Here is a 123,768-nt window from a genome sequence, read left to right as displayed (position 1 = left end):
AGGTGGTTTTATAATGCTTTTACCTGGAATTATAAGTATAATGTAAATTAAAAAAACAATCCTTTCGTTTATAATCATCTCAGTTAGAAGTTATAGGTAAAGGAGCAATGATTATCCTACTCAGTCGATGGTAAAATTAATCTAGGATATAACCATTTCTTTGTAAGTAACTTTTTCTGGAATTTTCATATCGTTTTAACTCATTTATCGATGAAAAAAGTTATCAATTTCTTGGTCAACCATATAATATTATCATTCAAATATTTTATTTTTTCGTAACATTTGCTTAAAACAAAAAATGTTTAGTACTGAGAATTCAAATGTAATCTATAATAATAAGGCTATATTTTATTATATTTATAATTAACTAATATATAGCTAATATCTTCAGCTAAATCTGGGTAAAAAATAACAACAATTATACTACAAAATTAATTTACTACGCTTGAACTAAAATATTTTTGATATACTATTAAGTAATTGAATCAAGGATAATCCGGGAACACAATTGTCGTTACACATGATCTTCCAATACAGTGCGATTAATAACCCAAGATACACATATGGAATATTTTTTAAAACCAAGATCAGCCCTAATGAATATTTTCGTTATTGGATGATTCAAAATTGCTAATTCAACGATGTTTGATTTTTAATCTCAAGTGAAACGTGGTAATTAAGTAAAATTTAAAGGATGTTAGTTTTATAGTTTCGTAGCGAATGAATGTTAACTTATAATATATAGTATTTTTAAAAATTGCAATACGTGTTAATTACCTAACTGATATTCCTACGAAAAATGTAAATTATATTCTGATATCACAATAAAGATATTTATCTAATATTTCTTGTATATTATCCTTCGGACAATAACTATATACTATAAATGTAGCAAATACTTAACGTTCTTTCGGAAAATGTTATTATGTAATTCCGAGCGTTATTCCAACTTTTAAAAATTGGCAAATACAAAAACATTCGATTTTACATGTTATTTTTAAAGTTTTGTAAAATACGGATATCATAAACATAATGTCTGATAAACATTTTTAAACGGTTCTGAAACAAATCACTCCGAAAAGCATGTACTGAACTTCCTCTAAACAATTTCATAATCTTCACCACTATGATCATTGATTGTACCACAGATTAATGGTGATTAATTGCCATCACTTCGTCCTTACCATCATTGCGTCAGTTTCGTATGCTACGAATTAAAAACCCGCGTTCGGGATTAACAGCAAAACTTTGTTCGACGTAAAACTCACCCTATATGTTCAGTTTTATCGTTCAACTCTCCCGAACTCACATAGTCTACAAAGCTTACCGAAACCATGCATGTTGTCCACTGAAAATATTTTTACCAAGAAAAATTATTGTAGACCGCTAAGCACATATATAGTTACGAATAATTACTTACTGATTCTCTACTCATCAGATCTTCTCGCGAACAACAATAATTGATTTCTCAAATATATTTTACAACTGTTTATCGATTTCACTTACTTTTTCGTAAAACAAATCATTCTCCTTATCAATTAGCGAAAGAATATTGGAAATAACCAACAATTATGAACGCGTTTTTTTTTTCACTCTTCGTACTTATAAACATCTAAATAAATATATGACAAATTCCATAGGTCTTAAACTTGTCTGAACTTGTCATCATAACATGAAGTTCGACCAGGTTTCAGGAAATATTTATACCTAATAAGAACAATGATTGTTAACATTTTATTAACATACAAATTATGTAATGAACAATAATGTTAAATTGGCAATTCATTACTATTATAACAAAGAATTTTAATTTTTCCTCGACCGAATGTTTTCGTACAAATAAAGAGATGTAGATAACACGCTCAATGTATTATTAGAATACCTGTGTCTAAATTTCCTTGGACGCAATTCGTAACATTCAATAATTGTTATACAAGCGGATGCGTGCGATGACTAAATTTCGAATTCGTCCAAGAGTCATTCGACGCATCTAGGATCTAATAAATGTCCCGATTTTATCTCCCTAGATCTCGATTTATAAAGAGCACCCCCGAAAATTATCATTGTTGTCATCGTTTAACCTAACACTGGCTTACACACGGTCTTACACTTGTACTCGAATAAAAAGGAATTGTCGAGATGAGATTTTAATAAATGTATTGATATCTGCCGCACGTAAAAAAATTTAAAGTTCATTCAAAAATTACAAGTAATCTGTGATAAAATACATGTAGATATTTATACACATTCGACGACAAAATTCGACCGTCTATATTATTATAGCCGTTCAAATATTTTCAAATATTTATGCATTATAATAAGATCCACGTGCGTACAACATAATGTATATATTTATGTTAGACATGGAGTATGACAGTTTATCATTTTAAAGAAAAACGAACATCTAATGGTGGATTCAACTATTACTTACATACCCTATAGTGTTTCCGAATAACATAAATCTCTAATATCTCGGATCATTTCTTAGATATTCAGTTGAGTTGATCTTCTTCGTTCTTTCGAATAATTATTTAAAATATTAAATATAATAGCACGGTTATCAGAACAATGCCGAACCAAGAAATGCAATATTTCGACAGCTGTAAAAAAGTTCTTTCCGAATACATTATTAACCAGCTCAAAAATAAAAAAAAAACCCGAACGCAAAACGGTAAATTATTGATCAGAAAATAATATTAAACACTGCGACAAAATACTACTTCCAATATTTTTCGACTAAAGCTAAACTGTAAGTACTGAAAACAAAGTGACCGATATAACACGAAGAATCATTAAAAAGTGTTGAATAGTATTACTATTCGTATCACCATACCTCGGAGCATTGAAAATACATTATACAAAAAAAAAAAAATCACACGTCTAAATGCGTGACATATTTAGTGTTCCAAAGTTCCAAATTTTTGTAAAATTGCTAACATGGTGGTGAGCAATAACTTTAATATGTGCTTCAACTTGAATATTTAATGTACACAAAAAATTGTTTAACAAATTTTCTCGTGCAGTCAAATATTAATTGGTTTTCCATTAACGAACACACTGGAAAAAGAAATGTGTTCTGATTACTAAAATATCACAACAATGAAAAGTTGTTGGCTTAAGAATAGTAGTAGTTTTAGTTAAGAATACCAATCAATTTTGGTTGACTGTTACTAGTTGTTGTTGTTACAAAAACATCTATATAGTATGCAGTACTAAACTTTACTTTGAAATGCTTATAGAAACAGTTTTAAAAATTCGAATACAAATTTTCCTAGCCTTACAAAACGTTAAATGCTTTGCGGCAAACAAATTTTGTTTGCTTCATATATATTCACTGTAGGCATAGCAAATGTTTGTTTCATATTTTTGTCGATGGAACTATTCATAAATATTTAAGCGGCAAACTAGTTTGTAATAATCACATAATGGTACCTAATGTAAAACATATTTTATTCCTGGTTAGAAAAACAATAACCATTTGGTTATTATAATAACTAAATTTAATTGTCTCTCACGTTAATTGTTTAGTACTTTTTTCACATACGTTCGTGTAATAGAACACATACAATTATCAAATGCATATTATCACAAAATATTAATGTCTTCAGTCAATATTAAATATTATTTAATCAAAAAAAAAAAAAATAATAATAAGTCATGAATAATTTGCACACTTACTTTTTTATTTTAAAATAATATAAATATATTATTGTTGCATTAAGTATTAAAAAAAAATACTTATCATATATAATTAAATAACATAAATAGTATGTAAATCTTTTGTATAATATTCAGTGCACAAAGGCGATGAGGTCCTCAACATTTTAGTAGAGTGAAAAATATTGAAAAATCCCACAATATCTGCATATCGGCACGAACGGCGTGCCGTGGGGCGGACTAGGGTATAATGGTTTTTACCCAAAATATATTTATGATTAGCATTAATTTGTAATGAACCTTTCGTACTACCACAAACTTCAGTCTAATGCGAAGCGGCCCCCTTCTTAAATGTTGAACAGATGCCGGGCCAAGATCCAAACTCGGTATAGGATTGCACCCTATACTATTACTTTGCCATCAGTACGAATGGGTTCACTGCGCGCGTTTAGTTACAATTGTACAAATAAATGCGCTGGGTCTGCTCCAGAACCTTGGTTAGGGGGGCCAAGTTGTAATTTTACAAAATCTCATAACAAAAGGAAAACAACAATTTTTACAACACAAATTTAAGTCGTTTATTTTTAAAATTGGCAAAAATATCAATTATATGATCTATTTGATATACATTAATTAGACATAATGCTGATATTCTATCTTCAGTCATCCTTGAACGAAGCCAGGTTTTTAGTCTTCGAAGTGTGGAAAAACTCCTTTCAACCGCCATACCTCTATGGCTCTATCTACATACCTGTGCGTGTAGTATGATAGTCCATATTATAATATGCATTTTTTGTTAACAATTTTTTTTATAAATACGGTACAGGCTTGGTAGGGGGAAGCATGACCCTTAGGCCCCCCCCTGGAGCTGCACATGTAAACGCGTACCGTTGGTTAGGATCGACCGCAGCGCAAGGATATTTTTCCGCGCGGCAAATGCACGGACACGCGGATGATATGAGATAAGTGTACGGTATTCGCTGTGCCTACTCGAAAACAACAAGTCGAACGCTGCGCACGTTACGAAAAATCAAACTAAATCAAACACTCCTTCTTGTTGTGTGACGATCCGTCTGCGATTACGGTATCTGGCACGTGCGACCGAAGGAAAGTGAACGCCGATTAGTTTGACAATCGTACGATTGATCGCATTGTCCAACGAGTACGCGTTTCGTGCATGTTGACACGCGGAAATCCGCTCGCACGTCGTCAACTAAACCAATTAACTGAACGGGAAACCGTGCTGTTTCCCTTCCTCGTTGTTTATTTTTTTATTGAACGGGAATATTCCGAACAACAAAAAAATAACACCTCTTTTCCGGTCCATCAATCAATATTTACTTCATACCCTATTAGGACGCAACACCCCTGCGTAAACACCACCTGGTAAACGCTTTCGCGTAACGCGACGGACACGGCTGTACGAGATTGTTTCGTACAATAATAACCAACTTTTACCCGCAGACTTAGGCCCAACTCGATTCCATGATTCCATGTCTCTTTTGACCGTCCCCGACCCTATACGTGACCCGATATTGTTATTTTCCGAACCGGGTTAAGTATATGCTTTTCTTGAGGTAATCGGCGCTGTTACTCGCTGCTTGTGATGTCTTTCTCGGTGAATAGATGCGTTTAGAGAATACGAGTTAACCCGTGCAAAAAAAATCGGTAATCAAATATCGGGTTGTACAAATATTTAAAGGTGAAAATAATCCAACCGGTCCGTAATGCTGCCCAAAGCGAATAGTAATGAAAATAAACAAACGTTTATACACGCCATAAACGAAAACAATTTTAATAATTTTAATTGCACAACGGTAACACAAAAACCGTTTAGCGCATTAAATGCTGTAAGTATAGAGTATTATTTTAAATGTTAACGATTTAAAACTGCAGACAAACGTGCAATTAAAGTAAACATTTAGTATATAGAGTTCTATAAACGAATAATCCCCGTCCTCAGGCTAAATTTACATAAATATTAAACTTGCTCGTTGCACAACTTACGTCATAATTTGTAAATATTAGTAAAACAGAAATAAGAAAATTAATACTCTCAAATATTTCCCACCCGGCTCCAAATGATTAAATAGTAAATTTTATATTTTATGGTTTTATGTTTGTTGATTGTCAATATACGTCGTTCAATATTATGTTGAAATGTACAATAATGTTATTATATAAAATTATCAGTACATTTCAACTCATTCCCCGTCTTGTTCTATAACTATTGAATTAAGTAAAATAAACAACAATTTTCAAATTAAATTATAATCATGCCATGTTCATACGTATAGGATAACGCTACTGTACAGATAAGGGAAGTTTTTTGTTGATATTCAGTTTCCCACTATTTTTGTCTTGGCTCAAAATAATGATAAATATTAGAAAATTGTTTTTAACTTTTCATGTAAACAAATTAAAAGTTTCTTAATAACAATGTTTAAATTTTAAAGAATGTAATACTGTTATAAACTTTTTAATTGAATATTAAGAATATATTTTTATTATTAAACTGGCATAAGGCACTTTATTAGAACGTTCGATGTGGTCTTAACTGTTATAAAATATGGATATGTATAATGGTATGTGTCTCAGAAAGTTTGTTATAGATAAATGCAAATCATCATAAAACTGTTTGTATATAAACAATGAAATTACTCCAAAACTTAGTCTAAGATAGTTAGATACTTAAACCACATCGTAAGGCTTCAAATGTTTAAGTCATTTGTTGTCTTATAGGCTTATCGAGTAGCCTTACCAATACAATACAGCATATAATAATAATATTGTATATTGACAAATAAACTTTTAGCTTCTGACCGAAGTGCGGATTGCAATGGTTTTTACTATGCACTTGATCATCATGTTTGCAGGCAAACTTATTTATACATGTTCAACAATTATGATTATATTTTAAGTGTGATTGAAGTCCATTTTCGATATGTATTAATTGAAAATCTAATGACTAATTTTATATTCGTTTCGAACGAGTTTGGTATAACCGTAGTGAGTCACCCAACTCAACTTATACTCTCCTCGTAGAAATTCCGCGCACAAAAATGTTAAGGTACCACTTTATACTTTATTCGTTTATTAACTGCATCACAATTTCATTTGAAGATATTTCATTTTACAATATTCTTTTCGAGACATCATGCGTGATAAAAATCGTGATGAATTGCAAACGTAATTTTAACTGTCGCTCTACGTTGTACAGGTATTTGTGTTGAACACGTTTAAATTGAATACCTTTTTTTTTTTTTATAATAAAATATCGTTTATTGAATATTTACAATCTATACTATTATATGTACAATGAGTACATTTGTTGGAGGAATGACGGTGATGGGATGGTGAAAAGGGAAGCTCACAGTAGAGCTACCTTTACATGAATATTAAATAATTAATTATGGGTGTTGAGAAGATCTCTGGACCATTTCCGATTAAGGCGTCGGGTAGGGTTACCTGGAAGTGTATTAGAGTGAAGTTCAGATATAAGTTGGTTTGGGTGGCTTTGCATTTTGAAGTGGAGTCTTGAATATAAATTGGCTGCAGCTGGTTGATGGATGGAACATTGAGGTCTTCGTGTAGAGCGGCGTTTGTAACGTACCATGGGACTTTAGTGACTATGCGGAGACAGATGGATTGAAACGCTTGAATTGTCCTGAGGTTTGAGGGTTTAGCATTGCCCCAGAGAGCTATACCGTAAAACCATATTGGTTGTAGGAGACTTTTGTATAAAAGTAGACGGTTGGATAAGTTCATATTGGATTTGAGGAGAGGTCTGATTAGATGTAGGCGGGAGTTAAGTTGTTTTCTTTTGCTTTTGAGATGGGGACCCCAGGTGAATCTCCTGTCGAGTAAGAGGCCAAGGTATTTAGCTTCCCTTGAGTGGGGGAGTACTGAGTTGTTGAAAGAAACTTCAGGAAAGTCCTTTGGTCTGAATTAAAAGTGACGTGTATGGATTTGAATTCATTTACTTTAATTTTCCATGTGTTGCACCATTTTGAAAGCTTATTAAGATGGTTTTGGAGAAGGTGACTGCAGATGAGTGGATCATGGTCTGAAGCTAGAATGGCAGTATCGTCAGCGAGAGTGTTTTCGGAGGAAGGAATGTCCGCTGTAAATAGGATGTATAAGAATGGGGCAATGTCACTTCCTAGCGGGACACCGGCAAGTATATCGTGAGAGCCGGAGAGAGTAGAATCGATTTTGACATTGAAGAACAATTAATTTTTTTAAAAGGTTCCAGTTTCGGTTTTCTAAAAAAAAAAAAAAAAGGTTCTGGAATTGGTTAATACTGTTCCTGAAAAATATTAGTTATTTTCGGTCATCAGAAAAAAAAAAAAGTATAGAAAATGTAAACTAGGGAAGGAATGAGCAGATGCTTTCGGTCATAAAGAGCAATGCAAATTTTTGGTTTGTCAGTCCAAGCTAAAGGCTCCTTTTATTTCCGGAAATGTAATTTTCTTGATCATAATTTAATCACTTTGAAAGCAACACAGTGATTTTTCATTTTGTTATATTTTAATAGAATCATTTTTACTCTATAAAAATTGAGATTGAAATTTATTTATATTTTTATTACTTTTACTTTAATCGTTACCATAATTTTATTACAATTTACAACACAAGACAATAAAAATATTAAAAATTGACTTTTATTTTTCTGACAGACTGACAAGATTTTAATTTTTCTGACAAGATATTAATACTATTCAAAATTAACCGTTTTATAGTTAAAGTTACGGTTTTTCATTTTTTTATAAACAAAGATTCTGGTAAAGTTTACGGTTCCCAAATTGTTAAGGTTAACCGGTTCCAAAATCGAATTTCGGTTCCGGTTCTGGTCTCTGCAATAAACTTACTCAACAATTAAATTTAATGAGTTAAAATATAGTAAACTTTTCAATTTGACGGAGAGCAGAAAGTTTTTTAGTAGAATATGTTATGTAGACAAATGTTTATGAGAAACTATAATATAACCTACACTCGTATAATTAATGACAAAATAATATAAATCTAGTCATAGTTAAACATTTTATTGGTGTGTAGCATATGATTAAAATTTACCTTATAGTTTACAAGATAAAAGTAAACCACAACCGAGCCAATAACGCATCGTTTATTGTGTTTAGAATATACGTTAAAATTTAGGAATAGTTGAGATTTCTCACACTTGCTTATACGAGTAAATTTATTTTTTTTAAAGCATTAAGAATTAAATTATTAAATAAGGCATACATTTATTTCGATGGACTTGACTTGAAACATTTCAACTATTCCTTATGTCCACAAGCATTGTCATCATACTAAAAATAATAATAAAAAAATTATAAAGCTTCAACAATTTATAATTATTGCCTGAACATAAATGTCCCCAACTATTTGATAGAAAATAACATTATATTTACGTTTGATTAAATTACAGCAACGTAAACGTATTCACAAACAACAAAACATTCAACTATTTTTCAACAACAGGGACAAATATTTTAAATTCATAAATTTTCTCGATTCTCACAGTATAAGAAAACAAATTCGGTTTTGAGAACAGCAATATTATATAGAATTATGCCACTTAAATTATGACTTTTGCTAATAATATGTATATACCTATTTGTCAAACTCTAGTATGATTTAATATCATTCACATAATAATTGTAATAATTTTAATTTTTATTTGATTTGTTAATCACTTTAAAATAATTCAATATGTAAGTATAACGGAACGTGTGTCATTGTCATTGAACCTATATAAAATAAATCGTCCTCGCAACTTTTTACTTGGAAAACAATTGTGTTAAGACAATTGATCTTTAAACCGATTACGTTATGATTATACAACTAACATAATACAACTTGATCGACTCATAACAAAACCCATATTAAATAACCGAGTAATCGTTGACGTTTTTACTACTAGTACAACAATCAAAAGTCCATCTACGCTATCTTGCGCATAGTAATTCGATCAAATATAAACAAATCGATTGTAAATAAAATAAAATAAAAATATCATCTACCGCATTTTCGGACGACGACTATATGACATAAAGTATATTATAATTTTATAACAATTAATGGTTATAAATCTTCGTGTCAGTTGAAAATCGAAATGTAACCGTATAGGTACAATGCTTTATCATCGATGTGATTTATTATGCAACGTAGTCTTACGTTATTGTAAATACATTAGGTACAAGCGCGCTAAGTTAAATAAATAACGCTACATTATATTATACATTGGTCGAGGGAAGAAAAGAAAAAGAAAGATTTTCTAGATTACAATACACCGCATACATATATATATATATATATATATATATATATATATATATATATTATGTTAATGGCTTTATTAACCGTTAAAACAGGGCGTCGACGTATGCACTTATTTATAATGCACGCGTATTACCAGCGGTATTTTATTTTTCATACGATAGACCATGTTTGTGCAATAGGATCAAGGATGATGCGTGGCGGATCCGCTGAGACTTTTGGCCGTGCATAAAACATGACAAAAAGCACACCTGCGAATGGCCGGAAAACGTGCGTCCATCTCCTCCGAAAGTCTACATCATAATATATTATTACGGTGCCGGTCAGTGGCGTGTGGCCAGAGGGTCGGGGTGTTGGATAAATTATTTCACGGTTCACGGCCATAGTCCATTTACGTAATAACTTCGGTAGAAACCGTTTATAGTGACAAACCTGTTTTGATAATCTTTAACCGAAGATCTCGGCAAAATTCCTACGTTGAAGGTACGTAGATACTAATTTGTATCGGTTATTAAACGTGCATTATGACTATACGAATGTTATCACGATCAATTTTGGTTATCTCAGAGAAATATTTCATCTCTAATGGCTTACATTTATCGATGGTGACATATATTAATTTACCATAGAAGAAAATAATAAAATACTCCTGAAGAACATGTATCCATCAGTTCATTGTTAAATGTAATAAAAACGTTTGTCAAATCATGTGACTCTGAATAATGTTTTTCAAAATTTAATTTTGAAAAATTCGAAAAAATATACTATAATTTTTATATAAACAAAGTTTTAAAGAAACTAAGATAACAATTTTTTTTTTTTTTTTAATACAATGTAACAATGTAAATTTATATTTAAAATACATGCATACCTCTATTTCTTACTAATTTTAATATATCAAATATGTATAATATACGAATATATATATATATATATATTTATATATTTTATTTTTTTTTTTTATAATTGTTATATGTTATTAGGCAAAATTTTTTATATCTTATACACTTGCCTAGTCAACGCAGGATACAACTATACGCCAAACCGGCGCAGTTGTCAATAATTTCAATCACAACGCCCAGTGGGACGTTCCGATGACAATTTTGAAAACAGATTTGGGTTAAATTTGAATTAACTTGTAATTTTGTACACTTCTACGGATCTGATCAAATGATCCGACATTTATCGAAGAGTGTCCAAACACGAAACTCGAAGGCGGAATGGAGGAAACTGCACGAAGCCGGGACGGAAGAATTAAATGGATAATGGACTTGCATACGCTATTATAATGAATGTTCTAGTTTCATGTTTATTTTTTATTTAATTTTTTTTTTTTTAATTTACCTTTGTTCGCACATAACAGCAAGTTTCATATTTGAATTTCAAATCTTAAATGTTTAAATACTTATATGTTTTAGTTATGTTATTTATTTAGTATTTATTAGATAGTATTTATCGTTGTCATTATTATTATTTAATACTTTATTATTACTATCATTATCATTAGAAATAGTCTTATTAGCTTTATGTTAATTCAAATCGGCCGATTGTTATATGCAAAATAAAATAAATTTTGTACACAATTATATTGTACAATATACGAGTACATACGAGAATACACGATGCACGATGATTCCTCGAATAAATTATTCTGTTTTTTCGTTAACAATAATGGTACACATTTTCAAACGTCGACTGCGCCCACTCACGTATATGTATAAGCCTACACGTGACGTGCGTGCGTGTTAATTATATACAGTGGTATATCTAGCATTTTTTCATGATGGGTTCTATTTTGCTTGCGAATAATGATCTTTAATGTATGACTTCCAAACAAAAACAAATTAATAAATTAAGATTTAAAAGGTCAGAAAAATCATTGTTGTTAAGAGCACGTATTTTGTATACTCTAGAAATACATGATATCCTTGAATAATTACGATTATTGTATTCTTAATTTTTTTTCCAGCGAATTCATTGACAACAACGTCAATATCTACAAGTGTATCATTATGAACATTTAATAATGCTAAACCATTTCGTCTAGACCCGGTAATTGTAGAGCGCATAGCATTTTTTAACTTTCTTAAGGTCGAAAAGGATCTTTCAGTGGTTACAGTAGAAACTGGAAGCATAGCAAATATTTGTAAAAGGGTTTTTGTGTTTAGAAAAAATTGTTCATTTAATATTTAATTATTACACTATACAGTAAACATGGTGATATCCAGTGTTGGGACTCATCTAGATAAATTAATCTATATAAGTTATTTAGATAGACTTTTTATCTTATCTAGATTAATAACGCTAAGTTATCTAATTACTTATTTGAAATACAATTTTTACTTATCTAGATAATTGCCTGTATTCTTGCTAAGAATAGAGTTATTTTTATTCTTGTACGGAGACAAATCCAACAAATCAGAGATTATCAAAATCGGTCCAGCCGTTCTTGAATTATAAATTCTGTAAATAACCTGACTTTATTTTATATATATAGATTTTGTATTCATAATCATAATTCGAGTATTATTAATAAGTAATTATTATTTCTTGGTATGACATTTTGTTTGTCGACATTTCATGTCGGAAAAATATTTTTGGTATTTTTAAACTTAATTTCATATTTTTCCACGGAAGTTCCAAATATAGTAGGTATTTGAATTTAGTACACACATGTAACTCATACGCTGAATAGTCATTACTTCACTCTTTGAACCCGTAAAGCCGTAACTACTAATAGAATAATGAAAATCATCAAATTAATATTATATGGAAAACAATATTGTTAACTAAAAATATTTTTTTATGTATTCTGTATTCATCCTGATACGTACAGAGCAATTTTCATTTTTTTTTTTTTTTATGTAACATTCTAGTGATTAACTATCATTAAATGTTGTACATTATATATAAATACTGCTTAATGGTACATTACATTACTACAATAAACATCAAACACCTAGGTACCTATTGATAGTAATGATTATAATTTAGTCTTCATAGATATTATTAGAATATGAAATATTGACCAGAAAATAACATTTTTTGAAAATATCTTTTTTTTTTATCTAGATAAAAATGAAATTATTTTTTATCTTTATCTAGATATTTTAATTTTTTTATCTATTATCTTTATCTAGATGAATTTGAACATATTATCTTTCATCTTTATCAAGATAAATTTTGCATTATCTATTCCCAACACTGGTGATATCTGATATCTCAAAAAATGTTCAACACGTGAAACTGCGAGTGCTTTAGCCCTCTTTTCATCCCCTTGTACCCCTAAATCTGCAACTGATTATATATATATATATATATATGTGTTTGTGTGTGTGTGTGTGTATGTGTAATACCCGAGTCGTCACGAAAATAATTCGAGACGACTGTTGACTCGTATTCATCACAGTCATGATGTTATTCAGCGAGGAATTCAAGACACCATATTACGTACGTAAATTACGGATAAGCACTGTCGTTATTAACTCGTACTGCCCGCGCTACACTTTGATATATATTGTACAACATTAAATTCACAACGGCAAGTAGAAAGACCATCTCATTTCAAAAGCGTAACGTACAATCAATACATCAATGTGTCGTTTAATTACTCTGGAAAAAACAGTATTACATATATATGTGTATAGTATATATATAGTATATATTTACATACTTGCAATACGACTTCATCGAATGTCGTTGCTCTATTCATACGTCTATAACTTACATTATTTTTTTTTGTATTTTTTTTTTTTTTTTACAATTAATTTGATTTTGATATTTTTGAAGTAACGATCTTTTTCTAAACTCATTTATTACGATTTCAAAAATAATACAGCACGCATAACTAAAGGCGTTTTTTTAAAATTATTTAACGTTCGGTAGTAATTTTAACAAGCTATTACTAACCTGACATAACTTGTCATTGTCGTACTTGTAATGATTGAGAAAACTTAAATATGATAATGATATATTATTCATAACTTTTTATCTGAAGTTGACGTTATAAGTATTATATTTATATTTTGTTTGGATGTCTGTAAAATTAAAAATTTCACTTTGATTTGTTTTAAGTTATGATAACATACATTCAGCATAAGTTTTAACGAAATTAACAACTATTAATACTTAGAATGTCTATCAAAAACTCATTATAAAAAATAAATAAATAAATGTATAAAATATTTCGAATATTTTCTTAAGTTCAACGCAAAACATATATTTTTATTTATTTTTGATAAAATATTTGTTAGATATCAATTAACACGATTCACTGCGGTTCACATACTACTCGTAATTGTTTCATATGCAATTTTTTTTACTATTATCCACATTTATTGCTAAATAGATTATAAATCCGTTTCATGCAAGTACTAAATCTACAAAAATCTAAAAATTTTAGTGCAACTTTATGCAATTTTTGGCATTTTTTCGATTTTATTGCAATTTTGTTGATCTTCCTTATTTATAATACAATTTAAGATACTTTTAAATATTATTTACACGATTTAATTATTTTTCCCGTAAGAAATAAAATGACGATATGGACCCTGTCAGATATTAATATATGTGTCAGAATAATATAATAATAAAATAATTGATTTCGGGCTTTCTCGATTATGATGGCAGTGGTGGAAAAAAAGACAATGCAAGAGTTGCACAACTTGTCGTCCTCATATTGGAGATCTTCAAATAAATCATTTATCGTGCAAATAATATGTATTAAAGTTATTCAAATGAAATTTTTTAAATGCTTATCATTTTGTTCGTAAACTCCTGGAAAACCAGACTAAAACCATTATTCTAGGATTAATATGAATTTTTATTTTGAAATATTTTATAAAATAACTCACAATTATAATATGATAATCTAATAAAAAAAAAAATTGTACAATTTTATTTTTCAATATTTATTATGGTATAAATAAAAAAGTTTATAGTAATTTTTCAGTGCAATTTTAGGTATTTTTACAGCAATAATGCGATTTTTAAGTGCAATTTTAGTTATTTTTTATTGAAATAATGCAATAAATTTTAACGTTTTTTATTGCAACAACTTTCGAGCCCTACTGATAATCAAGATCAACTCTCCTGGATAATGTCATCTTTGTGATCTGTAATTGTTGGATTTTCAACCGCTTATGTGTTATGCGTATGTGTACGATACAGTATCGTATCGGATTCGAAAAAAAACTTCAATCTTATTGTCACTTGACATCACCGATTGAAATTCGAATAAGACCACCAAGAAAAATAATATAATCACTATATGCATACATAAATATTGGTACACATTATTACTTCCGCAAGTGTCCAGCAAAGTTATGCGAATTTCGCCAAACACGCGATACTCCCATCAACGGCTGCTCGTTTGTATAACTGTAGTGCCGTAACATAATTATCATGGTCAACATTTTACGTAAAAATATTAGTTTTGTGTTGTTATCGTTTCTCGCACACTGCTTACAGCAGTTGGCATATGTTAAAACTGAAATGTAAACAAGTCAAACTCATTCTGTGCACTATATTTTATCAGCCCGACGTTACAACATGCACATACCTACACGTTTGTGTGCGTTCTTTTATACACAGACTATTTATAAATATATATAATATATAAAAATAGTCCATGTATCGCATGTGTAGATAGCAACCCCATGATTTAAAGGTTTCTTTTACGTCCTAAACTACTATATCATAGTGTAAACCTACGACATAAGTAATATTAACACTGAAAATGCGATTTACGAATGACAATCACCGCGTAATAAAAAAAATTTACATATAAATTTCACTTTGTCCGTGTCACATATGTGTGTAACGCAAGCGATAGCTCGATAGAAATAGTGCCGGTTATGTGAAAATGCGCTGAGGTCACAAAAATTAGATAGTTAAAAGGTGTAGATGGAGCACATACGCGAAGAAAATAAAAAATATACGAGTAAATAAAATTATTACAACTGAGACAGGGCTTAATGATTTTTACGTATTTTTTTTTTTTTTTTGAATATCGTATTCGATGCTTTCGTATCATAAAATATGTTTCAAATCGAAACTTTCAATAATTTTACGAAACAAATTGTATTTTACCATAGTCATTTTCGTAACTTTTTAGGAATATTTTCGAAGTTTAAGAGAGAGAAATCACGTGTTTATTATTTTTCACAAAATTTTTATCCACACTTAGGGCATCCTTTTTATAGGTTTTACGGGGCATCAAAATTCGGGCTCCAGTTAATGTGTTCGTATGAATACACTTCACATAGAACAACAGGACTCGTACGTATTTTTAAAATAATATTATACGCGAATAAAAGTATATAACACTCCTCCGCGGCACATATAATATGCATTATATAGTCATGATAATATAATATGCACGGTGTATACCGGCATTGACAAGTGTGCGTATTTGAATAGCAACATCGTTGTTATAATAAATATATATATATTAATGAATAATATAATAATATGTGTGTGTGTGTGTGTGTGTGTGTGTGTGTGTGTGTGTGTGTGTGTGAGTATGACGAAAAGCTACTCGGGACGGAAGGAAACAATAACACTTCGGTTTGAGAAAATGCACGCATTCTCCGATGATATTATAATACTAGGATTGCTGTTGTCAGATAATATGATGTGATAATATTAATGCGCGCGTAAAAGAAAAACATTAAAATTATAACTATTATCGACTGGTCGTCGGTCGGAATTCACAAACGTTTAATTTTCTAATTACTATATCGTTGCCCACGAGTTTATTATGAATAAAGAAAGAAAATAATAAATACCTCAGAGGGTTTAAATCGAATGCGATCAAGACGCGATAAAATTTATTTATCCGTTAGCTGTAACGCCTACGCTCATAAGCAATTTCTTCAGACGTTGGTAGGTATATTACGGTAGTTTCATTACAGAGTCAAATCGCGCGCCGAGAAGAATTGGAATCTTTTCAAAAGCAAAACAAACTGCAGTCATAACGTACGATAATACGTTTTGTAACCAGGGCCGTCTTCATGGGGGAGGAACGGCACCGTTTTACTCCCGTCCACAGTATAAGAAAATTTAAAGCGAACCCTTTTAAAGTGCAAATTGATTACAAATACTCGGCGTTACCGATTAAAGGTTATCGATATTAATATATTATTTCCACACTATTTTTCTTATAATAAATTTAATTAAATAAAATCAACTTAAATTTAAGCGCTATTTTACGGGCTACACTTTCAGTTATTGTAATACCTAAATAATTATAACTGCAATTTGTTATGGTTGTCGCAGGAGTGTGGAGAATGCCATAACTGCATCCAAATTTACGTGAGGATCCGTTAACGCAAGTATCGACGCGGCAACATACACGTTATTATTTTCTATGGCCGTTTGTAGATTAGGAATAAATCGAATTTGTATTAAACGTGGTATTGTGTTGCTGAGAAGATATTAAAAATGTAATTCGTCGAATCGATGCGTTTAAATACGACCTTGATTGGTTGAGGTTCGGAAAACTATGTTTACCAATATTTTGCAAACTTGGTAAGAGTTTTTTTTATTTATTATACTCGTATATTATTGTGACGATCGAAGAGCCGCCGCCGAATCAATTAGCCCCGGGCCCTAAAAATCCTTAGGACGGCTCTATTCATAACAGTCGTGTTGCTACCGCGACAGCGTAGCTGTGAATTTGAATTCAAACATTAAAACGTGGTATATAACGCGAATAATCTCGAGTACCGAGATTGGGCGTACGAACCTTTGAAACGGCGCGGGGGTACTGCACAGTATACTCACGCTCACGGCGATACGCCGCGAGGATCAGGACCGCAGCACAACGACGAAACACATTTGAATTAATTTCGTCGTCCTTACGATTTGCGTTCTGTGCTCGTGTTTACATTCGCGAAAACCGTTTCTTTCGAGCGTACACCTATCTCCTAGCCACAGCCGCGTGGGCGTGTAACGCGGGTCGGATGGCAAGCAGTACGAAATCTTGCCCCTCGGCACGTTAGGGACGGCATTAACGGAACAAAAATATTTTTATGCCGTGATATTACGCCGAACGATATTTCTGATTGAATAAAAAAACACTCGCGTGCAAACCCAATACCAGTAGTGTTCACTTAAAAATTGAACTCCTTCGCGTTCACGTTCAGCGCAAAAAAAAAGGTACTCGTTCACGTTGATTTTGTTTTTTAAATGAACACTTTCACGATCAAGTTGCTATGATCAAATGAACTCGTTCATTTGGCCGTTCGTTTAAATTTTTTTATTTCATGTTTACGAATCACCGACCAGCATTCTATACAAATGTGGAACGTTTACGAAATGTATTCTAAACATATTTTACCTTACGTTTGAAACCCATGCTTAAACACGTCATAATCGATATTTATTACTCACTCGTGTATTTACAAAATGATAAACAAATCCGAACTAATCGTTTGAATTCGTTAAAGATATAAACCACTTTCGCGTTCACTTTCTATTTAAAAAAAAAAGCGAGTGTCGTTCACGAACGACGTTCTTTCCAAACACTGTCTGAGACTCTGCGTCACTCTAATGAACTACGATTAATGTAGAGCTTTTCGCTTTCACTTAAGTCACGATTCAAAAGACCTGATGTCAACTGACCGATGTGTAAGATTATCATATAATACACTATTATTTATGTAGCTACCGTAAACTATTTACGACGGATTACGTTGAACGACGATCGATTTTCTCCTCCTTTTTCCTTTTTCAAATCTACTTCTTACTTTGGATGCGGTGTTTTTGCGCACTGTTGTAGTTTTTAGTTACGCCATCGAAAATTATAAACCGATAGTTAATTAAAACAAGTATATATGTACACACCAGAAATCAATCTCGATTGATTATTGCCTATTGAAACGTCTATTTTCAGGGTAAATCGCGTATTGGATGCATATCACTCACCTACCGACCTTCGAATTGACACGATTCCACTAGGGGTGTTCAAGCCTTATTCGACGCCCGCGAACACATTTTTAACATATTTTATTGTACGTTTTTCATTTCGATCTGGTTAGAACGGTTTTGCTAGAGAAAAACGTGGAGTGCTTAAATTTCAAACAGAATTTTCGTTTAAAATACGCATGTTCTCATTACGAATGCAATCCACGAGAATTTTTAAAAACAATTGTTGGCCCGCTGCCCAAAATGGTTAAAGACCATAGGCGCAACTAGGGTGGGGCTAAGAGACTATGCCCCCGAAGGTCTTAAAGTCCCAAACTTTCTGTCAATGGTATAAGTCAATTGTATTCCAACGAATTCGATTTTAATATTGTTATGATCTACACCTTTCCTCTTCTTCGCAGTTCGGACCTTAATTCCTCCTTCGTTTAAAGGCCCTGGAACTACGCAAACATGTGCGCCGCAATAAAATAGTGTACAATAAGATTTGTACGTAGCCGTCGGTGGATTGATTGATACTGCTGCCGCGGAAACATTATTACATTATTGTTATTATTTTTATTATTATTTTGTAAACTCGCGATTTCGTTTAGTCTCTATTGTACGTTGAATTCGCGCGCTGTACGCGATTTATTTTCTCAGCCAATTTGATATTATTTCAATCACTTGTCTTGACCGCGCGCGTTCTTGCGGTTTATTCGAATCCAATATTTATTCTATTCGCCCAGTGCGATTTAGGTATGGATGTACGATGAAGTGCACCGAAATGGTTTTTCATCAATTTACATAACTGGGTGTATATTGAACGGTGTTATGTAAAGTCCGCGCGGCGCGAGTGAACGTCGTCGTATAGCGCGTCAGACTTCCCCGAGGCTTTAATTTTTTTTTTTTCAACATCGTTCATGGTGATCTCTTCTCCTCTGCGGTCACCAGACGACTTAAGAGGTGTAAAACATTTAACTCGTCTCCGAGTGCACTCAAGTTCTTAACTTCGCCAGCGGTATTAGCGCGTACATATTGCACACACATAAACGTGTACGATAAATATGCATGCCGTACACATAAGTATACGATCGCATGAACAATACTTGAGTTTTTATATTTTTTTTTATTTTTTTTTTATGATTATTTTAACGAGGCACCGTGTGCATCGTAGGTTGCAGCGCATGTTTCACGGTATTCCTAGTACAGTGGCCCGAAATAAAAACCCGATGGACCATCCGGCACTCCGTACACGTGTAACACTCATATTTATACCCTACATTTGCGATTGTATAAGTTCATTGAAAATATAATTGCACCGGTGTACACGTGAATCCGGATAAAACGTATTATCAAAGCAATTGATGTTTCCGGATAAATCGAATTCAATTGTATGCAATAATGAAGTATATAATCCGAAACGTATTACAATATATAATCTACCGTCGTAAGCAATGCGCAACGGTGAGTAATACTGCATTAAAAATAATCCGTTTTGTTTTATCAAACACCAAAACACTCGTAGATATTGTGACAAGAATAATACACTTAGCGTTCTCCTAGGTACTTTACATAATAATACCTTTACGTAAACGACGAATTTGTATATAAAACCTTTATTTTAATCCCTGAGCGGAAAGCCGAACACTATCAACGTCGAGGTGGCCAGATTGAATTTTAAAAATTCCGGAACACCAAAATTAAGTTTCACTCATAGGAAAATAAATATTTTTTCTTTTCGTTTTTTTCAATGTGACATATCTATAATAGGTATGGGGTATACCTAACTTACACTATAGATCCTATACAGATTAAACATTAAATGCTAATTAGGGTATTGATATAAAATACATTAATAACACATGTATAGTATACATATTAAGATAAATTTACAATTATAAATTTTTTTTTTCTTCGTATTTTACATCCTCGGTGATCACCTTATATTTTTTAATGCTGTGAAATTTTTCCAGAAAAATTGGATTTTTATCATTTCATCATGAAATTCCAAACAACTCAAACCGTGTGTTTCAGTGATTATACGTTTTTGTATCAATTTGATTTCAAACGTCAGTCCTATAGTGGTTGTCATGATGAAAAACTAAACGTACGACGAAGGATATAAAAATGCGAACTCTACAAACATTGCAAGATGTAAAATATTTAAATTTACCCATTTTATACGCATTCTTATAACTAAAGTATGATTTTTTCGACCAGTCATCAAATTTGCCTTGAAAAATGTTTACAAAAACCATAAACTCGTTGAAAAAAAAAAATGAATGTTGTTTCATGCGTTCATTCGTATATGATTTGATTTGTTGATTTAAAAAGTTGTTACGTGAAAACAAATACCATTCTGAAAAAAATAGCTACACATCGCAGTGAAAACGTACACAGGTCTTACAGACGATCAATTACAGGAGTGGCCATTTTGTGGCTCCTTGTCATTTTCAGATGCAGCTGGAGTTTTACTCATAAAATTAAAATTTTTTTATTATATTATAATTGTTAATATCAATTTTAATTTTTTAAGGTAAAAGTTTATGAAAGATTATCAAACTATATAAAACGTAACTATAAACATTTTGGCTCTCGGTATTATTTTATTTATCCGTGCGACTCGCAAACCTATTCATGTTGGCCACCTCTGATCTATTATATAAACGCAAACTATCCCAAACTTGGCGAGTTCTAAAAAACCTATTTCTACGTGCAACTCTAGCAAACTCGTATAAATACTTGCGTTAAGCGTGTTAAACATTGAATACCGCACCGCGTCATCTGAAGGGGTTCGACCGTTTACAATGTATACCGGTTAACGCGTGTTTAAGTATTATGCGTTCGCTGCTAGAAATATAGTTTGAACATAAAACAATATGGACGTTTTTTTCAATAAAATTCTGAAAGTGAAAAACATTAAATTTATCCGAGTGGGTCGATCGGAATATAGCAATCCAGGTTTTTTCCATCGCTGTCCGTCATGCACACGCTTAACTAGTTATTTATTCGAGGAAATACTTCAAACACTTAATTTATTGCCGTTTTATCGATTGCAATAGTCAATAACTATTAAAGTGGTGTCAATTTTGGTGTCGATTTAGATTTAAATATACCCAGAATCAATGGCGAAACCAAGGTTGACCCGGGTTTTCAGTGTAATGCTATAGTACATGAAATGAAAATGATATTGAATTTATAATAACTTGCCGTTTTTAGTGTATTAAATATATAATGGTAAGAATCTTTGTTCGGTGTATGTAACAACATTTGCAGCTGCTAATTTTTTTTTTTTTTTTTTCATGAAGCAGAAACTTACTATAATCCTGTTTATTTTCGGTATGAATACTGCTGATAAGAAGAACGAAAAAAATTAGCATTAGCGATTAAAATTTATACCACGGTTTTGTTTCCGAAAACGAGACGGAACAATTGTTTTAACAGTATTTTGGCCTCCGGCATGGACAGGTTGATGGAATTCCGTTAATGCTCGCAACACCGACTTAAGCGCGCCTCCGCGATAAAGTCAATCGTACGACTGATTGTGCTACTTTGTTTGATACGATTTCACAAACGATTATCGTAACGTGTAGTACGACGACTTGAAGTTTGAACGTGTATATTAAATTTGTGCCACGACAAATCGTAACACGTGTGGGCCCTAGAACAAAAGGTTTGATCGATTTGACGTCGTTTTGTTTTTTATATTTTATGTTATTTTCATCAACATTCAATAACAATGCAACCATAATACTACAAGCTTTCAGTTTTTTAATTTTAACACGGGAGCCATAAAAAATTAATACTCCGATTGTTTATCGTTCTGTTTAAATATTACATCGGTATTGACGTTTGATACTTACGACCAGTGATGGGAATTATTCGAGTACTCTAATATTCGAATAGGTCTAGCGTGAATAATTCGAATATTTGAATGTTCGGCCATTCTGGTATTCGAATTTTCGAATAATTCGATATTCGAATATACATTACATCTCTACATATCGTTGTACGAAATTTTAGTACGATAAGTCGTGTGAACGTGCGTATCGCTTACTACAAGTTCGTACAACTGGTGCACGGTTTGTCGTACGATTGTTCGCATCACGCATACGGTGTCAGGTCGAAATCCGAATGCGCACGCATCAGACGGCCGGTAGTCGTGCGTAGGTCGACCCGGGGCAGGCAGGAAAGTTAGTTCTCTAACCGCGGATCAGCCTGTTTCAAGAGATCACTTATTAGGGCCGGAACTGGACTGTCGACGTGCACCTCGTGACAAAAAAAGAAAACCGCATACATCAGGAGTATTAGGTATTTTCGAGTACGAATATACTTATGGTACATTCTAGAGTCTTACTCTTTATAAATAATTATAAAGAAATAACTGGAGGAAAATAAACCGTAATGTTGCGTATTTTTAGCAATCGTTTGAAATAATTGTGAAAATAATCTGGAAACTGTCGTACAATGTTTATATTAGCACGTGCTGCTCCATTCTCCGTAAACGTTAGTCAATATTACTTTTTGGCATTAGCCATGCAACATCAATCGTCGATTTGTACGCACGAATATTATATTACATATTGATCTGTTCCGACTACTGAACGATGCGTAATCGCGTTGTCATGAATTTGATGTATAATTTTTCGGTAATCTCGATTGATTTATAATGAATTCAATATATATACTTCGCACTCGTGTTTTTGACGAACGTCATCGCTCATCGTAATATTATTACGACGGGAACACATCATCGTTTCTATTCGCATCTAAACCGAACTTTTGCTATAAAAACCATTTATTAATATTATGTGTAATACAGTCCATTAACTCGCTTCGTTCGCACATTATAACTGGTGTTTCAGGCGCAGATACAATGTCTACGTTTTTTACAAAATAGTTTTTAGATGCCTGTCCACCGCGTTTCATGTTAAATATTGCGGTAAATAAACGGTACGTTCTTATTTTTCATTTTTGAAAATAAATCCGTTGCTTCGTCCAAATTTATTTTTAAGGCAAGAAAACCTTTAACAGCCATAAGAATCAAATCGCTCAGCCGATCATTATCCATTGTTAAATAAATTAGTAGATAGATTTGTATTGATTAAAGCGGAGAATAATTTTTTTCGTTAAACACAATTGTACCTAATAGGCAAATGTAGAAGAATATTTTTATAACATTAAGTGTTTCAAGAAAAGCATTAGCAAATTGGTTGATTAAAAATATTGGAAATAGAAAAAACAGTCATGAATTCCGTCGTTTCGTTCTTTCGAGGCCGTCCCAAGGTTTTTCGGGGGCCGGGGGTAAATTAATTTGGGGGCCCTTTGACCATAATAATAAGATATGATAAACAAAATACTCACTGAGAATAACAAAATACTTGCAAACGTATTTCTCCAAACCTTAACCAATCATGCTCGTTTAAATTCATGTACTCCATTACATACTTTACATAACAGAATTGAATATTGTTCATGATTTAATCGCTCAATGTAATCGGAAAAGTCACTACACGCGCGCGATTTTGATCGCCGACACGCAGCGTGTAATAGAGACTTTATTATTAATTATTATACATCAAGACTTTACGAGGACCCCGTGAAAAATATTCCGACAACGGAGCCTGGGGCAAAATGGTCCTATTACCCCCCCCCCCTCTACGAACGGTCCTGCGTTCTTTATTTTGAAGATTTCTTAAGCTTTACGCGAGCGACCACTCTCACATAAAATTATTAATTTCGAAATAAAAACAATGTTTCGGGAAATTCGACGAATAAGAACTAATGAAATAAAATTAATCATAACTTGTAGACTAGGAAATGTTACCGGTAAGAATGATTTATAGACAATCTAGTTAGAGTCGACTAAGCGTCCACGTCTTCGTTCGTTCGACAGTTAGTAAAGTTTATAGTATAACATAGCAAAGGTATAGACTTTATAACGGCTATTAATTATTGTTGCGGTAATCGGTTACCTGCAAGGGCGCCCATAGAAAAATTCTCAAGGGGGACAACATTTTAATTTATCAATCTATTCATAAATAGGAATGACCCACGATATAGGAAGGGGTTTACAATTTTACGTTATAGTATTACATTATATATATCAAATTGGAAGACTATAAAATAATAATTATTTAACCAATTTACCATAAAAGTAATTTATTGAAATTTTTATTTAATTAATAATATAAATCGGACACTTAAAAAATTAGTTATATTTATTAAAATATTAATTTACAAATATTATATAAATATTATGGTTGAGTACACACACACACATACAAAGGTACTGTATTTTTGAAAATACACAATACTTAAGAATTGATAATTATTCATAGAATAGAAACGAAAAAGCATATTATTATTTATATCTGATAACCTGATTTTCCAAACTAAATAAATAGATTTTTCATAAACAAATTATAGATTTTCATATATTAAATTAAATTTTTAAATTTTATTTAAATAAATATTTTCTGATCATAGTAAATAATTTTTCAAGATATTTGACATTTTTAGTAACCTGGTACCAAGCGTTAAATTCTCAAAATTCTACGCTTATTGGGCTGCAACTTGCAACAACCAACCTTTTGGGCTAATTTTCATGATCAAACGCCTACGTCGCCTCCTCCCTTCGTCCTACTCACAAATGACATCAGCGCAGTTCCAAAACTATGTAAAAAAAATAAAAGTAAAAATAAAACGGGTACCTACTAAAACCTCGGCGGGTAAGCTACTAAACGACAAGCGTACCACGAGGACAGAATTGGTTTCAGCTCCCCACTACGACAATCATTATTGATTCATGTGTATCAACGTAGTAAAATAATTATTTGATTTATTACTATGAAAAATATGAAATTTATCATCATTAATCAACAGTGGACATAATAAAATATATAAAATTCAATAATTCTATAATGTTATAAGTATTACAGTTTACCATAAATATTTCTTATCACTGTAAAGGAATAACTAACTTTCAAGTAAAAGTTTTAAAAAAGTAAGTAGGCACATTGAAAAAAAAGCTTTTTATTTAAGAACAATAAAAAAAATATTAAACATGAATTTAAATTAAAAATTATAAAGCAAAATCTAATTTTCTTTTGGATTTTGAAAACATGTCTGTACATAGTTGTAATAAACATTTTCTCAAAAAATAAATTATCCTATCATACATTAAATAATATTAAATTAATAGTAAGTCTCTTGAGATAGAGAAATGTTTTTCATAGCCCAGCTTTTTTCTTATAATTGTATTCCTACCACGAAACATAAAAAAAGGGCATGTCTAACTTAAATGTCTAGTTTTATTTTGATTCATTTATTATTTTATTAATAAATGTGTACAGTTCGTATTTGATATTTAATTGGTGATAAAATGAATAATCAATGCATGTTATGGTGCAGCAGTTAGTTAGACGCAGTTAACAATTAGCACTGCATACGGTATCTCAAGACTCTAGCTTTAATATAAATCACTAAGAAATATAAGCTAAACCAGCCTAACCAATACAATGGGGTTCAATTGGTTAAAATGAAAAAATAACCTGACATTTTCAAGACAAGTATTGTAAGATTTCCATACTAATAATAGAATAAGAGTTCAATTTAACTGCATAATTGTAATACCCATTATAGAAATTAGATTGGAATACAAAAAATGAATTTACTATAATTTAGATAGAACTCTTATCACATAATTAAAACTAAGAAGATAAAATTATAATAATAAATATTAACAAATACATAAATGGATATATACAAATACACCTTATGTAATAATTAAAGCTGTACAATAATTACATAATTTAATTTTGATGGAAAATTTAACTTGATGTTTAATTTTTAAATAGTAACAATAAATGTTGTCATACAAAAGTAAAAATAATTAGAATACTATTTGAAAAATAAATTTAATCGGGTACAAATCAAGTAATTTAAGAATATTAAACAATTAGATACAATATGTTATAATACAAATACACAATAATCACCAATATTACATTGCTTTTTATAAATGTACATAAAAAGAAATGTAAAATAACATTTACTTAAACTAGTTTGTTTACGTTGAATAATAAGCTTTATGTCACTGATGATTAGGCATCATACCATGTTGAGGTCCCATAGCTGACATTGGTACACCACCATAATTGTTACATCCCGGTCCAACCATGTTTGGATTTTGTCCAACCATATTGGGATTTTGTCCAACCATATTAGGGTTCTGTCCAACCATGTTAGGATTTGGTCCAACCATATTAGAATTTGAACCTACCATATTAGGATTTGGACCAACCATATTAGGATTTTGTCCGACCATTCCAGGATTCTGATTCATCATGTGTTGTCCCATTAATGGGGAAGGAACTGGTCCACCAGTATTCATTTGTGGGTGCATGTTCATTGATGCAGGCGACATTTGTGGTTGTGGTTCAGAAGGGAGTACAAAATTTGACATTAAATCTCGAATTGCTGGAAATATAGAACACTCATTATGATTGAGGGCAAATTCAGCAAATCTTTTCATATGTAGACTGGCTGCAGATATTGCTGATGCTGGACCAGCATCTCTTTTTTCGGCCAATTGTGTTAGATTAGTAGCAGTATCATAAACTAGGGGAAGAACTAAAGAAGGCACTTCATTACTATTGTATGTAATTCCAATTCTAGTGATTTGTAAAAAGAATAAAATTTTATTCCTACAAATTAAAAGAGCTTCTTTGCCAACAGGCACAATTGGAGTAGCTGATGGTGGTATTCTAAGACACCATTGAACTGTCCATTTCATTTGTTGTTGTTGAATAAGTCCAGGAATCATTTCTAATTTCATTATTTGTATAAAGTCCTTAAGTACTGTATATGGGCAGTTCAACATCCTAGTAAAACCAAGCAATGTGTTTGGCTTACATGGTGGTATTGCTACTTTAGTTTCAAAAAATTTTTCTAAAATATTTAACTCCTCGACATTCCATGGATCTTTTGGCTCTGGAATACAAGATATTTTTAAATGTAATGACTGAAAATGTTGCATGTTTATAAAAGCTCGGCATTGCAGTGTTTCAACTTTAAAGTTTACAACACCTGGCTCAGAGGAACTTAGAGCAATCAAATTTTCTTCAGTTTGAACAAATCTTTGAAGATTTCTTCTCATGTAAACGCAACCTAAAAACCTTTCCAAAGGACACTGTTTGGGAGCAGGCAGACCTTGTGGGTGAGCAGTTGGTGTACATAAAGCATTTAATGCTTCATGTGTAATAATGGTAGGCACTGCTCCAGCCCAAGATTTTTGAGGAAGTACCCTAGATGTATGACCATAACCACTCTTATGGTCAGGACTTTGTAAAGAATGACCAGCCGGCGATTGTCCTTGAGCCCTGGCTGGAGATAGTCGAGGTAATCCTGGAGAACCAGGCCAATTAGATGCAGCAGGTGATGTCATACTTTGAGATGGAAATGGACTCACTTCAGGTGGGTGAGTGCTTGAACTCAAACCAAATCCTGAACCTGGGCCTGGTGATGAGTTTGGTAACATTCCTGCAGGACTAGGTACATGCATAGGATTAGATGGAGAACTAGCCAATAAACTTGAACCTGGTGAAGGATGTGGTAACATTGAAGGGGAGGGATTGATATTTGATGGTAATGATGGAGGAGATGCCAAATTAAATGTAGTCACTGGACTATTGTTAAACTGCTGTTGAGGATTTTGAGACATACTTGATACACCAACTGCAGGATGCGGACTTGCAGGTGTATGTGGATTACTTCCTGGTGTTGTATTACCAGCAGAATGAAACCTTAGACCTTGTGCAGGTGATTGAGGACCTCTATGCGATGAACCACTTAAAAAGTTACTCTCTACATTATCCATAGTGATTGGTGAAGGGGGATTATCATCTTCAGACTGAGATCGTCGTCTAAATACATTTGTCTCATCTACATACTTAGATAAAAATGCTTTTAATCCTGGTGTCGGTGTATATTCTGAAATTACAGACGTTCTATCATATCTACTATAAGCTCCATCTCTAATGCTAACTAAATTTCCCCATCGTAATGTGATTTCTAAACAATATTGACCTTCATAAATAACTTTAAGTAAATTTGTTGAATTTGCAACTACTCCGAATGTAATAACTGGTACTTGTGGTCTGACTTGTAACACACAAAGTTGTGGTATTGAGGGTAACTTGCAAATTGCACTAAGTGGATTTAGTGTATCAAGCATTTCATGTATAAGCAAGGATAATTTTTTATTGCTGTTCAAATAACCTTCAAATTGTTCTTTAATTAAATTATGTGGGTTAATACTGCTGTTAAGTGATCCGAATACTATATTAAATTTACTATTAGAAGAATTCCATTGAATAGTAGCTGTTGAACGTCTATGTGTACCATATCCTATAACTAATTTCAAATAGTTATAACTTTTTATACTTATCATTGATGCTAGATTATTTTTCTCAGATTGTAAATAAGGCGAAAGATCTTCCACTAAAAAGTATAGATGTACAATTTGGGCCCAATCGTTTAAAATAGTCTCTACTGTTTTTGACATATTTTCAGCAACACTAACATCATAATTAATGTAAACTGGTCTACGAGCTCCTTGTTCTCGACTATGTCTACTAGGTAAGGGACTTCCATAAAATACATATTCAGTAGTCCAACATCTAGTTGTACCTTTTCCATAGACTCTAATAGATATAGACAAAACTCGTTTACATAATGATATCCATTTTGGATTTGTTGCTTCAATACCATATGGAGGTGGTAATGATAAAATTTTTAAGACGAAAGTTGTAGCATTTGCTTCAACTTGAACCCCTTGGTTGCTGATACCACATTTTGTTAGTTCTTGAGCTAGTACAGTAAACGGCAATCGTTCATCACATAAAGCTACAATATGTGCAAGTTCTGGTATAAAGTAAGCGGGGTGTTTCAGTTGTTTCCTAGGCTTATCTGGACGTACAATTACTCTTTTACGACTATTTGGATCAATTTTTTCTTGATCTTCCTCAATAACAGATGTAAATGGACCATGTGTAGCAACAAACTTTTCAATTGTTAATAGAGTCAAAACCTTTAAATACATTTTTGGTATATCTACTTCAATAGATTCATCATTGGGATTATCTTCAATTGAAGATTTCTTTACATTAGCCAAATAAAATTTATATTCAATTCTACAAGGTGATTTTTCATTTTCAGCAAACTCTACTATCAATATCATATTTGAAATTTTATGAAGTTTTATATACATACGATGGCGACTTATTTTTGACATAGGATGATCTGCATGATGTAATAATGGTAATCTTTCATATGCTGTTCCAGGAAGATGTTGTAAAGTTGTCTCACACCGACGTTGAGTTATCCAAAATCTTAAATCACTTATAAGTAAAGGTACTTTGCTATGTTCGTTATTCAAAGCTTGTTGTAATACTACCATGCTGGGTGGGTTGAATTCAGGAACATGACATTGAAGCATACCAGTATGTGTGTCAACTGTTATTAATAACTGTTCAGCGCGTAAACATGGGTTAAGTATTGCAACAGATAAAATTGCAGGAGATCCTTGCAAAGTACATTCAACATCTTTTAACAAATTTTCTAACTCCACTTTAAGCTCAGAAAGACGAATTTTTGTACGCACATGAATTGTGTGTACTAATAATCTTTCCATAGATAATGAATCCGTACCGATTGACTTTTCAGTTATTTCTGCATCTTTTGTTCCAAGAGATGGTGAATGTAAAACACCTAAAGGTTTATTAGGTTCTTTGTCATCTACATATATTGTCAATGAATATCCAAATTGTTCAGATACACTGCGTGAAAGTTCTCTCCAATAAGAAATTACTAAACATTTGCCAGCAGTATATTCTGTTATATGTATATGCCCTTCGAGTCTATCTTTATATAAAGCTCTAGTTTGTGAAAATAATACTTCCAATTGTAAAGATTGACAAAAATAATGCAAAATCATGTACACTTGAGTTAATGGTTCACCTCCTGCACTACAACATTCTAACAATCTTGCTTGAACAACTTGATGTATGTATTGCACCTGACGTGAATGTACTAAGGGTTTTCCTTCTCCAGTTTCTTTGTCTTCAACTAATATTTCAATGTCCAATAGTCTCCAAGGTATATTTGGATTGTCTCCCATTAAAGTTAATGATACTTGAAACTCATTTTCCACTCGAAATGTCACTCGACCATTAGCTACTTTTTTGCAACTCATTTCACTAATAAGATTACTACAAACCAATCTGTGTTGAATAACTCTATTAAGTTGAAGTAAAGTTTCACGTTTTTCCGCTGAAGTAATTTTATCTGGAGGAACAATACGTTCTCGAATACATGCTGGTAATCGTGAAAAAGTACCAGTAGTTAATACTTCAACTGCAGATGGAATATGAAAATTGGGCAATCGTGCAGATACAACAGTTTCACGAGCAACACGAGCTAACATATCAGCAGTATCTATAAACAGCAATGACTGTTTATCAAGGAATCCCATTATTTGAGTAGATTTATCTACTTTTGAAGCACTATTAGCCCATTTAACAAGGGCTAATAAACGTACAAAAAGCTGTCTTGTTCGATTGGCAAATTTATAAATTTCAATTTTTCGTTCCATATCAGGTTTACGAGGTAACAGTTCAGCAAGAACTGTAAGCTCATGATAAGTACGCTGTACAATAAAGTCAATTAGAACAGATAAAGAAAGAGATCCATCTGGAGGTAATCCATTACTCATGTTGGGCTGATTGCCTTCCAAAGGTGTTGGAGACATGGTAAAATTCAAGAGGAAAATAACTCACAATTTATCTGAAAAAAATGTTAAAATAAAATATTTTCAATTAATAAGTTATACTTAAATCTCAATTAATAATTAATAATTATAGAATTGCATTATTATTATTTTAGGATTATAGATATCAACTAAAAGTAATAACATTATTATCATTATTTAAAATTAAAAAATATATTCACCCAAATTAATGACTAAAAGAACATGATTTTAAATATTGTATATATAATATAACAAGGGTGGCCAACTTGCGGCTTGCAAGCCACATGTGGCTCTTTTCATGGTCAGATGCGATTTGCATTTTATTTATAAAATTAAAATTTACTTATTACATTTTTATTATTATGAATTTAAATTTTTAAGGTATAAATGTATAAAAAAATATATCAAATTATATAATATGTATCTATAAACATTTTGGCTCTTGATATTATTTTATTTATTTGTATGGCCTGCGAATCTATTCATGATGGCCACTCTTGTAATATAATTTATTTAAAAATAAGTTATAAACCTTAGTAAAGACTTATTTTGAAATTATCAAACTTAGAATCATGAAAAATGGAACAAATCATTTTTTATTAAAATTGTAAAACAAATTATAATTGTAATGTGCCATGTTTTTTATTTATAACTATATATGATATAGGTTTAATACTCTATAAATAAAACATAAATGTAAATAAATTGAAATATAAATCATAATATTCTAGTATCCTAAACTATATGTATTACTATAAGTATTGGTTTTGGCTTAATCTATCATAGAATATAATTTTTATGTATTACAATTCTTTTTATTTTTATAACCAGGCTATGATGATTTAAGCCAAAATCAGTAGTAATCATAAAACTATAATTTCTAACACTCATGACTATTAGGTAAAATGATAATTACTTTTAAATATTTCATATGATATAAAAAATATTTTATTTTATTTACCTGTTAAAATAATATTTGTACTTGCATTATTTAATTTCCAAAGAAAATCTTGATCATTTTACTAAATTTATAAATATAGTGTACCTGAAAGAAATAATTAAAATTAATACTTATTTATTGTAGTAACAGATTTTCAAAGAAATAAAATACATTAAAATATAAAATTTATAATAATTTTCTATAACTACTAAGTTGTACTAATCTCTAAACAGGTTAAATTAATTTTTAACTGTTAGTATTTTAAATTTAGACAAACTAGCAATTGTGTTTTATAGCTATCTGAAGGAATAACAGAAATCTTTGTAAAAATTAATTACATTTTATAAAACAACAAGCCATTGCTTATACATATTTATTTTATGTTGGATTCTATTTTTTACTTATTTCTTGTATGAACCTAATGAAAAAAAAAAAATATCACCAAGATTAAATTCTAGTCTTACAGTCTAGTTATTATATAATAAAACTGTATATTATAGAAGAATATAATAACATATATTATGCAGGATAATGTATCGGTGTACATTTTAACCATGCTGATAAATACAATGATTATCATTGAGTGATAGTATAAATTATTTTGAATCAACGCAAATGAAAATACTTAGATCTACTACCTATTAAAATAAGTGAGTTAATAATATATAAAAAGATGTATTAATAAAACAAATTTAGAAATTTGAAATATATATATATATAAAGACAAACCTAAACCCATAACTAATAAAATATATTTTATGCTATTATTAAACAAAAGTAGAACGATCAAGAAGTTATAATTTACAATCTGTATCAAATGTCTTACTCATAGAAGGAAGAAATTTCTGATTCACTTATTTAACTTTCTTCTTTTTTTTTTTTTTGTAAAACTAAATCAAGATGTTTTTAAAATACCTGCTTATTGGGATTTAAAATGCAAATACAAAATATATAGATTTACATTTAATTTTTAGTATCAAATTTTTCTTTACACAATTATAATTGTTCCATTAATTTAAAATTAATTGGAATATTTAAGATTAATTTTAATTTCTGGCCTAACTATTTTTTTATCACACAAAACCCAGATAGTTATTAAACAATGTTTCCCAAGAAAATTAAAACTTTAACACAGTTTAAAAATTAAAACGTATACAAAATGTCTAAAGTTTATGTCAAAAGATAAATAAGAAATTGAACTAATTCAATTTCAAAATAAGAGACCTAAAATGCAAATAGGATATATGAATGAATTATAGTTTCCAAAAACGTATTAATATAGTGCTAACGAAACATCAAAGTTTTAATATTTATGTACTCACAACATAAAGCTGGTAAGTGGAAAATGTCTTACGTTTACAAGACTTCCGATTTATTTAATGTTGTCTCTGGTTTAAACTCATACCAAGACCGACGGCTGTAAGTCAATTTAATGTTTTTAACGATCGTAATATACACATTGGAAGTACTTAGATGAGTATGTCAATGTAAACAAGTAATACTAGAAAGAAAAACTAATCAAATCCCAATACTGTCAAAACTCACAAGTAATTCTGAACATCACCATCGGACGGACAGGAGAAACGCGGTCAGTGACGGTAAGAAGTGAACACGATAGTGTATACTGGTATCAAACAATCAACACTCGACGACAGATAGTAAACAAAAATTGGACACACCACATTCATGGTAACTGGTAACAGTCGGCAAAGTAGTCGACACGGCAAAACGGTGCGACCATTACGGTTGCGCTCTCCCCGGGGTTATCGTTGTTTTGATCCACCGTCGATTACATCGCCAAGCCCGCTCGATTTCAAATCTGTTGAATTTTTCATTTTTTGTTGCTCTCAACATCGATCACGAGATTTACAAATTTGTTATTTAAAAATTATATAACACACATTGAAACTTATTTTGTATTTTAATTTTCACGTCACACTACTTGTATTTTTTTCCTTATCTCTTTCCTCATGTTTTTTAAATGTTTTCCTTCAAGTACAAATAAAAACCTATTCTTCAGCTATTTCAAACTTACCGATCGCAGTAATTCATTTGAACAATACAGTATTTAAAATCTTACGCCATAATTGTATTCATGTAAATATAACTTTTCAACCTACTATAAGCTGTAAACAAAAAATAAATATTTCAACGATGATTTTCAGTAAGTACTACACGAATACGTTTCGGATAGTGTTTCAATTATTTTCATGTTTGATTATAATCAAATTAAACAAAAATGATCGACTGCGGTAACCATAGCTGTACACCGTGGAATACTAATAATAACAATAATAGTACTTGCGTTTAAAATAATGAACTATGTTTCTCTTTATTTCTTTACACGATATTATTAGAATAATTAATAATAATACTATGCATCTAGATCTTTAACGTCAGCATATCGACCTATATAACATAGAAATATAGTTCATGCCGTTTAATGAAACGTTACGTTTCGTGCCACGCTTTGTCTGCTGTACAACAAAAGTTCATTAAACTACAGATTAAGTGAACACGTGAAATGAGATAAGATAAGAATAATTATATGTTTCACCTGCCTATAGTAAAGACTGTACATTACAGTCATTAATTCGTAATTCATTAAAAAATGTGGTTCATTATTTCATTTTACTATTGTTGATTATTAATTATTACATGTGTGTTAACAAATAATTGAGTGTATGTTAATTCCAAAAGTTAATTATTTATTATTGAGTATTTTTAACAAGGTACAGGAATTTACTAAACATTGAAAAATTTTTCATTTATTGTATAATATTTATAAATATACTGTAGCACAATTTTTTTTTTTTATTTATACATAAAAATGCACTTGAGGTCGAGTATATCATATATTATTTATGCTGTTCATTTAATGTATATCTATAATTTTTCCATTTAAATTACTTAAAATGGCTTTGTATTATTTTACAGTGCGAGAAGTATTCAAAATAGATCAACAAAACGTATCACCAAGTTATTGATTGCCAATCGAGGAGAGATAGCATGTCGAATCATAAGAACAGCACGTCGTCTGCAAATCGAAACCGTTGCTGTGTACAGCAATGTCGACAAAGATTCCATGCATGTGGCTATGGTAAAATATGCTCTTTATTATTTTATTTATTTAATATATTACGATATTTAAATACTTGAAAATATTATGTTTCATAGGCTGATCAAGCTGTATGTGTTGGTACAGCACCAAGTGCACATAGTTACTTGCTTAAAGAACGTATTGTCACTGCTGCAATTAAAACTAATAGTCAAGCCATACATCCTGGCTATGGTTTTCTCTCAGAAAATGCGTCATTTGCTCAATATTGTCACAGTAACAATTTAATTTTTATAGGCCCACCTTCACATGCTATTGAAAGTATGGGAATAAAAAGGTATTAAGTGTATGCATCCCATGGTATTTATATGTAGCATCTTTAAATAAAAATGATTTTTTAATTAATGATAGTACATCAAAAGAAATCATGTCTAAAGCTGGTGTACCTGTAATAGAAGGATATCACGGGATAGAACAAAATCCAGATTTTTTAAAAAATCAAGCTAATAAAATTGGTTATCCTGTTATGATAAAAGCCATTAAAGGTGGAGGGGGTAAGGTAAAGTTAAATTTTAAAATTGTAATGCATTTAATGATTAATTTATTAAATTAATTTAATTTATTGTTTCCATAAAACATTATTATTGGCAATTTTTTTTTTTTAATTTTAGGGTATGAAAATTGTATTAAAAGAATCAGAATTTTTTGAAAACCTTATGTCAGCTAAAAGAGAATCTTTAAGTTCATTTGGTGATGATTCAGTTTTAATTGAAAAATACATACAACAGCCTAGACATGTAGAAGTCCAGGTGTTTGCTGATAAGTATAATAATTGTGTCTACTTATTTGAACGAGATTGCAGTGTACAAAGGCGTCACCAAAAAGTCCTGGAAGAAGCACCTGCTGTAAGATTTATCAAGTCATTCTGTTGTTGATTGGCTCTTAATTTATATTATGATCTTAGCCCAGATTAAGTGAGACCATAAGACAACATCTTGGAGAAACTGCTGTTCGTGCAGCAAAAGCTGTTGGTTACGAAGGGGCCGGTACCGTAGAGTTCATATTTGATAATGTCACCAATATGTTTTATTTTATGGAAATGAACACTAGGTTACAAGTAGAACATCCTGTTACTGAAATGATTACTGGTGTTGATTTAGTAGATTGGCAAATTAAAGTACATTAAATAAATATGGTAATATATATGATAATAGTAATGAATATTAATATTACAGGTAGCTGAAGGTGAAGAATTACCATTAAAACAGAATCAAATCAAATTCAAGGGCCATTCTATTCAAGCACGAATTTATGCTGAAGAGCCTTTTAATAATTTCTTACCAGCTGCTGGAAATTTAAAATATTTAGACTGTCCGTTAACTTCAGATGAAGTGCGTGTTGAAACTGGAGTACGAGAAGGAGATGATGTTTCTGTACATTATGATCCTATGATAGCTAAATTAGTAGTATGGAGTGAAACTCGATCAGATGCATTTGCTAAATTAAAGAATAATTTGGCTGCATTTAATGTAAGAAATATTATAAATATTCTACAATATTTTTGTGTAATAATATTTAAAGATTGCAGGTTTGTCTACAAATGTTCAATTTTTAATGTCACTGTGTAAACATCCTGAACTATTAAAAGGCAATGTTCATACAGGATTTATAGAAGAACATAAAAGTTTTCTTCTGGCAAAAAACCTTCCTAAACCAGAATTAATTTCGCAGGTAATTATATTGGAATATTATTGTTATTATAAACAGTCTAATACCATTTCATTGTTATAGGCAATTATTGCTTTAATATTACACGAAGAGAATTACACTATTAGTAAAAATGTTTTTACCAAAGATCCATATTCACCATTTACTACTCAAACTGGCTTTCGAGTAAATCACAATTTTGTGAGAAAAATTAAACTTAAACATAATCTGAGTGGAGGTAAATTGCACAATCATTATAATTTATCATTACATTTTTGTTTTATTCAGAATTATATTATAAATAGTATAATAATAATTATATTTTAGAATTTTACGATGTTAGCATAGAGTATTATGAAGTAGGATCGAATAACAGTAAATTCAAAATAAATTTTAAGAATAAAGATGTTGATATTGAGTCAAATGTTAATGGTAGTTTAGATCCATCACGACCTAACAAATTCCATCTAATTTGTGAAGTTGATGGTACATTGTATAAATCTAATGCTGCTTTTTTAGAAAACTCAATACATTTGTTTAATAAGGTATTACTGTGATCATTTTTTTTTTTTTTTAATTAAATACCTACTGAAAACAATTTTTTTTTTTTAGGATGAACAAAACGAGTTTACTGTTATTTTACCTTTTGATGAAAAAACTATGGATAGTGATGAACAAAACACAGTAAGTAATGAAACTATTATAGCACCCACTCAAGCCACAATAGAAAGAATAAATGTAAGTCTTGGTGATAATGTTAATAACGGGGATCCAATAGTTGTTTTAACAGCCATGAAAATGGAAGTAAGTATAAGTTATGTAAACACAATGTGTTGAAGTATACATATTCATTTATTGGACAATTATTTCAGTATGTTGTCAAAGCTCAGATTGATGGAAAAATTGAAAAAATCTTACGTAAAGAAGGAGATAGCGTTAGAAAGGACGAATTGTTAGTAAAAATTACACCTAAAAATTGATTTTCAATATACATTTGTGTATTTTATATTTTTAAATTATTATTATTTTTTTTCTAATAAAATATTTATAATTAATAAATGATTTCTTCGAATACAGTTTTTATGAAATGTAAATTAAATTTAAAGCTCTAGTGACAATTATTATTATAATTGACTTAATAGTTTATAATTCTCAAATGTTTTATATGTTAATTAGGCCCTATTTTATTAGCATAGAGGTATGTATTATTATGAATCTCTAACAACATGTATATATATATATATTATAGCTGGAGAACAAAATAAATTATTGTTATCATATATTCACATTACAAATTAGATAAAATTGGATTAAGTTTTATACAGTCCACTTGTTATTTAGGCATTTTAAGTTCATAAATAAGTTTTTCAGAAATTAATAATTGACATTTATTTTAATTTTAATCTATGTTATAACTTCCTTTTAAGAAGACTTAAAATTAATCTTTTATGTTTCCTTTCTTTGTAATCATAATTTGTTAGTACAAAATTTATAATACATTTATTTTTATAAACTAAGTATTAATTAATTATTTATTTTTAAGGAAGTAAATCTATATTGATATCTATTTTACTGTACTTAATATACTGAATATTTGGTGCAATATTGATGTAATGTATACTTAAATTAAAATTACTTATATTTTTATATGTTGCTAACTTGTTTAAATTAGGTTATTATTAGAAGTGGCTATACCTTTTTATGTTGTAATCAATCCCACTTGGTTCTTAGTTTCTCTTTGGACTTCATTCTTAAACAATTATGTTTTAAAATCTATAAACGTGACCAAATACCCATCACTGCTCATATCAGTTATAAAGATAAATAGATATTCATAAATAAAGTGTACATAACAGTTTTTTTCCGTTGATTGAAGAGTATACAGTTTTCAGATGATAAAATGGCTCAAATTATATAGTTAAAGGCTCAACAATTTAATTTCCAATTGGTATCAGCAGCATTTCAATGGAACTAAAACACTAGTAAGATTACAAAAGTATTTCGGTTCATTGAAACTACAATTTATTAGCTACTGCAGACCCGTATGGTGTATTAGTGAAGCAAACGAAATTTGAATGTGGACAAACAACCCGCGGTCCGTTTCCGATAGATAACAACTGAAGCGGCGTTATCATCCGACTAACACTTGAGGGTGTTATGTTTGAATGATAACGTTATTTTGTTGTGTACAGTTATTTCACAGATCGTTTTTAACGTTCCGAGTTTCCGGTTAAGTCAATGGTGAGTCTCGTGCATAAACGTGCATCAGCTCAACGTGACGTGTTTTCGTCGCCGTCTGTCGTGAGTGTACCGTTGGAAGTGCGTCTGTGCGATGGGAAAAGTGCGACGGTACAAGAAAAAATTGGCCAAAGCGAACGCCGACCAGAACGACGGTGGTGAACAGGTAACGAAACAGTCGCAGCAGACCGATTATTTGGAACTGGCCGAAGAGCTGTTGAGCTTGAAGAAAAACGATGACAAGATGAGCGTGTGTTCCGTGATGAAAAGTGTCAAGTCCAGTGGCGGTGGCGAATCGTTGAAGTTGAAAAAAGACGCGAAACGTTTCTTGAAACACGCGTTTCTGTTAAAAAGTGAGTAGAGAAAACATTTCAACCGCTTTCTCGTTTCCACACTGCGGTACGTACCGTCGTTTTTCGTTTGTTCATTCATATTCCTTACCTGTCCAGGGCTTGAGAAGACCCAGAAGGGTTTGAAAAAGAAGAAGAAAAAGTCCGATAAAGATGACGACATTGACGGTAGTGATAACGACAACGAAGTGGACATGAGCAATCAGAAGGTATTGAATTGGCCTGTTGGAAATACAAACGAAACAAGCAATGTGCCTCCCAAGAAACACCGAAGAGGATTCCAGAAAAAACAAAATGCCTTACTGTAAGTGATATTTATAATATTCAACTCGCTGACCTTAACTTGATCTGTGTGTGTTTTGTTTTCAGGGCTAAAGACTTAGCATCATTTTCAAAAATAATTAAAATACAATCAAAGAAACTTGCTCAAAACACTGTACTTTAAGGCATTTTTTTTATTTTATATTTCAATTGAAGTATATTTGTTGATCTATTGAATTTTTTTGTCATTGATTTTGATTATTACAAATTTTATGAATAAACTCCTAAAACAATTGTTAAAACAATTAAAATTGAACTGTTGTAGTTCACTATGAAATTTAATACATGTGTGGATTATAGTATTTACTGCATGATCTAGTTGTAACAGATGGTATTGAGAATTTTAGAAAAACCTTAAATTTGAATACATAGTGAAAATTATTATTCTATAGTTTTTTATACTTAAAATTATCCTCAATAATATTTACACCAGTGGCGGCTATCCTATACCTCAAGTGTATCGACGGATAGACATGATTTTGGGTGTTGGGTAGGTGCTTGCACTATGTTCGAATGGCCGTGTACATAATTCATATACAGAATTTTATAAAAATAATCGTTCTTGTACATTAAAAAAAAAAAAATGACTTTTGTTGATCAGCGGTTGTCCACAGATTTTAGTAATTTGGATACACATGATAAATTTACTGTAGCCGTCACTGATCTACACCATAATGTAATACACTGTAACATTTCAAAAAAATGTAACCGGTAATCGAGTTTATTTAATTATAATTTTTATATTATATTACATAGATATTTAAATTGTTCGAACGTAGTTTCAATCCTTAATTAAACTGTTGGTGAAACCTTTTATTTTGTATTTGTTAACTTTAACTATACTAATTATTATTTTCTATGTGATCGAAGTCTATTTCATATCTTGTGGACACTGACTTCTATATTATTATACATTTTTAAATGTGAATTTATACTTTGATGTTCAGTAAATATTGTATATTATTACATCATGGTGTAGACAAGGTTCCAGGTAAAAATATCTCCCATGAAAATATTTTTTAATATTTAATATATTTTCTGTAAATATTAATGTTTTTTATATTAATAATTGTTAAGTGTAGGTAAAAAAATATATTATTATATTGTTATAGTAATAATGTTTAGAAACTAATCCCAACAATAACTAATCACAATACATTAGTCAATACAAAGAAATTACATTCAAAGGGAATTGCTCACAATCTTAAATTTTAGCTTGATTGAATTTTAAATTGATTTCATTTTTTTTAAATTGTATTACATTAGTTACTCGATTGCCTGCAATGCTATATTTTAACTTGTATATTGAATGTGTTTATTCTAAAAATAAATTACTAATGCGATGTATGATAATTCGTGACCACCAACGTTATTAAGATTTGATTTTTTCAATTTGATTGATTATATTACTCTCGCGCTAAATCCTATCATCAAATGATTGACATTATTGATTCAAAATCGTTTATGACAATGTTTTAATCTGGTACAGTTCAACTTTTTAATTTTTTCATATATAATTCACATACTGTTGAACACAACACGATATTGTTAATATTGTACAGCAAATAAATGATTCGATTCACACTTTTGGTGATCTTTTAATTTTTTTTTTTTCTTTTAGATTACATTTAACCATGCCTTTATTACAAAATAAAAATCGTCGACGACCTTATGATGTGCAAATGTTACGGTATTGTTTTGAAATATTTCTTGTTTAAAAAACCTGCAAACGTTGAACAACAAATCGAACCAGTACTGGTCGTCGTCAAGCAATCGTTATAACAATATCGCGCACGTGAACTTCCAAGGGCACCCGCAGGTGGACATCTGAGGGGTACGGTAATAATACCAACGCGTTCGCGATCAAGGATGCTGTTCGGAAGCAGAAGAAAAAAAAAACCAATCATTATTGCGTTCGATGTTTCGCAGACAAATGATTTCCATTACACAATACGATACTCGGCTCCGGACCTGCCGTCAAGGAGTTAGTGCCCTCCGTCGCCCGCGACAATGACATGCGACCGTCGTGCAAATATATAACCTGTGCACGATTGTCACGATACGGCGTACGCGTTATTGTCATTACGTTTTCGCCGCGCAACGCGTACCGTATCGAGTCGCACTGCCGAACGGTTGGGACGTGCGCGGTGGCGACGACCTTGCGCGCTTTAACACGTTGACTGCCATGAGGGTCATTTCTGCCCTCGGTAGAATTTTGAAGTGGACCATGAGGGGTTAATTTGTCTCTCAAGGCTGTGTTGTCTTTGTCAACTCATGGGATAAAATAGTCCCTCAGTAACCATCAAAATAGCGAACTATCAGATTCTCTGTTATCTACAGAACAAAACGCTCCATTTAGCATTTGAATATTTGCATTTCTTATAAAGTTATAAATAATAAATAAATTACAGGAGGTTATTTCTAATTAATCATTAAATGTTAATTATAAACTTTAAATTTTTAATTGTTTAGACTTAAAAATAAAACATAAATAGTTCCTTTTTATATTATCACTACTATTATGTACATTATTATTATTTTATTATTATTATTATTATTATTATTATTAAAAAAGGGGCTGATTATTTTATTATGTTTTACAAATTTATAAAATTTAATTTATTTATTTTGTTATAGGTAACTATTGTATTATTTATATTTTGCTTTGATATTGGTTGAATAAACAAGATTTTTGTGATTTGTATCTTTAATTTAGTTAAGGGATCAAAATATCCTTCAAAAGCAAGAAATATGTGATTCACATATTTTTCGCTACTGAGGGACATTATAACCCCTCACACTCTACAGGTGAATTAACACATAAAATGGTTTTAGGATAGATTTATGACTAATAATCATAATAGAAATAAGTTAAAAGACGTAAAAAAATATCGTGGCCCCAAACGATAATACACTGAAATAGACATGGCAGTCAACGTGTTAAGAACGATCTCCGCGACTCGACCGGCGGGTCGTGGGTTGCGCGCGCACCGCTTTATCCGCACGGTTTTGTTAACGTGCGAGCAGCGGCGCGGACATGATCTCTGAAAGGGGGGAGGGAGGGATCAAAAAAAAAAGAAAACGAGACACGACCAAATGGGATGGAAAAATTGAAAAAATCTCCCATCCCCTCGAATTTCTTTTACTATTTTATAGTTTTTTAAAAAATTTTAGACAGTAAAACATTTAACAATAGGAACGATCTGACGTCTGACGGCACTGCTATTTTTGTAAATGTGGGTACAATTATGAACTATGTTTCTCCGCGAATCCACGATAGGTTCAATAAATTATCAATTATCCCGTGAATTTCTTTTTTTTTTTTTTTTAGGTTTCAGATAAACAAATAGAATGTACTATGTATACGCGGTGAACTAAACCCGTAACGATCATGATCTCATTCTATTTTCTCATAACAACGATAGTATCCGATAATATTTTAAAGCCCAGGTTACATACATACTGTTATGTACGTAGTATTGTCTCTATAAATTATCAGATAAGCTATAATAAAGTATAATCATAGTCGTCATTGGCATTTCGACCAGTGTACCAAATAAACGTTACTTTGCTATGAGTAAACGAAAATAAAATTATAATGGTTTTCAGTGTCGACTAAATTGTCAAAATTCAATAGCTCGATAGATTCACATCACAAAATATTTTTTTATAGTGCATAACTATATAATATAAGGAAAAACAAAAAATAATTAAATAATAAAAAGCTAACAGGGGGTGGGGGATTCGACCCCCACGTCCCCCCCTTGTATACGCCGCTGCGTGCGAGTCGCGCAAGGTCTCGCCCGGCACGGCGCCCAGTGACCGTCACCGCAACAGCGGGATCACCGGGCACGTGTTCGTCGTACGGATATCGATTTGCTCCGCGTGAACGTACGGCGGGACCGTAGCTAGGGCGCGGCGGCAGGTGCCCGCGCTCCGGCCGCGATTACTGGAACACCGCGAAAATGAATATCTCGCGTTCAATGCTAACAATGTCCTGTACATTTTGTTTACCAAATCTTTAACACCCTTCATATCGATCAAAGCAATCGTCGGCAGACAACACCTAATAAGCACGATGATTTCAAACTGATAATGCATAAGGGCGCGTTATGAAGTTTCGCCACTGAGTATACGCACCGCGCCGCACAGGGCCGTTTTGCCCCGAGCCCAGTTGTCGGGATATTTTTTACGGGGCCCTCGTAACGTCTTCACGTATCTAATGATTAATGATCAAGTCTCTATTACACGCTGCGTGTCGGCGATCAAAGTCGCGCGCGTGTAGTGACTTGTCCGATTACATTGAGCGGTTAAATAGTGAACAATATTCAATTCTGTTATGCGGGTATGTAATGCATTCAAACGGGTTTGATTGGTTAAGGTTCGGAGAAATACGTTCGCGAGAATTTTGTTATTCTCAGTGAGTATTTTGTTTATCATATCTTATTATTACGGTCAAAGGGCCCCCAAATTAATTTGCCCCCGAAAAACCTTGGGACGGCCCTGGCGCCACAACTTGCGTGCACGTATACGCGCGTGTAGCGGTCCGAGACGCGGCAGCGGTTCCGTTTCAACGATACCGTTGCCCATTACGACGTCCTGCAGCCGCGTGAATGTCACCGGACGGCGGAGGGTGCGCGCATCGATAATGATTTACCCATCTCGGCAGGCCCGGCTCAAGTGTTTAAACAAACGTAGGCGAAATTTAGTTTTTGCCGCCCCTTACGTGTACATATTTTATCAAATATTTTTTCTTATACATAAAAATTGTCCAGGAAAAATGCCGCCCTAGGCGTGGGCCTATTTCTCCTACCCATTGAGCCGAGCCTGCATCTCGAACAATAATAATACTAACGGCAATAGGTGTGTTATTGTTTTAACGCAGGGGTGTCCAACCCTCGGCCCGCGGTAAATTTTGATGCGGCCTTCACTTCAATTTAAAAACCACCAATTAATTGTATATGATTTTATTATATATATATATATATATATATAATATGTATATTATTAAATATGATATATTTATATAATAATTATTTATTTGCTGGCCGACGCACACGTCGGATATTCAACTCGAAGAAAAATGTAATCGGTCATCTTTATTATATTTTTATAAATTATATCTACCCAAAGAAACATGCCTTATTCATGTTCTCGCTTTTCGGCATTACATACATTCGCGAACAATTGTTTTCAAGAATGAAAAACACAAAGAGTAAGAATCGGTCCACTATATCACACAAGCACCTTGAAAGTTGTTTAAGGATTGCCTCAACTTCAATCGATCCGGTTATTGATTCGTTACTTTCACAAAAAAAGCAACTGCAAATTTCCCATTAGTTTTATTTTATTTTTTTAATATAAATTAATATATTTTTCCGTGTTATTATAATTAAATATTAATACTTGTAAAAATATTTCGGCTTTTTATTTACTATTGTTAAATTATAAGAAAATGTATTGTTGTATTATAGAAGATAATTTAACTATTAAATTTGAATGTATTATTATTAAAAACAAGTATGTAGCCCACAACAACTTCTACTGATATGATGTGGCCCAGTCTTCGCTAAAGGTTGGACACCCCTGTTCTAACGGAAACGTTTGGTCGACCGCGCGAGACTTATCAATTTCGACGAATGTCTCAGGGTGATCAAAAACATTATAACTAGGCCTAGGGACTTCACGCCCTTAAAAACCTTAAAATATGCATTTAAAAATAATTAACGTAATAAGTAACGTTCCACGTCTAAAGAATTTATAGGTGCAAATTTAAAAAATGGTAGGTCACTACTACTAATATCTACAGGCAACGGTCTATAGATTCATTTTGTTCATTTAAAATGTTCAATATTTTTTCTAGTTGATCAAATCCAACATTTTTCTCCAAAACTTTTTTAATTTTGTCATAAATTACTCTAGTTTGTGCAGATCCTTCATTTTTTTCAGAATGTATGTATTATTTTGTAGTTTTAATTATTTTAATGGATTTAGTTAGTGCCACACCTTGGGTTTCTAGTCGTGTGATAGTTGAAGAAATAAATCCATAATTTTTTTTTTTTATTAAATTAAAAAACTTACTCTTTCATATAAATAATTGTCAAATATGCACTTATAAAATAAAAAATAGTCAAATATGCGCATATAAATTAAAAATGTTTAAATATGAATAATATGCAACTATAAATTTTAAGTATAAACTTGTATTATTATTATTATTATTATTTAAAATCTTTTTTATAGATTACTGGGCCTCACTGAGATAACTCGTGTGGAGGCCCAGGGTTATCTATATCTTAAACAACGAACAATGAAACGAATTCATAATTACATAGCTATGTTTTTGATGATTATTTAAAAACATGCAAATTCCTAGAAGTCCCGATGCCTAATTATAACACAACGCGATACATTACGATAATGTCGCACAGCTGTACCGAATCGGTGATAGAAGCTGAAGAAAACCCGTTGTCGACGAGTTCACTCTTAACTTTTGTTTACGATTTGTTCATTCAATTTTGGAGATAACACTCACGTAAATGCTTCGTCCTACATTCTACGAGGCTTGTGTGTTCTAAAAACAACGAGTTTTCGTGTCAAACTTTTCACTTTTTCAATTTGAAATTTTTTTAAAAAAACGATACAACTGAACATTTATCTCAAAAAATTAACGGAGTACTGTGTGCAAGACATGGTCAGGCGAGGAAATGTTCGTGTTCGACTTCTTCTCTTTCGGGTTTTTGTTTTAGTTGACATATTTAGTACATTTAGCCACTTAAGAGTGTACCGTGACGATTAAAAAATAACACTCGCCCTGTAATAGTATTTCGTATTAGTAACATTCGTTATTATTAAAGGTATAATTTATTTTCTGAAAAACAAAAAATATTTGTACATTTTATTGATGTCCATTTCGTTGTGTGTTAACAAACTTCTTCTCCGAAATGTTTCAGTACTGTCTATAAGACTAAAAACGTGATACCAATAATATAGCTGTTCCTTTTTGTAATAATAAAAATATTAATTAATATACAATAATTTTCTAACATAAATAAAAAAAAAAAAAGTGATGAAGAAATCGGAAAAACCATAATTTTTGATAAATTAATTCAGGACGTTTACAGGAACAAGAAACAATCCGAAAAATAAGACATGGATTCTTTCGAGTATTAACCACATATTGTTTTATCTGTGAGTATAATCTCTAACCTTAGAATCCACAAGGTCGGTAAAACGGAGCCCACTATTGTTATCGTAATTTATAATCCACAAAATGCACGTTTCAACGTGTTTAGAGTAGACTTACGAGCGTTGAAGACGGGGGAAAATACAAAACCCATCTACAGGAAAAACATCATGTCGCTCGTGTGCAATTTAACACGTAGCGTATATTATAAAATTCCACACGAGAACATCAGAGATGTCGCGTGGGACGATAGGTATTTTGTCGCATGCACGAACGCGTTATAGAATATTATTACGAGTATAGAATATTAAGTATGTTTTTATTCAGTTATAAATTATTTACTATGTCTAACAAGTGCAGATTACACGAATTCGGGTAGTCTACAAAACTTCTCGCATCGTCACATCCTTCAACTGCAGCAGGTTGCAGTAAATATTACATTTTATTTTTGTCACAAAAAATAAAACGTTCACTGTCCACATATTCTACGTAGACGACGGACGATCACGTCGAAAAGTGTACTTATACTATTATTATTATTAACTATTATTATTATTATTAATATTATTATTATACATATTAAGACATAGCTTATAGGTAATATAATATAGTTATTACAATAACGCGTATAGTTCTATTTGATTAGTGTGCGTATAATAAATGTATAAATAAAAATGTTATGGCATCCCTTTAACAATATATATATATATATATAAATAATATATCATGTTATAAACAATAAAAACGTTTTTTTTTTTCATTTTTATATAAACGTGTACACAGTTATTACGTACAAAACATATGTATGCGTGAATATTATATATATTTATAACGGTACCCCTTAGTATGGCAATCACATTCGCGTACGCAACGTGTTAATAGCACAGGACGTGACGACGTGTATGTAAGTACGCGGTGGCGCCGATCCTGCCTTTCAGGGGTGGCGGCCGCGTCTCTTGTTTGAAGAGGTGGGTGTCCATGAATTATGGGATTTTTTTTTATACATGTTCATAATTTGTATCGGTGGCGTAAAGTTATATGGTATTCTGTTTTTTACAGTAAGTCCACAGGCATATTATATATGATACTAAACTTTAGCATTTATAAAAAATTTATGCCACCACTCTTCTTGAAATATAGTTCGGCGCCACCGCAAGTGCGAACGCGAACGAAACCCGACGTTGCGACACATGCGTACGCGAATTATTGCGACCGGGGGCGCCGAAACCGGCGTTTACGTAGGACGGTTGGATCCCGGCGGGATCTCCATTATCGACCGCGTCCTTGTCGGTGTCACCGGTTTTCGGACGGTCCGGAGGATTCGTTTATCCGACCTACGGACTTCGGCGCCACCGGTCCGGGGTGCACGGAAACAACGATAACGGGGCCGCGGACGCGTTAGACGTTGGACGTGCACAGCGAAAGATGGAAGTATTACACGTAAACGACGTACGGACGGTGCGCGACGGGCAGGGTCGTCATTTGATTTTACACGAGTTGTCGAAATACTTGTGCAGACCCGCGGCGATGGGTTGTCTCTCGCGCACGCTTCCGCCCCCGCGGTTGAAGTACTGCTCCTGCTGCTGCTCCTGTTGCGAGAGCTCTCTGCCCGCGCCGCCGCAACTACCGGTCGCCGGACCGTACTTGATCGGGCCCCGGAAGTACTCCCTGCGCAGGTCCGCGGCCGTCTTCGCTTTGGTCTGCGGCGGCGAGACGATGGTCAACGTGATCGAGGAGTCGTTGACGGATATCTCGTCGCAGCTGTAGCTCGAGTCGAAGTTGCTCGTCGCGGTCGCCGCCGAGTCCGGTTTGCGCGCGTCCTCCGCATCCGGTTTCGATGCCGCGGCCGCCGCAGCAGTGGCGGTCGTCTTGTACGACAGTTCGGACGGCGAGTGCTTGACGCTGCTACCGCCCGCGCCGCCGGACTTCCGACCGCCACCGTTCATCCGGGGCAAAGAGTTGTACCCGGACGACCCGCTCGACGGGTACGCCTTCTTCACGGCCGGGCTGCTCTTGTCCGCGCGGCACCCGCTTCCCGTCCCTCCGCAACCGTCGCCGCCGTTGCTGCAGGCCAACGATCCCGCGGTGGCCACGACTGGCGCCGCGGTCCGCGACTTCCTCGGCAACGTCGCGCTCCTCGTCAACCTCGCAGCCGGCCATTGTTTGGCTTTCCAGTCGTCCTCTTCCTGCGTCAATACAAATAAATTAATAAACAAACCGACAAATCAATCGTTTTGGATCGATACTAAACGCAATGTTCGACCGCTAAGAACGGCCGAAATCATATTATCACGTATTGCAACGCGCGAGTTACAGTTCGCACAAAAATTTAAGTCGTGCCGACGTTTGTGATATCAATACACGAACGTTCAGCGTCACAACTGTACAAGGAAAATAATCAACCTGAGCGGTAAATTAATCTTATGGTTTTCGTTAACTGTACCTTGGCGGACGGGACAGCTTTAACGATATGATCGTTAGCTTTCACTATGACCTTATTGGTTATCGGAAGCTTACTAGTTAATCGACGTTTAACGAGAAATCAACACCACCTTAAAGATATCAATAAGCGTAGACAGAACTCTTGTGTATTATTACGTCCCTCCGTTAAAAATGCCTGCGCATAGAAACGATTACCTTTATAATAGGACGATTACAAGATCTAATTTCGGTTATCGTTTGTTACACACTAGTATTTATATTCGTATAATACATATATATAATTTTTTAACTTTTTTTTTCGTTACGTGATTTTCAAATAAATATTAAAAGTCAGTGCGCAGCATGAACACGCGCATGTAATATTACAGTTTATGTTATGTATGTTGTTACGAACGGGCCCGTATTCTGTTGGATTGCGTGTTACAATGATCATATGTTTAATTGGTTTCGGTTTTATCAATACGTCAAGAAGGGTGTGGTGTATAGTGTATAGTATTCAACGCATTCTAAAATAATAACTAAAGTATGTAAATTATATTTATTGCCCTATTATACCTGTATTTATATGATGGTTCAGAAGAGTTCACAAATGTAAGTGGTTCAGCAGTGTAATTTGTGTTATAGATTTACACAGGATACGATACGTTGTAGGCATAAACGTACGCATAGGGGTGCCGGGTGTGCCCGGACGTTCGACGAAACGTCGTAAATGGGGCTCTACAGTTTAAGTTTAAGAGTAAGGGACCTGTATTTCGACTAATGTTTGTCAAATCAAATGTAATTGATTCTAAAATATTTGATAAAAAATTAATCATATTTTGTAATAGGAAAAAATGAATCTAAAGTTATGAGAATATAACAGCTACAACTGGTTGCAAAAGTACAAATCATAAATAATTGATGCAATCTGGGAAAAACATTCGAGATTCAAGGGAAACGTATTCATCGACACTAATAAACCACAAAAAATGAATAATTAAAGTTATGTTTATTTATTATTATTACTATTTATTACGTATATTATTGCGATAAACGCGATCGAACGGCGACGAGAAAGAAGGCATCGGTAACTTTTTCGACGGATTGCGAACCTTGAAGTCAGGTTGACAACGTCACAGTTGGCAAGCACACGGGTCATAGAATGCGATACCGCGAGCCGGATTGTAATTATTCGTACAGTCGGCTCGCGAACGGTCCGCGGATACCCTTGCGCAAACTCGCGCGCGTGACGATTTTTTTATCCCATTTCAAATATCGCACGCGTCTTAAACGTCTCCTATAACAAATGCAGCGGTGTTCCCACGTAGGGTGTGCCACACATGTACGCCGTGTAGCTCTTTCTCAACATCGTTTTGAGTCCACTGGTGCACTGCGTGTACACCTCGAGTATCGAGCACACCGCGGAGAAGTATTAAATGTAATTCGTTATAAACGTCTCAACGTTGGCCTTGGCTCGTAATATACGTTCGGTTTTCCCTCACACGATTAGTGTATTGCAATGAAGTAATTATTAACGGTGTATGCACACCGCGTACACACGATACTATCGATTTGTTTAAATACCTTTAATTTCTATTCCCGTGACAATTAAAAACCTACGCGCGCGTTTCAATCGTTCGCCGACGTTTACAACCCTTTACCACCACCGTCTGAACCGCAAAAACGGCGGCCTTATCCGGACGCTTGACCGTGCAGTACACGGTCTCCGAAAATAAAACTGATCGCGGAACACCGTCCAACGAACGCGTACCGCCGCGCGTGCCCCCGGCGCGTGGTTACGAACAATAAACATATTACGCGACGTTGTGCATGCCGCTCGCTGCAGGACTTCAGACATGTACATATGGAATGACTTGCGTAGATAAAAATAATAAAAAAAATTACTACATCCGAGAAGCACAACAGATGTACTACGGCCCCTCCCGTTCGCGTACCGTTCCGACACGCCAAGACTAATGAGACTTCGCGTGCACAGTGGTCGGTGTACCGGCGGGCACACGTTACCAGTCTTATGATTATGTTACATTTTATACTTTACATTAGTTACAGGCAAGCCCGAGGTACAGGTAATATTAATGTAACGTTTGCATATACTTATTTAAAAATATAAGACCGCTAAAACAGATGTGACAGTGTTAATAATTAAGTTTGATAGGCGTTAACTAAGCGCATCTAACGATCGATCGGTTGGTTTCGTCCGTAATTGGTGTGATTGAAGGGGACATAAAAAGGAGCCGATGTGCGAGAATGAATATTAGGAACTCTAAAATTAATTTAGCATGATAATTCAGGTGCATCTATAGAGTTATAAAGAAAACTTAAGTTGGCATTAATTCTGCGGTCGGCTGGACAATTATGTTTTAAACACTGTAAAATGGGAAGATAATCGTGAGTAAGGTTACAAGTAATCAGTCTTGAGGATGTAAGAAACGTAATTTAAAAACTTGCGCTGAACTCTTTCGAGTTGAACTGAGCTAGTCGCAGTGTAAGGATCCCATGAGACTGACACGAATTCGACAATAGATATAACAAGTGTTCAAAAGAGAGACTTTAATGAACATGAAAACTTAAAATCGGAAGAGATGCGTTTGATGAAGCCTAATGTTTTGAAGGCTTTGCAGCAGATGCACTCAATATGAAAGTATAGATTTATAGTGAAAATAATTCTCAGGTCTTTCTCGAGAGATACTCGCTCAAGGGTTAGGTTCCACAAATAGAGTAAGTATAGTTGTAGGGAGTTCTAATTAAGTCGTATAAAAGACGCGGACTGGCATTTATTTATATTCAACGACAACCGTATAGTATTTAACCGGTTAACCAGATCATTGAGTTCATTCTGGAGGCAGAGACAGTCCGTCTCGGGATCAACTTTCATAAAAAGTGACAATGTTGAAAGGCATTACTAACTCCATTCACAGGAGTTCCCGCGCGACGGGAAACCGGTCACTCGACCGCCGAGAACCGTATCGGCCGGAAGACAGCGCATGTTCAAATCGATACGCGCAGATCACAGGGCCGATACGGGTAAAAAAAGTTGTGACGAGAAACGCTACGGCGAGCAACGTCGGACAGGCATCGCGACCGCCGCGCGAGTCGGTTGACACGTCGATCGTTTGTTGCCGCTCTTTCCAGACCGTCCGTCGTCCGTTTCCGTGAGCACATTTTCGATTTTCACGCGCCGACGTATTGCACGCGGACGGGAAAAGGAAAACGAAAATGTTTACGTCGACAAACGCAACAATTAGATAATGATGAATAAACACTTTCGCGGAAACACTACTGGAGATCTCGGTTATGAAAGTTGCCGAAACGGGACTGTGCGGTGTACGAGCGGTCCTAATTTCGATGGATCGTGACTGGTATTTCAAGCCGAATGAATCAACAATTGAACGCGATGCCCCGCAAGTCTTCCATCCACGCCGCCGCGTAATAATCAATCATAATTGTAAACTCGTTGAACGCGTGAACTACCTTATTAACGATAACTATTATACACAGTATTCTTTATCCGCGCGCGCGTTTGTGTGTGTGTAAACAGCGACAGAGCGTTGAATTCTAGAATTTTTCCCGATTAATATTCAACGGTTATTACCTCGATGAAGATTGGGCGCGGAGAAATATCAGTTTTCGACTTTAAAAATTGTATTTCATCGCCTTCAGCCCGCCCAATGTTGTCAGCACACGCGTCTTTATTGTTTTCGCCGTGCCGTGTAATATAGTGTTATTAACCCGATTAAATAAATAAAAAAAAAAAATCACCGTATTACGTTTTTAGTCTTGGAAGGCGTTAAATATTTTTTTATGTAACACCGCACGTGTACGGCACAACTGGAATTACTGGATTTCGTAAAACCGACGAGGTCGGCTCATTATTATTGTAGGTAGGTATAGGTACCTATTACGGGAGCGTCGCCGCCAAAGGTTGTTAAATCTCGAATGGGTGACCGACAGGAATTCACGGAGACCCGACCAACAGGGGACGAATATTCTTGTCGTTACGTGTCCGATAAGAAACAGCGCCGAGTCTCACGTTATACAGAGTGATATATATATATATATATATATAAATGAACCTCATGTGTGAGGCGCGTAGTCACATGATTCATTATACGGTGGTGTTCTAATAACAATTATATTGTTACCGACGTCGTAAAAGCTAAAGCCGGATATTAAAACGTTGTAAACATACGTATATATTCTGCTATGTTATAACGTCATGAAATGCAAAACTATATATCCTACGCCTTGGATATATACGTGCTACGTTGCCATTGGTTTTGTAATAATACGTTAAAAATGTTTTACGCTTCCAATACCAATACGATTTGATACCTTAATGAAATAAACCATTCGTTCTATCCCGTAAATAATGCCTACACGACTTTTACGGGCACTTTGTACGCTACACGACCGACCGTATGTACACGTTTAACGAAACGGGAAAACAAATCATTTACATTTACAACGAGAGGGTTTCAACTCCCCCGCGAACGCTTTTGCCGAACGTGCAGCACACAACAACGCCATAATATTATTGTAAGATAGTGTTCGATACGTATCGTGTCTGCGAGTACGAGTAATTTACGTGCGCACGAACGTTAAAGTCTACAACGATCGCGTTATCGGTTATAGTATTATTTTTTTTTTTTTTAATGAAAAATTCAAATTTGTTATCATTTAACAACAAGTTTCTGTCATCAGATATTCATAATTAAGGATGTGTAGTTCACGAGTGAGTTTTTTTGGTTCCTACCATATAATAGTTACTGCATGAAATAAGGCGTATAAACCATGATTTATTTTTGCAATACATCACTGATAACGGTGTAATTATGTAGTGCAGTCGTAAAGCATTTGCGTACTGCTGCGTTATAATGCGTTACCTTTTCCGTTTGCGTGGAGGTCGACTGTTGGGGTTGCACGCCCCTGTTGAACCATTCGTCCGGCGGGAACTGAGTGGCGCAGCAATAGCTGCTGTTGGACTTCCGAGACTTGGAAGTCGACCTGCGGCTGCCGAATAGTCTTGAAAATATGCCCGGAGACTTTTCTGCGGAAGAGAAACAAACGATCATGTACAGTGTTAATGTTCGCACGGACGTTTCACTCGACCGCGAGCCGCGCCGAATAAACTCGTCGCCGCCGGTGCACCTTATACCATAGCATATAATGGACAGTAGGTATACACAAGCGTTGTGTACATAAGCGTACGCAGACATTACGTTCAAAAGCAAATGAAAGACAAGTATGAACTCCTCAACTTTACCGTTCGCAATGTAATTTAAAATTTATTTCTCCAACTAATTTTTTGGTCGAATTTTAAAAAATAAAAATATATGAAAAATCACTAGTTAAAATATTTCACAACGTTCGTAAACAATAAAATAAATAAATAAATAAGTTTTTGATTGCTTATTGTGTTTATATCAATGATTTTTCCTTTCTTTTTTTTTTTTAAACTGTTCGTAGCATTTTTTAAATCGTTGATGATACGTGGTCATGGAAAGTGAATATTGCATTCTTTTTAAAAAAAAAAAAAAAACAAGAAACATTCCGCTAATTTAACATTTTATTTATACATTTAAATTTGTTCGCTGCAGTATAATAATATTTTGTTAAGCTGCTAGACTTTATAAGAAATAAGAACTGTAAAAATGATAAACTAAGATCATTCGACGATAAAAATTTCCGGTTTTACGTTCAGGATATGCGACTGCATACCTTGTACATACTCTGTGCGCGCTCATAGCGATATGAATAAAGATTTACGGGCGTAAGACATCTCGTCCACAGGCTCTGTCGATTGTATCGTATTACCTATGATTATAAAACATACCGTCCAGTGAGCGATAAAATGGTATTTAATATCTGCGGTATGTAAAATCATGTTGACATTGCGTGGGTTCGCGAAAAGACTTCACCTTTTACACTACCAATACATTTATATGTACCAGTTGCAACAGCAGGTAATTATAGTGAGTGCGACGTTTGAGGACAGGGGCGGGTTTTTTCTCCGAGAAGTCGCATATATCAGTGGAATATTTTATCGTATCCGACCGTTTTACGCGCGCATTATACAGGTAATGTAACAAATGTATTGGTCTTTGTACTAATAATGTGACGGGTGGGCGCCCTGTACTGGAAAAGACCCAAAGAACAACTCCCGACATTTGTATAGCTTAAGAGGGACCCCGGTGTGTACAGGGCTAGCGTCAATCGGGTACACATAATGTTACTTAAACATGCGATATAATATATCTTCATATAATGAAATATGTTATATTCGGAAAGGTTGGGCAAAGGTGGACCTCTTTTTTTTTTCCATAAGAAAATAATATCGTGTGTACGGCCGTGGCGCAGTTGTGTTGAAAAAAAATATTTATCTTAATGTAATTGGTGATTTTTAGGAAATTATCCATGTACAAACACGCAATTTCTCATTCACCACCGCGTTGTGACGATGCAACAGTCTTTCGGGACGACGTTACACGTTACGCACGTATCGATTACGACGTTTTTAGAAGAGAAAATTGCCCGTCGTTAGCCGGCGGTCAGTTTTTTTTTTCAGCTTACATTGTTTCGAAGAACGTCGCAAGTGTTTATAATTTCCGTCGGTTTTTTTGTTCATTGCGACGCGACTTGCATCGGGATTACAGCGATCGAAGAAAAAACCAACACCGACATTTTAATTCGTTTACGATGTTGTTTTACGCGCGATTTTGTACAACAGGTCCCCGGACGTACGCAGGGGCTTAAAATGTGTCGGCCGAAAGACCGTCAGAAGGAAACTGGGGAACCTATTCATATCGTCACGTCACGTACGCGACGGCCCGCAGAGACCGATCAAGGAACTCATGACTGCCGCTGTGGGCAATCGTGCACGGAGCGATAAGGGAAAAAGAGAGTTGCGGTTCGAACCGCACACTTACGGAACAGGTAGTTATGATACCGTGTCTTTGGTCGTCGCCAAAATTCTCGTTTTGGCCGTACCACTACTACATGTGCACCGGCGACGCGCGTCCTATCCATGCCGCAATACGATATTTTCCGATACATTCGGACACGTCTGTTCACGATCTATGGACCGGGTCGGTTTACGCGGCGCGGGCCGTGGTCGGTGTGCGCAGAGTTTCGCTGGTCGTACTCGCACACTCCGCGGACGGCACGCCGTATTCGTCGTTTTTGTTTTTGTTTGATATATGTCTCATGGAACCGCTTCGCTGCAGCGTGGCCAGGCGACGGGACGTCGAACCGCTCCTGAGCGAGTTGCGCCTCTCGAGTTTTCCGGACGCGTCCCTCCTGGGCGACAGTGTTTTGTCGTTGCAATTCCCTGCGAAAAACAAACACGTTTTGACGTTAAAATATCACACCGGTCATGACGCGACGAGCGAGTATCAACTGTGCGCACACTTGTGGGCGGAGAGGGGGCAACGCAGAATCGTACACTTCAAACATGTAGCGCTACCAGGATTTACTATCGAGGGGTGGTAGGGTGTTTGAATTTGAAAAAAAATTAATGTAGGTACGTATTAGGAGAGTGGAACGGGTTAAAATTAAGATAATTACGTATTTCAAGAGGGTTTTTCACTGGTTCACACGTATTTTGACTGGTAAAAAATGTGGACTTTTCAAAGGGTATTGGTCAGGCATACCACGCTACTGCGAAACAACATTTCTTAACCGTTTCCCAGGTTTGTACAGATTTAGGTTTACTGTAGTGCGCCAAAGTACATACCGAGATCGAGCACTTTTTTAAAAATTCAAAAATCTTGCTAGTAGACCGTGTGGTATAACATATGTTATAACTTTGTATAAAAATCAATAAAAGTTTAAGCTGAAGCCACTAAGTTTTGGGATCACCAGATCACATTACTGAAATGTCTCTAGTTTTATGCACGGGAATACGACAAAACATGGTGTAGTTCACCGTAACCCACTTAGTACCATTATAGATGGATACGTCACGTAAGTCATCGGTTGCTGGTACGGGTCTGCGAGAAAAATAAATATAAAATACCTATGATACGTATCGTACGTATAATATTGTTTTAAAAAATAATATAAGAGCGTGTGTGTGTGTGTGCAGACCGCGACATACACCCATGACACACTAATAGGTTGGACTTGATTACAGATTAATGATAGAAAAAACACTAAATATGTTTTTACAACAGTAAAACCGTGTGTCATAAATGAATATGTACATACGTACGGTTTTAAATAAAATCTAGTCCTTTCACCTGTTTAGCAACAAAAACTCCGATGTCGGCCATCGGTGTTGAGTGTCGGAAGGACAGAGGACGAGGAGGTATACCTGTACATTATTTTTTTTTTTATCATTTTTTATCTTAGATAGGTACGACCGGATACTTGATGAACGTTGTTGACACGTTTACCGTCCGACGTTCACCTTTTGTATTTATCTTTTCGTTATCAAGGGTATTACAATTTCTAATGTTGCATTGCGACCGGTACCTTTCAGATCAAACGGATATGCGACATACAGTATATTTTTATTAAACTGAAGCATTTCTTTCGAGTGCATTGATTTCTCTCGGAACCTCAACAAATGTTTAACGTTATACGGAGCAGAATAGAATTTGGTTGAAAAAAGTAGATTGATTATTATGTCGCTCTAGTTAGTAGGTACTAAGTATTATATCGATTTTTACTTCATACGTGCTTGAGTAAAAATAATGTACGAAGTATCAGCTCGTGGTTGATCACGTATTGATTTATATTATAGCTATCGCCTTTCGCTCAAAAATAACAAACCAAACAACCTGATGTTGACTCCTTGAAGACTAATGTTTTAAGGTTAATATTGTATGGGTAAACTTACCACCGGAGATGATGTCTGCCAAGTTCGTCTGTATGTTCTGGTGGGTTTGATCTCCATCTCTTAAGGTTTCGATGTCTCCGTGCACCTTCACGTACGCTTCCTCCGTAGTCATTAAAAATCCTTTTTTGCTTGGACTGTACCGGCTACTTCCTCCCAATCGTAAACTGTGTGCAGGGCTAGCGGTCGCTGAACCAACTAGTCGTTGCACCTCTGGTGTTACAACAAAATAACCCCTGGAGGTCTGGTATATCTGTAAAATACCATTATGCTGTATTATTACATTATCCGAACAACAATTCAGTTGACAAAACCGGTTTACGAAGATATTTATTGTAAGACCAAGAATAATATAAATATATAGTATATATTTATATATATATATATTATATACATATATTTGTTGCTATCCTGTACATAATTTGCAAATTCAATTCATTCAATTGAAGACCACTATATATCATTTTCGTCTTGTGTTAACATGGTACTGTATTTTAATACTACAGACATGTATATTTTTAAATTTGTTCATACGAATAAAATAGTAAGCTAAGTATCTAAAACTACTTAATAAAATAATTTCGATAAAATGTATTGTTTGGAAATAAGCTTGATACAAAACATTTATTAGAGGACGGGTATACTTAAATAAATATAATTATATCGCGTTGAAATGAAACTTGGTTAGATAATTTCTTTCATGTCTATATAATGACAAATCACCTTATTTTCGGACATGAGATTGACCATCGCATCGTAAATAATGTGTTCGGCCGGTGGTTGAATGTTGGAGAAGAATATTTTTAGGGCCGAACGTACAGTGTCGATTGTGGCATTTTGGTTGGCGCTGGTCAACTCCAATATGACTAGACACAGGGCTTCGGACAGTGGCGTGAATTGTCCTTGATTCAGGTCTTCCACTACACAGTCTTCGACGTCACCTGATAGCGTTACATAACGTCAATACAATAATTACCAGCAGTACCATTATACATTATCATTGCGATGTGTGCAAACACCAGGTGCGATGTTGTCTGATTAATGAATGCGTTTACGTACAACGATTGTAATATATGCAAAACGATATATCTTACCAATTTTAGTGATCACGTAACTGTTCGGTGGCCTGAGCACATTACGACACCAGGCCCCTCTGATCACTTCCATGGAACACGGATCGCCGGTGAGCAATAACACACCAGGTGATACGTACCCCTCGTATTTCACCACTTGCATCGCCTCCACGAGACTTCGATTCCAGACGCATTTTAGATTGGATTCCAAAAAGCTCTGAAAACAGTGTACAATAAATACATCTCCCGTGACACTTATCATAATACGGAAAACAATGATTTCGCGGGAACCCGTTGAACTGAAATTTATTACATCGACTTTCGAAAGTACAATAATCACATGTGCACAATATATAAATTTATAGCCATAACTGTAGTATATATATATATATATATATATATATATATATATATATATATATCTATTTGATAGAAACTAGTATTGTTGAAAATCTTACGCGTAATTAGGCTGTAGTCACTGCAAGAAATCAACAATAATAATAATAAATTATTACTCTACGGATATCGATTGTACGTTCATACCTGCAGATAAACGAATCTCATTACCGGACCATTTATTCGTATTTAATCGTGTGCAAGCGTGTTTCATTATTTCTTAAAATAAATGTTGTAAATTAAAACGCATCGATAAAATACACGAATACGCCGTAAGATGTAAATTAAGTCGTATTAAATTATAAATGGACTCGACCGTAGCGAATCGTAACTATAATATCAATGCCTGTAAGCAGTACAACGAGTATCACGGGAACAAATTTTTTTTTTGTAACGCATACTCCATAATGAATATAGCACTACGCAGCGGTCGGTTATCGTTTGACCGAAAATATTGTGTACCTACTATAAGAAAACGAACGGTTAACATTCTTAATTAGCCTACCATTTTATGCGTTATATATATACGCGTACCGTATACGTAAGAATTATAGATTGTATCGTGATTCTGTCGTGAAACGAATAAGATATTTTACGAAGGACGGCAGTAAAACGTTTCATTACTCAAAGAGTGTAGCCTAAAACAACTATTTCGGATAACGTGGTATAGCAAAATTGAAATTGAAAAAGTACGCAACAATAAAGTAAGATATTCTGATGAGACGTTCGAAAAGTTAATACGCGTATCGTACGTTGAAAGCGATCACTGTGGTCTTACGGTACAAATAAATATGTATAAAAAAAAAAAAAAACAACAACCATATTGGTACAACTACTACACGGTTGTACTGCAAAACGGTCGACGACGGATGGCCTCGCGAGAACACATAAATACCGTGCACGTCCGTAAACAACCATTCGGTGTATTCACCTGAAATATTAGATACCCGTTGTCGTACATCCAGTACGGCGATGCTTCCGTCTGTTGCGGTACGTGCCGGACGAGCGACTGTTTCTGCAGATGGATGGCCATACATCGTTTCAGTATGTAGTGGCATCTGCATCCCACGGGACTTTTGATCCTGCTGCGACCGCTCATCGTTCACCGATCTGTCAACACAAACGGCCCCGTACCGGTTAGACGCGTGATTCGATCAATATCACTGTTATCAACGCCGCCGCAGCCACGGTTTAGAGGTTTGTTAGCGCAGGGGGTCGTTGAAGTCTCCGCGCGCGTGCCCCTAGCGGCGGTCAGGAATCGCAATGGCGTACACAGGATAGGCGTATAAGCACACAGACGCGCGCGCCTACAGTGTACGGTCGTGTTAGCGGGCAAATCATTCGCGTGTACGCACGGCCGGCAGAACGTTTCGTGCCGGGAGACTAGTTTGGTACAAACTGGTTTCGCGGAGCCGTCGGTCGTCCTGCCCCGCGCGGTGCGTACCCTCGTTTCCTCCGGAGTTTCGCGAAGTATCGGGATTGAAAACGCACGCGCACACACACGCATAACTTTCACATTTCGCACGCACACACGCACACGACAAGTGCTCGGAATCGATGGTTTTTTTTATTTTTTTTTTTTTTAATTACCGTCTCGATAACAACACGCGTCCATGTGTACGCATATAACGTTAAACCGATGTCCGGTACAGAGCAAATAACAATATATATTATACGGTCCGTTAACGCGCAAAGGGTGTACACGCCGTATGGATCCCGTGCCCATACGGATTCCAATAGACATATTAGGGCGCGACACGTCAGTTCGACTATTATTATACTGCATTATACGCGCGTACCGTTTTGTTTTTTTTTTTTTTTTTTTAAGAAAACGCGCGGCGTTCGACTTTCACGGATCTGGTTTTCTATTAGTCCCACGGGAATACTAATGCAAAACGCGCGAAACCGAATACGACGACGACGGTGCGCCGCGTCAGGATTCACACTAGACGTTTCTCGTTATACGATCGGATCGTAATGCAGATCGCGTGTGCCGATGCGAGCACGCGCAACGCGGTTTCCGTTTACGTTGCCGACGTCGAACGTACCATGTTTATTTGTTCGAGTGTAGTTTTCATAGTTGACGAAAAGCATACGAATAATTTTGAATGCCAAAAGAAAAACGTAAGCGAATATAGTATAAAATTAATGATTAATATTCGTTATTAGATTTTTTTTTTTTTTTAAATCAAGTTGAGAATCGAAAGAGAAATCTCGGTTAGAGGTACATCATTACGCGGTTCCAAAAGGCGGTTACTCCGGAGTACCTATTTTTGATAATACTTGTTGATAGTATATCGTGTGCTACCTATATGTTCTTCTTATATCCGCGGTGACGAACACGACGGTAACGTGTACATATTAGTATGTTACTATAAACATTTGCATTAGTCTTATTATTGTTATTGTTGTTTTGTTTAAATACGTACGATGTGTATAGTTCATATTTTGTTTTATTGTTTATTCTTTTCGTTGTAAATATACTGTACGTTATTTTTACTGATCAAACAAAGTCGTCTGTCAATTCGTAGTAATATCGACGCCAACATACGAAATTGAAATGAATCGCAAACGCTTGGTGAGGCGTTTTTTTTTTTTTTTTAGGATTTTTTAATAACCACTTAACGTGTAGCTCGTGAACGTGTAGTAATTGAAATAATTCCATTACGACGCGTATACGTGTACAGATGCAACGTTTATTTTTTACTTTACAATTACTTTTTCGCAAAACTCCCATATCCGTACACTTTGCGCCTTACGATATCTGACACGAATTTCACTCGGAACGAAGGAAACGCATACCCTACTGTATGAGAAAAAGTGTAAGCGATTTCTAAGCGACACAAAACAATCCTATAGATTTATTTTCGATTCACGAACCATAAATATTGAACTCAGACACTGTCCCATGTACATTAATCCGCAGGATTTGCATCGTTCGATGTCGTACGCGAGTGTGTTCGTATTTTTTCCCGTTTAACACTATACATGTATGGTCACACACGACTATGATTGTTTAGTGGAAAGTCGGATGTATAACAGAGTATAACGCAGTTATTTTTTTCTTTCTTTCTTGTTTTTTTTTTTTTTTTTATTTTATTTTTATTTCAATGTGCCTCAGCCAGTCGTTTTATTATAGGTACTGTTGTATTGTTAATAATAGAAAACTAACGTTACAAAACATTATAACAAACAACTTAGCGATCATCAATAATATCATTAACATTCGCGGAGAACGTAGTGTTATATTATTATTATAATTAACGGGAAATGTATACGTGCGATGTATATAAGTGGTATAAAAATGAATATTCAGAATAAATTATACATCTGTGTTTTACACGCATAACACCGATTTTCAACGGTTTATTATATTGTTAATTAATAATTTATCTTAAAACTGTTAACTTATTAGACAAATGCGGAGGCTCGAATAATCATTTGTCGATCTCTCCCCACGCAATTTTTAATCACCTCTCACAAGGAAATAATTATTATTATTACGAAACACGAAATTACATGTATCTATATATATTATCTTCTACAGCGTAAAACGATAAAAACGATTATTCACACTCAAACCGTCGTATGTCTAACGACGAATTATTATTTCCTCGCGTGATTCGAATAACACGTGCCGAAAAACCTCCATAGCTCGATTACTATACATTATGTTCATACCGAGCATAGAAAAAAACTAATGAATGGGGGTGTGCTCGACGTGTTCAATCGCAGCTGTTCAAATTTCAGAGCACCTTTTTATCATAATAATATAGATGGTGATGATCGCTTATGAAACTTTAAACCATCTGCTCAAATGCATTTAGGTCACACATAGCTACGTACGCTATTCATTAAACTAAAATATGTGCTTCATCATAACGCGGTTCACATCATTTTTCTAATGGTTCGACCGAAAAAAAAAAAAATCGGTTTCGTAATTTTTCTAAATAAATATTCTGCATTTCAATGGGCTTTGCGCAAATATGCAATGATAATACCTTAAACATTTATAAATGTTCCACGGATGACGACTAATGTAAAAATGTGAGTGTATAATTTCAGGCAATAAAGGTGAACATGGTAGCCGTTAATATTTTAAACGTCAGTTTCAAACCCACTGGAATTCAATGTTGATAATAGTATTAAACGAAAATGAAATTACATTTTAAACGATTTCTGTCAAAAGAATGTATTATTTCGGAAAACATTAATCCGCTGCGGATAAAAACTTATTTTTAAACAGTTGAATTGCGATTAATATCGATTTTGAAAATAGCGTAAAAGTTTTATGATCACAAATTATTATTCTTATACGAATAAATAGACAAATATTTATGAAACAGTTACCTGTAGAGCAGGGATACTCAAACTTTTATAAACAATGTACCACTTTAATTTAGTTAAATACAACCTTAAATCATCGTCAACATTTAACTTGTTTCCATATTTACTTTTAAACTTGAACAACCTTTTCCTCGTAAATAATTTAAATTTAAAGGTTTGTTGGCCACACTCGTGGCCTTTAAAAAATCTCGAGTACCCCCAAGGGGTACGCGTACCACAGTGTGAGAACCGCTGCTGTAGAATATATTTTTAACAATACGTTAGATTTGCACGATGCCGTAAAAAATAAAAACAGATGCCTACTAGAAATATATTATAGGAAGTTACTACTCTCCTATTACGATACTCTCAACGCAAACACGAATCAATCGTATCAATCATACGTGGCGTTCACTGTTCTCGAGGACGGGAAAAGGTGAACTTTTATGCTTCTACGAAAACGTGACGGATAATCATTAACGTTGCGGTAAATCGTCGGATACGAATCACTTGCTGTGTGCATTGAAAAATTGCCTGTTTACCGATTACTCGATTCGTTGAAGTTTATTATTATTATTCCATCGAAGGTTTTCGGCGTCGCGTTAATGCGTGTTGTATAAAAAACCATGTGCTGTGGGTTTAAAGTAAAAGTAATTTGATTTTCCACTACCACACACAAACATGCATATATATATATATATTACATTGTATTTATATTTGTTGTTTACGTTGCATGTCGGTTCAGGAACTCGCCGATGAAACGATGTATAACTGTACGTGCGTGTACATTGTACGCTTCATTCCCCATTTTTCCCCGTTTCCGGACGAAACACACATATTACGTTTCAATCCGAAGCACGCGAGGGCCACGTCATACGTGCGAGTCCTGCAGGACCGTTCGACGCACTCGCATATGGCTGTAAAACCGTACGCTACGCTACATAATGCATTGTACGGTTACGTGCGAACGCCCGAGACGACCAGAAATAATAACCCTGATCTCCACGCGTATACGTGTATACGTGCACTAATATCCGACAGGATCCGCGGAGGCGGCTGACGGGGCCGGCGAACTCCGGTACTGCGTTGCAATGGTACGCTTGCGATAGCGGCAGGATCGGGGATAGGACCGGGGGTGCGAGAAACGCCCTACGAATGCACCGGAGAGCGCGTGTTCGCGTGCTATATCCGATTTCAGTTGGGGCATTTTACGCGTATGATGCTTCAACACCGGGCTGCCGTTACTTACGGACATGGCGTGGCAGCCGTAATGTTATGTATGTTTACGTTTGCGATCGCGGTAACCTTGAAGCCACAACAACCGGTCTATTGTTTTCTATTTCGATCGGACGGCCGTGATCGTTCGTCGTCATTGTTGTTTTACGTGCACCGCGCACGTGTCCGCCGTCCGGCCGGTAAAACGCGATTCGCGAAGCCGAATTAACACGCGTCTTGAAAAATGATCTTTCGAAATACGCGGACACTCGCCACGACCCTGGACGGTCGAATACGTCACACGCACACACTACAAAGGGAACCTTTTCGAAATTCATTCCGTCAACGCGCGAAATCCTACACCGCCTACTGATTGTTGTGTCGGTTGTACAAATGTACCGTTAACGAAACTGCGACTGGCCGTCAAACCGATCCGAAGACCGAACGCCGCCGCCGCCGCCGCGCACGCTGTATAATGTACGTGTCGAGAACGCGTGCGACACGCACGGCGCAAGAAGACTTTCGAAAAAAAAGATGTATTCGTTATGCGCATAACAATATACTACGTGGCGAACAACGACTTTTGGTCGGTGGTGTGGAAGAACACGTTCTCGGACATACGATTTCGTGCGGTATTTCTACGGCATAATATGATTATAATTATCGGTACAGCAAAATCGTCGAAAGAGTTTTTTTGGATTTCAAACAACAACAAAAAGTTTCATATTCTCGTGGTTTTTGTCAAGTCTTGTCAGCATCCAAACGCTTATGCGATTATTAAAAAATATATAACATCTTTATACATTGTGTGTTAAACACTTCGATGCAAGGGATTACGATATTATTTTTATACAATTAAAAAGTATAAATAAAATTTGATTAAAAAATAAAATTTTCGCGATACGGCCGAAATCTAGGATCGAACGCGCTTCAACACCGGTCCGTGATAAAATCCAAAACACGACCCCCGTCGGCGTTATAGTGTTACGCACGCGCACGAAATCCAGTGCGGTGTTGACGCCGGACCGCGGAGTCGGGCCCATCTCTACAGTCTGGCCATCCGGATTCGACGTGGATATGAAAACGATAAAAGAACCGTTCAAAATATCGCCCGCGATAAATAATAGTAAAGGGGTAACGACCGTGGACCGCGCGATGCAGCGTTTTAATTGGAAGAAAAAAACCGCACGCCGAGTCCTAAAACAATCGGTGATTAAAAATGATCGGACGGTTCAATTACGATAATAATAGTTTTAGATTTTCAGAATGCGCGACCGCGCTCGTACACTGTTACGACGGCAATAAATCATGTTTGCGCGTTGCACAAGACGGCGTCGATCGTTTCCCAACTCGGTTTTCGTATACGTTACCGACGTATTTGAACACATACACGCGGGATCTCGGCTGTGCGGCGGCGGACCGGTCGCCGAACACTGATTTGCACACAATATACGTTTGGTATCGGGACCGTACGCGCCAGAGAACTCGGTGAAACAATCCGACTAAACGTATTAGTACATATAAAATTATGAGATTTTTTTTTCTCTCCATCTCTCTCTCTCTTTCTCTGTCTGTCTGTCTGTCTCACTCTCTGTCTCTGTCTCTGTCTCTGTCTCTGTCTCTCTCTCTCTCTCTCTCTCTCTCTCTCTCTCTCTCTCACTCTCTGTCTCTCGTAGCCGATCCATCATCACGTAAACGGCCTCGAATCCGTCATCCCATCGGTTAAGCTAAATTTCGCGCGCAGCAGAAAAAAAATAAATAGCAACGCGTACATCTTATCTTCATCGTTCGGTCGGTGTCGGCAATCGTAATAGCTTTTCCCTAAGCTTCACGACTTCGCGTCTCGACGTGATTGTAGCGCGTGAGCAGCCCGCGGGCCCGGACGACAAGCGGCGCAAGTGCGTAAGCACCAGTGTCTCCGACCGCGTACGGGTGCGAGCGAAACCGCCTACGTCGTGCTGTCGTCCGAATAGGAGTCGCTTTCATCACGGCGCGCCTCCTCCGTCCACAGATGTCCGCCGCCGCACTACCGACGTCCTTTACCACTGGACCGTCGTCCACGAGCTTCACGACAACACGCGGCCAACGTGTACGTACCGCAAGCGCTTACCGGCTGGCGTCCCGTGCAGAATTCGGCAAAGTATAAATAACATTTTTTTTCGATTTCAACGAGGATTTCGAAATGATCATTATGAACGAGAGCCGATCGTCTTCTCGCCGGGAGGACGTTACTTAATCTTATCATAACATATTTGTCTACACGATAACGTTGTAGTAACTGTTGCGGCGGTATACCTAACGTCTGGTGTTCTCGTGATATTGTTCCGGAAAAACGTGCGGGTATCCTGGCAAAGGTTCCGCGGACGAACGGAAGTTGGGAAACACTGACGCTTCGCGCGCGTACCTTATACATACGCGTGTCGTGTAGGTTATTACGTGCACGTGAACTGCATCATAAACACACAACGCGTTTAACACGATAACAATGTGCTCGTGCGCGACGTTCGTGCGGTCGGTTTCGCGTAAGCCAGACGATGATGGACAGTCTCCATCGTGATACGCGCGTAGTAAACACGCGCAAGGGACGAACCGATATCGGCAACGTGCACGTATCCGTCAGTGTTGTACCTGGGGGGGGGGGGCAACAGGGGCATTTACCCTCCCCCCGAGAAGTTTTTTGATGCCATAATGCAAATTAATTGTTCAGCTTAAATAATGCAAATTATAAATATTTTTAATTTTCACTGATTATAATCGTGTTTGATATCCACTTATCAATGTAATATAAAATATCGATATTCGACCGAATTGGGATTAGGAGTGATGGTCACATATAGTTACTATTTTATAATGTGGTTGTCATTGATATCAAGCGATCAACATGGGTTTTAGGTATTTAGTAATAGTTTATAATAAAGTTTCAGATTATATTACAACCATAAAAAATTGTGCAATTGATTTATACCCCCTCTCCCCCCAAAAAAAAAAAAAATGTTCACAGGTACGCCACTGGAATCCGTAACTACAAAACAGTTACACCAACAGCAGCACAACAGTGTTGGGCTCAAGCGGTCGGGCAGGTCGGAAACCATCAACGACCGTAACACTCGGACGGAAAACAAGTGACGTTCCTCGACGGTTATGCGATTCGGCGGTTTTCAAACACTGAGGGTGATGTTGAAACGCTTCGGTATCTTGGTGTTCGTGCACTCGACGACCGGAGTATTGCCCCAGACAGGGTGATACATGGCGACACTGCAGCAGCAGCTCTGTCTGTTTATGGATGTGGTTTTTCAACCGGCGGCATTCACGGTCCGCTAACACAAACGCGTTGGCCTCACCCGGCGTACAAGCCGATCTCGTATCTGCGGCGGCAACCGTCTCGTCTCGGCACACGTGCACACTGTATGCATGTATACGTTCTCGTGCGATAATAATAATAATAATAATAATTATAATGATAATAATAATAATAACGATAGTAAAAAATAATAATAATAACATGTCGTGTCGACTGCGACGACGTGGTGTCTACGTACCCGCGTGAAAAAAAAAAAAAAAAAAAATCGCGGACGAGATGTACGCGTTTTTCCCCTTCGAAAACAAATATGATTCACGTGCGTAATACAATGTGTTCATCGCACCGATGTTCTAATGACCGATCGATCATAATTAATTCGAACACGAGTCGTAGATCTATAGACGCTCGTGCGATAGAGGTGACCGCGCGCTCCACCCCGAGGCGGGGTCGTCGGTTTTCAACGTGCGCCGCGTACGAACAGGACCTCGACCGCGGCGTGAGTATCGTACACTCATACACACATATCTATAACAGGTACTCGCGTGATCATAAATTAAATACGCCGACGGTTTTCACGACATCAATACACCGATATAACGTACCAGGCGCACGACAGATACCCGGTCCGAGGCGTTATTATACCGGCCGGTGACGGTATCTCCGTGAGATCCACGTACGCGCGGATACGGATACGGCGATGGCGTACGGAGGCGCGGAGATGGATCGCGTGGATAACACGAACGCTGTGCAAGGATACGTATGTTAATCATATTTTATGCGAGACCGGAGAGCGCATTTGAAATCGCGCCCGTACGCAGGACGAATCCGTCACGTTGCGTTACCGGAGGAACACGTTACCGATGGATATGTCCTGGGCGGTGTATGTTTGTGGGCAAACGTTGTCGCTGTGGGGCAAACGCCGTACGCCGAACCGTAATATGTAGCTATAACGATTAACACGCGATTGCGCCGTATACGAATAATCGATAGTATAATATATGCGGTAGAGGTTTTTTTTTTTTTTTTGTTTCTAAAGAACATCATTTTTTTCTTCAAAGGAAGTTTAAAAACGTGACCGAATAGAATTCGCGACCGACTAACGCTTACAGTGTTGCATACGTAATGCTGCAAGTGCGTACGTACGTTTCGCGTTTGTATTATGTTTTAAGGTTAAGTTTGCGGTAAAAACGTGTAGATCTGTATTTTTACGAGCACAAGCAATTATTACATGAAATATACGCATTGTTCATGCGTAAAAATCTACCACAAACTTGTACGTATATACACATGATATGACGCATGACTGATATAATATTTAATTAAAGTCGTAAAAATTATACCTAGGAGGAGGCCGAATGATTTATTTGACAGGTACGTAAAAAAAATAAATAAAATTAAAATCCTAATATTCGTAAGAATTACTTTTGCATGCCGTCAAATAAGATGTACCACAAAACGTTATTTTTATACGTGCAAATCGTAGACGGTTAGATTAAAAAAAGTCCATCATTCTTACGATTGACTTGGTACGCGCATGAACAACCTAAACGCTACACCGTACATCATTTAAATGTACCGAAACAATAAACTCACATAAATGTTCTTCTTGTCCAAGGCATACGGATACGTATACGTGTGCGCGTATGTGAGTGTATAACAAAAGGAATATTGCGTAATAACACTACAAGTACGTATCTTACATGGAAATAGCTTATCATTATTTTTCTTAACCTTATCCACGTTATACAATACCTACATTTAAATAATAGCATTAGTTTTAGTATACACGTTTTTTTCACAGTCAGTGAGAGCTGTTACTTGTTAGACATTTGGCCATAAATTAAATATGTTTGTTCACAGAATTGTGTATATTTATCTGAAATGATCTAAACAATTTCTATTTGAAATAAATTCGATGTTGAATGTATGAATACGGAAATTTATTTGCAAGAAGATAACGTCGTATGCAACATCAAAGTAAAAAAAAAAACGAAAGTCTAAAGTTTTTTCTTTTATTTTCTAATTGAACAAACAATTGATTCGACAAATTTAATTATTCAATGTTATTTATTGTATAAATTATACGACTTACCATGGATTCTACGAAGTAATAGCGTATAGTATCTATAGATACATTAATAAATTACGAAACACTGCTAATAGTAATAGACACTAGTTAGTTTTTAAAATTTAATTCTATAAAAATAATTGAATCATACTCGGAATGAATTTCATAATATAAACGTTTACGTAACATGTTATTAACTTATAATTAAAAAAAAAAAAATTTTAAAGCAGACCTCGTAAACGCGTGACAATAGAGACGTGACGGATTTGTAACTGACGAAGCAATAACGGAGATTACCCATACATAAGACTAACGTTCAACGATCCCACTCTTTCACCCCGCTAGACGAAAACCATCTGTCCGTTTTAGGGTGCAAATACTTACAAAACTTATTTCGTGGGAGGGTTGATTTAGGGTTTTAAATAGAAAATCCTATACGCAATACGTATATTGTTATTCTAACGAAAACCATACAATTTTCGGTTAAAACTTCGAAACGGCAACGCATTTCGACGACCATATGTATTTACGAAATAACAATGAGCAAAATTGTTTTTGGTAGAAGCAATCGTTAAAAAACACAAGACCACGATTGAACAAATGCAATAGATAGCGGAAGTTTACAATGTGTATTTTAATAACTCGAACGGTGTGTTGTTTATAAAAGATACTGTATGAATAAATACGCCGTCCAATCGTATGAAATTATATTTGAGAAATTATTGTACATTAGAAATATGTGTTGTAATTCACTCGGACGTAAAATACAATTAGTTCATTTTCATTTTGATCCGTATTGAATACGAATTGGATAAGACGCCCAGAAGCCGCGTCACGTTGTTTCAAGGGTGTGGTGATCGCGGCGCGGTGATTGTTATTATTATATTTGACCTCTGGACGAGCGAACAAGTGACAGGATCGAGTGAGAGTAGATATCAGGTCAAATACGAACGATTTTCAAGTCGCTCGTGGAAGAAAATAATAATTTTAATTCAATTTTCGGTAGAAAGTGTGCGGATGATACACTATGCAGTAAACCACTAAGTGTGCCAAGTTTAGACAAGCACACAACAGTCGACTATGATATCGTTTGAAGCGAATCATATATGAAATTATAATTTGTTTTCTAACCATATGGCAATGGAAATATAACTGCTATAATATTAGAGAGCGAAGAAAAAAAATTATCTAATATCCATTATTTTGCCATTATAGTCACTCGGCAAACACTTGAATTATCACAATTGTAGTGCGCGCGTTGTGTGTGTGTGTGTGTGTGTGTGTGTGTACAACCATATGGAATAGACGAGCCGTTAACGATATGTCTAATAAAATTATACATTGATGCCCCGTCGTAAAAATAATCATCATTAAATGTCTGTATACTCAAAAATATAGTCCTCTAAACGTTTTATGAAGTTTCCGTCTGCGGACGGTGAAATATGAAAGATAAATATCGTACCCGAAATACGGTGGTATTCGCGAACAATCGGTTGATACAACCATCAATTACCGTAGTATAAGAAAGTAAACATACCTAAAGATGAATATTGTTCTTGTTTTTCAAGCGCGCCAAAACGTATTAACATTCCGGTTCGATACCGTACGTTTTACGTTGGTAAAAAAAAAAAAATCGTCGGGCCGGACGGTTATTCTTTTGTCGAAAGCTACTGCACTGCCACGATTATTCTAACCGAATAACGCGACCGCGTCAGCTTTGGAACGATTTATACGCTTCCCACGCGTACCGCACGGAGAACGAAATCGCGGAACGTAAATCATATCGGAGACCGCGACGAAGACGTCGGAATACAAATGACGGGCCGGATCTGTTGGCGAGTCGTTTTGACGTCGATAAACAAGACGCGTTTCCGGGACGAAACTGCCGACGGCGAGCGGTAGGCGAAAAAATGTTTTTTTTTTTTTTTTACGACGGGGGAAAAACGAAAACGGGAAAAGTCGGCGCGAAAAGACGCGGGTGTTCGAAAACGTTCGATCGTTCGCAATAATAACTATTGCCGTCCGGTTACTTACACGTCACGACATCAAACCGTATACTTTATTGTTATCGTTATTATTTTTATCGCCGTTGCGATTGCATCGAAACGCGCTGTAAACGGTGTTTTTATTTTTTTTTTTCGTTTTTCGAACACACGCGCACACATTTTATAATGATGTAGTGCAGGAATCGCGAGTGGAAAGTAACGTTTCGGACGGTAATGACACGTTCGCGCGCGTAGCGAGAGTGCCGCGATATACATTTACGCGCAGGTAATGTTTACTTTGAAAAACTACCGAATACCGCTGGCTGAGCTGACCGTACGAGGACGGAAAACGAATCGTGCCGACCCGGGTCGGGCTTTTCGTGTACGGTTGGTCGGCGTGCAGTGTTGCGACACGCGAGTCTCGTCACGATCGACGTTCATCCCTGACATTTTTTTTTTTTTTTTTCCGCCGTCTTATGTCTACACACCCAACGACCGCAGAGCGTTTACGATCCCGTACGGGTACGTGTACTCGTTCGACGTACGAACATAAATCAGCGGATTAATAATGTGATACGCAATCTTTACAACCGTTCGATATGACCTATAACCTACGTAGGGCACCGAAATATCGGAATCATGGTCGCCAATTAAAACACTACAACGTTCGAGCAACAACACGTGTAACACACCGGCGCGCGTCAAAGCGAAAATACAAAAAAAAACTTTAGATCCTCGATTCCGTCGTCATAGTGGGTTAACGGCATAACAACTCTCTATTGCGATGGTTAACAAATACGATTTTAGATTTATTGACTAAGACTAGATCTCCCCGAGATGTGTGGTCTAATTACGCTAATGGTGTGTAAACCGACTCGTTTAACAACCGTTCTGTTTTTAAAAAAGCCATTCAATTAGACGTTTCGTGCCAAATTTGGTTGGAGCGTTGAAACGCGTTCTTAGAGTTATTGTGTAAATATATGTGATACGCGTAGGTCCGTGGGAGAGCTAATACCAGTATACAAAACATAATAATATTATAGTTGTGATGGAAACAAGCCGAAAGAAGTCGCACTAAAAACCTATAATTTTTCTCAACAATATCGTATTCGATGGGTTTGACGGGCACGGGAACGCCGGTAACCCAAAACAGTACCGGAATATAATATATCGTCCGACTTCCGTACGACTATAAAATATAATATGGTCGGCGAGGGTTCGACGGGAAAAGGACGTGAGAGATTTTCACACGTTTAAACGCAATTGCCCGTACTACAAATAGATTTTTCCGGGGCACATCGGACGGAGTCTTACGCGGGCCTTACGAGATAAAAATATAAACGCTAATTACGATTCGTCTGAACTTGTAGCTAGGGCGGTTCGCTATTGTAGCGCAGACCTACCGTGGGGTCAAACGAGAACAGAGCCCAGCCGTCGTTGACGCGTTCAAGATCAAGGGAATCCGGATCCGCACGACGACGATCTACACCTACCCGTCGCGTCGTTGACACATTGAAACGTGCTCGAAAACATTTTTTCCACTTTCGACGCGTGCGCGTACGATTTTACCTGTACCGTGGTGTACACGTGTACACGAATGTGGCAGCAGACGTCGCGCCTGCGTGCAATTAAGCGAATCGCATAACACCCATTGTTGTTTCTACGCAGAGGATCCCATGACTGCGATATAATGTGCGCGCGTGCACGTTTACAAAAGTGAAAATTTCCGTCCGAAGCGACGATTTACGAAAATTTTCACTTCGCCAACGTAGGCTTCCCATAGGCCCCGCGGCCACGATGACTGATGACTGACTTAACAAACGCCAAAACGAACGTTTAAAATATAAGGAGAACATGTTGTCTAATGAATGCGTGTGTGAAGAACTTTCGAAACGGTTCATTTTTGTTTTGTTAAATACCATTATGATGTTTCTGGATAAATATTTACAGATATATAGATTTATTTGTATTGTACGCAGTAAACTGTCGTTAGTTCAAAAACCTTTATTAAACGAAAATAATTAAGTCTGATACGGCGGTCAACACTTAACGATTCGAATATTTTTGACCCTTTTTAATTCGAATTTATTGACATAATATAAGCTCATCTTGCGTTCTCGTATTCAGTTAGAACGTGTATAATAAAACGTGATTTTAGCATCGACACGTAACAATGGTGATGGTCCATAAAACTGTCGTTCGGTTCATTTGATCTGAGTCATCTGTTCTTAAATGTATTTTATAATTTCCCAAATTGCCGTAATCTACTCCACTCGCATCATTTATCACCACTATAAGTATATTACTTTATTATTATATAACTATATCACTATATTACGATTCAGTAAAAAAACGAAAAGTAGTCGTAATCTAGGAAAACGTAGTCATTTCGAAAATGGATCCCGTAAAGCGTAAGTGTTTGTGGCTTGTCGATCTCCGATAAAAAAAAAAAGTGATCGGGACACGTTTATGCACACCGGTCTTGGCCAGCTTTAATTAATTATATGTATAAATAATACATTTGTATGCGGGATATGTACTTATAGTTTACCTGGTCTATAGAAAATTAATTGTAAACATGTGTTGTAATAAAAATGTTCATCACTGTTTAATTCGAATTATTTATTTTTTCCTCGATGATCCGAACTCTCGCTAAATCGGAAACTTTTTCAAATCGAATTTTCAGACAAGTCCTAACGAGTTATCAAGATCGTACCGTATGTGTACAACGTGGTGTATCGTAACTTCGGACGGAAACGAGTGTTTTTATCTCGACTGCGTACACGTATCCATAATGCCCGACGACGACCTGTTCGGTCTCTACGTATCCGTGACCTTTCAAAGCCGTTTGAACATTCAAGAAGAACCATCTCTCGCGCACCGTATCGACTTTCCTCGCGACACTCGAAAAAACATTATTGCGCTGTTTCGAAACAGTACAGCTGCTGTAAAAGGAATACATAGCATACAATATTAATTACTATTTAGTAACAGTGATTAATAAAGCGTAAATATTCCTTTGGTAAATAAACTGTAACGGGGGAAAAAAAAACAGGCCAAGGAATTTCAAGCGGTGTTGTCCACGGTCGTCCTATAATTCAGAATAAAATAATAAAGTGATTCGGTGTGATTGAATACGGAATGCGATTTCGTTCAAAAACAAAACGCTGTTAATATCCCCGAGTGTTACGGGCAACTATACCAATTGCATTCGTCGTTGAACCGACCAATCAAACTCGATACTGCACTTATGACTAAAATTATACTTTATCTGAGTTTGGTAAAACTATAAAACTCGTTTAAGAATGTCAACGAACCGACGTCCGTGACGAAATCCAAATAACAATGAATTTTTTTTTTTTTCAAAGGACAAAATATGAAATACATTTTAAAAGTAGTTCTATGGCGTTTGGAGTTGAACTTAAGATGTCGTATAAAATAATGTGCACACACACATTTCAGCTCGACTTGTACACGCGGATAAAAGTTGTTTTACTGCAACCGGATATTATGGAAATACAAACAATTAACTATTGTTTGTTTTATTTGTTAATAATAAAACGAACCAAAAAAAAAAACTCATGACGAAAATTCTTTAGGTTACGCGTACATAAGATTATAATTTTACGTTGATCTAACGGTTTTCTTTCGACGAATTATTTTCATGGTAAGATTATCATTATCTATTTTATTAAAAACACGCACACATACGTTTCACGAGCAGAGTATAAATTTGTTTGACATAATGAGGTACTTAGTATTTTTTTTTGCTCTTCTCTTTTATGTGCTTAAATTAGAATTATTAGGACATGAAAACGTTTTTAAAACCGTTGTCGTGAAATAGTTGGTGTGTCCTCGGTACAAATTGCATTTTAAGATTTGTTCGGATTTTGTAATTTCTATCAGATTATTCAGTTCTGTGACAACTACGAATTACAATATTTCCACTCGTTTCGGTCCCAATAATGCTCACGAGTCTGTGGTAAGGACTTCGCACGTCACTTGCTCAATTCACGGATTACGTCAGTCGCATAAGATTTTAATACTATCATTCGTATAAGCCTCTCCATTGCCACAATAACCGGATTCGCATAACGCGAATTATCTCCGAAACGATCTAGCACCATCATTCCTCATAATGAATTAATATGACGTATCCGAAAATCCGTTTGGTAACAGCTCGCACACGATATAACGATACCGACAAATTAGTGTGCTTTTAATAAAGTGCTATGATAAAAATATATAAAAATAAAACATATCATTATTCCAAATTATGAAAGTGTTGAGGCCCAAGGTTCATTTCGTGGGTTTAGTTAATGTTTACTTTTTTTTTTTTTAAATACTTTTTTTTAATAATTTCATTTTTCGTGGCATTCGTGGAAATCACTTAGAATTGTTAAGTTACGAATCCAACTACCAAATGTTTGTATTTTATAAAAATATAAAAATCTGAAATTCAAATAAAAAATTATAAAAATTTAGTTGAGTTTTTAAAATAACAAAAAAAAAGTAAGCAACCCATTAAGTAGTTTTTAACCACAGGTATCAAATTGAATCGAGGGTAAATAATAAATTTGCTTTTACGCTTATTTATGAATCGATTTTTAATTTAAGTATACAGGATATCATTAATTATGTTTTGTTCTACTCAAGATTATTATTTATTTATGTTACTTCATATAAACAAACTGACTTTAATTTATGAACTAAATTACATACAAATTTATTCTTCTGGTTAGCGTGGAAAAGTTCACGATGGTTAAAGTTTCCTAATTTGGTTGGAAACAATTATTTTTAATGTCGACCTAGTGCTGAAAGTGATTGTCAATTACATTTCAAAGACTGTATTTAATTAAAATTTAGAGTTTGAAAAGTATTTTTTTTTCTAACAACATAAACATTAATTTTATATTTCCTCTTTCTATGTGATACTATTTAATTGTCTTTATTGTTGTTAGTGTTGTCTCTGTTTTGTTTTGTTTTTGTTTGTTTTTTTTTTTTTTTACCAAACATTTTAAACACAACGAATATAAATAATAAATCAAAAAGGAAAAATAACAAAATATTTCCTGTAAGTAGAGAGCTTGTTGACTACAAATTTGGAACGTGTTCTAATGCAATTTTTCGTAATGAAATATGCGGTGTAATTGAGAAATTAGATTAGATATCATATCGGTAAATAAGAAATGGCTTACCGCTATAATTATACATTTTGACGTTTGCAATACGTTAGTATTGGTTTTCGAGTATAGATTTCTGGGAACGTAATAAGTAAGAACTATGATTGATTTACTTTTTAATTCGCTGGGTTTGAAAAATAAAAACAAGACGAGAAGACAAGGCTATGGTAAAAAAAAAAAAAACCGAATTGATTAATCTCGTACATAATTATTAACTTCAGCGAACGAATAAACTATGAAAACTTTACGGTCAATAAATTTGCAGTTATTAATATTATAGTTTTTGTTCACATGCAATATTTTACTGCACGAGATGACATAGCGAGTATCCCCGTCTTCCTTTATTGCCTTATCAAATCGTATACATTATAAATAACACAGACGTAACGGTCGATTCGCAAAAATAAACGACAGTTCGTCTAATATCATTACGGAAAAAAAAAAATGCTTTGAACTGGATAGCGCATAAATATGCAAAACGTGTATAATATAGGTGTGCGTGCGTTCAATTTACTTCATTTTTTTTGCTACAGTTCAGTTGTAACGTTGGCTCTTTGAAATGAATAAAAATAAATATATACACTTGCCAATAATAATGATTATTATTGTTGTTGTATGACATGTATATTGAATCTAAAATTCTCTATTTTAATAACGCACTCGAACCGCTCAATAGGCGAAAAAAAAACTATTGTATTGAATTAATCGTAGTATATTATAGTTTCAATGTTAGGCGACGACGGTACACCTACTACATGTGCGCTATGTTCAATGGACCATAAAATTTGCAAATTATAGTATTTCATAGGCGTAGAGAAAAAAAATAATAATGAAACGCAAAGGATTATCGAAAACTAAACGGTATTAGATGTTAAATACTGCGTCTACTGACGTATGCATAGATTATTATTTTAACAGTGTAATAGTGAATTACACAAGAAAACGTAGCCATTTTCTTAATTATATACTCGTGGTGTAACACGATGCGAGATGTTCGCGCGCGCTCAGCTTCGGTTTATTGGGATAATGTGCAAACGAAGAAAAAACTGATTATAAAAATAAGCTTGTTAAAGCTCAGTCACGGTCGTTTGAATGTTTTGCGTTTCTTGTGATTGCAGCGCGCCAGTGATTAATTATTCTTAACACGTATTAATTACCATAATTTGTTTTTCTCGGCCCGACTGTATTTTATAGTTTAATATATTCGTTTTCAAATACACGCTGGATCATCAAGTCATCATCATCATTTGACGAATAATTAAAGTAAATGTACGGTGCGATTCGTGATTAAACAGTTGCACATTTAAACAGTATTTTATAAAGCAGTTAAAAGTATTGTTGCGAATAACAAGGAGAGATTTCTCTTTTTTTTTTTTTTTTGCAATATTAGCCGGTAGAGTGAAATATAGTTTATAACACACGCGCGATAAACAACAATTATACGCCGATGGCATTGACGGGGGAATACCAGTTACCAAGCGCACAGCCCTACGAGCACCGGAGACGACTCGAACTTTTTCGCACACGTTACCGACCACAACCGGCCTTGGGACACCGTCGGTCGCCAAACATCTAGATGCGATCCCGTGTACAAGTGATTCGGTTAACGGGTCGAACGAAAGTTAATTTTACGTACGCGCGCGTACTAGTCATAACGTTTTCGATACGTGGGAAAATTAGCAATTCGAACGGTCGCGCGCGCGTCGTCGTATATTTTACGGGCGCGTTTAGCAAAAGAAAAAAAAAAATATCGGAAAAAAAAAAATTCTTCGACCAGCTAGCATGTGTTGTACCATCCATCCTGTAACCTATCTCGTCGGAATACGAGAGACCAAATACGAACAACGGGAACGATACGACGCGTCCCGAAAATTTCGCGCACCGGTATTGAACGGGTTCCGCCCAACGGGTAGCGACCGATGTTGTGGTAATAGGTCGAACGAGAAAAATCGTGCGATTAATTTGGACATCGCAATAACGCAATAACGTCGCTGCGGGTAGGCACTGCGCACGCGCCACGGTAACACGGCCCGTCGGAACTAGGCTGTAAACGAGCGCGGTCGAAACGCGCCAAGGAAGGTGTGACGACGGCCGTTTACGCCGACGGTCGGTACGGCTATCGTCTTGCGCGCGTAACAACGTGTTAAGGTGCACGCAGTGACCACGATTTTGTATTTTTTTTTTTTCGGGTAGGACCTGTAAGAGGCCAACAGTGGTAATAATTAGTATGAGCTAATTTTACTGTTTTTTTTTTTTTTTTAACATTTCGAACGATTACGACACCGCGACCGAAACTACTTCGAAAATAATTCTGCTCGCGAAAAACCGCTGTTATTACATTTCGTTTAAGGTCAGGCCAGCGGTAGGACCGTTCATGGGGCCGGGCGTTTTCGGGCAGGGCCGTGTCCCTGACGGGGCCGTCCCTGACGCCGCCACACCGGGTGCATGCGATATAGGTTACAAAAAGTACGCGCATGGGCGCGTTCGCTGACGTACGTATATGCGTAACATCGTGTTGCGCACGGAAATAATTGATTTTTCTTCTCTATTATTTTGTTCTTTTCCCGGAAACGATTTCGGATCTACTATGCACTACGTGTCGGAATCGTCCAACGCAAACGACTACCGTATGCATGTATACGTGAAAAGTACCGATCGCCGGTGTCGAACTCCAGTACTGAATTGATGTTTTCAAGTTCTGTGAACGTTTCGATTGCGATACGCACGCGCCACATTTACGGGTATGTACATATAACCGTCATACTCGAGGTGCGATCCAAACGGCTTTTATTTTCCCCGTCCGTCGTCGGCCGAAAACGAAAATTTCGAGCGTTTCTAAAATAGCATCGGACTGTCGCAGGTACAGACTCGTAACGGGCTCGGCGTGATCCGTAGAGTCGTGTGCGACGGTCCAAATACACAACCGTAATGTGTACGCGAACGCGCGCGTGTTGGAGGATAACATTAGGGACCCGGTTGCACGTCGTCGTGTCGTCGGTCTGACGTTGACCACGGTATAAGAAACAGATATGTAACGTAACGGGTGTGTATCGTAAGGATAGCGGCACACGATCGACGAAAACGTGAGGATCTCGGGGAGCGCGCGTGCGACGGCAGGCTTAACTATGTATACACACACGTATATTGCATTAACTCTGTATGTACAAGAAGCATTCGATGAACCGACTGCGGAAGTACGCCATGAATTCGATTACTGTTATTAATGTAATTACGTTTTTTTTTCCCCCGGAGAAAACCGAAAAGAAACACAAAAAAAAAAAAGACGAGAGCGACGAAAAGTACTGCAGAACATGCGCTATCGATGAAAATCTCGTTTGCCGAATGACAACAATCGTGGGCGCGCGGTAACACGAAAACATTTGTTACACGGTAAAGAATAAAACACGCAACGGAAACAACGAAATTCTAGTGGAAAAACACGTTTGCGCGATTTCGACAGCGTACGACGTGCGTACACCGCAGCGATTCGTAATAATACGCTCAAATCTCAATCGCAGGAACATCGTTATTTGTGTAACGGAACAAGCTCCGAGAGCTTACGCGCGTATTATTTTAACGGTTCATTTTCAATGTATTCGAAAATTGATATGCTTGCGGAACGTTCGAATTAAAATATCAAATAGAAACCCACTCGCTGACATAATAATCGCCAGCACTCGAGTTTGTTTCGATGAAGCGGTTTAACTTATTCGGCTAATACTATTACCCTCCACTAGCACAATGCATGATAGTCTTACGCAGAAACATACGTTTTTTAACAAACGTTATGAGGACGAACTAGTCAAAAGTTACAAAAATGTATGATATAAACAATTTTTTTTTTTGAAACTCGCTCGCCGATTTTATTTTTCTCGTCCGTCGAAATTACATTATCGTTAAATTATTGATCGGTAAGTAACGCCGAATACCAGATTAAAACCAGTGCGATGTGTACTGACAAATGAATAACTATCATTTTGCTAACACGATTTAACCTACAACTGTTAGTAATTGTGTGTTGTTGACCTTTTCGCACGTCTCGCGTGTCAATTCTAAAGTGTTTAACTGTCCGAAATTATAAATACTGTGTTTACAATGCGGGTTAAGTCTATTTAACCTTTTTAACATGTTAAATCTAAGACAATGCGCAATTATTTACTTAATGAGATTCACTTTGTACTGAAAGTTCAATTACATAATGCGTCACAACAAGTCACGAATGAAATTAAAAACTTCAAACAAAATACTCGTGTCTGATCAAGTATCGGTTAGGATATAAATAACAGGATTTGTTTTTTTGAATTCCACCCATAAAAACTACCCATTTTCGGTCCATTAATAATACGGAACGATTGAAGCAATACGGATTTTGAAAACCCGTTCGAGGTCGGCACACGAGAAGAAAACTTGAGATGGATCGGGCCACTCTTTTAGATTTGTATATTTCCAACATCTACGAATCAAGTCTTATCACTACAAAAATGTTTCGTAATATTTATTTAAAACGAAAATATAATACAGACCTCACGCTGATATTGATTTTGAAAACGGAACCTTCACCGCTTCAATACATCAGTCGTACACAAATGAGGGGAAAAAATCGGTAGTTTTCAATAGGTCGCACGACGAAACGGTTTCGAATCCACGATTAAAACGATGTAAACGGTAAGTACTCGGCTCGTTTACACGATCCGAGGACGTTGGTGCGCGTTCGGTTTTCACCGCTAAAACGATACACGTAGAGATAACCTTTCGGACGTTGTAATTAATGTTATATAGATATCACGCGATGACGGTCGAACGGCGTTTGTCAAAAAATAACTGTTGGCCGGATAGTGTATTATTATGTAAGCGATACAGGTGATCGTTATAATATTGTGCACAGCAGTGCGAGGTATAAAAAAATATTAAGAGCAGAAGAGAGACGTAGTTTTCTAGGCGCACGAACAAGTAATTAAGTAAAAGAAAAAAAAAAAAAACGACGGGATTAAATAATAATAATACGATAGTCCGCGGCGGCAGAGGAAAACGGAAGCAGCGGCGGCGGCGGCGGCGGCGGCAGCGGTGAAACGGAAAGAGGGAAAAAAAAAAGTTCGCCGATAATACGTGGTCTTTTTTCCTATCGATTCTACTACGTACTAATGATTCGGTCGGATAACGAATTGGGCGTGCGTATTATTATTATTATTATTTATTCGAGACAGATGCCGGGAGAAAGATAGGGAATATTCGCCTGATAAACGTTATTGTTCCGTTGGTATGTTATTACGGGCAGCGCTCGATGCGCACACGCGCACATACGTACATCGGTAAGTGTGGTTTTAGAGCGGCACCGCTTTCTTACCGGACACGTATTCGTACGTATACCTAATGAAATAAAATTTATAACACAATGAACGCGCGTGTACGTACGTGTGTTGTACCGGCTCTCACCCGAAGAATCGTATCGCCGGCAGATGTGCTGTACGAAAAACGCGTCGTACGTAAGATCGCATTTTTACGCCGTTACCGTTTTCCGTACGGTTGGCCGCGGAGGAGGAGGAGGAGGAGGAGGAGGCGCGCGCACGTGACGCAGTACAATAAATGCACCGGACATGCGAGCGCGTGCAAAAGCGGTAAAAAGTGAAAAAAATGTAACAAAACGGAACGGATTTCACCGTTTTGGCCCATCACGATTCGACGTCGTGTCGCCCCGGTCGTCTCCGGTCGTTTTCGCGCGGCACGACGTACGTTCTGGTCGCGACGGCCGACGCCGCCGATACGGTTTACGCGTTTCGTTACGATCCGCCGAAAAACGGACGCGAGTTTATGAATTACGCTTTCGGTCGTGTTCGCGCAAACGTTCGACGCGACCGTCCGCCGGGTGCGATCGCAATTGTTGCGCGCTCGCGCACGTCCTCGGCGCCGCAGCACCCGCACGCGTCGGTAGCGCGATCAGGAATTTTCCAGGGGAGGGGCGTCCGACAAAACGAACCGTCCTAATTTATAATAGGTGTACATACCTAGAATATGATATCAGTATACCATTACACGTGCCAAGGTAGGGGGGGGGTCAAGACCCGGAGTCCACCCCTGGTCGCGCCACTGACACGCTTCGCGCACGCCACCAGAGACGTATTCAGAAATAGGTGCTAACGTTTTTCCGCTCCCCTTATTTACGTTTAGAATGAGAGGTTTTTCGTCGACAATTTTTGTCCTCCCCCCCCCACTTCCCATGAATATTTCCGATCTTAGAATATTATCTTAGATGAAAAACAAAAAAAAAAAAATTAACCGATTTACGTTATTGTTCATCAGCATAAAATGAGCTATGTAAAAATCTGATACCGCCCGGAGCGATCATCCCCTCTATCCCCCCCCCCCAAATACGTCAATGCACGCCACATAAACGTTTGACAATAATAACGAACGTGCATTGTGCGCGTTTCCCCCCATCCACCCTCGGACACTCGTTAACAGCGCGCCCGGTCGTGTCGCGACCATATTGTACCGGCAGTTTTTTTTCCCTGCTGACGAGATATTCGCGTCAACGACGCAAAGGCATCGAACATTACTATTGTACTGCGTTCGTTATATTACGATTTTTCGAAACGCGCGCGCGAGTTTGTTATTTTTTTCCCCCCGTTATCTAGGGCGTCGGGAAGTCCTTATACATACATCCCCTTTTTCTTGTGTACAGATCGTACGCCGATATGCAAACGACCCGTGTTCAATAGGACTTTCGAACCGCGACTTACGGAAGTCTCAGAAAATATGTGCTGCGTGCCGCACAATACGTACGTATACGGATACCGACTGGACGCGTTTATCGAATAGAATTATTACTGCACTACAGTGAACTATTCTTATTACGTCGAACGTCTCTAAATCAAATTTTTTTGTAATCTCAGGCTACGCTGAGATTCCTTCGATCCTAGCATTACGCTCTTGACAGCTCCACGTAAAATCAATTGCTTTTCGTACAAATCTGTCACTAATATAAAATTTTTATTACGGTGAGAATCAACAATTGTGCAGTACACTCAATATAATGAACTTACGCGTTGATACCATGCATTGATATCGAAAACGAATAAAATAAATTCCATATGAAACTCAAATATCTCTAATGATAAATGATACATTTTTCCAATGATAAATTTGGATTAATAAAATATTTATGAATTATTTAATAACGAGCACTGTGTTTGTGGAAAGGGTTTTTTTCATCAAACACGTCCACTAAAAATAAGTATCGTAATAAAATGTTTGTGTGCTCAGACTTACGAGTTTACTTATTATCTGTGAAACCTGATTTCAAAAACGAAAAAAAAAAGCAATGGCAAAGATTATTTTCATACTATATGGGTATGGACCACAGTATGTACATATGTGTAGAGCACGGATGGATAACGAAGTGTTATTAGAAACCATCTAAGATACGGGTGAGAGTGAAAATGAACCATAAAAAGAGGGAAAAGTAATTTTTGGCAGTTTCGATTAAACAAGCTAGCCGTTTGGAAACATTGAGAAAGGTAGTTGATACTACAACAGGTGTGGAAAATTGTGGTTTTTCTGCATTTTCGGATTTAGGAAACATAATTGAAGATAAAAGCGATAAAAAACAAATTTTAATGACGGATTTGCTGAGAGGAAAAAAAATGTATTAAATATTATATTTCTCGTAGATATGTACGTATAAGTATTTCGGTTTTAAAATATTTAAATTTTAATCAAAATCGTTTAATAAAACTCAATATCCTCGAACTTTTTTCTGTTTCCCTCGAGAATCGATACGATAAGTTTAGCTAATATATTTTAACGTACACGCCTAGTATGTTTCACAGTTTATATGATTTCACAGTTTTTCGACAACAATACTTGAGGTTTTGAATATTTCGACAGACTTGACCACAGCTGTTAGACTTTACGTTACCACCGGTATTCCATAAGTGCCCGATATACGTATATTATAAATACATAACACATAAACGGTGCAGTATACGTACACTCATGTGTGTAATTTTACGATGTTACGTATTGTACACATGTATGTACAATAATAATAAGACGCACGAAAAGTGAGTGGTATAATTTTAATGTGTGTAAACGTACGAATTGTGGTCTAAGTATTTACGTCTTGCGGTGCGATCGGATTTTACATATACTCATTATACTTGATACATACTATAGATACGCTATACTCGTATAATATGGCACCTAGTGAAAACAGGACGGCCGCGCGTTCAGGACGATTTTCACGACTCGATAAACGCTCATATGTGGCCGATACATTTTTCAACAACGCCTTGTATAAACAATATACATATATACATGTATTATACGCGTTATCCGAATCGAGTTGAATAGGAATTACGACTAACCGTTTTAGGATTGCGACGAGTGTGCTCGGCGTGAGTGGTGCGATTCAAATCCGCAGCAGTATACCACGGTATAATATCATACGATAGCGAGAGAAACCGACGAACGCGCGTTATTTGAACATATACACTTGTTATTCAGTAGAACCAGATTTTAAAATAATTGTGATATTGCGTGTTTTATGATTATCGCCAATGGTGTCATTCGATATTTATTTTTGTAAGATAATGCGCAACGTTCCAAACCATGTATGGAATCAAAAACCATTGCCATCGAATACTGCAACGGTTTCATAATAAGAAACAAAATATTGTAATTTTTATCGTAACGTCGCGGATATTGCGCTACAGTTAATTTCGACTCAAGAATAATAATCACTAATATATTTGACATTTCGACATATAGACATTCGTATTATTATCGCATTATTCATCATGTACTACTATACTCAAACGTGTTTATTCTAAGATTTACATGCTGTCATGTACGTTTATGTACTACTCGTATTTAGGTACGTACATATTAGTTGTATTGCCCAGTGACATGAAAATCAATTGAAGGTCGGAAATCGTTTACAATCTTAGTTGTAGTACACGTACCTCTGTATTTTTCTAATGTATAATTATATATGCGTTGTTAGTGTTAGGTATACCTACATTATTTTTTTTAGACAAAACAGACAAATAATAAGATTATACTATGGTATACATAATTACCAGTTAAAACGGATAGATTGTTTTTCAGAGACTGAAAAAATCTGTCAGAAACGTTTGCACGTAAAATAATAATATTAAATTCGTTTAAATAATTATTGGAATGTCGTATTATTATTATTACAAAAAATATCAGTCCGTACTTATATTATCGATTTATTTCCTAGCATTAGTTCGGCCCACACATATTTCATGACTCAACCCTGTCATCATATATATAATATAGTATTATCGAGCTTTTCAAAAATATAATACATACATTATATTTCTGAAAAGCTTAATAACACTATTGTACAACATGACTACCAATGAATATCCAAGTATACCAAAACTTGCGACTAAAAAAATTCATTCGTAAGTTCAATGTTAAATTTTGGCCCATACACGAAATCCTAGTTGTGGTCGTAAAGCCGTATTCGGACGTTTATTACGCGGTTTAACTTGTATGATTCATCGTATTCAGTAGAAAATGTCGAAATTTTAAACCTGAAAATTAACAGATAATAATGCGGTTTTTCTGTTGGATGGAATAATCTGGTACCAGAAAGACCTCTTGAACATCTTTTACGATCTAGAGATGGTAAAAAAACAACAATAATAGGAAATAATGTATAACCGTTATGGTGATATGGTCCGGTGATGTCTTTAATACAATGACTAATGAGTACAAGTACTCTTTCGCACTACAGAGTAATAGCGTAAAATGCGCGTAAATAACGTAATATGTATATATCCCGTTTAAACTACATAATAATATGCGTATCCATAATAATTTATCCGTAAGTAAATTTCTTACCTCTTTCGTCCATTACGTTTATTGAATTAGGCGCACTTATTGTACATGTGTCTGCAATATTATGTTCTTAATTGTACTATTCCACAACCGTTAGTAAATGTGTGTATATTTCACGCGCGTGAAAGTTTAACAGACGGCGGCGGCGGCGGCGGCGGCGACCCGTTATAAAATAAAAAGAGACGAAATCAAAACAATACGATTCGTTGTAGTAAAACGTCAATAATAATATGTTATAAAGACTATAGTTAACCGCATGCAGACGGTTAATAAAAACGACGCTGATTACATTTTTCATAGCATATCGTATGATGGTCACAGGTAACAAAACGCAAAACGTAAGTAGTCACAATAAACATGATAAGCGTTTTCACTTGAGATATTGTTTCGATCAGAACGGAATTCGTTAATGACTATTTTACAGCAAAACTGATTATAAATAAGTTCCAATGATTTTTATTGGCTTTAAATTTTCGCGATTGCAACTCGACAACTATAATGCACAAAATTCTTAATTTATTCAATATCCTACACAACGGTTGAAGATTAATTGTTTCTGAACAATTGAATATTTCAATAGAGTAGATGAGTAAAGCAGTAACGTTTGGCATTTTGACGATTTAAAAGTGTTTAATTTCTAAAACTGATAATTGGTATTGCAACTGCCTTATTGGCTAGTGATCTGAGAAAGAAAAAAAACTTCACCGACAAATCGAATCATTGTATTAAGCTGAGGTGAATAAATAATAACCGTCTGATAAAACAGGACACGCACGTACGGTGAATAATTTTTAATTTTCAACAGTAGAAACTGTTTGTGTAAAGTTCTTTATTAACCGCATCTGACGATTGCGAATACTATGTACTTGGTTCTGCACATACATCGACTAAGTAGGATATAACATAATATTACCATCTTTAACGGCGTTTACATTTTGTAGAACAACTTTAAAAACCTAGCATGGATAGAACCACGTATAAACTATACATAAACGCTTTGTACACGCACGAATCAGGATCGGTGGCAATTTGTGCAATCCGCAAACAAGATTCTTACCTGAACCGGGTGGACGGTAGACCTTTTTTCTTCCCCAAAAGCGATATCGTACCAATTACAGTATAATGAAACATGACAGTTGGTTTGGACGAGAATGGGCGTTTTTGTACGTCTGACGTAAAAAGAAAAAAAAAATCACCGTTTGCCCCGCGGGGACGAAATTAAACGCACATTTTGTTTCATATTTTTTTTTCGTTTCTCGTAAACCGTGTAGGTGGCAATCGTGTAGTGCACGCTTCGTACGTTTCCGTTGGACGTTCGGGGGGGGGGGGGAAGAGAGATGTGGGGCTTACGTAAACATAATATTTGTTTTGTTCGTTGTAGTAATCTGTGCGAAATCGCGTCTCGGCCAGCGGAATACGCCGCGTGTTCTCCGCACAACTCGGAACGGTTAACGCTTTGATACGGTCGCGCGCCAGTGTTTATGACCCTCTCGTAATCGCGATCGGCGCGTAACGCGTACCCGGGTGGTGTACCATTCACGCGGTGCGGTCGCTAAACTGTAGCGCTCGCCGAACCCGAGACCGAAAAACGCGGTCGGCGACGAAAATCCGTTCGATCGCCGTCGACGAGCGCGGTCGTGGTGGACGCGAACGCGCGTGAACCGCGAATCGACCGTTTCTCGGTACACGGGAGCTGTAGCGGTCGCGTACAGACGCGGTACGCGCGGCGGAACGCGTTGCGCAAAGACTTCGGTCGGCGATCGCGGCGGCACCGATCGGCGTCGGAGGACGCGCGGGAATTCGAATCACGTCCGTCCGAGACCCGACTGCGACTTGAAACACGACGCCGGTAAACGGAATGCGACGAAACCATTAAAAACAATCATCGCCCGTTGGCCGCGGGATCGCATAATCGTTCGTTTGTTTTCGCACTTCGGTGCCCGGCACACCGTGGCCGTATTTCGGGGGGGGGGGGGGGCAAAGGGACGATCGCCCCACCCTGAACCCGTATTCGAGGAATCGATTTCATGTGAGGTACACGTTTCAATTTTTTTTTTAATGCTGATCGTTTTATCACGCGTAGCTGTGAATTGGGATTTTTGTCGGGTCCGTACTTAGTGAACAATCAAATGAAATACAAGCGTGACTTTCAGAACACAGGCAGGTGTTGAAAAAGAACTACTCAAAATCGATTCCAAGTGGATCCCCGGAATTAGATTAAAAAAAAAAAAAAAAACCACAAATATTAAGGATTCGCCTGATTCAAACATTACCAAACATTTTACTTGTACATTTTGAGCAAAAATTAAAGAAAAGATTTGAACGCCCCCCCCCCCCATAAAAGTAAGTATAAATAGGTCTCTGCCCGGCACTCGTTTTTCGATTTTTTTCACGCTCATTTTCGCGATCGTCTTCCGACGACACGGATACCGTGGACTGCAGTCTCTCGGTTTGTTCGGGGCCCTCGTTCGTGGACGCGCCACGGTCGTGGTAAACCGCATTTGACCGTTGGCCGGTGTTCGGGACGACCCGGACTTAACGATCGCACCGCGAAGCAAAAACACTAACGATAACGTTAGTTACGCTAACAAAGCTAACATTATACCGCCGCAGGGTCGTGTTGTTGTTCTCCGCCAAACCCAAAAACGAACCGTACGCGTCACGCCCGACGAAACGCATTTGTGGCATCCACTCACGTGTACAATGAAGTACGTTTTAAGTACGCCCCCCTCCACCCCCGAAACGTTGTAAACGGAGCCCCGCAGTTGAAGTCTATAAGTAAGGGGCCCGATTGTTGCTCGAATCAAATGCAATTTATTCTAAGATATTCGGTAAAAAATATAAACGATGTTTCGTAATAGAATAAAACAAATCGTTCTTAATGTTCACGCAAAAACTCATTCTGATTATATAACCGCTACAGTTGACTAAAAATGTACAAATCCTAAATAATTGAAGCTATCCGAGAAAAATATGCTGGTTACAATGGAAACAAATTCATTGGGACTAATATACCGCAATATTGAACACAAAATCAAAGTTACGCTTATTCAACTGTTTATACGATTTAATTTTCATACCTACACGTTTTGTTAAGATAAGGTCCGAAAGCATTGTAGGCACCGCCTGAAATATAGGTCTGCGCACGCCTATGATTTTAAGTATTATACGCGCGTCATACGTTCTCGGGCACGGTGCGCACACGTCGCACCACTCTTGGACAAAAAAAAAAATATCGTGACACGACGCGATCGGGATCCAAAGTATTTTTTCTTTTTTCTCTCTCTCTCTCTCTCTCTCTCTCTCTCTCTCTTTATTACGCGTTTTAGGTCAGTTGAAAACCGCGTGCGTGTGTTTAATAACTGCACTCGTAAAAACCGGAAATCGACGGCGATTTATTAATAAAATGACGTCGGAGCATGTTGCATGTATGTTAATTTTCAAACCTCATGAATAATTTTATCAACTAAAACGCATCATCAATACCGTTATTGGATTAATTTACCACACTCACTATCATCCTCTCTCACCCTCTCTGCGCGAATGAAACGATTGAACACGTCAAGCCATTTATATTTCAAAACTCAAACGTTATATTTTGTCAATATAATCTAAGATTACTTATGCTTTTTTATAACTATTACTCATTTCGATGAATGATGCAAATAGATGATGTAGGAAATCATTATTGAATTTTCGCGTAATTGATACATCGGTTGATTTTTTTAGTTTTTTCTTTTTTTTATGTTATCAATGGTAATTTATCATTCAAATCACTAATACACTTATCTAGACGCTTAACACTTAGATTATTACAAATAAAACGATGAAGCTACGTATTTTACATTTATTTTTTTTTTTTATATTTATATGGATTTTATATAAATATCGAAAAATTCATCTTAAACCGCATTGTTTATACATTATATATTCGTATATGAATATCAAAAAAAAATGCATCAATTAAAATATGCAGTTTTATGTTTGTAATCATAAAGAATTTATATTCCTCTTTCCCAAGGTATAATATTTTTTCCGATTAAAACTGGTAGATTCCGCAGTTTCAAAACGCATATTACGAAGTGAAAGAATCCATACAGAACAGGTGCAACTACTGATGTTACAGTGCGCATAGCGTATGAATTTATCATCGGAACGGTGATTAATGATACAAGAAACGTATAAAGGAGAATTATCCGCTATTATGTTATGAATTCGATCGGGATACGGATCTTTAACAATAGGTATTCTAAGCCCGTATGTAGGGTTCGTCCTTTAAAAGCGCCGTATACAACAAATAGTTAATCGCAACGCAGAAAGATGTACCCGCACTCCGTGGAAGCGGAAACGATTGAAATGTTATTTATTATTCACGCGGTCGAAGAATTAAAAGCTATTAATAATTATTTCGATCGTTGAAAACCCGGACCGTTTGATGAGTGCGTCGACGGTGTACGTTTTTAAATTCGTCAACAGTAATATTAAAAACATTGAAGTCGAGCGACTATGTAAACAGCCACGCAACGTAATAAAACGTCGATGGTTTTACCGTCGTTACGGTGTAACGAATAGTGCCGAGTAGTGTTTATGGAATCGACCTCCACTTATGACTTTCAGGCGAAACGACTTCCTGAACGTGTACGTACCGTAAGAGGATCGTTTGTTGTTCTGCTGTGGATGATATAACATTGAAACACGCGACTTGCGCGGTACGGTGAAGGCCAATTCAATATAAAACGTTATTTCTAACGAATTTAGGAACGTATCATTATAACGAATGGAAAAAAAAATTTTATAAAAGAAACACACTTACCCCCGACGGAGATTTGAACGCTCCGTCGCAACGCAATGATCAATAGCGTTGGCCGGTTTTGGACGGTAAGAGTCAAATAGACACGGATTAGAAGAACTCGGAACGAGTGAATTCGCGGAAATCGATTTCCATCGAAACGTATTGTTTTCGTACGGCGATCCAAACGGCCCTCCGCGGAAAATATAGGTATTGTAACCGTCGAAAAACGCGATCCTTATCCTACAGCACAGGAGACACCGGTGTTGTGCGCGGGAGTCACCGCGAGAGACAGTCGGACGGCGTTCAAAAACATTTCGACTGCCGGCGGTGACGTCTCGCGCGTTACCCGTTGTGCTGAACCGTGGCCGAACCGACGAGCGCGTTTCCGGTTAGGGGCTACGGACGCGGACGCAACATTTTACAATGCACTCGCGCGTTTGTTTTTAAAAACATCCCCCCCCCCAACCCCGGAGTCGGCGATGCGCGCACGCGGAGGGCGAGAAAGACAAAACCACGTGCAAAGGAAACGCTGCCGCGGCGAAACAAAAAAAAAAGTATACTCACCACAATGCAGGCAGTCATCCGAGTCGCACATGTTCGTACGGGTAGAACTGAACTCACCGAATGCGCACGCACAACGGACGACGCGCACGGAACTCGACCGCACAGCGGAATGAACGAACGGTTGCCGGACGCACTTTACCTGCGGCGTTTCCCTCTCCCCTCTCCTTTCGCCCCACACCCAATGTTGTTATTGTTACTCGTATTATCCTTACTCGCCGCGAACACGCCGTAGTTCTCGGTTGTCCTCTCCCGTCGACGACTGGACCACCGCCACCACTCTGCTTTCTCCTGCCCCGGCGATGCAACGTACGGTTCGCCGTCGGCCCCGAAAGAAACAGAATCACCTGTTCGCTGTTTTTTTTTTTTTCTCATCTCTCCTCCGTTTGTTTGTCCTTTTTGACATTTGACCTGACGCACGTCAGCGGCGCAGTGTTCGCCGCCACCGTCCGCGTAGGCGCATCTAACCGACGATACAATTGTCGTGCAACAACGCGCGTATTATCGTCGAAAACGGAAAAATCCGATTCGTTTTCGAAACGTGATCCGGAACAACGCGGCTATCACGCTGGATCGATGGCGTTTTCGCACCAACTCGTCGCCGATATTTTTATTGTACAGCTACCAAACGCGCCATCGATTCGGACGTAAGCGCCAACGGAAGAGTTCGCACATGTATTGACGGACGAGCGAAACGTATCTGCTGTACTCGAAATGGCGACTTTATTTGTTGCCGAACAATTGGCGAAAACAATGGAATAAACAATGCGTAAGATAAATACGGTTAAAGTTTTCTAGGTCGGTTAGAAGACTCCATGGTCGAGTCAAATACTGGGATGGCTGTATTGGTAATTTAAACTCGGAACCATTGGTATAATGCTCTCGTCGGGATCAGTTTATATCTTTAAAGATGGTTGATATAATAGTATAACCGAATTTTTTATGAACGTAGATAGAATTTTTAATGATCTAACTTTTGCGGGCAAGTATATTAAATTAAAATATAAATACGCCTCCCCCGTATTATCAAACTATAATCTATTACAATTCGAGAGAAATCAAAAATTTAAACCGTCAAATGAACAACGCAAATGTAATTAAAATATTTCGATTATTATGAAATATCTTTAAAATACTAATATATAAATTCTCAGTATGTGTTTCGAGTCGCTACAATAAAATATTATAGAATAACAATCAACTAGCAAATAATATAATTTAAAATCGATGAAATAACTAATATCAACAAAGTTTTATCTTTTAACATATACATTTTTTTTGGAATTTTCTTGTACATTTGTTTTTTGATTACAAAGAAAATCTTATGAAAAAATCTTGTCTTTAAATATCAAGCTTTAATTATCAAAATTAAAAGGTCTATGCATTTTTAAATACAACAATGTGGCAGATTTGCGTGATGTTTATAGTTTGGAAAAATTACTATTCAAACTCTTATAAAAAGCTTTTTTCAAATTAAGATGGAACTTTTTTCATTAACCAGTTAGAGACGAGGAACTAAATGTTAAATTACTAAGTCTTTTTTCAAACCAAAATAATTTTTCGACATTTTACAAAAAAAAAAAAAAAAAAACATAATATTTTCAAACATCTATAAATACCATAAAAAAGTCGAATTACGAGTATATTGAAAATGATACCTTTTTTGAAAAAAGAATGATATTATCATACTGCGAAATATTTAATTTTCTCTAGCTAATATGTATTAAGTTACAATTAAAACAAAAATTTAATTCTGTCAAAATCATGATTTTTTTTAATTTTTCGTCAGTTCATTTGCAACTGTTAATAAAACTGTTTGAAAATATGTAAAATGACACCCTAAAAGTACCAACTAGACAATAATTCCTATGATTGTGATGATCGGAGCAATCATTCTGGTCGAAACGTGTACACAAATATAAAAAATGAAATAAAAATAAAAATTTAAAAAACACATATAATAATGGTTAAACAGATGCATATCTCGTTTCACCCAAAATCTATAGTATAAATTAATACATTTATAAACATAATGTGTACTATAAATTTAAAATAAAAAGTGAAAAGTATTTTACATTTGTATACACAAACGAGGTGTCGGTTTTCGGGTAAAATAATTCTGTATCACGACATATATTTGGCACATTCGGATGTTTTTTTCATAGTCGAATATTTCTGAATAAAAAATAATATACAATGCGGATTGGCGCCTTCGGGTTTTTTCGCACGCCCGTCGGTCAACGATTTTCGTACCTTTTCCATCTGCAACGCGCTGACAAACGGCTAACTACCTTGATTTACATATTCCGAACGAAATGCGCGTAATTATACACCGCACGATCTTCCTTACGATATACACATTTTAAATATTACACGATTATAATATAATCGTGTAATACTACTACTACTACTACTATATTATAGTGCTACCGCGATCGCGGAGTAGAAATTATCCAATCGTTCGGCTTTCATAATACATCGTATATCGCATTGAAAACTACCTATTAACTTTGCGACTTTCATACCGCCAAAACGAAAATCGATCGTACCTATTATCGAATAAAATTCGTCGTAATAATTATACAGTGCGAGTGGTGTTACAAAAAAATCGAGTATATTCGCACTCACACCTACTTAATGTTGTACGAGAAATCGATACATTACGAGTACGTACGCACGCAAATAATAAAATTTCTTTTATAAATATAATCTCTTAAAAATGTTTGGTCCAATCCGGTGTATACATTATTATAGAAATATACTTAGTAACGGAGTACAGTAAACACCGATTCGACCAATAATTATCGTACCACGCTTTGAAATCAAATCACATTAGCTGAGCTATATTTATTGTTATTATTACGATAGTAAGTTAGATAAAATTAAACAAGACTATTGAAATGGGCTACGGCTCAACATGTTTACTCGACGGAAATCATCAATAAGCTATAATAACTTTTTAACGCAATCGGTAAGCTATAACTTTAACATGCTTTGCGATAAAAAAAAAAAAAAAAAGTATAAAAGAAACATACGCCGCAGTGTGTAAGTGTGACGAAAACTGTTGCCACGAATGAGTGTACAAATTACTATAGCCTAAATAAAGGGTTTAGATTTCCATTCCAAGCCAGTGTTTTTTAATGGTCGTCATAAATGCACGCACCTCAAAGGATAACGGTACCGGACGGAAACAAATTTTTAAGTGCGTTTAACTGTCATTGAAATGTATCATAAACATATCTTCAATCAGTCGATATATTGCATGCATAGCCGTCGTTATGCCGACGTAAAAATGTTAAAAGCTAAATAAACAACGCTCGGAGGTCGGCTGAAAACGTATACAACTATTGTGATGCATGCGCACCCGGTTTAAAATAACATTTACCGTATTTATAATAACGCGTTATTATTAAAATTTAATATGCCGAATTTAAATACGTTTTTTTATCGAAACCAATTATATCACGTTGATTCCATGTACCTCCTCGTAATAGATGAAACCAATGAGTTCTTATACCGTCGCTCAGTAAAAACATTTAAAATATGTAGCTACTAAAATTATGACATGGTAAAGACATAATAATAATGCGATTCCTCCGGAGGGACGTGTTCTATCATTAAAGTTAATCTTTGTATAAAATCGTTTTCTCAATATTTCGAAATCAAACTCTTCACGTCGAACACTGTAATCTGAACTAACATAATAATAATAATATCCGAGTAATTCGGATTGCGCGAAAGTACGGAACCAAGGACAATTGGTTAATTTAATTAATAAAACTTACGATCAGTGTTTATTTCAGACCTCATATTCCGGGGTGGTATCGTCAATTTTCAAGGGGATACGTAGTATGCGATATCCCATAGGAGTGAATACATAAATAAATACATTTTCGGGTGGATATAAGTTTTTCTTCTGGGGAGAAGTAATACCTCTCCGGTCACCACTAAAATAAACACTGTCTACGATAAACGCTGATTTTAAATTTATTCAAATTATATAGAATATATGCTTATTTATGATTATATACGTTTGTTTAGATTTTTTTTAATGCTATCCATTTTATTACTCGTAGATATGGTACTAATAATAAAGAAATGTTTTTCCATTTTACCTACAATAGTATTTTATAATATTGCATTTTATAAATAACATAGTGTAATATTACTATACGCTCCATTGGTTCTTATTAATAATAGTTATTGACTCGTACGAATCCTTGAAAGTATATAAATTGATTAACAAACTATAGCCGTAAAATATCTTAATTAGTAATTATAAACACTTATTGGTTTTGTGAATACAACAAATTACAATATGTATTAAAAAGGAAAAGGAACATTGACACTATTACTTTAATTAATGCTGCTAGAGAAAATAATTTTATTATAAATACGTATCAATCGATTGTTTTCCATTGTAAATGTTTTATTTAAATTTAATACTTACGCGTTCACAAAACTATTATATTTTCTAGAATACACTGCAAATAACCGGAAATAACGGTTATTTTGAACTATAATAATGTTCTAGATCGATTGCCAATCGTCGTTAAAATTATAAAATATATAACAAACGATTAGTTTAGTAATTAAAGATTAGGATAAGTTAAAAAAAAATGATCAATTAAATGAAAAACTATTGTAATTCCATCTCTAAAATATTAAACGTGTAACCTACGTGTATAAACAGTTGTCTATTAATAGTAATCAAATTTTAATAAAATGTTATACGGATATAAATATAATAGTATGTGTTTATATCTTAAATCTAACAACGCATTTATATTGAATTGTAGTATACTTTAAGTTGTATTTTACGAAGAAAAGTTGTGTATTTTTCTATTTCTGTAAAACAATATAAGGAAGAACATAATTTTACACACATTTATATTGCTAAGCATATATTTGTGTTTTCCATTCATACATTTTTTATTGTTGTAAAGTAAACACATAAACAGTCTTATTTGAACAAAATTAAAGGACAAATGCGATGTGAACCGCAGAGAAATAAAAAATAATTATTTTTAATGAGCATGGTCAGCTACAATTATTATTGTATTAAACATTTTTATATTTTATAACTGTGAGTAAATAATTATATGTGCGTGCTAGATATACTCAAAGGTATATTCCTCAAAGGACATGACATTTTATTTGTATATTAACTCGAAGTAAATTTTCGTTAGATTTAAAATATCATACAATTAAAAAAGTTACGAGATGTTTGAAAAATATTTTTGTATTTGAATTATTGAAAATATTTAGGCAGATTAGATTTTAACGCACATGATCTAAGACTATGTACCTATATATTTATGTACGGTTGTTAAAGTATTCATGTTTAATTCAAATGATTAAAACTAATGTCGTTGTAATCACCAGCAGTTTTAAATAACGATTCAGAAAACTAGCGAATCGTTAAAATCATAAGCGATATTATACTCTCGGTCAAATATTGCATACAATCGTGTAGGCACTGTAGACAGGTGGTACGTATATTATTTATGAGCTATTATTATTATTATTTTTTTTTCCGAACAATACAAATTCCTATAATAATTATTATTAGTCGTACATTATCTTTTTTTTTTTTTTGCTTCTGAATCGTGGGCCGGGGGGAACTGCTTTTCGGCATTACTTCTCCCTAGTCGCACATTATCTAATCTCGACTGTTACACATGAACGCGGAAAGAACAATCGATATCCTCGAGTGTATATTGTACGATTCACTTAATCGCGATCGAGGAATTCCTCGTACAACAGTTATATTGTAGCAAGTGTAGCCAAATTATATCTGCATCAGGGACTTCTAACCGGTGACGGTGGTCTATCGAACTTAACGTTGATCCAAGCGTGTGGATTTCAAAATTAATTTTTGCGTCTAAGAAAAATTTTTCAGACTACATATTTTTTATCGGTTTTTTTTTTATGCTGCTAAAAACGAATATTATGCGCACGAATAAGGGTGTGAATCGCAACTGATGTACACCACTTCAAATGTTCACCACTTATAACGATTAAAAGCCTTCGATTTGTATTATATTCACATGACCTTTTATTAAGTTCGCGTTTAATTATTATTATTATTTTGTAATTGTTGAGCAAGATTTATTAATAAAAGCTAAAAAAAAATTATTGTTATTCTTGAACGATATGATATCAAATGTAAAAAAAAAAAAAAAAATACATAGTGCAAGAGTTTTTTGTGAAATATAAGATTGTGATGGGTGTGTTTTTATGGCGTGTGCCCTTCAACTAAAAATCTATGATTAATTATCGCATTCGAGAAACAATCCTTTGAGCATACATCGTGTACACACATTTTACATGTTTGTAAAAAATATTATTGACACTTCAATATTAATATTTTAGGAGTTGTGAAAATCTATAGCTGCACCTATTAACCTTGTATTCATATTACAAGTTTAAACAATTACTAATTCCATCGTAAGAAATATAAACAAAAGTATCATTGTGTCATTAATACAATATATTTTTCTGTAATTCAATTGTTCAAACATGTGTAAAAAAAAAAACGTTTTTTTGACGTTAAAATAATATATTTGTATTGATATATAGTTAGATTGGCTATTGGTATTAAATTTCCAAGTATTTGAATGAAAAATAAATTCAAATTTTATAAATGTTATTCTAAAAGATGATCATTATTGTCCTTCGTAAAAAGACTCATTTAGTCGTATTTATATATTTGTACAGCAATTGTAAATCATTACTGCCAAAATATTGTAAATTGATTTTTCGTATTCAACTATATTAAATGTTGAAGTTACAAATTGTAAAAACTTAAAATTGTTAATATACTATAATTTAATCATGTTAAATAATAAATATATTTATGTTTATATTAGAAATTAGTTTTAACGTTTGTACTATATACATGAGGGTTAAAATAATCTTATTATTAATATTTTTATTTGATTTCATTTTTCAAAATCTTCAGAAAGATATATTAATTTATAACATAAAATAAAAGTGTAAAAAGTGTCAAACTGTAAACTTATTGTTTTATCCAATGTTGTGGTTAAACTTATGAAAAAAAAAAAAAAACGTATTGATATCAAACCATAACAAGAGTGTATCCATTGCATTTGAAATTAAAGAATTTAGAAATTAGTATACTTGTAAAACTCTTGTTTGTGTATCATATGTTAATAATACTTTTAGACATTACAATAGCTGGTTGCTCGATTTTTGTATTAATACCAGTTTTAAAATGCTGAAATTAATATAGAAGATTTAATGGATTAATTTTTTGTGTTCTTATTTTTAAAACAAATACTTGAAATTCCTTTCTAGTACGAGTCTATGTTGATTTCCCGCAGACAATATATCAGCCTTTCAATCGAACCGCATGACATTTTATTCATGTATATGTATATATATATATATATATATATTTTTTGCGTTCAAATGAAATACCGTTTTTTATTCGTTCTTGTTGCCATTAAACGTATTTGGACTGTTAAATGGTAATATGTTTCTAAGTTTTTATACACATAGTCTACAGGTAATATTTCAAGTTGTATAATAGCACAAAAAATTTACTCCAGATCGGAACGATCGACGTGGGGACTCTCACGATTTTTTCATACGATGTTGATATAAATTTTAATTAGTTATTAAAAAATAAGATAAATTGCGAATCGGACGCAAAAAAAAAAAAAAAAAAATCGAGTGCATTGAAAACGGTACGCGCACATACAACAATGTAATTTACCGAGCCGAAAAGAGTTTTAATTTGTTTTCACTTCGTACGGTACACGTTCTCGACGTGGATACCGATACGTATATGACGTGTTGTTCCATTGCGCGAAGGTTAAATCGTGTTCGCGCGGAGCTTTAATTCTAATCGTGCTCCGACGGATCACCGCGACGCCTGGACTCGGTATAGCACCGATAATAATGATAATAATAACAATACTAATTAAAAAACGGTCGACGAAATAAATAAATAGCGTCCGCGGGCACGGGGTGGAAAAAAACCAACAGGCAATATATTATGTTTTCGATCGAACCGCATGACATTTTATGCGCGTATAAATACGGCGTTCGGGAGAGAGAAAAACAATAATAATTGGATTACGGCTAAAACGTATTTTTCAAGAGCACAATGCACACGCGGTGCACGTGCGCGTTCGACTCGAGCCCGCCGCAGGGAGTGCGTTTCGCAGCGACGCGCGAATAGTTAGGACGGTTAGAAATATAAATAGTTAGAATGGTTGGTTAACATAAAGCCGATCCATACGGACGCGCGCGCGACGTAGAACATAATTATTCGTAACCGCGTACACTGCACAGCGTTGATATCACGTGGAGAGATTTGACGCAAAGCCAAGATCAAAAGCAACACGCGACGCGCAGAGTGTACACGAATACGAACCGACGAACGGTCCGGACGGAAAAGGCAAAGGCAGCGACGTCGGCCACGTGAATTCGCAGCTATTTTACATGAACGTTTGCAGCGAAACACCTAGCAGCTACGTTTTCGAGTGCGGGCGTGATCAACGATAAATATAACTGCATTGATCTCGCGATGACGTTGTGAAAATTAACCATTGAAAAAAAAAAAAGGTTGACCTCGCCGCAAGGATAAAAATACAAGTTTGCACATACGTCGAAAAACCGATGTTATTCCGGTACGCAATAGAGCAACGGTTGTGTTTTTAGAACAATATTTTACCATATCGTGTATCGTATTTCGAACATTACGTTCCTACGACGCCCAAAAGTGTCGTTTTGTTTTTCGTTTTCATACCGTGCCGCAACGTCGAAAAACGTAGGTCCGTTACATTAGCACCACCATATTCAAAATTTGAAAAAAAAAATATACCAACGATTGTTATTTCATTTGTACACATTTGTAATCCTGGTATAAACATTTGTACACCTCCCCAAATGCCCCAAAAAACCAAATTTCCGCGGTGGTGCTAATGTAACGTTACATCGTTGGTATATTTTTTTTTTCAAATTTTGAATATGGTGGTGCTAATGTAACGGACCTGAAAAACGTATTAAATTCATCGCACGGTTTTCTTTTTCTTCCCAAACAGTTTTCAAGTAATTCCGCGCAATAACACGACGTGGTGCAAATCGGTTTCGGTCCGGAATACGTTTTGACGATCAGCAAAAAAAAAAAAAAAAATCGTTCCGTTGCTATACACATTTTCGTAGACGAGTCGATCGATTAGAACACGTAACTCGACGTGCGTACGATATTGTTGTGCGCCAGTCGTCTCCGCGGCAGACGTGTGCGCGATCGGGTCCAGTGGCGCAACTACGATCTTTGGGCCCCAATGACAAAGTAAATCTGGGGCCTTATAATACTTCAGTTTTGTAGTAAATTTATTTTTATTTTAATGCTATTACAATTATCAGCAAAATAAATAATAACAATACTGTGTACAATGTACACGATTTATGGTTATATTTAAATAATAATTAATAATAACAAAATTACAAAAGAAAGAATTTAAAGAATGTACAATAAATTGTGATTTGATAAATAGACAGGTAGAATGTTTTTTTAACATGAAAATATATTGAAAATTGAAGCTATATTTAAATATTTTATACTCGCATAATGGATATTATATAATGAAAGACAAAAATGTCAATACCTAATCAGCTAATGATATTATCAAAAGAAAATAAATCACATGAAAATTTGTTTATTTTTATGTGTTTGTTTTTAATCACATTATTTTTTTAGTTATTAAGTAATTAGTTCTGTTTGAAAATTTACTGAATACTAAAATAATATACCACGAAGAAAAACCTAGACATTTTTTTTTTTTTAATTTTTCTCTGATTTGTTGTTAATAAAATAATATAAATTAGGTATTGTGATTCATTTTTCGTTTAACATTGTTTTTCCACGACTAAACATAACTCATATGTAATGCAATATAACAGTATAAAATAATACCAACTGTTAGTCTTTTGACCGCGGACCGTACGTACCGCGCCGTGATACTACGTATGTATTGATCATAACCTCAACAATCTCAGATTTGATTTGATTCTGCAGCGTTGAAAATACCCGGCCCTACGGAGGAGCCCCGACGAGTCTGGGGGCCCCGGTGCCCCAGGCACAGCCATCAGCCCCGGTTGTCGCGCCGCTGATCGGGTCTCGCACGTTCGCGGACGGGATTCGAAACCGATAGAGCCGGATCAGATGCGCCGACCGACGAGAATAATGTTACGTTGTACGCCGCCGGTGTTGCGTGCGCGCCTCATCGAGTCGCAACGGACGTAATGAAGTGCCCGGGCGACGTTCACGGTCGCGATGCGTGCGCAACACGTCGAAATCATGCGAATATCAACAACAGGAAGTGTTCCGCGCGCGCTTTTGACCATAGAAATGTACTGATATACGCACGCGCGACATACGGGACCGTTGCGTTGAACGACTGCGACAATACAATGTATTCTTGACGAACGACAGCACTGGAACGGGCAGCATATTAGCGTTCTGCGGTCGGTCTCGGCACCGGTTATCGCTTTAGCTTTCTGATTGGTCGTCTGGTTTGGCCGCGCTTTTTAAAAACTGTTACCCATAACCCTGTTATCTACCAGTATTATGTGTTATTTATAATGTTATCGAATCGCAATGCCTATTTATTGTTCGTGATACTATTATAAAGTACGAATATAAATAATCCTTAAAAGGGTTTTTACTTTTGAATTTTTTTAGGTAGCTTTTTAAATAAAATGTTATAAGTCAAAGAGTATTTTAAAATGTTTAAATTAATGGAATTTGATAACAATTCATTTCGTTCTAATATGTTTCCCGAACAAGATATTTGTAACTGGATTAGTGTTCATGGTAAAAATACTATTACGAGCTGGTGTGTGAAAACATATCAGAATGAAATGAATTATCATCGAGTTCCGCCAATTTAAACATTTTAAGAAACTTTTCGACGTATGATATTTTACTTAAAAAACTACCTACAAAGAGTAAAAACCCTTTTAAAGATTAATTGTATTCACACATTATAAAAAAAAAAAAAAAATATTAAATATGCATTGCAATGTGATAATATTAAATAACACATAATACCAGATAACAGTTTTTAAAAAGCGTGGCAAAGTCAAACGACTAATCAGAAAGCTAAAATGATAACCGGTGCCGAGACCGACCCCAGAATGTTAATATGCGAACGGGCACGTTTCACGTCGAAAACCTGGGAAACAAAAAATATTCGAAAACGACGATCTCGCAGCAGCGCCGTACAAACCGTATGGGTACGTTTTATTATTTGGTTGAACGGGGGGAAAAAAGAAACTCGAAAAACACTGCGTTACGCACTTACAACGATTGTCGCGTTTGTCCGGTTTTGCCGGTGGGCCGAACGATTGTTGTCTTAAACGTACGCTTGCTGCCGAATACGAAACCGACGTCGATATCAATAACTTATGGGATTCCTATCGATTCGTGTACCATCGAAACACGCGTGTCACGCCCAGTCGAATCGATCCCGGTAGAGCGTTTCAGACGCTTGGGGTAAACTTTAAAAGTCAAGATTTACAATTATAAACGGAGTAAAACCGATCGTGAAAAACAAATGGTAGAGTTGACTTGGCTCGCCGTCGTGAATGAAGAACCTTTCAGAATACATGTACACGGAATGCCCTGATCGGTGTATAATATTATACGGGGAAAGGGGGAGGAGGATTTAATTCGAAGGAGTGGTTGGAGAACAACTCTGGGAAATAAATATCGAGAAAACGTCACGTCGAAAAATTATATTTCCAATTACAAATGGGCACCCTTCCTGGTCTCCCTGTGTAATATATAATATTATAATGAACTACACCACGCTCTTCGCCCCAGAACTTGTATGCCGAGTACAAAAAACCGTGTGTAAGTCGAGCCTCTATTTTCGGAGATCATCGCAAACATGGATAGGGGACATTACCATACGGAAAAAGAGATGAAAACAATTAATTTTCGAAATCAATATGATTAAAATTATTGCTTTTTCCCTGTGTATATCATCTGTTTGTTACGTATTACGTGTGATCCGGATTGGACAAAACAATTAAACCGTTTTAGTAATGGAAACGATTAATTTACCGACCAGAGTATTGAAATTCGAATCAAACATCGAACTGCGAAAAATGCATATGAATCACGTAACATTACGATTCTCATTGTTGGGTTTTGATCAATTATGATCAATTATGATCTTCGTAAGATATTTGATTTTCTCTTTTAACTTAATACCATATGAAAATGCAGTATGCCGTTTCTAAAAAAAAAACAATTTTCATTAAACAATACCTACAGTACTAATGTTGTAGTGGTCTGCGGTGGTGCTGTTCTTTGAATGTTTGGGATTTGCGTCAACAGTTATTACATCTAAAAAAAAAATGTAAAATGGGTAAATAAAAAATCACCGATATACGCGAGCTGTATAGGAATACCGTATAACCCATCAACCTTATACCGATGAGTATTATTTCTTAATTGTATTTAAAATATTCTAACGTTACTGAACTGTTTGGTTATTAAAATTTAAACCGAGTAAAATGATTTTCAATTCACGCCTACTTCATACTTGTAAACGCTTTCATTCCGAACTCCACATACATAACTAACTCTCTATTATAAACGTATACTGCCTGATTATTTGAACAAATCGGGACAAACAACTTTCAGAACAAAAGCTCAAATAAAAGTTATGTTTAAATAAATTGCAAACATATATCAATAAATGTAATACAAATTTTGTACACAGTGCCTATAATTAACTAATTGAATTTGTAAAAAATAGTCTAACGTATCAAATCGAAGAACTAAACTCAAAACCAAAAATCGCAGTAATAATTACTGTATCTGCATAAAAACTCATTTAAATAATTTATTCATATTTTTATTCTGATTAAAATATTTTTTCCACAACATTCCCAATCGATGCGTAATCGTCCCTTCCGAAATTGTTTAAAAGAAAGCGGTTTCCGAACTATCGTAATCCTACAAAATTAAATCTCTATAGGAGTGTCTTCAGTGGGTGGCTCCTCCGGATCACGAATCTTTCACCGTCGTTCATTGTATTATTATACCAAAACCGTATAGATGGGTGATACGAAAAAAAAATTTATGGTGAATTTTTTTTTTTTTTAAAAAAACTTTTATCGTACGCTCACGTATGGTCGTAAACCTCTTGCTCACATTTTTATATCGCATAGCGCCCATATTAGTTGTAATATTTTTACGCGTTCGTCGTGCGCTTAGAATTCGTGTTCGTTACAGCCGTCCCGAAGGTTTTTTTTTAGCTCCTAAAAAAATAATCAATCAAACGAACCGGATTCGATTGTTTTCGTTGCTGCCGATCGATGTACTCGAATTTTCGTCGCGTTAGTCGCGAACGACGGGAGAGTGTACCTACACGAAACATCGAGTAAAATGACCTGCTCTATACATGAGATATTATGCAACGACGCCTGCAATACGACCCTGCACATCCTATGCCCGAGGAAAGAAATCGACAAAACAATCGTTTGGTTTCTGTGTAGGCACCGGAACCGCTTCGTTGACGGATCTCGGTGAAACAAATCTGACCGCTTTATTGACGGCCACCAATCATCAGTCCGCATTGTTTTGCCGTTCCGCGAGCAGTCGATTCGGTTTCGTGCGTACCGCGCGGGCATAAGTCGATATCGGCGGTGTACACAGTGTACGCCAACTACTCGCCTGCTGCCTACCGCACGAACTGCGAGCCAGTCGATTTTCTAAATTATCGCAATATGTATTATAATAATACACACGCAAAAATGTGGCGTTATGTATCCTTTCACTCGTTCGTTGCTCTACGAAACTTTGTCGGACGGGAATGTTTGATTGTTATGCGTCGTGTAAGAAAACAAAAAAAAAAAAAAAAAAAAAAGGGCCGCCCCAAAAAACAACCCCCCCGGGGGGGGGGGGGGCGGGGAAGGTTGAATTGTTGGGCGTAGAAAAAAAAAAAAAAAAAAAAAAAAAAAAAAAACGGTACGCCATAAAAATCACACACGCGGGGGGGCTGATGACCTTCGATGTCAAAGCCCTCTTAAAAAAAAAAAATAAATACCAATAATAAAACAATACGGTACGTACCGGTCGGATTAATTGTATTGTGTATACGCACCCTCGTGTCGAGAATATTGTCTAGTGCCGCACGTACTCGTATCGTTAGATTTGTTACACGGTTCATAACCTTTATCTGCACGCGTTCTGAAGATTGTTCACTCTGCGAACCCGCAGATTGTTCGTGACGACGTAATACAATACCGTTTCATCGGGCACTTCCAATATATTGGGTTCGTATATTGGTTCCTATTGGTTCGTATACGCGCATCACCGGTGGCGTATCCAGGATTCGTTTAACGGGGGTGTTATTAAAATTTAATGGACTTATTATGGTAAGTGGGAGGGCTCTTTATTTTTTATAAATTATTATACTAATGAAAATTATTATACCAAGTATACGTAAAATCTACAAATTGTATACAACGTTTATTCAAATTATACTGTAAGAGAGGTTTTGATTTGGTGAAACATCATAAAATACGGTCGATGGGGGGTGTTCTACCACCCATATCACCTTCCCCCCCCCCCCCCCCCCCTAAATACGCGACAGCGCATCAAAGATTATTTTATTTTTTCAATGTCTTCCAACATTTTCCTCGTGCGGCCGCTATCGTTGTGTGTCACAAGACAGCCGTACACAACACCGGACATTACGTGGCTTTACCGTGCTGTCGGCGAACTTTGTGCACTTGTAAAACGTTATATGAGTGGGCGGTCGAAAAAACGACAACAAGTCATACGCCCGCACCTTTCACCCGTGCGCCGTTCGACGTGATTTGACAAACACTACACGTATCTAATAACAGAATAGCGTGACATAATTATGAATCTTGTGGCACAAATACTGCTGTAATATCAGTTACCTGCTGACGCGTACTTGACAATTTTCATTTCACGGGAAACCGTGGTTTTCGCGCGTTTCGCGGGCGGTTCATTTTCTCCGCGATACCATCATCAGGTTAGGTTAGGTATTCGGGGCTTAAAGTAGCAAAAAATCGCAGGGGAGACTTTAATCCGGATCTCATACTCAACGCGTATTTTAATGAAATAAAAATAAATTAAAAAAATGTATACTTATTAAAGTTTATATACGACTGTAAAATTTATAATTTATACTTAATGTGAGTTAGTTTTGTTTGTAGAACACTGTTTAACATCTAGTGACATCAACTGAATTGCAAAGCCAATTCTTCAACTGTTTTTTTGTGTACGATTATTTTTAACAAACAGTCGAGCATTTCAGTAAACTTTTTGGATAAATGTTAAAGAGGGCGTTTTATAAGTGCTATGAGAGGTAAGGGGACTGAGTAACCAAACTATATCGAATACAAAACATACGCGGTAAATTTTCTTTCAAAATCTGAGCGACCGAAATAGATTTTTTTTTTTTTTAAATGTACATAATTCAACATCGTTAAATGCACAGTGTACGTAGCGGTTGCCACGGTTCTGTATTTCATGAAAATATACGGCCCAAGTAACTACAGCACAATATCAACTCTTGTAAAGTGTATACTAGAACGAAAACACAGGTATTTTCTTCAAGCCTAACCGGTTTATTTTATTTTTGTACATTTACGGGCCTTTAGAACATGTTGTTTGTACAAAGTTTAAAAATACATGTTATTTGACAATACGATGTACTCAATGACTATTACACAAGAATCTGTAAATTAACTTAATTAGTTTCCAAAGGTAGGGTCAACGTTGATACTCGCCATTAGACGTCTAATAGGTTTGTTTTTAAGATGATTTATGGAGGAATGAGGAATTTAGAATATAATGGTGATTCCTGTAGCCCGCTGGGTTCCTGAAAACGTAAAAGTGAGATAATATCAGATGAGTCAATGTTGCCATTCGATAGACCATTAATGAATTCAATTCCAGGCGTACGCCTGCGCTCAGCTAGGGAGTAAAAGCCAAGCAAATCAGCCGCTGGAACATAATCGTGCATAGGACAGGGAATTTTGAGTGTGTAACTTTGTGTAACAAAAACGTTCGCTTAACGCGCTCGAGCTATGATGGTTAAAACGACGATTGATTTGGACACTGTTCATTGAGTCGCAGTCACCGAAAAAAATCTATAAAACACAGCTGTTATAACAATGCATATTAGTTCAGTCATAAATACTATTTTACATGACGAAATTCTATTGAAACCCTATCGAAACTTAATCGCCATACACATACGTATGCAAATACTCGGTCGACGACTCCGGGTGACAAATATTTAATAATATTAAATACATCCACCAGCGATTAAATTCAAACACAATAAGAGTACGCAAATAATGTTCAACCGGTATCGTTTATTTTTTCACTTTACCCACACTAAATTAGGTATAATGAAATGTTATCGTATTACGACAGATAATCCCCGGAGCAGTCGACTGAATCACGGTGATATTAAAACGTCACAAAACGTTTTTTTTTTTTACGTTTCTGTCACATCATCGATTGACATAAGGCATATTCCAAAGGCAACGAGTTCATTCCAAATAATAAACGTCGATGATTTCGTAACGCACATACGCGTGCGAGCGCTGTTCGTTTATAGGTAATGCGAGTCTCGTTAGCCGCGACCGAATGACGTTATGGGGACAGGGGGGGGGACATGGGTACGGGTATGTTTTAGCAAAATTAATCTTCCCCCCCCCCTCCCGATAGATTTCAAGGAAACAATAGTGCACGGACGTGGGGAGATCATGCCGCAACGGATCGTATGGAAAGGAACCGTAAAAATAAAGAATAATTTATGATAGAACTGCAAGAAAAAAATATACGAAAACTCGTTTACGAAACTAGGATCCGATTTCTTGTGACGACGGGCCAACCTGTATTATTTTCGTATTTCGCGTCAATGCATTGCGTGCACGTTACAGGCGACGCATCTGAGAATCCGTTCGTAAACGGTTTTTTTTTTTTTTTTATATTTTCTATAAATTTTTCTTTTCCCCTCCGCGTCGTTCCAGTCTTCGAGCCCTTGCGATGCGATCCAGTGCGATGGCGGCAAAACTGCGTACACGCCTACACACGTGCACGCGGCTAGTCAGTTCAGTCAGGAGCCTTCTGGGCGCACGGGTGGGGGAGAAATAAAAACGATTCGAAAGCCTTCGAGTGCGCGCAATCGCAATATCGCACGAAATGACATAAAACGACTACGCCGTATTATAATAACGTATAAAAACGCGTTTCCGACCAACTGGTTCTTCTTGTCGGGCGCCGGACGGCAGCAGCCGGTTTCGATGGTGATATTACGATATCACGTGAACCGATGATTGCAGAAACGTCATGCAGTCGGCATATCTTGTGAAAATGAAACATTAGTAAAAACGTATACCAGTCAGGTGTTCATGTGCATCGGGTGTGAAAACGTCTTTAGCCTTACGTTTTTTTTTTTTTTATCAGATGGATAAATAATCATAATCAGTTTTCTCACACTAAACGCATAGAAACACGTGCGACTGTAGTATACGTATTTACTAATATCTCAATCTCATAATATATGCGACTCGTGACGTTTCTGCAATCATCGATTCGCAAGCGTTAAAAATATATTTATTTTTTACCAGACATACCCACGGCTGCGGCGATCGGTTTCGATTTCCACGGCGAAGACGAATACGCGAGCAATCGTATTCGGGGAGAGCTTGAAGATCTGAGCTCTACCGTGTGGTTTTCACCCTTTCGAAGCATTGTTACCGGAGAGAAACTTATCACGAACATACGATTTCCGTGTACTAGTACAATATGAGTCTTCCATATACGAAAGTCGTTCTCAACACACGTCTCTGTTCGTTAAAAACATATGTTTAGGGCTTGGGACTGCAGCCCATTCTGTCCGTTCCCATGTTTTATCATGATGCGTCTGTTTAAGGATAAAATGAGAATCTCGCGAATAGAATGATTAGTTTCTTTTACTGCGAAACGTTGTAGTATCGGAGTAAATAGGATTTCAAGGACTGGAAATGGTGAACTACACCGATTTTTTGTTAATAAAAGAGTTGAAGCCAATTTTGTTGGAACACCTCCAAACATTTTTGACATTCCAAAACTTTATTTAAAAAAAAAGAAATATTATTAGTGCTAATTTCAAGCATTACATTTTATTTCTATTACAGAGCTTATAATTTTGACCAACGTTTTCCGAAAAACCATCAACTATGTCTAAAAAAGCCATATCAATAATGTTGGATTTATTTGTTGAACTTTTAATTCGATTTTAGTTGTTGGCCATGAGTAGGGAACGGATTTATATGTAGATGCATATTTTTATTAAAACGAGATATTTAAGAATCTATAAGAAATGTTTATGATTTAAATCATTCCTATTAAAATTATGATACTTTTATTTTACATATTCTTACATATTTTGGTATAATTACATATTTTTACATATTTCACTAATATTTAAATATTTTTAAACATATTTTTATCATTTCATCATTCATACGTCTTCTTCGTACGAAAATACAAGAAATTATTTCAAAATTAGATCCAGAAACTTTTATTGCTATTGGAAAAGCTCAAAATATTATGCAAAATGAAACATTGAAAATAATTTAATTTTAATTAAAAATAATTTAACAAAATTATTAATAAAAAATATGTCCCCAAATGATAGTATTCAAATTGTTGAATCATCGATTAAAACTCGTAAGCGGATGTCGTAAAAAAGAAAATTCATGTTGTTACAGAAAAAAATTCCAGGCAATATTGATTTTAAAACAATCAATGACATAATGAATGGCAGACAACCTTTTAAAAATTTGGAATTATCGCCTTCTGATAGTATGCACTTGAAATATGCTTTTAATACATCGGTTGATGTGAAACGATAATTTAGCCGTTTTAAAAATATTTTGATACCCAATAGGCGACATTTAACATTTGATAATTTACAAGATATTGTAATAATTCAATGCAACAAATCTTTTTGATAATTTAATAATAATAATCACTTTTTTTTTTAAATTTTTTTTCCCCACATATTTGGATGTTTTTAGCACATATTTTATAAATTATACTTACATATATATATGTACATATTTCTGTATTTTTATTACATATAAATCCGTTCCCTAGCCATGAGTTTAAAATTACAATAATTTTATTATTCTTCTTCCTATAAATTTCAACTAATGTCCAACAAGCCCAAGTAGGGTTTGTTAGAACGTTTTTAAAATATTTTGTAAACTTTGCAGCGCTTACTTCATGTGCCTGAAATTTTTTCAAGCACTGTGCTTAAGAATGGTTTTAGTCTTATTTATTTATTTCCAAGTGAACTGCCCGATAGTAAATCTTAATCAAAAGTTGCAATACTTCGTCAAATAAGATGTTAGATAACATAAGTAAAATTTATGATTCATTAAGGAGTTTTTCATTCGATTTTCATAATAATCTTTTCAATAATAATGACACTTAAATCTTAAATAATCTTATAAATTACACTAACGCTAATATATTACATTTTTCTAATTAATCAATGTTAAAATACATCGCTAATAAAACAAACATATTGTCTTTAGGATTTGAATATTGAATTTATTACATTTATTTTACACATATGTAAAAAGTATTTAAGATATTCGATCTTCTTTTTTCATGAATGTTTTTTGTTTTGAATTTTAAGTTTAAGTAGATTTTGCAAGACTAACTAATTTCTTAGGTCACTACCTAATTAATTGAATAAACATAAATTTTGTATTCGAAGCCTGTTCATTTTTACAGACATATAAAATTATTCTATTATGTAATATATTTAAATTACAATATTATATTATATGAGACCTCAACAAAGAAAAGTTTAATAAACACGAAAATTCATAATACTTCATTTACACTCGTATGAAGAAATATAACAAATCAGAAAATCGCGTACAAAACCAATATCTGTAACTATACTATTTTACCTGTTTTGTTTTAATATCTTTTTCTTTTGCGAATTACTCTTTTTGATCTAGATGTTTATGCATTTCGTAACTTAAGTACGGATTATTTATAAATAGATAATGTAGACTAGTATTAATATTAAACCGTCGGAACTAAAAAAAATAAAAAGGAGTAAAAAAAACACGAACTAATTATTTGAAAAGTGTGTACAAACTCTTTTTATTCAAGAGAATTTCATCGATAGTTACATTCGATTAACTTACAACACTAAATTAAATACGTTTTCCATGGTGTATATTATAAATAAGCCTTAAAATAAATTAAAGTAAGGATACGGATAGTAAAAAAAAAAAAATAATAATAATAATAAATAAATAAATAAATACAAAAAAAAATTAATTAAATTAATTAAATGTACATGAAAAAACATACGTGGTTCGGCGTTAATGAACAAAAACATTTTGGAAGACAGACTTTTTTTTGTCATGAAAAATCCTGGGTAAACGATAAAAAAACATATAGATTTCAATGTCGCATTAAAATTAAGATACATATTTTTTGTACTCGTCGTTAAAAAAAGCTCAGTGCTTATCAATAATTTCACATAATGTTTAAAATTTTAAACTAATAAATATATGAATATGAATGTCTTTTTATTACTTCTTAAAATAATTATCTTTTAACCTTACAATATTATGGAACACACAATCATCAATAATTTATAAATAAATATTATTGTTTTTCATTTAGAATACAAAAATCGCAACATCTTAAAATATTTATTTGAAATTCAACGCTTTATTAAATTTTCTTATATTTTTATCTTAAAAAAAGTCTTCCAAAAATATAATATATATTATAAACATACATACATATAATACGCATATGTGTATATATATTTATGATTTTTTTCTTCATTTGAAATACTGTTTTTTTTATACAAATTTATACATATGATTTATTCTAGAAAAAATAAATAAATTTTACAAAAAATTATGAGCGTTGTTTTCTTGCATTATTATTATGATTATAAATACTCCTATACTAAGAAGGTCACACACTATACCCCTATGATAGCTACCTAACTAATCAGTCGAATTTGATATCTTTTTTTTATAATAGTATTATTATCATTATTATTACATTTTAACTCTGATTTCGCCAGTGTTTTACACATACTAAACACTAATTATTGGGATGGAATTTCTACCTGCGACCGTAGAGAGATCTATTTGATGAACACAAAATAAATTATTCAATAATCTTATTCTTATATTTTAAAGGAAAATAATTAGGGAAAGGGGTAAATCGATAAATCAATCGTTTTCAAACTCATAGGCAAGAATAGTTAGCGAGTTCGTGGACCAGAATTTTTTTCGGCTCAAAAGAAAAAATTTAACCCGGAGCCCTATTAACTAAAATTATTTATACCTCTCGGTATTATAAATATTTAGTATACACATACGTTAGCGATAATAAGATAAGAGTAAAAAAATAAAACGCTAAGTAAATAATTGGAATTTTACACAAAAAAAGTTTGTCTATCAAAAATAATACACACATTCGTTTTTAGGGAATTATTTTTTTTCGAACTATGTACAAGAAAAATTAAATAAAACAAAAGTAAAACAAATTATAACAAAAATTGTGATTAAAAATTTAAACTTATAACCTAATACTTTTTATCGATATCAAATGATTACTTAAGTTATTTCAAAGTAAAAAATAAACAATACATATTATTGCTTCTTTGGCATTCAGTGGAATTCGAGAAGTGAGTGTGATGGGTTAGTACCTACATGTGTACAGTGGAAAAGGGATCGAGGTTAGACTGGGTGGAGAGGAAATGCGCGAAATCACGTAGCGCGTGCCGTACGGCTTTATGGCGGTAGAAGGGTTTGGGTCGGCACAGAGATAGGGAAGAAAACAAAAATCAACCCTTATTCCTCGGCGACTTGTTGACTACTGACACGGGTTTTCTTGGTACGGACCGGTGACCACACACGGGTACATCGGGAACAACGTGGTCCACGTGGTAGTCGTCACCGTGGCCGATTTACGTCCGCCCGCGGTTGTCAACAACGCGTTCGCAACAGTGGCGGCGGTGGTGGTCGCGGCGGTGGCCACGGCCGCGCAACTCGTCGACGCAGTGCCCGTTTTGCGCGCCCTCATCTTCTCCTCCCACTCGTCCCAGCCGTGCTTGGACCTGTTCAAATTCCGGTGCTGATAGAACACCAGGCTAATGCGGGTTGGGTGCAACCTGTCGGGTTTCCGAAGCGCCGTGGTGGCGTGCAGTTCCTGTTTGGCCACCTCGAACAGAACGGAACCGTGACTGAGCGCTATGGCCACACCGCCCAACCGAGGGTCCTGCAAAGTTTGCGCACACGACGCACGATGTTACGAACGGCACATTCAACGGTAAAACCATGAGGGTGGACAAACAGCGATACGCGGGCCGAGAAACGCGCGACGACGGTGCGTACCTTAAAACATTCTTCGTTCTCGATGTAATCGGTCACCTCGCCGATCGGATGAACTTTCGGCGCCGCCGCCGCCGCTGCCGCCGCTGCTGTCGTTGGTTCGGGCACGATGGCCGAAGGGAAGTACGGTGTCGGTCCGTATAGATCCCACCTCGGAAGTTGGTACTGGGACATCCCCTGCGAGGCGGAAAAAAAACAAATTAACACGTTACGTACGGGACGTTGCTGAGACCGCGGCCAAACAAATGTTACCGGACTCACCTGGTTGAACAAAGCCGTCGGGCCCGGAGGGTACAGCTGAGACGATTGTGCGTAGGGCAGCGTCTGCGGCGGCACCGACGGCGGAGGAAACCGGTGGTTACCAGTGGCCGCTGTCGTGCTAGCCGAGCGTTGGGAATACGTGGGGGGCTGCTGACCGTAATAATGACTGTACTCCGCTGGGGGAGGGATGACGGCGTTCGACGCCGCCATAGGATTGGACAGGACTTGACTAGATTTATAATAATAACGGTCGTTGTCGACGTTCGCCGGGTCAGTCATCGGTAGTCTCGCAGCTGGTGCTCTGGTCTGGCCGTAGCTGGTCGACTGGCCGTAGTAATCCGACGGATTTTGCAGCGTCGGCGCTGAACTACTACCCTGCAGACATGGTTCTACCGGCTTACCGCCGGGTAAGCCACCCCCGACGGGTGGCCACAGGTTGCGCACGTGATGACGGTCGGACGTCGGGAGGTGAGCCGTCACGTTTGCTTTGGAATTCATTTCCATCACCATGCTCGGAGACATTAAGTTGTCTGTTTGAAAACAAAACAGATATTACAACGTTTAAAACGCACGCTGAATCGTTTTCAACCGATCGGAAATCGATTAACCTACCAAAATTATTCCACGGGCTGTATTGTTGTCCGTTGTAGAAATTGGATGGACTCTGCTCCAGTAAACCTGGTTGATTCCATAGATAATGCATGTTTAACGTTGGGCTGTCCATTACCGTCGAAGATATCTAAACCGAACAACGTGTATGAGTTAGTCATCGCGCAGGGCTAGCAAAACAACTATTGGTATAATGGATTGTTATGAACCTGTGAACTTTGAACTTGGTTGTCACAGTTTTGTTCGGATTGTTGGTTTTTTTGTCTCGTTGGTAGAGGTGTTCTTTTCGGCGATTCGAGTTCTTCGTCTTTACGTTTTTTACGTCGGCACGGTGTCAGTGGTACCGATCTTACCCTCACTTCGCACGGAAATCTAAAATTGCAAGACAAAAATAATTAACTCAATAAAAATACATTTTTAATCGACCATTAACAGTACATACTTGGAAAGCATTTCAACTGAACCGTTCTTAAATTTATCATTTTGAGCTTGTTTATCACCAAATTCGTCCGATTCGTCTACTACGTATAGAGGAAGTACATGGAGCTGTTCGTCATCAGGTTTTTGCATTCCCCGATGTTTGTTCAATGTCACCACCTTAATTTTATTCAGGTATTAATGTAAAACAATTCAAATAACGAACAATTAATCAACTCACCACTGTGCAGCCATTATTCATATTATGAAAGTCACGGTGAGCGTGAGCGCAAAAATCTATACAAGCCGTGACACTCGCAAAAGGACGACCGGGTTTCAATCCTAATCGACAATCTGATCCTTCACGTTCATATTGGATTTGATGGTTGTACGACACCGGAGCTAGTGACTTATATAGCGGTGACAAAGTCGTAGCCAACGTTTGCAGTCTTTCTTCTAACTCTTGTTCCTATTTTAACAGGAACGAAAATTAAACGATTATACATGTTAAATTGTGCACAATAAACGTGATTTGTTATACTATTGGTGTTATTTTCGTGGTAAACCGTAACAAAACTTACCTCAGTCCGTACGGAAAGTCTAAATTTTCGAACATCTTTACTCCTAGCATATTTACAACCGTTGTAGTACATCGACCATGAGCATCCGAATGAAAACGAGGCACCACACGTATCCGGGTCAAGCCCTTGACAAGCGCATGTCCTCGGATCGTTAGTACCACATCGTCTAGTTGTTGGTACTCCGTATCTATTACGTAAGACGAATTTTAATTAATAATTTCAGTTCCTACCGCAAATTATAAACAAAAATATATTACAATTTATTAAAACTTACTTGTTGAGCTTGTGTGATAGCATCGTGTACAAAAAATCGGCCTCGTCAGACAATATACCTTCCCACGCCACGATACAAATCACTATCCAGGAGTGCTGGCATTTATGACCTCGTCTGTTTTTAACGACAAGTAAAAGTTTCTCGTCGGTCGACGAACGTCTTATTACCCATTTTGCCAACGGACAGCCTTGTGCTGTTTTACCCTCTTTTCCTGTGTACAAAACCTACGGAAAAGTAAAAAACAATGATGAGACCAATAATTATTAACGTCCGACAGCAGAACTTTGTCAAATTAGTATCTTATCATGATTACGTACCTTTTCCATCCGTAATCCTTTTCCCTGTATGCCCGACATATTTTCCATATTTTTTCTGAGTTCAATTAAACTGTACGCTGAACCAAGATGTGTGTAAAATGGTCCCGGTTCAGGTGGCGCTTGGTCAACAGGGAAACAATTACAATCAGGAACTGCAGGTTTAGTGTTTGTTTTCAATCTACAAAAAAAAAGTTGATTAACTTTTTAAAATAAAAATTTTAAAAAATCAAAGAAGTTAATAAAACACTTACTTATCATTTGGATTATCAGAACACTGACTATTGTGTAGACAATTTTCTTTTTTAATGTCATCCGGATCGACCACTTCGTCTATCGTTTGCAGTCCATGACAACACCCGCTAGATAAATGTTTTGACGTCGGAGTCTCTGTACCACCCAACCGGCAGCACCATGGACCAGCCACAACATCAATTGGACTAGGACCACCGTTACCACAGAATATATAACCATTTTTTTGACTCACTCTAGGATCGATTCCAAATGGTAACCTGTGCAATCTCACTTCGTGTGGTACTTTAATGAACTCTTCTTTTACATGAGCGATTTTATGAGGTTCTGAAATATTTTGATAATAGTCAAAAAGTTTTTTGTTATATTGTTGTTGTTGTTGTTGTTGTTGTTGATTATGATGATGGTGGTGACGTTGATGGTATTTCGAATGTCGTTCGACTTCCGAATAAAAGCCACCACCCTCAGTAGCTAAGCTCCGAGGATGGTGGCCTTGGACTAAAAAATTATTGCTAATCAAATTTTGTTTCGAATCTGCCAGATATTGTTGATGATCAGATTGACTAAGTGGACTCTTGGCGTCTCCGCTGTCGTCATTTCTTTGCTGACGCTGAAGTGCTTGATGATGTTGCATTATTTGCTGTCGGTGCAAATGTTGTTGGTGCATCTGATGTTGATTATGCGTTTGCTGCATATTTTGATGATGCTGCTGTTGTTGCTGCTGTTGTTGCTGCTGCTGCTGCTGCTGTTGCTGTTGTTGTTGCTGCTGCTGCTGCTGCTGCTGTTGTTGTTGTATTTGCTGTTGCTGTATTTGCTGCTGATGATGCATTTGTTGATGATTATTTTGCTCTGTTGGACTGTGCCTCTGTTCTGTTTGATACTGTTCATTTAGATACTGTTGGTGTTGTGCAGCACTTTGCTGTGCTTGCTGTTGCGCTTGTTGTTTAGCCTGTTGTTGCGCTTGCTGTTGCGCTTGTTGGTGTGCTTGTTGTTGAGATTGTTGCTGCTGAGAATGTTGTTGGTGTATAATTTGCACCTGTTGCTGTTGCTGTTGTTGTTGCTGCTGCATATGTTGATGGTTATTTTGATCACTAGAACCATGTTCCTTTTGTTGATACTGATCGTTTAAATACTGTTGATGTTGGGATTGTTGTGCTTGTTGTTGATCTTGTGGTCTGTCTTGTAAATATTGTTGCTGTTGATACTGTTGTTTATTAAGTATCATCGATTTTATTCGATTATTTATGTTGCTTTTATCAGATACTGGAGTTGATGTATCATATTGGTTATTTGACTGGCCCCATACGCCAGTTGCAGGAGAGTCTGACACTCGACTTCTCTCCTCCCCTACGGAATTTCCATCATTTTTACCTGGGTACCTATAACAGGGAAAGAACAATCAGCATATTTTTTTCCCATAATATTTTTTAATAAATAATTTAATAATGATGAGAAAATTGATAGTTAAATGAATTGCAATGCAAAATATATAGTAGTTAATTAATTATGTTGCAATAATTCTATAATTTCAAAAAAAGATCATGCAACCCTAAACGATATGACAAATAATGAAGACTATTTTACACTTAAACTTATTAAAATCAAATGTGAAAAATCATGAATTCTTACCCATTAGAGTTGTGTAAACTCTGTTGCGATTGGGGAGGTTGTTGAGGTGGGTACCCAGGTATCGCGTTTCCCGCACCGGGTTGACTGAAACTGTTGTTAACTACCTTGACTGACGTGTCGTTGGACGAATCCATGGTCTGCGAAGGTGACTGTTCTTGTACCTGCGCATTTATATAATTATGGTTTTACATAAACGGACGTCGTTGCAAAATACTAAAATGAAAGCACATACGGTCTGTGAAATGTGATTGTAATTCGGCGTTCCGTTGACGAAATCAGTTCTACCAGAAGATTCCAAGTACTCCACGTTACCGTTGATAGTGGGCGCGACGTTTGGCACACCGTTTATTAACGAGCTAGTGGTAACTTGAGTTGGTTGCTGAGCAAAACCATTACTGACTTGAATGAATCCGGTTGTCGGTGTTTGGGCCGCGCTCACCGTTTGATAGCCCGGTTGATTGTAAACATTTGGTGGTGCATGAGTGGAATAATGCAGAGTATTTGCAGGCGAATGGTATCGTATATCTTCTAATTGAATTTGTTGGCCAACGTATTGTGGTTGGGGTGATTGAGTGACAGCCGTCCAACCTGCCAAAAGAATAAAATAAAATCAATGAAACAAATTTCATGTGATCGATTTACAATATGTGTTTCGATACTAGTATGAGATTTTTTTTTTCTAAATCAATTTATATAAAAAGAAATATATGTGAAAGTATATAGTTTTACGAACCCAATGCGTTTCCGTCAGTCGAATGCCACACGGTGGCTGGCGTTCCGAATCGGTTATCTCTAAATCCAATTCCGTTCGGATCGGATTCCATAATGCTAACTGCCTGATTACCGTAGAACCCGGTTCCGTTGCCAGACGTGGTTAACACCGTCCCGGAAAGCTGAAATCGAAAGAGAAATACGGTTGTGAATCCAACCAAACATTGTGGTACAAGGATTGCATATCGTATAATATAAAGTTTATGATAGGCGTACGGAGTTATGATGAGATTCAGTCATTACCACTGGTGATCCGGGAGCCCCGTTCAGCGGAGTCGATGGTCCGGGGGACTGTTGTTGAGAAACTGAATTCCCGGTTATCGATCGATTGCCCTTGTTCCTGTAGGCCTGTAACAGATGTATTTAAAATAAAAATTCCGAAGAAATACCGCGCGCGCCAATCCTACTGTAGCATGTACCCCACGGCTAAACGTAAACAGAACGATATAGTAAGGAACGAAATAAGAAATAAGAAAACATTAAATGGTCGTTTTAGTTTAATAATAGAAAGAATCACACTGGTGGGCGTGCGGATGATACTTTTGAACCGGCGCCAAGTAACGACGACGAGCTTCTTATGTGTTAGGGTGGTATGTATGTACGGTCGTTTTCTTCCCTCTCCCTCTGTCGACTTCCACAATGCTTTATGTACATATGCATGTATATACGTATGATTTATACTACTACTACTACTACTACTACTACTACTACTACTACTATTACTACTACCATTACTGTAGCGAACTATTACGCATCTACTGCTGCTGTGCCACAGCTGGATGCTGTGAGAATCGTGGAAAATGCGCTCGAGGGATTTTATACCCGACCTTCCGCAATCGTTCTTCGAATATACACACTTGTTACGCGCAACTTTCACAGCGCACACACGAGCGGTGCAACACGAAAAACGCCGTGGGGTGATAAAATAACACGGGGAGGAGGGAGGGATGGCATCTACGACTTTGAGCGTATTGTTGTTTTCGAAACCGAAAAGATCTATTATTTACGCAGTATCGGTAATGGTAGCAATAATTCTGCAAATGTTCAAGATTTATGAATGAAACGTTGTCTCCCGTCACAATACCCATTTTCTTTGTCTCGTTGTTCGAATTTAAACGTTGTATTTTACGCACGCGACGATAACGTCTACGAAAATCGGTTGATCATCGCGTAACACTCACTGCGTATTGTGTTTCAGTAGTATAAGCGTATCATTTAACGAGATAATACGTTTTAGTTTTAACGGCGTTTTCACAACTATTTCAAATATCTCAAAAAACAATTAGCGATGACGAAAAATAACCGATACGCGTCCTTTAAATGCTCACACATAAATTACTCAATTGCACTGTTACACATAGTACTTAACATATCAGTGATTTACATAATCATAGTATTGTTGTATAATAACCCAATTCGTTCTGTATAACAATATATTATGATGTCTGTTCGTATTCTCCAGGTTAACCAACAAAAATGTTTCGATAAAATACTAGAGCGCAATGAAGTTAATATTATTTACCAATCTCGGAACAACAAAATCGACGGTGATTAATGAATGTAATAAATTAATAGTGTTATACGAAAATACGATAAAACATAATATGAATTCGATTACGTTAGTGTAAAATAAATACGTTAATTTATAACACAAGATTATGTTTAAATTGAACATAATTATAATATAAAAACCGTACAATTCCGTTAACAGCGTTATGACACGCATCTCTATCGTACGTATATAAAGCTATATATTAAGTGTATTGAATCGATATTTAAACTATTATAGTAGTACCGTACAATACCGCTCTGAGGAACGGTATTAAATGAACGTATGAATTACGGGTTCCCCGGTAACTTTGTCCGATTCGAATATAGTAACACGAATAATTAATAAGAATATTATGTTAAAAGACAGAAGACGTTTCGTGGAAACCAAATAAAAAACCGAACTCAGGGCCTCTGACCTCGAAGGCGAACAGCGTTATAAATATATTTAATAGTAATATCAGTTTAACCGTGTGCGAAGGCGCTGTCTCGGAAGTATTTTTATTTTCGAATATCAACATGGACGTCGACACGTACAGCGTAATAATAATACATAGTTACAAAATAACGTAGTCAACCGTCGATCGGTATACGTGCGGTCGCGGTTTACGTCTGTACATTAACGCGCGCATTTCCCGAGTACGACTGCACATTTGCATATTTGTGTGCGTGTGTGTGTGTGTGTTTGTAAGTTGTGGGCACGTAGAAACGTACGGCTTGCGCGATAGGCCGTCGCCCTAAATTACCATGAAACGTCGACGTACAAAACGATCGACAGCGGTCACAACAACGCTGATTCGATGCCTACAGACTGCGTTGAAACAGTTTTCGACGAAATAATACAGTATTACAACGCGTACAACACCATTTATTTCGACGAGTGCGCAACTCGGTTTCGAGTAAACGTTCCGCTTCGACGACCTCGTACGCTCGGGTGCCGTCTTCGAGGTCCGAATCGCCGGCGTGCCGAACCGTTTGCTATCGTTATTACGTCCGTATTAGCATTTTGGAAGAAGAAGAAGAAGAAGAAAAAGCGATCGAAATACGACCGCCGCCGCAGCAGCGATCAGCGGAGGGTTTTCTCGAAACGTCGAATGTCGGTTTAACGCGGAAGGACGAGAAGGCGCGGGAAAGGAAGTG

The 123,768-nt window shown here is 35.8% G+C and overlaps 5 protein-coding genes across 12 annotated transcripts in view; 2 read left to right on the top strand and 3 right to left on the bottom strand.

Annotated features, from left to right (window-relative positions):
* Window positions 1-26,809: 26,809 nt before the first annotated feature.
* Window positions 26,810-34,366, bottom strand: LOC112693928 (mediator of RNA polymerase II transcription subunit 14). Of its 3 annotated transcripts, none has more exons than XM_025569200.1 (2): window positions 33,923-34,225; window positions 26,810-31,695 (listed from the first exon to the last, which is right to left on the bottom strand). In XM_025569200.1, the coding sequence occupies exon 2, from the start codon at window positions 31,658-31,660 to the stop codon at window positions 26,945-26,947; it is 4,716 nt and encodes a 1,571-aa protein (XP_025424985.1). In that variant the 5' UTR covers window positions 31,661-31,695; window positions 33,923-34,225; the 3' UTR covers window positions 26,810-26,944. The 3 variants fall into 3 exon arrangements, 2 of the variants coding, with proteins under 2 accessions (XP_025424985.1, XP_025424984.1); XM_025569199.1 differs by lacking the exon at window positions 33,923-34,225 and adding an exon at window positions 32,622-32,669; XR_003149523.1 differs by lacking the exon at window positions 26,810-31,695 and adding an exon at window positions 32,664-32,705 and having other exon boundaries at window positions 33,923-34,366.
* Window positions 34,367-35,164: 798 nt separating this feature from the next.
* LOC112693939 (biotin carboxylase 1) lies at window positions 35,165-38,385 on the top strand. 2 transcript variants are annotated; one of them, XM_025569218.1, is made up of 12 exons: window positions 35,165-35,332; window positions 35,538-35,700; window positions 35,778-35,995; window positions 36,070-36,217; window positions 36,330-36,563; window positions 36,623-36,835; window positions 36,894-37,187; window positions 37,240-37,389; window positions 37,450-37,603; window positions 37,693-37,910; window positions 37,978-38,169; window positions 38,238-38,384. In XM_025569218.1, the coding sequence occupies exons 2-12, from the start codon at window positions 35,686-35,688 to the stop codon at window positions 38,343-38,345; spliced, it is 1,944 nt and encodes a 647-aa protein (XP_025425003.1). In that variant the 5' UTR covers window positions 35,165-35,332; window positions 35,538-35,685; the 3' UTR covers window positions 38,346-38,384. The 2 variants fall into 2 exon arrangements, with proteins under 2 accessions (XP_025425003.1, XP_025425002.1); XM_025569217.1 differs by lacking the exon at window positions 35,165-35,332 and adding an exon at window positions 35,431-35,441 and having other exon boundaries at window positions 38,238-38,385.
* A 1,150-nt stretch (window positions 38,386-39,535) lies between these two features.
* Window positions 39,536-40,451, top strand: LOC112693938 (uncharacterized protein DDB_G0283697-like). The gene is made up of 3 exons (XM_025569216.1): window positions 39,536-39,956; window positions 40,053-40,257; window positions 40,323-40,451. The coding sequence occupies exons 1-3, from the start codon at window positions 39,698-39,700 to the stop codon at window positions 40,396-40,398; spliced, it is 540 nt and encodes a 179-aa protein (XP_025425001.1). The 5' UTR covers window positions 39,536-39,697; the 3' UTR covers window positions 40,399-40,451.
* A 7,309-nt stretch (window positions 40,452-47,760) lies between these two features.
* LOC112693925 (storkhead-box protein 1) lies at window positions 47,761-93,629 on the bottom strand. Of its 4 annotated transcripts, none has more exons than XM_025569194.1 (8): window positions 93,509-93,612; window positions 61,139-61,317; window positions 59,833-60,028; window positions 59,462-59,679; window positions 58,742-58,991; window positions 57,044-57,229; window positions 54,786-54,949; window positions 47,761-49,646 (listed from the first exon to the last, which is right to left on the bottom strand). In XM_025569194.1, the coding sequence occupies exons 2-8, from the start codon at window positions 61,304-61,306 to the stop codon at window positions 48,939-48,941; spliced, it is 1,890 nt and encodes a 629-aa protein (XP_025424979.1). In that variant the 5' UTR covers window positions 61,307-61,317; window positions 93,509-93,612; the 3' UTR covers window positions 47,761-48,938. The 4 variants fall into 4 exon arrangements, with proteins under 4 accessions (XP_025424979.1, XP_025424980.1, XP_025424981.1 ...); XM_025569195.1 differs by lacking the exon at window positions 93,509-93,612 and adding an exon at window positions 92,966-93,132; XM_025569196.1 differs by lacking the exon at window positions 93,509-93,612 and adding an exon at window positions 71,142-71,224.
* Window positions 93,630-115,087: 21,458 nt separating this feature from the next.
* LOC112693944 (DNA N6-methyl adenine demethylase-like) overlaps window positions 115,088-123,768 on the bottom strand; it is a 45,787-nt gene continuing 37,106 nt past the window's right edge. The window contains exons 3-17 of one of the 2 annotated variants that reach the window (XM_025569223.1): window positions 121,297-121,428; window positions 121,043-121,202; window positions 120,542-120,897; window positions 120,310-120,470; window positions 118,683-120,059; window positions 118,432-118,609; window positions 118,115-118,338; window positions 117,841-118,027; window positions 117,501-117,728; window positions 117,285-117,439; window positions 117,052-117,214; window positions 116,846-116,972; window positions 116,234-116,763; window positions 115,976-116,149; window positions 115,088-115,859 (exon numbers count right to left, since the gene is read on the bottom strand). In XM_025569223.1, coding sequence (XP_025425008.1) covers window positions 115,455-115,859; window positions 115,976-116,149; window positions 116,234-116,763; window positions 116,846-116,972; window positions 117,052-117,214; window positions 117,285-117,439; window positions 117,501-117,728; window positions 117,841-118,027; window positions 118,115-118,338; window positions 118,432-118,609; window positions 118,683-120,059; window positions 120,310-120,470; window positions 120,542-120,897; window positions 121,043-121,202; window positions 121,297-121,428 — 4,557 coding nt within the window. In that variant the 3' untranslated portion in view covers window positions 115,088-115,454. The remainder of the gene's footprint in view (window positions 115,860-115,975; window positions 116,150-116,233; window positions 116,764-116,845; window positions 116,973-117,051; window positions 117,215-117,284; window positions 117,440-117,500; window positions 117,729-117,840; window positions 118,028-118,114; window positions 118,339-118,431; window positions 118,610-118,682; window positions 120,060-120,309; window positions 120,471-120,541; window positions 120,898-121,042; window positions 121,203-121,296; window positions 121,429-123,768) is intronic. The other variant, XM_025569224.1, reaches the window with a different exon arrangement.

Source organism: Sipha flava, unplaced genomic scaffold (assembly GCF_003268045.1).
Source record: "Sipha flava isolate LNK unplaced genomic scaffold, YSA_version1 120_pilon_pilon, whole genome shotgun sequence".
Taxonomy (NCBI): Eukaryota; Metazoa; Arthropoda; class Insecta; order Hemiptera; family Aphididae; genus Sipha; species Sipha flava.
This window is presented reverse-complemented; position numbering and strand designations above follow the sequence as displayed.

Coding starts and splice junctions, on each gene's coding strand:
- LOC112693928 (XM_025569200.1), bottom strand. CDS start 31,660: ATGTCTCCAACACCTTTGGAAGGCAATCAGCCCAACATGAGTAATGGA.
- LOC112693939 (XM_025569217.1), top strand. Junction 35,701..35,777: donor ATTCCATGCATGTGGCTATG/GTAAAATATGCT, acceptor TATGTTTCATAG/GCTGATCAAGCTGTATGTGT. Junction 37,604..37,692: donor TAAACATAATCTGAGTGGAG/GTAAATTGCACA, acceptor ATTATATTTTAG/AATTTTACGATGTTAGCATA.
- LOC112693938 (XM_025569216.1), top strand. CDS start 39,698: ATGGGAAAAGTGCGACGGTACAAGAAAAAATTGGCCAAAGCGAACGCC. Junction 39,957..40,052: donor ACACGCGTTTCTGTTAAAAA/GTGAGTAGAGAA, acceptor TTACCTGTCCAG/GGCTTGAGAAGACCCAGAAG. Junction 40,258..40,322: donor AAAAAACAAAATGCCTTACT/GTAAGTGATATT, acceptor TTTTGTTTTCAG/GGCTAAAGACTTAGCATCAT.
- LOC112693925 (XM_025569194.1), bottom strand. CDS start 61,306: ATGAGCGGTCGCAGCAGGATCAAAAGTCCCGTGGGATGCAGATGCCAC. Junction 60,029..61,138: donor ACGGGTATCTAATATTTCAG/GTGAATACACCG, acceptor CACTGTTTTCAG/AGCTTTTTGGAATCCAATCT. Junction 57,230..58,741: donor GGCAGACATCATCTCCGGTG/GTAAGTTTACCC, acceptor TGTTTTTCGCAG/GGAATTGCAACGACAAAACA.